Source organism: Heloderma suspectum, chromosome 17, assembly GCF_057233095.1.
Source record: "Heloderma suspectum isolate Gila_16-S chromosome 17, 16-S_ref, whole genome shotgun sequence".
NCBI lineage: Eukaryota > Metazoa > Chordata > Lepidosauria > Squamata > Helodermatidae > Heloderma > Heloderma suspectum.
In genome coordinates this window covers 7,124,146-7,265,568 of record NC_139474.1, presented here as the reverse complement: position 1 = coordinate 7,265,568, position 141,423 = coordinate 7,124,146, and the positions used below count along the sequence as shown (strand labels likewise).

At 47.9% G+C, this 141,423-nt stretch overlaps 4 protein-coding genes across 11 annotated transcripts in view; 2 read left to right on the top strand and 2 right to left on the bottom strand.

Annotated features, from left to right (window-relative positions):
- The first annotated feature begins 31,509 nt into the window (after positions 1-31,509).
- Positions 31,510-45,657, top strand: CDC42EP2 (CDC42 effector protein 2). Of its 3 annotated transcripts, none has more exons than XM_084824697.1 (3): positions 31,510-31,558; positions 42,019-42,226; positions 43,248-45,657. In XM_084824697.1, the coding sequence occupies exon 3, from the start codon at positions 43,259-43,261 to the stop codon at positions 43,970-43,972; it is 714 nt and encodes a 237-aa protein (XP_084680823.1). In that variant the 5' UTR covers positions 31,510-31,558; positions 42,019-42,226; positions 43,248-43,258; the 3' UTR covers positions 43,973-45,657. The 3 variants fall into 3 exon arrangements, with proteins under 3 accessions (XP_084680823.1, XP_084680821.1, XP_084680824.1); XM_084824695.1 differs by having other exon boundaries at positions 41,946-42,226; positions 43,248-45,655; XM_084824698.1 differs by having other exon boundaries at positions 42,022-42,226; positions 43,248-45,649.
- Positions 45,658-62,241: 16,584 nt separating this feature from the next.
- DPF2 (double PHD fingers 2) lies at positions 62,242-102,721 on the top strand. Of its 2 annotated transcripts, none has more exons than XM_084824209.1 (11): positions 62,242-62,282; positions 66,289-66,449; positions 68,222-68,329; positions 73,297-73,460; positions 77,212-77,304; positions 79,479-79,557; positions 91,207-91,344; positions 92,229-92,357; positions 94,773-94,885; positions 96,641-96,722; positions 99,140-102,721. In XM_084824209.1, the coding sequence occupies exons 1-11, from the start codon at positions 62,278-62,280 to the stop codon at positions 99,214-99,216; spliced, it is 1,149 nt and encodes a 382-aa protein (XP_084680335.1). In that variant the 5' UTR covers positions 62,242-62,277; the 3' UTR covers positions 99,217-102,721. The 2 variants fall into 2 exon arrangements, with proteins under 2 accessions (XP_084680335.1, XP_084680337.1); XM_084824211.1 differs by having other exon boundaries at positions 62,242-62,290.
- Positions 102,722-105,627: 2,906 nt separating this feature from the next.
- Positions 105,628-133,758, bottom strand: CHRM1 (cholinergic receptor muscarinic 1). Of its 5 annotated transcripts, XM_084824204.1 has the most exons (3): positions 133,546-133,758; positions 130,470-130,626; positions 105,628-110,611 (listed from the first exon to the last, which is right to left on the bottom strand). In XM_084824204.1, the coding sequence occupies exon 3, from the start codon at positions 110,515-110,517 to the stop codon at positions 108,985-108,987; it is 1,533 nt and encodes a 510-aa protein (XP_084680330.1). In that variant the 5' UTR covers positions 110,518-110,611; positions 130,470-130,626; positions 133,546-133,758; the 3' UTR covers positions 105,628-108,984. The 5 variants fall into 5 exon arrangements, with proteins under 5 accessions (XP_084680330.1, XP_084680332.1, XP_084680331.1 ...); XM_084824206.1 differs by lacking the exons at positions 130,470-130,626; positions 133,546-133,758 and adding an exon at positions 117,907-117,986 and having other exon boundaries at positions 105,749-110,611; XM_084824205.1 differs by lacking the exon at positions 130,470-130,626 and having other exon boundaries at positions 105,904-110,611.
- Positions 133,759-141,300: 7,542 nt separating this feature from the next.
- Positions 141,301-141,423, bottom strand: part of LOC146334337 (solute carrier family 22 member 6-A-like) — a 21,384-nt gene continuing 21,261 nt past the window's right edge. Inside the window, exon 10 of the mRNA XM_084823607.1 lies at positions 141,301-141,397. Within this exon, the coding sequence (XP_084679733.1) occupies positions 141,301-141,397 (97 nt within the window). The remainder of the gene's footprint in view (positions 141,398-141,423) is intronic.

The following is a 141,423-nucleotide window of genomic DNA, read 5'->3' as shown; positions in this document are numbered from 1 at the left end:
AGTGCTGACAATGCTGGGCTAGATGGGCCTGTCTCTGAAGGCATGCTCCTGTGACGCCCTTGGGCGGTTGCTGGAGGTCTCATTTTTTGTTGTCCTGCATCCCAGGCAGCTGAAACTAGCTGCCATTTCAATTTCCCAGAATGCTCCTGATGTATCACTGGAGCATTCTGGGAAATTAAAATGGCAGCTATACACCCAGCAGCTCCATGCTGCGCACCACCACCACATTCGCTGACCTGGGCCCGCTGACTTGGGGGCGGGGGGCACCGGAGAGTACTGTGCCCCAGGCCCCCTCAAACGTTGATCCAGTGCGGCACGGATCGCTGAACCTCAATAGGAAATTGGTAGTAAGTACCCCCCCATTAAATTTCCCTTGAGGTAAATGCAGTGGGGGGGGGGCTCTTCCCAGAGGTCAGTTTATATGGGAGGACAATATGCCTAATAGCCCCTTGCCTCATTTTAGATCCTGGGGGCACCCACAGAGAAACAGCCCACCCCGCAAAGATCTTAATAAACAGATGGGAGGCAGGCTTGTAGCCAGAGGCAGGATAGGGGGGACTGCCCCTCTACATTTTTTCTGCCCCCTAAACTTTTTTTACAAACAAACAATTAAAAAGCAGTGTGCAATTTTGTCTTTAAAAGGCCTGCGAACCCGACGAACTGCCCCCTCTATCCCCTCCCCCCGAATATTTATGCTGGGTATGGGCCTGGCAGGAGGGTCCTTCAGTTACCCTGGTCCCAAGTCACAAAGGGCTTTTAAAAGGTCGAAAGCCAGCGCTCAGCCTTTTAAGAATGCAGCTGCAGAGAGTGGCACACAGAGCTGCATATTATTTGCACATTATTTGATTTAATCGGTGTCGTTCGGTCTCGGTGTGCAGGGTGCCTGCAGCACATCACATTTCCTCTGGGTGGGGAGGGCAGAGAGAAAGCTCAGTAATTATTTTGCTTCCTCCAATTCCTCTTGAATGGCGTTTCAGAGAATACCTGCAGAGGTGGAAGGCAGTCGCCACACCTTAAAAAAAAGGAATTTGTAGAGTTTGAAAAGATGCAGAAAAGGACACCCCAAATCATCAAGGGACTGGAGCAACTCCCCTGCGAGGAAAGGGGTTACAACGTCTGGAACTTTAGCTTGGAAAAAAGATGCTTTTGGGGAGATATCATAGAGCTGTTCACAATTATGCCTGGCGTGGAGAAAGGGGAGAGCGGAGGAAAATGTCTCCCTCCCCCATAATACTAGAACCCAACGGGGTCATCCCATGAAGCTGGCTGGTGGGAGATTCAGGCCAGAGAAAAGGAAGGACTTCCTCGCACAGGGCATAGTCAAACTGTAGAATTTGCTACCACCAGATGTAGTGATGGCTGCCAATTTGGATGGGGGTTGGACAAATTCCTGGAGGAGAAGGCTATCGATGGCTACTAGTCCTCATGGCTCTGTGCTGCCTCCAGTCTCGGAGGCAGGATGCCTACGTGCACCAGTTGCTGGGGAACATGGGTGGGAGGGTGCTGTTGCACTCGTGTCCTGCTTGAACGTTCCCGTCCGACAGCTGGCTGGCCACTGTGTGAACAGAATGCTGGACTGGATGCTGATCCAGCAAGGCTCTTCTGATGTTCTTAAGGCTATCCTATCTTTAGGTCTCTGCAAATCCTTTAAGGGTGCCATCCTACACATGTTTAGACAGAGAAAATTCTTACAATTCCCAGCATTCCCCAGGCAGCATGGCTGGCTGGGGGATGCTGGGAGTTGTAGGACTTCTTTTGGTCTAAATATGCATAGGATTGCACTCCAAGGTATTGTTAAAGAGTATAGCTTCAGGGCAGCTTCTGTACTACATGGAGGAGACAGAACATAACACACTCTATCCTCACACATCTACCTCTCTTCTCCTCAAACTGCATCCCTTTTCCAGCTGTTTAGCTTCAAAAGGCAGGGAGGGATTGCCTCGCCCTATGTCCACACATGAGTATTTTAATTTAATTTGCCTGCCCAGATAGTTCAGCAAATAGCCCGAAGAGCTGGATCACGCCTTCGAGGAGTTTGTACGCATTGTTTTCTCGGCTGAATCTTCTCACAGCGGTGGAACAAGACTCTCTGAAGTTTCACCCCAACGTTTGTGGGGCCGGAGAGACATATTTATGAGAAATGCAACATTTTCCCTGATCGCTAGTTGCACAATCCAGTTAAATCCAAGGTCAAACTGTTCAACTTCAGTCTGGACAAAGCAGATGTCTGGATTTTATTTCGTTTTTCTTTTAAACAAAGAACTATAGTTTATGTTTTCTCCCTCCAGGAGAAATAAGGCTAATATTATCCATGTTTATTTATGTATGTATTTATTAAATGCCTCAGTTTATGAGTTCTGTAGGCATTGTACAGATTAATTAAAACGATAGTACAATAATGTCAGAATAAATAATTAAAATCCAGCACAGCATAAATACCCAAATAGATGCATGCCAGCACAACACAGTAAAATTCAATATGGATTAAAAAGCTAAACTGTTGAATTGAAAGTACTTCTTTTATACACCTCAGGATAATCAGTTTTGGGGAGGGGGTAAGATTTAGGTGTTAACTACCAGTTGCTTCTCTTTATAAAACTGTATTTTTTTTTTCTTCAGCTAGTCTTCAGCAATCATTCCATCTATTACCAGTGTGGAAGGGTGAGTGCCAATCTTTGGCTGCATTTGCACACAAGACACAGTTTGTTAACCATGGTTTTTTGCTTTGCCATGAATTGTCCTGCAGGCAAGCAAATAAATGGTGGCTTGTTTTCCATATCTCGGGTTTGTTTCTGTCCCGCCCATTTTGCCAACCGTCAGAAGAGTTTCACTGCTGCTGTTGCCAGGCGCTTCTGTTTCAGGGTGGACAGCGGCAAAAACAAGCCAGGAATAAGCCACGGTTCTGGGTTCAGATGTCACGATAAGCCATGGTTTAAACAAGCTGAACTTTGAAAGCCAACAACAAACCATGGCTTCTGTTTGTGGTTTGTAGCTGGTTAACAAACCATGGTTTGTTTGTGGGGTTGGGTTCAGACATAACAGCAAGCCAGATTTCAACAAACCATTCCATGGCTTAGTGTAATGGGCGAACTGGGCCTTTATGTAGCCCAAACGGCACCAGCAACATACAATAGAGGCTTGGAAGAGCCCCAAGGTTTGCAGGAGAAGAGCAAAAAATCTTTAGAAAGAAAAAACCTAAGGAGGCAAACCTCCCCTCCAAAACAGCCCAGTGTGAACTGAACATGCTCAAGACCCAGATAATGCTGAAAGTAGTATCATGGGAAAGGGTATGACTGGCTGGCTGAAAACTTGAACTTTGGAGCCCTGCCTTTGAAGCACCCCACACTGCAACTTTTTGTTGCAGATTCCACTGGTAATATTTGATGATGAAAAGCACCATACTTGGAGAATAGTGGCTGCTATTCTCTCCCTCCTGAGGCAGAAATTCCAGAATGAGTGAGGTGTTAAAAGCCTCTCACTCAGGGGTGTTGAACCGCTTTCAGCCAGAGGGCCGATTCCATCTTGGAGAAGGTCTTGGGGGCCGCACTGCAGTGGTGGGTGGGGCCAATGCAAAGGAGGGCGGTCCCCACAAATACCAGCATATTTTAGCTTAAAGTTCTTCCTGCCAGTAAGTAAACCCTTAGGGGAGGCATTTCAGTCTTTCAGAACGGAGGGCAGAAACTGCAAAAGCCACAAAACCACCAGACGATTGCTGGTTGGGGGAAAGGGAGTTTGCCATCTGGAGAACCATGGAGAGCCAAATTTGGCCCCTGGCCCTGAGGTTCGGCCTGGAGGAATCCTGCCTGAAACCCTGGAGAGCCACTGCCAGTCAGTGTCGACAGTACTGGGCTAGCTGGACCTGTGGTTTATACTGAGTCAGTTTTCTATTTCCTTATTTAAATCACCTCTTTATTTAGAACCATGAGGAATGGAACCCTTCTTTTTAGGGAAGGGGCTATATCTCAGCAGTAGAGCCCTTGCTTTGCATGCAGAAGGTCCCAGGTTCAATTCCTGGCATTGCCAGGTAGGGCTGGAAAAACTCCTGCTTGAAACCCTGGAGAGCCACTGCCAGTCAGTGTCGACAGTACTGGGCTAGCTGGACCTGTGGTTTATACTGAGTCAGTTTTCTATTTCCTTATTTAAATCACCTCTTTATTTAGAACCATGAGGAATGGAACCCTTCTTTTTAGGGAAGGGGCTATATCTCAGCAGTAGAGCCCTTGCTTTGCATGCAGAAGGTCCCAGGTTCAATTCCTGGCATTGCCAGGTAGGGCTGGAAAAACTCCTGCTTGAAACCCTGGAGAGCCACTGCCAGTCAGTGTCGACAGTACTGGGCTAGCTGGACCTGTGGTTTATACTGAGTCAGTTTTCTATTTCCTTATTTAAATCACCTCTTTATTTAGAACCATGAGGAATGGAACCCTTCTTTTTAGGGAAGGGGCTATATCTCAGCAGTAGAGCCCTTGCTTTGCATGCAGAAGGTCCCAGGTTCAATTCCTGGCATTGCCAGGTAGGGCTGGAAAAACTCCTGCTTGAAACCCTGGAGAGCCACTGCCAGTCAGTGTCGACAGTACTGGGCTAGCTGGACCTGTGGTTTATACTGAGTCAGTTTTCTATTTCCTTATTTAAATCACCTCTTTATTTAGAACCATGAGGAATGGAACCCTTCTTTTTAGGGAAGGGGCTATATCTCAGCAGTAGAGCCCTTGCTTTGCATGCAGAAGGTCCCAGGTTCGATTCCTGGCATTGCCAGGTAGGGCTGGAAAAACTCCTGCTTGAAACCCTGGAGAGCCACTGCCAGTCAGTGTCGACAGAACTGGGCTAGCTGGACCTGTGGTTTATACTGAGTCAGTTTTCTATTTCCTTATTTAAATCACCTCTTTATTTAGAACCATGAGGAATGGAACCCTTCTTTTTAGGGAAGGGGCTATATCTCAGCAGTAGAGCCCTTGCTTTGCATGCAGAAGGTCCCAGGTTCAATTCCTGGCATTGCCAGGTAGGGCTGGAAAAACTCCTGCTTGAAACCCTGGAGAGCCACTGCCAGTCAGTGTCGACAGTACTGGGCTAGCTGGACCTGTGGTTTATACTGAGTCAGTTTTCTATTTCCTTATTTAAATCACCTCTTTATTTAGAACCATGAGGAATGGAACCCTTCTTTTTAGGGAAGGGGCTATATCTCAGCAGTAGAGCCCTTGCTTTGCATGCAGAAGGTCCCAGGTTCAATTCCTGGCATTGCCAGGTAGGGCTGGAAAAACTCCTGCTTGAAACCCTGGAGAGCTGCTGCTGCCAGTCAGTGTCGACAGCTACATGGACCTGGGGTCTGACTCCGTATAAGGCAGACCATGACCTACTTTCCGCCCATCCCTGATATTTTGTTGTTATTTTTATTATTAATCGATTTATTATCAACAATAACAATATCTTTTTCTCTCAGGGTATCATACTTCTAATGCCTTATCCATTCCTCCTCGCATAGCCAGAAAGGAGTGATGCAATATGTCCTGTGCGAAGTGCCTGCATGTCGCCTCCGGTAAGGACATCTCTTGTCTCTATTTTCCTTAGAAAATAGGGTAACATTTCCACCTCTCTTTGCCGGCCACGCATTTGATGGCCCGTGGTGCCGCTTGACTCAGGCAGGATGCAATATTGATTGATTGATTTGCAACCTTTATATACCACTCCACATCAAGACAGATTCCAGAGTGGTGAATAATAAAAAATTCAAAGATAGGATAAAAGAATAAAACTCTATGTTAAACATTACTATTTTTTAAAAACAGACTTCTGATAAAAAAAACCCTGGCTGGTCAGTCAAGGAAGGCTTCCTGAAATAAAGATGGTTTCAGGAGGCACTGGAAGCAGCACAGTGTTGTTGCCTGCCTGATCTCCAGTGGCAGGGAGTTCCGGAGGAAGGGGGCCACCACACTGAAGGCTCTTCTCTGGGTGGACTCTAATCAGGCCATAGGTGAGTTAGCTCCACTGGAGATGACGGGACTCTATTTTATTATATTTTTATTTATTACATACATACAGTTCATTGCTTTTTAGCCAATCAGGCCATCTGCACACAAAACAAATAGAATTCTCACATCAACCCAAAAGGGAGACCGAAGTACAAATTATTAATAAAATAACTAACAAGTTAAAAACATTTTAAAATCCTAAAACAATATCTGCCAGAATGTTATTACCATGTTTACGGATTTAGTTTTTTTATAACAGTCAATGACTTTCGCCTCTCCAGGGCTCGACTGACAAACTTAGCAGTCCTATATAGAATTATAGAATCACAGAATCATAGAATAGTAGGGTTGGAAGGGGCCTGCAAGGCCATCGAGTCCAACCCCCTGCTCAATGCAGGAATCCAAGTCAGAGCATCCCTGACAGAGGGCTGTCCAGCCTCGTCTTGAAGGCCTCCAGTGTGGGAGAGCCCATTGCCTCCCTAGGGAATGGGTTCCATTGTCGTGTTGCTCTAACAGTCAGGAAGTTTTTCCTGATGTTCAGCCAGAATCTGGCTTCCTGCAACTTGAGCCCATTATTCCGTGTCCTGCATTCTGGGATGATCAAGAAGAGATCCTGGCCTTCTTCTCTGTGACAACCTTTCAAGTACTTGAAGAGTGCTATCATATCTCCCCTCAGTCTTCTCTTCTCAAATTATATGATGTATAATGATCTGTTCCAGCTTATAATAATCGAGTTATGCTTGCACCAGAAGTATCCTCAAGCACAGCTAATAGGGGCTGAAGGTATTGCTTCCTCAAATCGATATACAGTGGGCATTCTGCTAGAAAGTGTACCATGTCCTCTATCTTGGGGCAACCAGCTGGGCAATCTGCACTCATGCCATGATGGGTCCTATAACGTGCCTTTACCTCCATCAATTGGAGTGAGTTCAGTCTACACCTAGTCATGAGCCATCTCAATTCATGTGAGGTGATGGAAATCAAATACGGCGGAGTCTTCCCCGGAGAGGTCATGATGCTTCTATAGATCTTGTTAGAGCGACTTTCAGGAGCAACAGCCATTGTTGTTTGAATATCAACATCCTGTAACCTCTTTGAAATCTCATCCCTAGCTCTATCATAGCCCCTCGCAAGCAAATATGATTGTGAAAAGCCCAACTCAAGAGATAGATGTGGTTATCTTGTCTGCCCATGAGCCCCTTCCCATAGCTTCATATGCTAATAAGACCAAGGGGGAGGCCAGTTGGAACACTATCTTTAACCAGAAGAAAGTGGCAGATTTTTGGACAAGCATTCCCACTGAGTGACAAGCTGTTTCTAGTGGGACAATGGCCTTAGAAGTGGATCTGGGAACCCCCAGTACTCTGGATAGAAATTTATGCTGCACTGACTCCAATGGAGCAATGTTAGCATGGGTCCAGGCGGGTGCCCCATATAATATTTGGGGAAGTAATTTGCCCTTGTATAGCTCTATTAAAGGGGCCACCATCTTACCACCTGGCCCAGCAGCAAAACGACGAATGGCATTACTAGTTGCATTAGTTGTCAGGGCTATTGCTTTCAAGTGCTCCGACCAAGATCCTGAACTTTGAAATGTCACTCCTAGGTATTTATATTTGTTGACCTGATCAAGCAGGTGGTTATCCAGCTGCCATCAGTATTTTTTCCTCCTTTTGCCAAAGACTAAGATTTTAGTTGTTTCGTAGTTGACCTGAAGGGCTTCTCTCACTCAGTATGAGCTTAGGGCTCTTAAAAGCCTACACACATCCCCACCTGGGTGTATGACAGGAGAACAGCATCATCTGCATATAATAACACTGAAATATTCCTGTCTTTTAAAAGAGGTGGGAAGAAGTCTGGATTAGATAAGTAGGGAACCATATCATTAAGATATAGATTGAATAAAAGAGGTGCAAGCAAACATCCCTGGCGCACTCCTTTGTTAACAATAATGGGGCCTGAAAGATCACCTGAAGACTCTCTCACACGCAAGATAGAATTCTCATACAGCCCCTGTATTCTCCTGAGCAATTTATGATCCACATTTAAAAGTGTAAGCTTCTGCCAAAGGCGGGGTCTAGATAGAGAGTCAAAGGCTGCTCAAAGGTCTACAAATGCAGCAAAAAGTGAGTGATAAGGGGGAGATGTATATTTCCCAGCCAAATATTTTAGTAGAAAACAATGGTCTACTGTAGATCTGCCACATCGGAAGCCTGCTTGTTCTGCAACGAGATTCTCCCTGAGCACCCAATTTTCCAGCTTATCTAAAAGATGTCTTGCATACAACTTACTTATAACATCCAGTAGACTTATAGGGCGATAACTCTTAGGGTCTGACCGATTGCCCTTTTTATAAATAGGCACTACAATAGCCACTGCCCAATCTTGGGGAAATTTCCCAGTTCTATCAATAAGTGTAAATAAGGTTGCTAACGTTGGGATCCACCAATGAGGATAATCGATCAAGAAATCTGGTGAAATGCCATTCCTTCCGGGGGCCTTTCCATGCTTCAACTTCCATATCAGCATAGCTATTTCCTCACAGGTGACTGGGGGCCAACTAGGTAGTTCTGGGTCTTCCTCCTGCAATGGGGGAAGACAGGCCATCTCATCATAAAAGAGGGAATGGAAGTGTCGTTCCCATTCATGTGTCGTAATAACAGAGTCAATGGATGGAGTCCCAGAGTATCTTAAGTCTGAAGTAAGGTGCCAAAATCTAGGTCTATCATTTATTTCGAGTGCTGATGCTAGTACCACCCATTGCAACCTAGCATGCTCTTGCTTTTTTTCTTTAATTGTATTTTTATATAATTTACGCAGTGCCAAATAGGACTGTGGTAAAGGGACTATACCTCTGTCTCTTAGGAATTTATGTTGTCTTTTAATTTCCTGCTTAAGTTTCCTACAGTCCATGTCAAACCATGGATTGCCCTCTTTTGGCCTCTGGTTCTTTGACTGGCCTTTCAAAAATAAGAGAGGTTCGACTGCTGCTATAATCTGGGCATAACATTTTAGTACTACTTCCGTCTCTTTGGAAGAGGACAGGGTATTCAGCAAGAGTTGTACATTCTCAGAATGCCATAAGCGTTCCAAAGCATTTAAATTCACATTTGCCCATTTATGATGGCATGTTGCAACCTTCGTGCTTGGGACTTTTATTATATTTGTATCCCGCCTTTTCTCCAACAAGCTCAAGGTGGTTCATACCGTTCTTCCCCTGGGTTTGGTCCCCAAAATATCCAGGGATGGCTGAAAAAGACTCCTGTCTGAAACTTTGGAGAGCCTCTACTGGGGTGGGCAGAAGGCAGATCTCCAGATGTGTGGGATGTCAACTCCCAGAAGGCCTTGGCAGCACGGGCAATGGTCAGAAATGCTTAGGACTTGGTCCAAAATATCTGGAGATCTACTTTCTTACTGAGATAGATGAACTGACGGACTGACTTGGTGTAAGCAGCTTCCAGTCTTCCTGTTAGAATCACCCCTTTCAGAAGTTTGAGGACTAGAATCTTGCTTTCTTTTTATGGGAAGGACCAAACTCGGCAGAAGAGCACCTGCTTTTCATGCCAAAAGTCCTCCGTTCAATCCTCGGCATTGCTAGGTACCTGACTGATCCCTTTTCACTGGAGATGTCGGGGTTTGAACCTGAGACTTTCTGCATGCAAACTCTTCCACTGAGCTATGGCAGCAAAAGGTTGCCAGGTTCAATCCCGGGCATCTCCCTCGGTCAGCAATCCAACCCCTCCTGGATGTGAGAGTTGGAAAAACAGACCTTAGTTTCGCCACAAACACACCCCTCTCCCCTTGAGAAACTAGTCACTATAGTCATGGTTATTATCCGTCCTCAAATAAAGGGCGTTGCGGAGAAGGCCTTTAGGTGTGTACAGAGACACATGACTAGCTGCTGTTGGAAACCTGTCCTGACCCAGTGAGGCAACCCTGGCTCCATTTTTTTCTTTAGCAGTATTCTAAATGGGTGGATTTCTTTGGGAAGGGAGACAGTCGGTTAGCAAAGTGTTTAAGAAGGATATTCTAAGTTTTCAATTAAACCAGGAATATGTTTGTTTCAACCTGTTAGTACAGAGAACGTGGAGAAGGGAGTTCTGAAAATGGTGCCTTCTGGTGTTAATGGCACAGTAAACAGGTCTATAAAACTGGGCTGCTCTGTAAAATCAAAGTGCAGAACGAGTAATAACAGTTTGATTACTTTCCAGAAAACGCAGCGGCAATCCAACCCTTTTCTCTCCTAGCTCTGCATTTCTGCTAAAAGGAAGATTTACACATCTCTGCCTTTGGCACCCATTATGCCGATGTGCACATCCCTTGGATCTCATTTTGCAGGGTGTTTTTCTTTGGGGCAGGGGGAATATTTTGGAGAGGGCACAGGGTGATGAAAATTGAGGGGCACACGAGGGTTCTGGTAGACAGGTATCTTTACCCTTAAAGTACCGTTCCATAAAATAATATGGAGGCAGTGTTACAATTAGACAGCTCAAGAACTAAAACAGCCCGAAAATATCTAGCAGCTCAAGGACAGCATCCAGGAATCACAAAATCCAGGAAGTATCCTTTTTGGAGATGTGTGACTGCAAGGAGGTCAAATCAGTCAATCCTAAAGGGAATCAACCCTGAGTGCTCATTGGAAGGACAGATACTGAAGGTGAAGCTCAAATATTTTGGCCACCTATTGCGAAGAGAAAACTCCCCGGAAAAGACCCTGATGCTGGGAAAGACTGAAGGCAAAAGGAGAAGGGGACGGCAGAGGATGAGATGGCTAGATAGCATCACCGATGCAATGAACATGAACTTGAGCACGCTCCGGGAGAGAGCGGAGGACGGGAAGGCCTGGCGTGCTATGGTCCACGGGGTCACGAAGAGTTGGACACGACTGAACAACTGAACAACAAGTGGTGGTGATGGTGGTGGTGGCAGCAACAGCAGTCCTGGCAGGAACAAAAGCATCCCACAGCACAGTGTGTGGGGGGAATGGTCCAGTTATCTCAACTCAGCCCCTGCCAAAGGAAGTGAGGCGGGTGGCTGCCAGGAAGGGGGGCTTTTCTGCTGTGGCACCCCAGTTGTGGAATGAGCTCCCTAGAGAAGTTCACCTGGTGGTTACATTGTACCCCTTTTGGCACCAGGTGAAGACCTCTTTAGTTTCCCAGACATTTTCATAGAATCATAGAACCGTAGGGTTGGAAGGGGCCTATAAGATCATCGAGTCCAACCCCCTGCTCAATGCAGGAACCCAAGTCAAAGCATCCCTGACAGGTGGCTGTCCAGCCTCGTCTTGAACGCCTCCAGTATAGGAGAGCCCACCACCTCCCTGGGTCATTGGTTCCATTGCTGTATTGCTCCAACAGTCAGGAGGTTTTTCCTGATGTTCAGCTGGAATCCGGCTTCCTGTAACATGAGCCCATTATTCCGTGTCCTGCACTCTGGGATGATCGAGAAGAGATCCTGGCCTTCCTCTCTGTGACAACCTTCCAGGTACTTGAAGAGCGCTATCCTATCTCCCCTCAGCCTTCTCTTCTCAAGGCTAAACATGCCCAGTTCCCTCAGTCTCTCCTCATAGGGATTTGTTTCCAGACCCCTGATCAACTTTGTTGCCCTCCTCTGAACCCTCTCCAGTTTGTCTGCATCCTTCTTAAAGTGTGGTGCCCAGAACTGGTCACAGTACTCAAGATGAGGCCTAACCAGTGCTGAGTGGAGGGGAACTAGGACTTCCCGGGATTTGGAAGCTATACTTCTATTAATGCAGCCCAGAATAGCATTTGCCTTTTTAGCAGCTGCATCACATTGGTGGCTCATATTTTAGCATCCTCATTTTTCAGCTCTGCTGTTTTCAATCTGTATTTTACATCTCTGCATTGCTGCTAGGTTTTATTCTGTCTGTATGTTTATATTGTAGTTTTAAGCTTTCATATTTTATATTGTTTCTGCTGTACCTTCTGGTTTTAATTTCTGTGAACCGCCCAGAGAGCTTTGGCTATGGGGCAGTACAGAAATGAAATGAAATTAAATAAATAAAACAGTACAGCAAGAAACCTGGAGATGAAAGCGAGAAGGGAAAGCGCAGAATGCCAGAGGCCAAAACAGACATGCCTTTAAATCCATATATTCTAGCAGCTACAGCTTTCCCCCCCATTTTTACTCTAGAGTAGGCATAGTGCTCCCACTCCAGATTGGGACTCCGCATGGAGGGTAGGGGGGCTTTTAAGATCTGTATTGGCCTCCCTGTGTCTACTCTAGAGTAAAAATGACAAGAAAAAAGAAGTTGCTTCTAGTTACAAATTGAAAGTCATGTCTGTTTTCGCCCTGTGTGGGTGGGGGGAAGCAGGAACAAAGAGACCGTCAGTCGTGGAGTCTACTGCCCTGTTAGCTCAAACCTCTGACATTTCCAGGAAATATCTTTCTTTCCTCATTCCTTTGCTGGATTTCAGAAGCAGAGCTTGGATCGATTTTTGGGCTGCATCTAGGCTTGTCTGTTCGGAAGGTAAAGCAGGTTGTGGATTGCGGCAGCCTGGCTTCTGATTAGGGATGTCAGAGAAATTCATTTGGGGGTTGGGGTTCAATGGGGTATCCTAGGCTCAGCCCCCCGGATTTCATTCCAGTTCCTGCTGAGACATCTGACTCAATCTGCAGTGAGTCAGGCCAGGTCACGGATTTTCCTACCGTTTTGTGCATTTTCCCCTGCAGGTTCCTCAGTCTGCACACACTTTTGACCAATGCGTGCAAATTATGGCCAGATCTGTGCAAATTGCTCAGATTTGCACAAGTTGCTCAGAGATTTGTGCATGTTGAGGAACCATGGGGAAAACACACACACACAAAGTTTCCAGAGTTGGGAAGAAAGCCCACAGCTTGGATTACAAAGAAATCGAGTCATGCATAATGCCGAACTCAGTTGAGTCAACAAAACAAACAAATTTCCCCGTGACAGACATCCCTACTTCTGATGGAGGAAGGCGAGTGGCCAGAAGAGCGTTACACTAGTATGCCAACATCTGTAAAAGATTCCGTTCTTCCTCCTTTGTCATTTTCTCCTTTTCCTCTTTCGCATTTTTTTATTTTATTTATTTATTACATTTATATCCTGCCTTTTTTCCTCCATAAGGAACCCAAGGGGGCATACATAATCCTCCTCTGCTCCATTTTATCCTCATAACAACAACCCTGTGAGGTGGGCTGGGCTGAGAGTCTGTGACTGGCCCAAAGTCACCCAGTGAGTTTCCATAGCCAAGTGGGGACTAGAACCCGGATCTCCCAGCTTCCAGTCCAACACTCTTGCCACTATACCACACTGGCATTCTCATCGTCCTCCTTTTCATTCTCATGATATTATTATTATTAATATTATTATTTTTCCATCCTAGTCCATAGTGGGTTGTTTTTTTTAAAGACTAGAATTTGGAGTCATCTAATGAAATTAGGAGAATCAGAAAAGACAAACGACAGTCCTTCCTAATGTATTTATTTTATTTTACATTATTTTTAGGCTGCCTCTAAAGGTAGAACCCTCTTAAGGTGGTGTTTACATATATTTACATCAGGGGTGGGAAACCTCTTTCTGTCAATTTCGAAGCAGCTCTCGGGGGCCATGTTCCAGGGGTGGGCGGAGCCAAAGACAAAAGAGGGTGGAGCCAAAAATACCAGCACATTGTAGCGTAATGTCCCTACCAGTAACTCAGCCTTTAGAGAGCCATTTCAACTGTTTAGAATGGGGGGAAAACTGCATAAAAGCTAGGAAACTACCAAGCGATTGGGGGGGGAGGCGGAGCCAGGAGAAGGGGCGTGGCTCTCTGGAGAATCTAGGAGGGCTGCATTTGGCTGCTGGACCTGAGACTCCCCACCCCTGCTTTACATAAATGTAAATAAATTTACATTTATTTGCATGCTGCCTTCCCTCCAAGGAGCTCAAGGCAGCATACAGGGCAATCCCTCCTCACATTTTTATCCTCACAACAACCCTGTGGGGTAGATTAGGCATGACTGATACATATGACTGTCCCAAGGTCATCCAGTGAGCTTCAGAGCTGAGTGGGGATTCGAACTCGGGTCTCCCCAGTCCTAGTCTGGTGCTATAACCACTGCACCTAATCAATGTATGGAATTTACTGCCAGAAGAGGTGGTGATAGCCTGCATGGGTTTATCATAGAATCACAGGGTTGGAACGGGCCTATAAGACCATCGAGTCCAACCCCCTGCTCAAGGCAGGAATCCAAGTCAGATCATCCCTGACAGGTGGCTGTCCAGCCTTGTCTTGAATGCCCCCCGTGTGGGAGAGCCCAACACCTCCCCAGGTAATTGGTTCCACTGTCATATTGCTCTAACAGTCAGGACATTTTTCCTGATGTTCAGCCAGAATCTGGCTTCCTGTAACTGGAGCCCATTATTCTGTGTCCTGCACAGGATTGCTGTGTCCTGTCTGGGATGACAGAGAAGAGATCCTGGCCTGGGGTCTGGACCAATGCATTCCTGAGGAGGAGACGTCTACCAATGGCTATTGATGGAATCTCTGCATTGAGAGGAAGCGTATGTCTTCATGCCAAATACGGAGAGGGAAAGAACAGGAGAAGGCTGTCCTTGCCCGCGTGCTCTGCTCCTGGGCTTTCTGGGGGCATCTGCTTGGCCATCCATGGCAAGAAAGAACCTCCCGGACCCCAGCTCTGATCCACCAAGGATCAGAATGATTCTGTGCATTTGGCACAGTTAACACAATCCAAAGACAGGTCCCTGCCCCCAAGAGCATACAATTTAAATTCATACATGAAGGAGGAGAAGGCCATGGGATGAATATGCCCCAATGGCATGACCTCTGCTTTGTTTCAGCTTGCAGGGGGCTGTTCAACTCAAGTCTTTGTGGAAACAAAACAGAACTGCTTTTGAGAAAGGATTTCAAGCAAGACAGACACGCACACAGAGGTGGTATAACTCAAGGTGTTTCCAGGAACTTCCTAGTCCATAGTGGGGGTGTCGGGGGTTGTTAAGGTCACTGTGGGTGGGCGCAACAAGTGTCTTCAGATGCAAGGGGTACACTGTGTTATTATTTAGCTCAGGGCCAGCTCCAGGTTTTGGAGGACTCTTGGGGAAGACACCCTCCATGGGCCCCCTCCCTCTCTGAGTCCACCTTCTTGCTACCTTTGCCTCCAGCTCCTCCTCCTCTTCCTCATCATGGCCACCACTCGCTTGCTGGACAGGCAGAGAGCCAAGGAGCAAGCAGGCCGCAGCATCTCCTGCTCTGCCTTCTTGCTACCTCTGTTGTCTGGGCCAGAGCGAGAGGCGGGGGGGGGGGGGCAAGCAGGCTGCAAGGGTGGAGAGGAAGAGCACCTCCATGGGGGCTCTTGCCAGCGGGCACGTGCCCAACCACGCCGACCTTTTAGCTGCCGGCGACCCAGTTCAAGATGTTGCTTATAACGCATCCATGCCTTAGACCTGAGGCCGCCATCTCCTTTCTGCTCAAGCCCCCCCATGATTGCTTAGTTCAGGAACGGCTGGCCTGCATTTCAAAGCCCCCTCCTCTGGTAGCCCACCCCAATTTTTAATCCAGGCACGGGGTTAAAACTGTGCCGTACGTTCACTCGTAAGAAAAATGATGTTGCTAGGAAGCTGCTGCAAAGCAAGGTGGGGCCTCGGGGGCTTTTTGGACAGGGGGTTTTCCCAGCTGTACCTGGAAACGCCAGGGAATGAATCTGGGCCCTTCTGCATGCCGGGCAGGAGTCCAGAGTTCGACAGGGATGCGGGAGTGCAAGCCCTTCTGCATAATCTGTTCATCACGCTTCTTTGGGGAGGGCTTCATTGTGACTTCTCTCTGATGGGGGATGGAATTTGCCCATCCTTGGAGGAAGCATGCAATACCCCTGTGAGCCTGGGCATGTCACAGAATCAGAGAATCGTAGGGCTGGGAGGGGCCTATGACGCCACCGAGTCCAACCCCCTGCTCAAGGCAGGAATCCAAGTCAGAGCATCCCTGACAGGTGGCTGTCCAGCTTCATCCTGAATGCCTCCAGTGTGGGGGAGCCCACCGCCTCCCTAGGTCATCGGTTCCATCGTCGTATTGCTCCAACAGTCAGGTGGTTATTCCTGATGTTCAACTGGAATCTGGCTTCCTGTAACTTGAGCCCATTATTCTGTGTCCTGCACTCTGGGATGATCGAGAAAAGATCCTGGCTTTCCTCTCTGTGACAACCTTTCGGGTACTTGAAGAGCGCTATCCTATCGCCCCGCAGTCAGTTCTTTCAGTCTGTCCTCATAGGGCTTTGTTTCCAGTCCCCTGATCATCTTCATTGCCTTCCTCTGAACCTTTTCCAGTTTGTCTGCATCCTCTTCAGGTTTGGTGCCTAGAACTGGACCCAGTACTCAAGATGAGGCCTAACCAGTGCTGAGTAGAGGGGAACTCGTACTTCACAGGATTTGGAAGCTATACTATTAATGCAGCCCAAAATAACATTTGCCTTTTTTGCAGCCACATCACATTGTTGGCTCATATTCAGCTGTCATCTTCCTTGTACCCCTCCGCCATGCATGTTCTGGAAAAGGCCCCTGAAGTTGCTCCTCTCTTCCCCCTTGCAACCTGTTGGCTCCCCTGCCTCTCGCTCTGGCCCAGACAATGGTGGTGGTGAGGGGGAGGAGCCGAAGATGACACGGCCTGCTTGTGTAACCCACTGGTATATTTTTAACCAATATTTGCTCCACTCAGTTGCTTCTCTCCCTCCGCTCCCCCTTCTCTCAGAAACACAGCTAGCCAACATCAGTCCCCTTTTTTCTGCAACGTCTTCAGCATTTTGCATGTACAAAAAAGGCCTGTGCTGCACCCCGAACGTCAGGGCAAGAAGACTGCAGCAGCTCCCTTCCCTTTTTCTTTCTTTCTCTCCTCCTTCTTGCCCTCCTTGCCTTTGGGGGATTCTCCTAGCTGCTGTCTCTGAAATCAGGCCGCCCTGAATTCCTTTCGCTGGGAGTCATCACTCCCTTTTAAGCCAGGGCTGCTTTGCATTAATTTATTTCTGAGTTTGTAAAACGTGCTTGATTTCTAAAAGCGAGAGGCACTGGGGGGCTGAAAACTCTGCCTGGATGAGGCGCTTCATCAGGGGCCTTGCTAGCCACTTACAAGATTCAGGGGCCAGGCCCATAGGACACAAATCTGCATATGCTAATTTATATGCAAATTTGGAAAGAATCGCTAGGACCTATTGAAATGTTGCGGGAGGCAAAGCCAGACAATTAACTGCTCATGCAAACCATCTCAAATAAAGTTGTACCATGACCCAAATCAGTAGAAACAGGGTTCTCCCCACCCCCTAATCTTAATTGCCATGCGGGGGGAAATAATTAGGGTGTTGCAGCATGTGAGAAGGGGAAAGTTAACCCTGAATTGCATGGATATTAAACTGAGAAAAAACCCTCCGTTGACACCGAGACACTCATGGGTCCAGGCCTAGCAGTGCCCTTGCGTACCACAATATGGAAACATCCCCCATCTCCACATCTCAGATTTGCGAGGGTTGCTTGTGATCGCTCAGTGACGAGAGACACACTTTCTGCACGTGCTCAGAGAAACTTACTTCGGAGCACTTTACATGCATCTGGGAACCCCCAGCATTGGAAGAAAAAAATGGTGCTGGGGCCAAGGCTTAGTGGCAAAGCTTGGTTCCAATGTACAATGACACACGTTAACCATTTTTCCATCTAGTGTGTCTTCTCCAGAAGTGGCTCTTACTTCAGGCAAAGGTGGATTTTGAGCATCGTTAAAGGCAGCACAGATAGAGCTGAACTATGGGGCCGAAAATGCCAGGATGTTCTCCTCCCAAAGCCCCATTGAAAGAAAAGAAAAAGACAGGACGGGCGGTAATGTTATTGAGAGCCAGAAAGTGTGGGTTAGTGGTTAGAGTGCTGGAATTAGAGTGCAGATGCTTGGGTTCAAATTCCCGCTCAGCCCCAAAGCTTACTGGATGATGGGGTAGCCACTTATGCACTGCCAAATAAATGTGCACACACATATGTATGTATGTATGTATATATATTGATGCAAATTTAGAAATTAGAATTTAAGGAGAAATACAGTCCTGTGACCAGGTGAGGTGTGTACCTGCTGCTCATCTGCTGTTCAGGTGTTGTTCAATGTGGATGAGCAAGTTTAAGTCCCTTGCAGTGCACTGCTCTCCTTTCTTAGGGTTCTTTCGCTTTAAATCGGACTTGGACTGGGCAGCCCAAAGGAATTTCAAAGAAACTGTGAAGTTGCTGCAGTACAATTTATCAAGAGAGTCAACTCTCTTGTGGTTAGATTAAGGAGAAAGGGATTTTAAAAAAAATAAAACCACACTGCATATGTTAATTGGCTCATGCTTGCAAGGATGTCTGTGTCATCATCTACAATGCTTTGTGAACTGGAACTGTTAAAGTAATCATCACTGTCTGTACTTTTTGCATTTCAATTTCCTCTGACAGCACAGTTTACAGTTTACATCCCACCCCCAATCCCAGTTTGTGTAAATAAATCTGCCAGTTTTTGGATAATGCTTTATGTGTCCATGAAAACTTATGCCAGAATATATTTGTTAGGTTGCAATCCTATGCATGTTTAGACCGAAAAAAGCCCTACAACTCCCAGCATTCCCCAGCCAGCATGGTTTTAGATAGAGGACGTATCTTGAGGAAAGGTGAAGTGGTTGCCTCAGGTGGTGAATTCTGGGTGCTGTTAAGGGCAGGGAGGAAGAGCAGGGGACAGGTCAAAGCCACAGGGTACAATCCAGCGGGACGTTTTCGTGCGCAGGCCCCGTCGAAATGACCTGGACGTGTGCAAGAATGCCGCCATGTTCTCGCACATCTCCTGTTCATTTTGACGGGGCTGATGCAGGAAAGCTTCCCCTCTGTTTATTAGAGGAAAGGGGAGGGAGCCATTTTGCTTTTGGATTTACCGCCTCAGGCACCAAAGTTATTTTGGCCAGGCCTCTGGAGGCAGCTTGGCTCACTGCAAATGTGGGCTTTCTGCTCACACGTGTTTGTGCGCATGCAATGCAGTTTGCGTTTGTCACGTTTTCAAATGCTTCTTTTCCCTCTCCTCAAAGGGGACGCTTTTCTGCCATAAATGCCAATCTCCTGAGGTAACATCAGAGACGTCAGAAGCTCAGCCCAGGCCTAATCTATTCGGCCTAGGCTGAAGGTCAGCCCTCACTGAAAGATTTCTCCACATCACCATCCCCAACCCAGGATAAAAAATCCCCCACAGCTGGCAAAGGCACAGGAAGGAAATATTCTCCATGATTTTGCTGCCAAGGGTTGTTTTTTGAAAAACAAGATTGCATTTCTGCAGAAATGCTGCAGAGAGAAGGATGGGCGGGAGGGGTGGGGGAGACGTCCTTTGTTAAGGAGGGGTATTTATTTTAGATTTCGGCTGAAATGCATTTCACAATGGGAAAACTCAGCTGCTGGCCACCAGCCAGATGTCAGAGATGATAAAATGTGTTTGTTTATCAATTAACGGAATGACTCACTCAGGAGAAAGAGAGTCATTGTCTTAAGACGTTTCTCCTCATGTACACGCTTAGAGGCAGAGAAGAGTGGCCCCCCTCTGGGGTGAGGCTTAAAGACCCCCATGTCCTCCCCGGACCATCAACCAAAGGAGACTGAACTCAGCATCCTTTTTCTGGGAGGGCAAGGGAGAGCGGGTGGTTTTTTGTGAAAGGGTGCATTGCTATGTGGTGTATGAGAGAACTGCACCTTTGCTGAGAGAACTGCACTGGCTGCCTATTCACTACCGGGGCAGGTTTAAGGTATTCGTACAAAGCCCTAAACAGCTTGGGACCAGGATACCTGAGCGAGCGCCTTCTCCCTATCAACCTGCCCGGTCCCTGAGGTCATCGGAGGGCGTGCCCATGGTGGTTCCACACGGGCCTATGGCCCGATTGGAGTCCACCCGGAGAAGAGCCTTCAGCGTGGCGGCCCCTTCCTGTGGAACTCCCTGCCTTTGAAGATCAGGCAGGCATCAACGTGGTGTTGTTTTCGGCACTTCCTGAAGACACTGCTATTTCAAGGGGCCTTCCCTGAGTGACCAGCCGCAGTTTATTAAATTCGGAATCTGTTCTTTTAAAATGTTTTAATTGTTTTGATTATGGGGTTTTATTCTTTTGTCGTTCACCGCTCTGAAATCTTTGATGTGGAGCAGTATATAAATATTGTAAATAAATATGCGGTGACTGTGATGCTGAGTTCTCAACTTCTGACTCTCTCTCTCTCTCTCTGTCACACACACACACACACACACACACACACACACACACACAGCTATGTTTCTCCTGCACATTCAGAGCAGCTGTTGCAGGAGGCAGCAAAGAGAAATAACCAGCTTTTCGTCTGGCTAGTCCAGTGGTCAGCAACCTCAAGCTGCAGGCTGAACCTGGCCTTCCTAGAGCTTCAGTCCGTCTCTCCCACGCTTGCTCTGGCCCCACCCCCTTTCCCCCGGCCGTCAGTCATCTGCCGATTGGTGGCTTCCCAGCTTTTGCGCAGTCCCCGCCAGCCTTCCAAAAGGTTGAAATGCCTCTCCTAAGGCTTAGTAAGAGCTGTAAAATATGCTGGGTTTTTTGTGGTTCTGGCTCCACCCCTTTTGCAGTTGGCCACGCCCACCACTGGACTGCGGCCCCCGAGAGCTTTTCAGAAATGCAGTTCGGCCCTCAAACTGAAAGAGGTTCCTCAACCTTGGTCTAGTCCAACCCCCTGCTTGACAGAAGCTTCCAGTTCCGTTTTTCACTAACTGCAGTTTAGCATTCTGTCCGAACTGTGGTTAGTCTTAACTATGGTTTACTGAAACAAGACAGGTTCATTTGCATAATGCTAAATGCTGGATGGGGCATGCTGGGAGTTGGAGTCCAGCACATCTGGATGGGAAGGCACCAGACAGGTTTGGAAAAACGGTGAGTAAGGGGAGACATGATGTTGTTGTTGTTCAGTCGTTCAGTCGTGTCCGACTCTTCGTGACCCCATGGACCATAGCACGCCAGGCCTTCCTGTCCTGCGCTCTCTCCCGGAGCATGCTCAAGTTCATATTCATTGCATCCGTGATGCTATCTAGCCATCTCATCCTCTGCCGTCCCCTTCTCCTTTTGCCTTCAGTCTTTCCCAGCATCAGGGTCTTTTCCAGGGAGTTTTCTCTTCGCATTAGGTGGCCAAAATATTTGAGCTTCAGCTTCAGTATCTGTCCTTCCAATGAGCACTCAGGGTTGATTTCCTTTAGGATGGACTGATTTGACCTCCTTGCAGTCCAGGGCACTCGTAAGAGTCTTCTCCAGCACCACAGTTCGAAAGCATCAATTCTTCGGCGCTCAGCCTTCCTTATAGTCCAGCTCTCACAGCCATACATTACTACTGGGAAAACCATAGCTTTGATTAGACGGACCTTTGTCGGCAAGGTGATGTCTCTGCTTCTTACTATGCTGTCTAGGTTGGCCATAGCTTTCCTCCCAAGGAGCAAGCGTCTTTTAATTTCATGGCTACAGTCACCGTCTGCGGTGATCTTGGAACCCAAGAAAGTAAAATCTGTCACTGCTTCCATTTCTTGGAATGAATCAGAGGTCGGAATTAAGATTGCTGGGAGAATTATCAACAACCTCCGATATGCAGACGATACCACCCTAATGGCAGAAAGCGAAGAGGATCTCAAGAGCCTCTTGTTGAGGGTGAAAGAGGAGAGTGCAAAAGCTGGTTTGAAACTCAACATTAAAAAAACTAAGATCATGGCATCTGGCCCCATCACTTCCTGGCATATGGAGACATGATAGAGGTGTACAAAATTAGGCATGGCCTAATGTGGATCGGGAGGCATTTTTCTCTTTCTCTCATAATACTAGAGCCCAACGGGGTCATCTCATGAGGCTGATTGGTGGGAGATTCAGGAGAGAAAAAAGGAAGGACGTCTTCACACCGTGCAGAGTTAAACTATGGAATTCACTACCACAAGATGTGGTGACGACCACCAATTTGGATGGCTTTCAAAGGGGGTTGGACAAATTCCTGGAGGAGAAGACTACCAATGGCTACTAGTTCTGATGGCTTTATGCTACCTCCGGTATCAGAGATAGCATGCCTGTGTACACCAGTTGCTGGGGAACATGGGCAGGGGGTGCATGCCTGTCCTGCTTCTGGGTTTCCGGTGGACAGCTGGTTGGCCACTGCATGAACAGAATGCTGGACTAGACGGACCCTTGGTCTGATCCAGCAGGGCTCTTCTGATGTTCTTATAAAGCTGCTATCAACTGTCTAGGCTGAACTAAACTCCTGTAGGCCCTGGAATGGTTGCCCTGGGGTTCCTAGGTGGAAAACGTGCCAGCAACCCAGAATACATCTTGAAGTGTGATGGATCCCAAAGGGGTCCCCTCTCTCTTCCTGCACTAATCCACAAGGACTCGCACCTCTTTTACCTCCTAGGATGGGCCTCTTCTGTTTTCCTACCTACTCTTTGTTTTTCAGGCTTCCAGTTGTTCTTTTCTTCCCATCCCTAGCCTGTCAGGTGGTCCGCAAATCCAGGATTTGGACAGCATTCAAAGGAAAATCTGCTCCTTTTTTCTTCCACTTTATTTCCATTTCGCTTAAGTTTCTTCCTTCCTTCGCTTCCCCAGTTCAGTTCCCTCTATTCCCCCAGGCCACCCTGCACAGGGACCAGTTTTGTATGTTGATGTCGCAAAGGACACAAAGGTTAGGTCTCCTCAGTAGGTCTCGTCAGTAACGACTCAATGCATTTGTGGGGCAGTGGGCAGCTATCACAGTGAAAGCAACATAAAGCCTTGTGGCACCTTAAAGACTAAGAATTTTATGATGGCATAAGCTTTCACAGACTACAGTCAATTTCGTTAGATGTTATCCTGAGCTACAGGTATATATACAGATTGGGGACTGAGGGGTGAATGATAAACAGTGAGGTTAGCAGGAAATGAAATGCAGAAAGTACAGACAGTGACAATTACATAATTAACAGTGCTGTTTACAATCCCCCCTAAACATACACACACTCCACACTGAACCATGTGTCTATACATGTCACTTAGGATAATACTTCATGCTTCTGATGAAATGCACTGCAGTCTGCAAAAGCGTATTTTCCCCCCTGGCAAAGGTGAAGTGCAGGCTGAAGGGGCAGGATTGCAGCTTGAGATCGATAGGCATATGGTCAAGGAACACCTAATTACTTTGAATGAGTTCAAATCTCCAGGGCCAGATGAACTGCACCCTAGAGTAATAAAGAAACTGGCAGAAGAACTCTCAGAACCGCTGTCTATTCTCTTTGAGAAATCATGGAGGACGGGGGAAGTGCCAGATGACTGGAGGAGGGCTAATGTTGTCCCTATCTTCAAAAAGGGTAAAAAGGAGGAACCTGGGAACTACAGACCAGTCAGTCTGACATCAATCCCTGGGAAAATTCTGGAGTAGATGATAAAGCAATCCACCTGGAAGCACCTTGAAAACAATGCCGTGTTGATTACTCGAAGCCAACATGGATTTGTCAAAAACAAGTCCTGCCAGACAAATCTGATCTCATTTTTTGATCAAGTAACCTCCCTTGTAGACTGTGGGAATGCTGTAGACATCATATACCTCGACTTCAGCAAAGCTTTCGACAAAGTGCCCCATGAGATCCTGATGAGCAAACTAGCTCAAAGTGGGCTAGATGAAACAACGATCCGGTGGATCCACAGTTGGCTACAGAATCGGACTCAAAGAGTGCTTCTCAATGGGACCTTCTCAAGCTGGGGAGAGGTAACGAGTGGGGTACCGCAGGGCTCAGTCCTGGGCCCAGTGCTCTTCAACATTTTTATTAATGACTCGGAGGAGGAGGTGCAGGGAATGCTGATCAGATTTGCAGATGACACCGAATTGGACGGGATAGTTTGGAAGACAGAAACAAAATTCAAAGTGATCTGGATAGACTGGAGCGCTGGGCAGAAAACAACAGAATGACATGTAATAGGGATAAATGCCAAGTTCTGCACCTAGGAAAAAGAAACCAAATGCACAGTTACAAGATGGGGATACGTGGCTCAACAACACTACAAGCGAGAAAGATCTTGGAATTATTGTCAATCACAAGCTGAATATGAGCCAACAATGTGATGTGGCTGCAAAAAAGGCAAATGCTCTTTTGGGCTGCATTAATAGAAGCATAGCTTCCAGATCCCAGGAAGTACTAGTTCCCCTCTACTCAGCACTGGTTAGGCCTCATCTGGAGTACTGTGTCCAGTTCTGGGCACCACACTTTAAGAAGGATGCAGGCAAACTGGAGAGGGTTCAGAGGAGGGCAACAAAGATGATCAGGGGGCTGGGAACAAAGCCCTATGAAGAGAGGCTGAAAGAACTGGGCATGTTTAGCCTTGAGAAGAGAAGGCTGAGGGGAGATATGATAGCACTCTTCAAGTACTTGAAAGGTTGTCACAGAGAGGAAGGCCAGGATCTCTTCTTGATCATCCCAGAGTGCAGGACACGGAATAATGGGCTCAAGATACAGGAAGCCAGATTCTGGCTGAACATCAGGAAAAACTTCCTGACTGTTAGAGCAATATGACAATGGAACCAATTACCTGGGGAGGTGGTGGGCTCTCCCACACTGGAGGCCTTCAAGACGAGGCTGGACAGCCATCTGTCGGGGATGCTCTGACTTGGATTCCTGCATTGAGCAGGGGGTTGGACTCGATGGCCTTGTAAGCCCCTTCCAACCCTACTATTCTATGATTCTATGATGATATACCATAATAAATTCCTTCGTCTTTAAGGTGCCGCAAGACTATCATTTTTTTGCTGCAACAGGCTAACACTGCAGGCTGACCCCTGTGGAAATTAGTCAAAAGTGTTGCACTGCGTTGTTCTTCCACTGTTCAAGCTCAGAAGTATCTGCAACTCTCTGTGTCTGTCTTCATGGCGCAAATATTTTCCTTTTGCCACTCTGTCTACACATAGATGAGTTTTCTTGGTCAGGGCAAGTGACTTCACCTCCCCTGCTCCCCGCAAAGAAAGAACTTTGATTTCTAATTATCCATTTGCTTCCCCACCTCCCTGAATCAGGTCTGATAAAATCTGCCCCATCTGGGGCGTGTTGCATCTGACATGTGTCGAAAGGAAGAATCTTTGCCACATTCCTCCAGCCCCGAAGAACAGTTTGTTTCCCCTTGAAATGTGGTGCCTTGCAGAAGACGTTAATCAACGCGGAGTCTGCAGAATTCCACGTTGACAGATTATTAAAAATTATAGGCTTGGCTTGCTTTTAGGCGAAGGAAAGTCCAGACCAAATACGGATTTTGCATTTTTAACTTTTGATTTCCTCTCCTGTTGGATCAAGTCAAAGGGAAACAGAGGATGGTGTGCCCCAGATTAAATTGGGACTAGATGCATGCACCCCAGCCCCTCAAGGAAATGTATTTATTATTTTTGTTCCTCGTTGGCAAAATAGAGGTTAAAGTAGAACGAGAGGATAAATGATACGTGACCTGTGACTTCAAAGGAACAGATGTTTAGTGGGGGAAAGGATAGATTTGATTTGAAGGTTTGGTGCAGCAGTGTGCAAGATTTCAGACTGCATAGATCTCCTCATCAACCAGCATGGAAAGGGTGGGCAAGATTTCGTATCAAACAGGCCTACGCAACACCAGGCTAAATGCAACCTACTAGCTATGGATGTTCTCCCATCAACAGCTCTGTCAGCTTGTTTTTTTGATGCTTCTCAGAGATTGCAAAACAAGGAGGGGAGGGCCAATGAAGCCTCTGGTGGGCCACTGGCCGGAAACAGCGCGAGCTAGTTTACGAGTGCCTGGAAATGTTTGTGTTGCTGCTTATGAGGGAGAGTTTATTTCCACAGCTGACAACCCCCCCCCCCCGATAGCAGGTTTAAAAGGGGGCTTTTTTCTTTCTTTCTTTCTTTTTTTGCAAAGCTGAACAGCAAAAGCCTGAAAATACTGAACATTCCTTTGGCAAAGACCCGTACGCTGCACACAGCAGCATAGTTTGGAACGGAGTGTTGGAACGGAGCTGAGGAGGCCTGGAGTAAGACAGGCCCGTTTAAAGGCTCCAGGGTCTGAAGCTCTAAGTTAAGAGAGGGCCGATCAGGCTGTAAGATTTCGCAGACATCTGCTACCCTTCCACATAGGGCAGGGGCAGAGAATGTCTTTCAGCCTGGCTCACAAATTCAATTTTGGGGAAGTTCTCTGGGGCTGCATTCCAGCATGGGTGTGGCCAAAGGCAAAGGAGGCGGAGCATGTCGTAGCTTTACGCTCTTACTGCCTGAAAGGATGCCTTCGGAGAGGCATTTCAACCTTTTAGAATGGGGGGAAAGCCAGCAAAGCACCATATGATTGGTGGCTAGGTTTGGGTCCTGTTTTTTCCCTGGAACTCTGACATCCATCAACTGGATCCAGGTGCAAAATAGTGGCTTGGGGGACAAACATATTCTTTGATTTAAGGAACAAGGCAAGAGTGCCTCTGAGCATGTGCTCAGCACAGGCATTTTAGTAGCAGAACTGAGCTCAGAGTCTTGTTGCATCAAAATCCACTCCGGCTTCCCCGCTCTACCTCTCGGCTCCAGCTCTAGCTTTAATTTCAGCACCCTAATTTAGAAGGGGAAAACATAGTTTTTGTTGTTACTGTTGTTAAACAATTAGATAGCAGAAGCCCTTGGTGATCTACCGGAAATCACTGAGAGATCTACCAGTAGGTCTACTTTCTGCCCACCCTAAGAATTAGCATATGCATATTTATGCAAATTGTTGTCCACTTTTGTCTTCTTTTTTGGCAAAGCATAAATGGCCACCTTAATTGGCATTTCCTGCCTCCCCTTAGGTATTGAATATACATTTTATTTATCGGTTACTGTAGCATTGTTATCATTGGATCATTCTTTCTCATGTCGTTGTGATGGCTGTTTGTGACGTTATTCTTTTTCTTTCGCTATGCAATTATTAGCAGCGTTCGGCTTCCTTTTGGAAGAAAAGCAGGGTTCAAACACGGAAATGGAAGGAAATTTCATAGACAGGGGGTGTCTTTCAGTGGCCGTGATAGATGAAAATGCATATTCAGAGGGGGATACCTGTTTCTTAGGATTAATAGTAGAGGAAGATATGAACAGTTGAACAAATGTGCAGCTGCTGTGAAAAAAGGCAAACTCCATGTTAGGTATAATTAGACGAGGGACTGAGAATAAAACTGCCAATATCGTACTGCCCCTATACAAATCTATGGTGCGGCCACACTTGGAATACTGTATACAGTTCTGGTCACCACACCTAAAAAAAGATACTGTAGAGCTGGAAAAGGTGCAGAAAAGGGCAACTAAAATGAGCAAGGGGCTGGAGCATCTCCCCCGAGAGGGAAGGTTACAACAGCTGGGATTGTTTCACTTGGAAAAAAGGAGGGTAAGGGGAGACATGAGTGAGGTCTACAAAATTATGCCTGGTGTGGAGAATGTGGAGGGGGAGGCATTTTTCTCCCGCTCTCAAAATACTAGAACCTGGGGTCATCCCATGAAGCTCACTGGTGGGAGATTCAGGACAGATACCAGGAAGGGCTTCTTCACACAGTGCAGAGGTAAACTATGGAATTCACTACCACAGGAAGTAGTGATGGCCACCAGTTTGGATGGCTTTAAAAGGGGGTTAGACAAAGTCCTGGAGGAAAAGGCTATTGATGGCTACTAGTCTTGATGGCTATATGCTACCTTCAGTACCAGAGGCAGTGAGCTCATGTACACCAGTTGCTGGGGAACATGGGCAGGAGGGTGCTGTTGTGCTCATGCCCTGCTTGTGGATTCCCGATCGACAGCTGTTTGGCCACTGTGTGAACAGAATGCTGGACTAGATGGGCCCTTGGTCTGATCCAGCAGGGCTCTTCTGATGTTATGACCATCAACAAAATGGAGCAATGTGGGGTGTTCCTGTTCAGGGTGCCAGCCAGGCCCTTTTCCACAATACTCCATTCCAAACCGCCCCCACAACAGTCAGCGTTCTGCACCCACTGAGCATGCTCAGCCCTCCTTAGGCTTAAAAAAAAAAAATCCCTCCTCCGTCAAGGTGTTCCCCCCCACACCAAAGACTTCTTCTTTTTCTGTCCTTCAACAAGCTTTGGGTCCCCCCCCCCAAGTCTGCTGATGCCTCTCTCTTGTGCGTTGACGGTGCTGTTTTTTGTGAATGAGTTTGCTCCAATAACATAAAGGATATTCCCATCATGCCTTGCTGCATTTGGCCTCTTGTTGGTGGGCACAGCTGCTGTGCTAGATGGACTGCGAGTCTGAGTCAACAGCGTAAGGTTAGGTTTTTAAGTAAACAACTGCTCTTATCAGGAAGGAAAATGTTGAAACAGGGTGAGAAATTGCTCTGACCCTCCCTGCAAAAGGAGAGAGGGAGAGAGTGAAACACACACAGAGCTGGTTGAGATCCATTCCTTGTGGCTCGGCCTGTTTGCCAAGCTCTTACACCTTTTCCCTCACCCTCTCCAGGTCCTTAAATTGTCTCCTTTCTCTGCCGCACTGCACTTTGCTTTCTAACTCCAGGGAAAAATCAACTCGACCTGATTTGTGGGGGGAAAGATGTTTTCCCTGAGGATGCAATGCAGAGGGCCAGACATGGTTTAGTGCTGTGCGCTAGGGGATTGCGGTTATCAGTACCGCGGCATGCCAAGAAGCCATGGCGATGAACAGTGATGGATCGATTCATTAATCATGGGTTTAAAATGTGTGGCATTTTAATGAGAGCTCTCTTTCTCTTTCTTTCCTCCCCGGCGCATTTGTGCTTAACACCTTCATAATCTCTTTCATGCATCTGATTAAAGAGGCGGCCGAGAAAATGCTCTTTAAACTTTTAATTCTCCTCCCCACCACCACCACCTTCATCTGGGTAAATGTGTGGGAAATGTGCAAAGATTAGGGGCCCAATCCACTGGGACGTTCTCCTGCTGAAATGAATGGGAGACGCGAAACAGCTGCGCTACTGTGAATGTCCCAATTCATTGTGCGCCGTGCAATCCGATATGTGTTTCATTTCATTTCCTGTATTTCTATAGTGCCCCATAGCCGAAGCTCTCTGGGCAGTTCACAATTTTTTAAAAAAAACCACATTAAAAATGCATTATATTTTTGATGTAAATGGTTTTGCATTTTGTATAAATAGATAGCACACACAGACATCATATATCTAAAAACAATTCTTCAACAATCCACCAAAGACAATCCAGGACCTGATTAAAACCTCCTTATATGCTGCCAAATGCCAGAGAAAAGACATCAGTTTTAGCCTGGCACCCAAAAGATAACAATATTGGCACCAGGCGGGCCTCATTGAGCATATAATTCCAGAATTAGGGGGGCCACCACCAAAAAGGCCATCTCTCTTGTTGCCACTCTCCGAGGCTCTCTCCCTCCGAGCCTTAGATGCTGATCATAGCATTGACTCAGAAAGAAGTCCCTCAGAATTCAGTGGGTTTTACTCCCATGTAAGCATGCATAGGATTGCAGCTTCTTAGTCACTACACCACTTCTGTATTCCACCTGCCCCCCCCCCCCACACACACACACTTTTCTTCTGTGAAAAAGGCAAATTCCATGTTAGGCATAATTAGGAAAAGAATTGAGAAGGAAACTGCCAAGATCATACTGCCCTTATACAAATCTATGGTGCGACCACACCTGGAATACTGTGCACGGTTCTCGCCACCGCACCTAAAAAGGGATATTGTAGAGCTGGAACAAGTGCAGAAAAGGGCAACTAAAATGATCAAGGGGCTGCAGCATCTCCCCTGTGAGGGAAGGTTTCAGCAGTTGGGATTGTTTAGCTTAGGAAAAAGGCGAGTGAGGGGAGACATGATAGAGGCGTATGACATTTTGCAGGGTGTAGAGAAATTATGGGTGGACAGGGAGACATTTTTCTCCCTTTCTCATAATACTAAGAACCCAGGGTCAGTCATCCCATGAAACTGATTGGTGGGAGATTCAGAACAGAGAAAAGCAAGGACACAGCACATAGTTAAACTATGGAATTCACTTCCACAAGATGTAGTGATGGCCTCCAACTTGGATGGCTTTAAATGGAGCTTAGACAGATTCCTGGAGAAGGCTGTCAATGGCTACTAGTCCTGATGGCTATGTGCTACCTCCAGTACCAGAAGCAGGATGGCTGTGTACACCAGTTGCTGGGGAACATGGGCAGGAACATGGGCTGTTGCACTCCTGTCCTGCTTGTGAGTTTCCCGTGGGCAGCTGGTTGTCCGCTGTATGAATAGAATGCTGGACTACATGGACCTTGGTCTGATCCAGCACAATTCTTCTTATGTTCTTTCCGTTCTTAACTTGAAAAATAAAAAAAGTTAGTTACTCAAGAGTTACAAAGCTGCAGCTGCTGATACATGCAAAGATTATTTATGAAGATATCTTCCGCACACAATATCCTGAAGGCTTATGACATATCCCTTAATTGCATTTTATCTTTACAACAACCCTGTGAGGGTGGTCTAGTAAAAAAAAAAAAAAAAAGCGGAGGGGGGCTCAAAGGCCACCCAGTGTGACGCTTAGCTGTGCTGTAGGGATTTGAACGTGGGGGTTCTCACTTCTGAATCCAACACCCTATCGGCTCTCCAGCATTATGACTTAAACTGATAATAACACAGTGCTGAATAGGGAAGCCACAGTTTCACACACACACAAAAGAACATTACGCCCAAATACCATCCAGCAAGAATTAATCTTTAAAATGCGCGGTTGTTTAGGAACTGAAACTACTTGTGGAATGAAACACCCATTTCTGAAAATGCACAGTTCTTTAAATTGAAAAGTGTTTGGATGTTTTCTTACAACTCCACCTTTTGGAAGCCGTATATCCCTTCCTTATCTGGACTGGCCTTCCGTGTCTAGCGTAGGAGAACTGGCAAAGTGGGTTATGTTACAGGAGCAGTGATTACCTTTTCAAAGGAGAGCTGTTGGGAGTGACGTCTACCTAGCAGCGCTTTCTGGTCTGACTCCTAATTTCACATATTTGGGAGAGTTGGCTTTGGATTCTTCGTGGTGTGGAGGTGTGCGGGAAATGCAATCTGTGCATGCTCAGAGTCCCTTTGGGGGATTAATATTGCTTAACATGCCACAGTCTTTGGGCCTGGCATTCAAAGCAAGCACCTGAGAACGTAAGAACAGCCCTGCTGGATCAGTCCAAGGGTCCATCTAGTCTTGACCGCAAGCCTGAGTTTGGCCGACTTTACCGCAGGGGATGGGACTGGGGAAATGCTGAAAACCCACAAAGCTCTTGACAGGGAAGGGGAATGAACGGGCCACAAGCGGATTTCTTCCTGAGTCCAGGGCCCTCTGCACACGCTCAGAGTCCTCCGGCCTCGATCACACGCCTGAGCTTCGCGCACTTCAGGATGCTACAGCGCGCCAAAGAAAATTAAATTTAATTAAAGAAAAAAGAGGCCTGGGGGGGCGCGGCTAGAGAGGCGGGCGGGCTACATTGTAGCCGCCTCGGATTGGCGAGTGGCTCGAAGGGGCGGGGCCTGGGCGTGGGTGGCAATTGTTGGCTAGCGAGGCGAGCTTCGCCGTCGCTCGTCAGTTGCCGCAGGAAAAGGGGCCGGGGACGCCGCCCAGCTGCGATGCGGGGTGAGTAACCGCTGGCAGAGGAGGAAACTGCCCGTAGGAAAGGAAATGTTCGGGGTTGCAAGGAAAAGCCCCCCTCCCCCGGTTACAGCCTGCGTCCCTTGCTCCCTAGATGTTTTGCTGCAGGGATCCCGAAGAGCCAAGGTTTTTGTTGTTGCGGGGAACGGCTTCTCTCGCTAACGCCCTGAAGAGGTGCCGGGGCTCAGGCGCTTTGCTTGGAACCCCCGCAGCTTCTCCTTTTTTTTCGCCCGGCTTTCTCCTGATTCCGCTTCCCCAGAGAGGAGAGGATCCGCGGGGTTTGGGAGAGGCGCTTTGCACGTGCTCAGAAGCCCGAGGACTACCGTTCCTGCCTGTTGAAGACCTAAAGGGGAATCTCCCCTCCTTTCCTCCCCCCCCCCCCATCGATGCTGTACTGATCCCTCCGCATTCACATGCGCACCCACGGACCCCGCCCCCCATTTGTGCACATTTAAAAGGAAAAAAAGTGGGGTGGAAAGGGGGTGCCTGTTAGCTTTGCTTCTGCGTCCTAACATCTACTTTCCGCTGTTTTGAGACCCGAAAAGTTTGTGGACTTGGGACTTTCCACGTTAATTTAAAACTGTATATGTATTTATTTATTTTTAGTGTGTGTGTGGAGAGGATACATTGGGAAATCGCCCAGGGCTAAGAGTGATCCAAAAACACAGCTCTGGAATCTGTTTTTGTGTTTTGCTGCTTTCTTTTTTCCCCTCTGTCAGCCAGGGGTCAAACCCTCAAGGTGTCTTGTAATCCCAGAGAGTTGATCTGAAGGTGCGCAGAGGGTTATGCGCTTATCACTAATTCCCTCCTGACAGCTGGGGCCTGATTTGCGGCAGGCAGATTTGAAATTTGGCTAGCGTTGCCAACTGACATCATTGGCCTATGCTCCTGTGCTTCTGTGCCTCTAGCAGCAACGCGATCTGGAAACAATGAACGTAAGACGAGCCCTGCTGTAGCCGGCCCAGTGCAAGCTGGTACATGCCTACTTAGGAGTAAGCCCCATTGAGTTCAGCGTCTAACCAGGTACCTCTGGGAAGCTTAAAAAGAGAGTCAACACACACAGCTATTTATCCCTTAACGTTTGAATCCAAAGGTTTCATTTGGCAGCCCAGTCGTTGCAAGTGGTGCCATTAGGGTTGGATGGAGGGGTCAAAGTCGAGGGCCCAGAGCTCAGGGCCCCTCCAAATGACCGCTCAGAGAGCAGCACGGGTTGAGGGTGTCAGAATCGAACTCCCTTTCATTCCTGCAGTCACAACAGTGCTGCCCTCATTTAAAATGCAAAACTGCACATGCTCAGAGCATTCTTGTTTTTTAAAAATCCAGGGTGGCAAAGCATTTTCTTGCCACTGTTCTAATGTAACAGGAATGTAGAAACAATTGTAAAGGATGGCATGGCTGGGGGGCGGGGGGGGGGGAGACATGCTAGCTGTGTGCTTCAAGACTGAAATAATACAATCCTATTGGATCATTAAGTCCAGGGTCTAAAATTACCGAGCTGCACCATTGGGTAAACCTCTCTCCCTGCAGGAATTTTATCTAGCCCCTTTTTCAAAGCCGTGTGAGGCTCTTTGTGGCAGGGAGTTCCATAAGTTAATTCTGTGCTGTGTTATTAAGACGTCCTTTGTTCTGTGTTCCGGATCTGCTGCCATTCAACTCCTTTCTGTGGCTCCCAGTGTTATAAGAGGATGAATTTTCTGTACAAAAAAATCTCCATTTGCTTTGTCCACCTTGCTCTTATTCTCCACTCCTGTTGTCTCTTTTCTGAACGGAACAGCCCCAAACGCTCTGGCCGTTCCTAATACGGATGGGATAATTTGAGTTGCCTTTTGGGGGCACTTTCCTGCTTCTCCCCAGCCATGAAGAGTTTCGTTGGCTTATTTGTTTTACCCTGGGCCGTTCTTAGAAGAGCACGAGAGCAGGTCGGACTGGGCTTTGTTGTGGTCAGTAGGCAACCTCGGCACCTTTCCTTCTAGAAACCCACGCTCGATTTCTGATGCTTTCAGAGCGCTGATGTCCTGGAATAAATCACGGGGCAGCCTTTTAAAAAAACAAGATCTCCCTTAAAAAAAAACAAGAAAACAAGATCTCCCTTTTAAAAAAACAAGAAAACAAGATCTCCCTTTTAAAAAAACAACAAACCCCCAATGACATAAAACGGGCCATCTGGCAAGCAGACATGCCTACTTCCATCTGTCTTGGGCTGCATTTCCACACCCCTCTATATTTGGGGAAAGGAACCTGGGAGCTAGTGGGGCTGGGGAGGGTGCAGGAGAGAATCTTGGATCTTTTACAAGAGGGTGTGGCGGATAGGAGGCCATCTCTAAACTCTGAGGCCGGGCGGAGTAATGATAAACTCTTGAATGCTCGAGTTTAGAAGCTGGCGTCATTGTAGCCCTGGACTCCTGCTCCTTCCTAGGAGTGTCTGCTCAGCTATATAAAGTCCTGTGCCGAGCGCCCATCCTTCTTTCTGCCCGTGTTCCTCCCCCGCCAACCTTGCCCCGAACATGTTGTCCTCCGGGCCATTGTATTAATGACCTGTCACAATGGAACAGTATACATTTCATGGTGCGTGCACATTTTTTCTGGGCCCCGTGTCATGGTTTAGATCTGACAGTACCTGGTTGGGGGGGGAGGGGCTGCTTTGTAACTTTAGATACCCCCCACCCCAATCCCTGTGGGAGCTATCTTTGGCTGCAGACCGGCTAAGGGAGGTCTGTGAAATGGATACAGAGTGCCTGGCGGAGGAGAAACTGGGCACGCTGCATAAATGGCATGCTTCGGGGGGGGGGGGGGACAGAATGTGTTGGGGCGATGGCTCCTTCTGATGCGCATATGTCATGGATCTATGGGGATCATGGCGTTCGGAATGAGGACAGCAAGGAAAGCATAAGAAGAGCTCCACTTAATAATAATAATAATAATAAGAAGAAGAAGTTTGTGTAGTGCTGAAGCAGCCTTCTCTAACTTAGTGCCCCCTCAGATGTTTTGGACTACAACTCCCGGTATTCCCTGCCCATTATTCCCTGCCCATTGGCTATGCTGGCTGAGGTTGATGGGAGCTGAAGTCCAAATCATCTGGAAGGCACCAGGTTGTGATAAACTTTTCCATGCGCGCTATCTAGATTTATATATTTATTGCAGTTATATTCCACCTTTTTTCCTCTTGCAAGGAACCCAAGGCGGCTTACATGATCTTCCTCCTCTCCATTTTATCCTCACAACAACAACCCTGTGAGGTAGGAGGGGCTGAGGGTCTGTGACTGGCCCAAAGTCACCCAGTGAGCTTCCATGGGTGAGTAGGGACTAGAACCCGTATCTCCCAGCTCCAAGTCCAACAGTCTCACCACTACACTACAACCCTGTGAAGCAGGGGTGGGTCTCCATCTCCCATCATCCCTGACCATTGGCTCTGCTGGCAAGGGCTGATGGGAGTTGTAGGCCAAAATATCTGGAGGGCCACAAATGGCCCACCCCAGCTGTAAAGCGAGTTGGCATTATTGTCTCCCGTATTGCAGACGTTGGATGGACAGCGACTGAGAGCGAGCGAGAGAGAGAGCTTATCTAGTCAGTTCATGGCAGAGGCGAGATTCGAACCAGGGACCTCCTAATTCTAGCTCAGTCTCTAAGCCATCTGAATCCTGTGTCCCAGCAGTGACCAGCCAGAAGCTTCAAGGGAGCCCCCAAGCGTAGCTCAGTGGGCAGAGTGCCTGCTTTGCAAGTTGAAGGTTCCAGGTTCGATTCCTGGCAGCATCTCCAGTTTCGAAAGCATCTCAGGCGGCAGGCAACAGAGACGTCCCTTCTCTGCCTGAGATCCTGGAGCTAGCTGGTGCCAGGCAGAGAAGCAAAGGGAGCACACCCTCTGACCCTAGTCCCAGGCAGCTTCCTACGTTCCAGGACAGCGACCGTGGGTTGGTTTTAGTGTATCTCCTTTGTCTGCAAAAGGTCCCAGGTTCAATCCTGGCATCTCCAGTTAAAAAGGACTGGGGAGCGAGAGTTGTGGCCCCCCAGAGGTTGTCAGACTCCAGCTCCCATCAGCCCCATCAGCATGGCCAATAGCCAAGCTGATGGGAGTTGTAGTCCAACAGCATCCAGAGAGCTGCACATTCCCCAACATAAACATAGGAGGTAATAATTAGACCCTTATTTGCCTAATATCTTCTAGGGCTGCTGCCAGTCAGAGGGGTGGGAAATGGTGCCCTCCTTGGGTTCCAATCCTGCCCTCCGTGGTCACCCAGATGGCCATACTCCTTTTTCCCCGACCACCAACTGTTTGAGGGTTTCCTGGCTTTTGTGCAGGGTTTTCCCCCCCGTTCTAAAAGGTTGAATGCCTCTTCTGAGGCTTAGTGAGGAAAAGCTTTAAGCGAAAGCAAGTTGGCATTGATTTTTGGCCCCACCACTTTGCCTATAGCCTCACCCACCCTTGGAATTCAGCCCTCCGCCAAGAACTGAGATAGACTGCTTCTAAACACGGGGCTTCCCTTTGCCTGGCATGGCTGATGAAAAGGATTGCCTCACTGGAGCAGGCCAAAATTCCATCTAGTCGTCCAGCATCCTGTTTCGTTCCCTGGCCATCCAAGCACCACATTAGCAAGGTCTGGAAGCAGCAGATCTCCCCCATTTTGTATGTCCCCCCTTTCTGCCCCACCCCGAGCATCTCTTGTTTGGAGGTATAATGCCCCTGAACTAGAGGAGAAGGCTATAAGTGGTTACTAGTCCTGATGGCTCTGTGCTAACCCCAGTATCAGAGTATCAGTCTGCCTCTGTACACCAGTTGCTGGGGAACCTGGGCGGGAGGGTGCTGTTGCACTGCGGTCCTGCTTGTGGGTTTCCCGTGAGCAGCTGGTTGGCCACTGTGTGAACAGAATGCTGGACTGGATGGACCCTGGGTCTGATCCCGCAGGGCTCTTCTGATGTTCTTAAGGAAAGCAAACAGCCCAGCGATTGAGAAAACAAAACCACTGTTTGCTTGATAGTCTGCCAAGCAAACCCTGGGTAGGATAACAAACCATGGGTCAAATCAACCATGGGTCAGCAGTCTGTGTGAACAGAATGCTAGACTAGATGGACCCTTGGTCTGACCCAGCGGGGCTCTTCTGAAGTTCTTCAGGTGATCGTTCTGTTTTGCTATCACGGCCGATTAGCGAGCAGAAAGGCAGCTTGAGCAAAGCAGTTCTGACGGGAAGAAAGCAAACGGCCTCATGCATCTGCCGCATGCCATCTCGGTTTGTTTCTTCCCCTGCAGCTGTTCTGTCTCCCGAGTCACCTCCAAATTGCTTTAATGATCAGCTTGCGGGCCATGGAAGTTGCCACCCGTGCTGGCTGGTTCCGCGTTGCCTCTTGATGTTGTTTGTAAGCGCCATCCCTTTGCGTGGGGCTCTCCCGCTGCCTAAGCAAGAAATGGCAGGTCTCTGCCCTGAGGGGCTTGCAATCTGAAGTTTGCTGATGGAGGGAGGACACAGGAAGGGAAGGAAGGAAGTGGCAGGGAAGTGAGTGTTATAAGGAGTAAATATAAGTGAATGTGATGACATGTAAAGGGTACAGTGCCACCACAGGTTTAAACTGGTTTAGCAGCACAATTCTAGATGTTTACTGGGAAGACAGTCCCTCTGTGGTCAATGCTGCTTACTCCCTACACTGCAGCACGATAGGTATTCATTCTCCACAGGGAATCCTACAAAATGCAGTTCTGTGAAGGGGGCAACAGACAAGTCTGGGCAATCCATTCTCTGCACCCTTCGCGAACTGTAATTCCCAGGGCAGGAAAGCCTTGCAGGTGAAGCTGGTAGGATGACAGTGTTGTAGAGTGGTTAGTGTGTCAGACTGGGCCTGGGGTGACCCAGGTTCAAATCCCAACTCAGCCAAGAAGCCCTGGGCCGGTCCCTTTTTCTCTCAACTTAATACCTGTTCCTATTCTTTATGGGGACTTTACTATTTTTATCTTACTTGTCAGCCACCTTGCTAGGATCTGTATCCTGAAAGGCGGCAGATAAATCATTGCAATAAACAAACAGCCTACCTCGCAGGGTTGTTGTGAGGGTAAGAAGGTTGGGGAGGGGCCACGTATGCTGCCGTTTATGTCCTTGGGGGGCGGGTGGGACATGCCCATAATAAATAAGAATAAACACTGGTTAAATGGGAACAGGGGAAGCAGGACTCCTGGGTTCTGTGTCTGCAGCACTGGGAAGGTCGTGGGAGGGGTATCTTTCTTAGATAAATCAGGGTGGAGAAGCAGTTTGCAGCACCTAAGGGACTGGACAGGGTTTGCAGTTGCTGGCTGGGACAGAAAAGGCAAGGGAGTTAAGGTAACCCTTGAAGAGGGGGGATGTGATGCTATCTAGACTTGCACAGCCACCTAGTGGCATATTTGAATAACTTAGGATTGTTTGCCCAGGCAGAGGGGACCTTCAAACTCGCGTGCGGACTTCCCCAACCTGGGGCCCTCCAGATGTTTTGGACTGCAATTCCCATAGGCCCCAGCAGCACGATCAATGGTCAGGAACGCTAGGTGTCCAAAACATCTGGAGGATGCCAAGTTGCTCCCTTTTGTGGCATTGCACGTTTTACATCTTAAAGGGTGGGGACATAAATAGAGAACCTTGTGAGGCCTGCGATAATCTTGGCTTTTAAAATGTATTTATAATAAAAGAGCCAGCGTTGAGTAGTGGTTAGAGCGCTGGCCTGGGGAGACCTGGGTTCAAGTCCCCACTCGGCCATGAAACTCCCTGGGTGACTTCGAGCCAGTCCCTGACTCACGGCCTAGCCTACCTCACAGGGTTGTTGGGAAGAAATAATGGAGAGGAGGAGGGCCATATACGCCGCCTTGGGCTCCTTGGAGGAAAAGGTGGAATAAAAATGTAAGAAATATTTTATTTAGAATATTTTCAGATTGGCCCTCCAGCTGATGAGTGCCCGAGGTGATGCGCAATAAAAATCTTGGGTAGCTCCTTTAGAGTTCTGACTGGTTCTGACTAAAACCCGGAGCGGATTCACTGCCCCGCTGACGACGGAGCTACCAGCCGAACCTGCCTGGGAACGGATTTCCACAACTGGGGTGTTGCTACCGAAAAGGCCTTGTTACAAGGCCCCTGGTGGCGAGCGCAAATTTTGTGCCGACTCCAGATACCCTGGAACCAAGCTCTTGAATTGGTATATTTATATTTAGGGATTTATAAGTCAGAACCAGCACCTCTGTTTTCCTGAGGGTGTTTTTGCCCTGCCCTGCCCTGCCCTGCCCTCTTTGGAGGAAGGCTGGTTCGAAAACCTCCGAATGTCGGTGGTTTGGAGCCGGAGGGTGGGGTTGCTGCTCTGAGTGGGACCATCTCGCTGGGCTGTGGAACAAGTGGCCGTTGTCCAAACCAGGGTGCCGGAGCTGTGACCGCGGCTGCTTTTTCAGCCCCGCGTGTATTCTCCCGTTGCGCACACCTGGCTCTGCTCCGTAACAGATCGGCCCGCCTGGCTTGCTTTTCCACGAATGAGGCCCGTTTCCCCTTCTAAATCCTTCCCTTCCTGCAACATGCTGTAGCTGGTCCGTTGAACGGCTGCTCGCAACACCTGCTCTGTCAGCAGTATGTGGAGCCAATACTGTGGGGGCTTCAGTTTGCACCAGCGCCCTGCCAAACGCTCAGACAAAAGGCCATTTCATGCTCCAGGGGCCGCCCGTTTTGAATTGGCTGCCGCGCGCTCTGCAGGTTCCAACTCAGCGGATTTCTTTATTTTATGACTTACTAGTACATCAATATCCCGCCTTTTCCCCACTTGCAAGGAGCCCAAAGTGGCACGCAGGGTCTTCCTCCTCTGTTTTCTCCTCATAACAACCCTGTGAGGTAGGTTAGGCCGAGCGTCAGTGACTGGCCCAAAAGTCACCCTTTGAGCTCCGTGGCCGAGTGGGGGCTTGGACAACACCAAAAATGGCACTAGTTTTAGGTGTAAGCTTCTCAGACGTCAAGCAAAGCTGGGTTTCAGGGTACCCTTGGGCGAAATGCCTTCAGTGCAGAGTGCCCCTTCCTCAAGTTGGGACCACCCCCTACTCACAGCAGTCACTGCTACCTGTTTGCTTGCCCTCTTCCTCTGGGCCCAGTCTATACGACTGCCTAGAGGGAGAGCACACAAGACGAGGAGGAGGAGAAGCAGGGCGCTGTGTAAGTCAAGAGTGGGGGCCCCTGCCAGGGTGTAGGCCTTGGCAGGGGCCCAATCCTACCGGCCCTTGGGGCCAGCCCAATATGGAGCCCTTGGGACAGTGAAAGGTGGACTTCGAAGGAAAAAACCCTAACATCCAGAATCCCACCGCTTATTTGGTGTCAAGAATGGTTTCCAACTCCCAAGGTTTCAAATGTGTATCTTATGAGGTGAGCGCAAAGGGACATTTGGGTGAAGAAGGGGAGAGGAAGCCCCCTTAACATACTGTCAGATATGATGAGGAAGGAGGACGTGCTTCCACACAAATTGCAGTTATGTCAGCCCTGGGCCTTTGGACCTCAACAGCAAGGAGACGGGGTTCGTCGGAGAGGCGCTTTGAGGGCGGCTGGCTTCGGCAGGCCCCACTAAAATTGCATTGCATTATATTTTGTGTGTCATTCTGTGAGCTGCATAGGATAACAGCCATAGTAATGACAGCAACGATTGCTTATTTGTTTCATGTCGTTTCTATACCGCCCAATAGCCAAAGCACTCTGGGTGGTTCGCAACAATTCCCAAGATAAAATACAACATAAAAATGTAAATATACCAAATGGAAAAACAATTTGAACTGCTCAAAACAATTTCAATAAAATGCTAGACCTATTATTATCATTATCTTCGTCATCAAATAGTGTATTGATTTACATGATGACATGGCATACACAGCACAGAGTTAAACAATGGAATTCGCTACCACAGGATGTAGTGATGGCCAGTAATTTGGGTGGCTTTAAAAAGGGATGGAATATATTCCTGGAGGAGAAGGCCTTCGGTGATTACTAGTCCCGATGGCTCTGTGTTACTTCCAGTTCCAGAGACAGCCTGCCTATGTGCACCAGTTGCTGGGGAACATGGGCAGGAGGGTGCTGTTGCACTCTTGTCCTGCTTGTGGGTTTCCCCGTTGGCCACTGTGGGAACAGAACGCTGGACTAGATGGACCCTTGGTCTGATCCAGCAGGGCTCTTCTGATGTTCTTATTATTGATAATAAGATCTAATACACGGTTCCTCTCCCCCTCCCCGCTCTATTTTATGTTCACAACAACCTTGTGAGGAAGGTTAGGCTGAGAGAGTAACTGTCCCAAAGTCACCCAGCAGCCTTTGGGGCTGAGTGGGGATTTGCACCTGGGTCCGCTATTCCTAGTCTGACGCCCTAACCACTCTTGAGCCACCCATTTTTACACCAGGTGGTGCCGTGTGCCCTGCGATGCGAATTGGCTGTGTGTTCGGAGTTCCCTGTGGCGTAAACGCCCCCGTTGCTTAAGAAAGCTCTGACTTCTTGCACAGCTGTACCGGAGCCCATCTGTCGCAAGGGCTGGAAATCGCGTTGCTTAACAGGAGGGCAAAACCTGTCCTGGGTGCTTCCTCTGCACCAGCCTTCTGCGACTGGTGCCCTCCAGATGTTTTGGACTGCAGCTCCCATCAGCCTCAGCCAGCGTGGCCAATGGTCAGGAATGCTGGGAGTTGTGGTCCGAAACACCTGGAGGACACGCGGGTTGTATTGGGGAAGAGGAGGATGAAGAGGAGCAAATGAAGGCTGGAGATGAACCGTAGTTCTGATTCAACTTTTGCGCCCTTTGCAGAATGTTCCCAGGTTCTATCCCTGGTATCTCCTATTTAAGATCAGCATCCACTCGTTTAAAAGCAGGTTGGAACAACCAGGTCTTTATGGCCCATTTCAAAACCGTCAGGAAAGGAGCTGTGGTAGGATATTCCATAAAGATGGGGTCACCACAGAAAAGGCCCTGTCTCTTCACCTGCCATCCTATTAGGTCTTACAGGAGTGGGGCAAAGGGAGTGACAGTGCAATCCTGTGTGTATTTACTCAGAAATTAGCCCCAGTGGGTTCAATGGGACTTACTCTCAGCTAAGTGAGTATAGGATAGCAGCCTGAGCTGTGAACCAGGAAACCCCCAGTCAAATCTTTCCTCTACCACAACCTCAGTAGGTAGCTTTTGGCAAACCAGTTCCCCGGGGCCAGCAATATGCAGGTGTGACAATACTGAACAACCTTACAGGATAATTGTAAGGAGGTGCTACCTGTGTAATGCATTTTTTTGAATGCTCAGAAGGCACTTTTTATTACTAGGATTTGCTGACCTCAGCTTGGGCATCGCAGCTCCAACTTGCTGACTGTCAAAACTCAAAACAGAACGCTGAACTTAATTTTTTCCATCGTTCTTTATTTCTTACAGTGGTTGCCGGATTCTGAATGTAAAAGTGGGAATATTCCCAGCCTGAGATGATGTTGGCTTTCTCTCTCTCCAGAAGACGTAGGCAACGGTGAACTGACTTTTTGAAGATCTGTATGCTCCTCCCTTGGGCCTGGGCTCCGTGTCAGGGCGCATCAAAGACGCAAAGGCACTAGGAAATCCTTCATTGAGCCATCGCCTCCGACGTGGAACAGCAGCGCATCGGAAGCATCCCCACTTTTGCCGACAAAGGGCTCCAGGAGAAACTGATCCTGCTGACATAGGTAATTCATTTCTCCAAGGTGATTTGCTAGCATTTCACGCCCAACCAAATGCCAGTCCGTCGGAAGCTGCTTTATGCATAGTCAGATTCTGGGTCCCAGTGCTGTCAACACTGACTGGCAGCAGCAGGAGCTCTCCAAGGTTTCAGGCAGGATTCTTTCCTAGCCCTACCTGGGGATGCCGAGGATAAGAACATCAGAAGAGCCCTGCTGGATCGGACCAAGGGTCCATCTAGTCCAGCATTCTGTTCACACAACGGCCAACCAACTGTTGACCGGGAACCCATAAACAGGACAGGAGTGCAGCAGCACCCTCCCGCCCACGTTCTCCAGCAACTCGTGCACATAGGCTTACTGCCTCTGATACTGGAGGCAGGACGTAGCCATGAGGACTAGTAGCCACTGATAGCCATCCAAAGTGGCGGCCATCACTATGTCTTGCGGCAGCGAATTCTATAGTTTCACTCTGCGCTGTGTGAAGAGGTCCTTCCTTTTCTCCGTCCTGAATCCCCCAGCAATCAGCTTCATGGGATGACCCTGTTGCGTTCTAGTATTATGAGTAAGGTTTGAACCTGCAACCTTCTGCATGCAAGCCAGGTGCTCTGCCACTTAACTGAAGTCCTCCCCCCCCCCCCCCGCAAAGTAAGATTCTAGTCCCCTTGGTTCTGGTTCTGAATAAGTGGTTGATTTAAATATGAACACAGGAAACTGCTTTATGCTGAGCCAGACCATTGGTGTGTCCAGTCCAATATTGTCAGCACCGGCTGGCAGCGGCTCTCCAGGGTTTCAGACAGGATATTTCCAGTCCTACCTGGAGATGTTGGGGATCAAATCTGGGACCTTCTTCATGCAAAGCAGGGGCTTGATCCCCGAGCTGTGGCCCCTCCCAGTTGTGGCTGAGGCCTCCTGTAGACCTCGGATTTCATCCTGCCAAGTTTTTGTCGGTGATGTTCGCTTTGTGTCTGATGATGGCTCAGGAACCAGCGTCATATAGCACATCTTTGTTTTCTTTTCTCCGTTACAGGCGCCGGCAAGATGTCTGCCACCAAAGTGCCGATCTACCTGAAAAGAGGAAGCAGGCGAGGGAAGAAGGAGAAACTCCGAGACATCCTCTCCTCCGACATGATCAGCCCGCCTCTGGGGGACTTCCGGCACACGATCCACATTGGGAACGGCGGGGAGAGCGACATGTTTGGCGACATTTCCTTCCTGCAAGGGAAGTTCCACCTCCTGCCGAGGTCGGAGAGCAACCTGAGTCCGGATGGGAGCAGCCATTACATGGTGCCCTTCGAGTTCTCGCGGACTGCCACCATCTCGGGCTATGAGGCGCCATCTTTGGATATCCCGTCACCTCTCCTGAAGAATGCCATCTCTCTGCCCGTCATTGGCGGGCTGCAGGCGCTAACCTTGCCTTCTGCTCAAGCCCCACCCAAGCCGCCCCGCCTCCACCTGGATGACCGAGCCGCTCCCCAAATGACGGACCCCCCCGCACGGGATCTGTCTGACGGCGGCTGGACTTCGGAGCCCCTTGGCGCCCCCAATGGCAAGTGCACGGCCCCTCTGAACGGGTTCGCCGAGGAAGAAAAGAAAGACGAAGCCTTCCTGTCCCACGCAGGCTCCCTGCTCTCCCTGCACGTGGACTTGGGGCCGTCGATTTTGGACGATGTGCTCCAGGTCATGGACAAGCACCAGACCGGGGACGTGGGTGCTCCGTTGCAGGATTCAAGCAGGTGGCAAATCCTGACGTGACAAGGAGGGCGTCTGGTGGATGGGGCTGTTTGTAAATAAGGGTGTGTGTTGCTGTTAACTGGACTGCCTAAACTGGGCGATTGCGGTCTGTGTGTGCGCGCGTGAGATCCGTGGGTACTGCTTCACTAATAATATAATTAGCTCCACGTTTTTCACGAGCGGGTTACGGACTGCGGCTTCCTCTCCCTCCAATGCGCTCTGTGTCAGCAAAAGCTGGTATTGGGGTGGGGCCCCCTCGCTTGTGTTCTCTCGGAAAGCTCTCCACTAAACCCTCCCCCAGCTACTGAAACCTGTATAGAAGCAAACAAATAAATTCATGAGCATCTGTGAGTTGCTGCTCATCACCGACAAGAAGCACAGTGTTGTGGGTGGGGATTTTGAAAGGATGAGCTATATAATAGACAGCTGCAGGGGGGGGGGGGACCAAACAGGTGAGAGTTGTGATGCTGTACGTTCTTTGTAGTGGAATGGGCAGGGGGGGCATGTTTGTAGGGAGGACGGTGTGGTCGCCTGGAGTGGTTTGCGTAGGCTTTGAAGCAATCCTGCTCCAGAAAATGTGGCACATCCGTGGGAGCTCTGTTTAGGCACTGGAATGTAAACAGGACTCTGGATGGGCTGGAAGTTCTTAAACGTGTAGTATGGCCGTGTAATTAATATTAAAAGGAGGGATTGCTGTCTTAGACACAGACTGAGAATTGCGTGGGACGAGATCTCTAAACGTACATCAGGGGTGTTGAACCTCAGGCCCCTGGGCCAAATTTGGCCTGCCTAGGTCCCTCCAAGGTTCACCGAATGGCCATACCCCCTCCCCCCAAGCCCTGAACATTTGGCTGTTTCTTGGCTTTTCTGCGATTCCCCCAACCCCCATTCTAAAAGGTTGAAATTTATTTATTATTTATTTATCTACAACCTTTATATGCTGCTCCACAGCTAGACAGATTCTGGAGCGGTGAACAATGAAAAGATACAAGATAAGATAAAAGAATAAAACTCCATGTTCAAAATTGTTACTATTTTAAAAAAAGAAAAGGAATTCCAATAAAGCCTTGGCTGGTCAATTAAGGAAGGTTCTCTGAAATAAAGAAATTTTCAGGAGGCATGGGAAATAGCACAGTGTGGGTGCCTGCCTCACCTCCAGAGGCCAGACAGGGAGTTCCATAGGAAGGGGGCCACCACACTGAAGGCTCTTCTCCGGGTGAACTTCAGTCAGGCCATAGGTCTGTGAAGAACCTCCAGGAGCATTACTGCCAGAAAGAGCTTTAAGCTAAAATAGGGTGGTGCCTTTAATGTTTTGGCTCCTCCGCCTTTGCCATTGGCCTCCCTCACCACGAGTGCAACTGCTAGAGCTTCTGCAAAGTTGATTTCAGAGCTTGGGCTGAAAGAGGTTCCCTGCCCCTGCAGGAGACGTTAGCTGAGGCTGCTGCAGTTACAAGCCAGGCAGGAACGCTTAAGAAACCACCTTATAACAAATCAAACCCTTTGTCCATCCGGCGCAGTATTATCCGTGGTTTCTGGACCCATCTCTCCAGGGTCTTCCCTATTTTTAACTGCTGATACTGGGGATTGAACCTGGGACCTTCTCCAAGCAAAGCAAGGGCTCTACCACTGAGTGACAGCCCCTTCCCTGGAACATGGGAAGAATACTGTTAAGGGACATTACCCAATAAATAAGTATTGTCCTTCACATTGCTATCTCGTCTTTCTTCAGTCTTGGAGTGCAACAGGCCGCCAAGTTGGACAGCTTTAAAAGGGGATTTGTTTATTTCATTTATATCCCAACTTTCTTCCAGTGTGGAACTCAAGTGGCTACACGTGGTTCCCGGGTGGTCTCCCCTCCAAGCACTGATGAGACCCAGACCTGCTTAGCCTCAGCATGATGGCTGGCTCATGCGCCTTCAGACTATGCCCTGGATTTGACAAACTGATGGAGGTGGCGGCTACGAATGGCAACTAGTCACAGTGGCTGGTACATTCCCTCCAGGATCAGAAGTCGTGACGCAGGATGGTGTAGTGGTTAGGGTGTTGGGCTGGGACTCAGGACATCCGGGTTCTAGTCCCCGCTCGGCCATGACGCTCACTGGGAGACTTTGGCCCAGGCACTGACTCAGCCTAACCTATCTCACAGGGTTGTTGTGACAAAAACATGGAAGAGGAGAATCATGTACGCCGCCTTGGGCTCCTTTGAGGAAAGATGGGATATAAACGTAACGAAGAAATGTCTCCAAATGTCAGTTGAGGAGCAACAGCACGAGAGGTCTGTGGTGTTCAAGCCCTGAATGTGGGCTTCCCATTGGGGCATTCAGTTGGCCAAAGAGGATGCTGGACTTGATGGACCTTTGGTCGGGACCAGCAAGCCTCTACGTACGTTCCTGGTTGGGCAGGGTGTGCGTGGAGTTTCCAGAAGGCCTCCCAGCCTCACACTGACCCTGTCAGAGACCTCCTTTGCTGACCGAGGTGCCTCTAGCCTTCCCCCAACCTGGTGCCCTGTGGATGTTTGGGACTCCAACTCCCATCAGCCCCTCAGCAGTCCACTCCCCCCTTGGCCCAAGAGCATATGTTGGCCCATAGCTCAGTGGTGGAGTACCTGCTTTGTGTTCAAAAGGTCCCAGATGAACCGCTGATATCTCTCACCAGAGCCCTTGCCCAAAACTCCGGAAAGCTGCTGACAGTCAGTGTTGACAATGCTGGGCTAGAGATCTTTATCCAGACCTTTGGGGTGGGACCATAGCTCAGTGGGTAGACCCCTTGCTTTGCATGCAGAGGGTCCCCGGTTCGATCCCCAGCATCTCTAGGTAGGGCTGGGGGGAAAATTCTGCCTGAAACCCTGGCTGCTGCCAGTCAGCATGGACAATACTGGGCTAGATTGCCAGACTCCGTATAAGGCAGCTTCTAATTTTTATATTAAAATCAGCTCCTAATCCAGAACCACAGGGACTAGAACCTTACTTTCTTTTTGGGGGGAACGGCCATAGCTCAGTAGTAGAGCATATGTATAAAGCAGCTTCTAATTTTTATATTAAAATCAGCTCCTAATCCAGAACCACAGGGACTAGAACCTTACTTTCTTTTTGGGGGGAACGGCCATAGCTCAGTAGTAGAGCATATGTATAAAGCAGCTTCTCATTTTTATATTAAAATCAGCTCCTAATCCAGAACCACAGGGACTAGAACCTTACTTTCTTTTGGGGGGGAAGGGCCATAGCTCAGTAGTAGAGCATATGTATAAAGCAGCTTCTAATTTTTATATTAAAATCAGCTCCTAATCCAGAACCACAGGGACTAGAACCTTACTTTCTTTTTGGGGGGGAACGGCCATAGCTCAGTAGTAGAGCATATGTATAAAGCAGCTTCTCATTTTTATATTAAAATCAGCTCCTAATCCAGAACCACAGGGACTAGAACCTTACTTTCTTTTGGGGGGGAAGGGCCATAGCTCAGTAGTATGTTTGCATGAAGAAGGTCCCAGGTTTGATCTCCAAATAGGGCTGGAAAAACTCCTGCCTGGAGAGCCGCTGTTGCCAGTCAGTGTCGACAAAACTGGGGTAGATGATCTCGTGGTCAGACTCGGTATAAGGCAGCTTCCAATGTTCCTCTGCTTCCTATGTTCCTACCGACCTAGATGGGCCAACACAGCTTCCTATGCCCCTGTTTGAGTGGGACCTTTGTTCAAAACCATGAGGATTGGGTCACGAGGTCCTTGTTAGGGGAAGGACCATAACTTAGCTGCAGAACAACTGCTTTGCAGGCAGAAGGTTCGACGCCCAACTCCTGGCATCTTCAGGTAAGGCTGGGAAAAAGACCCCCACATCTGAAACACTGGCAAGCCAGTTTGCATGCATCAGAACTCCCCAGCCTGGTGCCCTTCGGATATGTTGGACTGCAATTTCCATCCTTCCTAGCCAACCGGAGTTAGACACTCCAAGGGTGTCTAACTCCGTAGGAGGCAGCTTCCCATGTTCTTGCTTTGTGCTTATATTGTTCAGAAGAGATCATTCCCCAGTGCCTGTAGCTTACCCCTTTTGGCTGCCCTGTTCCCCTCCACCCCATGCGTTGTTTTTCGTGCGTCATCCTCCACTGTCTTGGCATACAGTTTTGTTTAAGCATCTTGCAGCGGCAGGGGGAATAAATAGTGATTAGTCAAACTAACAACGCCGGGCGTTGTCCCCAGGCAACCATCCGGGTTTTTTTTCCATCCTGCCCATCTGTCACCGCAAATGCCGCCTCGCAGGGTGAGGAGCAGGCATCTTCACAAGGGACTATATAAGGCTGCCGTTGCACGACGCTTGCAGAAAGGCAGGGGTGACTCTCGAATAGGGTCGGCGTTGCCAAGAATGCCATTTTTCCATGGCCCAGATGACTTGGGAGGGAAAATGCAACCGCAGTGCCTTTGGAGAGCTTTTGGCCTTAAGCAAGGAGGTCAAATCAGTCCATCCTAAAGGAAATCAACCCTGAGTGCTCATTGGAAGGACAGATAATGAAGCTGAAGCTCCAATATTTTGGCCACCTAATGCGAAGAGAAAAAGGTCTCCCTGGAAAAGACCCTGATGCTGGGAAAGACTGAAGGCAAAAGGAGAAGGGGACGGCAGAGGATGAGATGGCTAGATAGCATCACGGATGCAATGAATATGAACTTGAGCACGCTCCGGGAGAGAGCGCAGGACAGGAAGGCCTGGCGTGCTATGGTCCATGGGGTCACGAAGAGTCGGACACGACTGAACGACTGAACAACAACAACAAGAGTTTCGCATCTCTCCTTGATAGCTGAATCCTCACCAGATGTGTACCGCTTCACTTCCAAGAACTGGACAGTGCAGTCTGCTGTCCGTGACTCACTGTGGTCTTCCAGAATTTGTGCTAGTGTGTGTGTGGGGTGGCAGGGGGTGGGGAGGAGCCATGACGGACTGAAATGAATTCAGGGGGGTCATCCCATGAAGCTGCTTGGTGAGAGATTTCGGGCCCTGAATCCTGTGAACCGCAAAACCATGTTTTTTTTTAAGTCTCCTTATTTGTGATACAGCAGCGTTGCTGTACGTGGGGTACTGTGGAGGAGTGTAAGCCAGAAAAGAAGATGTGTCTCTGCCCCAAGGATGCAGCTAAGTAATTTTAGACTTCGCACTTAACTATCAAATGGGGGACCCCTTTAGATGGCTGTGTGTATTACTTCGGTTGTGAAGCACACGACCAACATTTCTCCCCGCCCAACTGCCATTCCATGCTTTACAATATTTTACTAAATATTCCTGATGTTAGAACAACAATAACACAACTGTTTGCTGACTCTAATAAAAGAAAAAAAATACGCATGTGCAGTTTTGCATTTGAAACTCACTTAAAGCGTAGCACCGTCATGACTACATGTATAAAATGGAGTTTGCTTCTGATGCCCTCATCACCTGCTTCTCTCTGGGTGGTAACTTATTTGGAGCCCTGGATTTTTGCCCCAATGTCTGTTCCTAGCTCTGCCTCAGGGTAGTTATACTCTACATTTAGATTGGGGTGGGGTGGGGGAAGAAGACCATAAGATGGATACTTGGATGAGGAGGTGCAGGGAACACTTCTCAGATCTGCAGATGACACAAAATTGGGCGGGATAGCTCATACCCTGGAAAACAGAAACAAAATTCAAAGTGATCTTGATAGGCTGGAGTGCTGGGCTGAAAACAACAGAAAGAAATTGAATAGGGATAAGTGCTAAGTTCTGCACCTAGGAAAAAGAAACTAAATGCACAGTTACAAGATGGGGGATACTTGGCTCAACAATACTAAAGGCAAGAAGGATCTTGGAATTGTTGTAGATCACAAGCTGAATATGAGTCAACAGTGTGATGTGGCTGCAAAAAAGGCAAATGCTATTTTGGGCTGCATTAATAGAAGTATAGCTTCCAAATCCCATGAAGTACTAGTTCCCCTCTACTCAGCACTAGTTAGGCCTCACTTTGAGTACTGTGTTCAGTTCTGGGCACCACACTTTAAGAAGGATGCAGACAAACTGGAGAGGGTTCAGAGGAGGGCAATGAAGACAATCGGGACTGGAAACAAAGCCCTATGAGGAGAGATTGAAAGAACTGGGCCTGTTTAGCCTCGAGAAGACTGAGGGGAGATAGGATAACGCTTTTCAAGTACTTGGAAGGTTGTCACAGAGAGGAAGGCCAAGATCTCTTCTCGATCATCCCAGAGAGTACAGAACACGGAATAATGGGCTCAAGTTACAGGAAGCCAGATTCTGGCTGAACATCAGGGAAAACGTCCTGACCGTTAGAGCAATACAGCAGTGGAACCAATTACCTGTGGAGGTGGCGGGCTCTCCCACACTGGAGGCACTCAGGATGAAGCTGGACAGCCACCTGTCAGGGATGCTTTGACTTGGGTTTCTGCACTGAGCGGGGGGTTGGATTCGATGGTCTTGTAGGCCCCTTCCAACCCTACAATTCTATGGATGGAGGAGGGAGAGAAGGAGTATGAATAAAAGCAGTTACATGTGCTTAGGGGTTGTTTTAGAACATTACCATGAAACATCCATTTGTCTTTTTTTTTAGTTTAATCGGTGGTCATGGTGGGGTGGGGTCCAGTTGGAACCATGGTGCCTGAGAGAGTTTAATTTCCCATTCAAAATTAGTCCCCTGAAGTTGCTGTTTGTCCTGCTAGAGAGAAAATATAGCACCCGTTGTGTAAATAACAGCAGGATGGGATTTGGAGCAGGTAAAATAGCACCCAGGCAAGAGTTCTATCCCCCTGTAGGACTGCTTTTCCAATCACCTTTGGCTCCCTTGCAATTTCCCAGCCCAGATGTTGGAGTTGTTGTTGTTCAGTCGTTCAGTCGTGTCCCCATGGACCATAGCACACCAGGCCTTCCTGTCCTGCACTCTCTCCCGGAGCGTGCTCTTACGTTCCAGGTTCCTAAACAATATTGTTCTTTACAGCATCGGACTTTCTTTTCACCACCAGACACATCCACAGCTGAGTGTCCTTCCGGCTTTGGCCCAGCCGCTTCACTCTTTCTGGCGCTACTTGGAAATACCCTCTGCTCTTCCCCAGTAGTATATTGGACACCTTCCGACCTGAGGGGCTCATCTTCCGGCGTCATCTCTTTTAGCCTTGCGATACGTTCCGTGGGGTGTTCTTGGCAGGAATACTGGAGTGGGTTGCCATTTCCTTCTCCAGTGGACCACATTTTGTCAGAACTCTCCGCCATGACCTGTCCATCTTGGCTGGCCCTGCACGGCATAGCTTATGGCTTCACTGAGTTATGCAAGCCCCTTTGCCACAACAAGGCAGGGATCCATGAAGGGGATGTTGGAGTACAAGTCCCATAATCTCTTACCATTGGCCATGCTGGCTAGGGCTAAATGGGACTTCTAGTCCAGCCACATTTGTGGAGCCAAGTATGGGAAAGAGTATAAGCTTTTAAAGGACTAACAGGCAGGCCAAACAATGGGTTTCCTGATGTTATGTCTACTTTGGCCCTATGTTGGGAGGGGTGGGTGGGGGACACACAAGGGATTAAAACCCCAAGGCTTTATAGAAAAGGCAAGTTTTTAGTGATTTGAAGTGGGGGCTAGATAATTCTACAGTACCCAAATGCTACTTGTTTGCAACATTTATTCTATCTCTGCAGTCTCTTATTTTGAACCTCGAAAGTGGAATATTGTTTGACTTATAACCAGGAGTGGGGTGGGGGTGGGAATAAAGAGCTCCCTGTATATTTTTTCAACTCTCTTTTAAGAATGTGCATTTTATTTTTCAGCCAGCATCAGCTCCCAAAGCAAACCTTTGGGAACCCCTCCTCAATAATCTCTTTCTCATGCTCTCCCGTTCCCTTTTCTAGTCCTGTTGTTTCCCAATGGCATTCAGCTTATTGTTCGGTGGAACAAATGCGAGGCAAAATTCTGGAACAAGCAATATTGCATTGGGGGCAGAGGCCAGCCTGTTACCAATCAGCGTCCGTCTCTCTCTAATCCTGGCCTGGCCTGCGTGGCCATGGTGATGGTGATGTGGCGCTGGCAGTCCAGCGACTTCTGTTTCCATGGCTTTCCCCTCGTCAAACACATTTGAACTCGAGAGGAACCCTGGCCCCTCCATTCCCTTCACCTCCCCTGATTTCTAAGCATAGACTTCTTTGTAATGAGGGTTTTCACTGTACCAAGCAATGACTGGTCCTTTTCTTTTAACTGGAAATGCCGACGACTAAACTGGGCACTTTCTGCATGCAAAGCAGCTGCTTCGTCACGGAGTTCCGTCTACCTGCTGGAGAAGCGATAGAAGAGGAGCGTAGGAAGTTGCTATGCCGGGTTAGATGGTCAGACATTTGGACCATCTAATCCGGTATTGTCTACCCTGACTGGCAGTAACTCTACAGGGTATCAGGCAGCGAGGGTTTTCCCCATCCCCTGTTCCTTTTTTTAACTGGAGGTGTGGGGAATTTAGCATGGGACTCGAGCTGTGTGCAGATGGCCTCTTGAAATTCTCCACCCCGTTTGCAGGCAGAGAAATTTCACCGAATTTCTCCTTCGGGAAGAGAAGTCCTCCAGTAGTTTTTCACAGGCAGGATTCACCATTGGTAGGAGTTGTAGCACGGCTTCTTGTTTTTTTCCCTAGGCATCAGCAACCCAGCCCCCCTTTTTCATCCATCACAATGCAGGTATGAGGGGGGCAGTGTTGCGTCTAGCTCCAGGGCCAGGCGGAACTAGTGTCATGCCAAAATCTAGCCTCCCAATTTCCTGAAAGTTTTCTTCCCCGGTGAAAGAGGCTTCCATTTTTTCTGCCTCATGCTCAGGGCATTTTATAATTGGTTTCAAAATTATTTTGGTGGTGTTTTTGAGCTTACTCAATCACTGCGAGGTGGCCAAGGGTGCCGTGTGTGTTTCATCTTTCTATTACACATCATTGCTCTGCAGCCTCCCAAGCTGCCTGCACTTCCTGATCTGAAAAAGCCATATGTGAGGAATTACCTCATGATGTCTTCCCCTGGGCTTTAACTGAAGTGTGGGAAGCCAAGGAGGCTACAGGCTGCCAGAGAGATAAGGAAAGCACTCACACACACTCCTCAGCCACCTCATAGGTAAGGTAAACACAAGAACCCTGAACCCAACCCATGAGAATTTCTCAGAAATTTTCTTCTCCTTTGAATGTCTTTTCGAAAGCAATTTAAGAACATAAGACCCACGCTGGATCAGACCAAGAGTTCATCTAGTCCAGCGTTCTGTTCACACAGTGGCCAACCAGCTGCCCATAGGAAACCCACAAGCAAGACATGTGTACAACAGCACCCTCCCGCCCAAGTTCCCCAGCAACTTTTCTATCAAATTGAGTGAGAATGGTCGAAAACAGTGTGGAAGAAATTTTCGGTCTCTTGGATGTCAGACGGCTCACCTGTCTGCACCAGCCAAATTCAATGTGTGCGACCGTTCCCAGGATGGATAAGACCATGATGTATTTGCCTGCAAACCTAATGTTTGAATACACGGGGATTTAAACCCAGATTTTAAAGAGCAAAGCACTCAAAGCCCTGAGCCTGGGTGGATGGATCTGTCAGTTTCAGTTTTCCCCACATTTGAGCTTTTCTTTTCTTTTTAAATCTCAAGTTCTTTTTGTCCTGAACATGGAGAATGTTGGTAAATTCTTATCAAAACCGAAATGAAATTCTCAACTGTCCCATGTTATCCAGTGAGCTTCATGGCTGAGTGAGAATTTGACCCCGAGTCTCCTTAGTTCTAGTCTGACACCCCAACCCAGCCTTCCCTGGCTTGGCATTCTCCAGCTCCAGATGTGTTGGCCATGGTGGCTTGGAATGATGGGAATTGCAGTCCAACACATCTGGAGGGGAAGAGGTTGCTCTAACCGCTACACCACACTAGATCTACACGACATCCAAGAATCTTCTGTGATAGCCATAGGGGCCATGGCAGAAACACAGGCTCCCTAGAGGAAAGATGTTTCCCTGAGCTAAAAATATGCAAAACACTGCTCTAGAGCAGAGGTGGACAGTTCTCATCCTTGTCGGATCAATTTCAGGGTTGTTGTTTTTACTAGAACCTCCAGAACCACTAACCAGAGTTAGGTGCAAAAGGCTTCGAATTCAAGAACAAGGTTTTTCTGAGCATATCCAGAGTGTAGGAATATGTTTTCAGGACCAGGCCTGAACTGAGCTTTCAGTTCAGTCCTTTCACATAATGGCCAGTCCTTTCACACAAACGTCCACACCCGGTTACCCGAATTTACATCATTTCAGCAGCCTAATTTAGGTGGAAGGAAAGAAAAGTCATGTTGCTGCTACTGTCCTTAAGCAATTGGGAGTCGTGAGTCAGAAGCCCCTGATCTACTGCAAATTGCCCAGAGATCTGACGTGACCTTTTAATTCCAATTTGCAATTGCCTCTTTATTCCCCCTTCCCATATCTATTTCTCTCACCCTCTTCCTTCCCACCCCAACGCCACACCCCTTGCATTACTCTCTAAAGAGGCAGAACTGTGAACCCAGAAAGTTATCCCAGGTTCAAATCTTCGCTCAGTGGCAAGCTAGCTTCCTTTGTTTGCTTCAGACCCTTGGCTCCTTAGCAACCCCATCAGTGTTGTCTTACAGCCCTTTCCTTCCTGCTCTTATTTTTATTTTTTTGCGCGCCCCTGCAATTTCACTTGTGCCTATAGAGAAGATGCTCTGCTGTCATTTAACTTCCCTTTAAAAAAACCTCACACACCCAAAAGTGTTCTTTCCAGCTCCAAAACCAGCCGTGTTGCAAGAAAAGGAACTGCACCGGTATTGTTAAACTCAACCCACTTCTGTCCCAACTGCATCTCTTTTGGCACGGGCAACTTCCTTTGTTTCCTCCGTTGCGTCTAGATTATTATTATTTTTATAGCTCAATCCTAAATGTATTTACTGAGACATAAGCACCACTGACTTCATCAAGACTGACTTCCTCTTCAGGGCTGGCGTCAAGGGTAGGCATAGTTGGTCCCACACCCCAGCAGGGGCTCATTCACAAGAGCCCCCTGGAGTTGCTCCTTCTCACCCTTGCAGCCTGCTTGTCCATCTGCCTCTCGCTCTGGCCCAGACAACAGTGGTGGTGAGAAGGAGGAGCAGGAGATGCCACGGCCTCTTTGCTCCCTGGCTCTCTGTCTGTCAAGCAAGCCAGTGGCAGCCAAGAGGAGGAAGAGGCGGGGGAGCAAGATGACAATGGTGGTGAGAAGTTAGATGCACTGAGGGAAGGGCCCATTGAGAGAGTCTTGCCAAATGGCCCTCCCAAACTGTCCCTATTAAATCAGCTTTTTAATGGCAAATGCATCTTAGGGCATCTGGCTGGCCGCTGTTAGAAATAGGATGCTGCGTCCAGCTTTGCATTTAACCACTCACCTAGTCACCATTGACGAGCAGGAATTCCATGCAGGCGAGTATGGGAGAATGAGCAGGCTGGCGAAGGAAGAACAGAGCAATCTGGCCACAGAGGAAGAACCTTCACTTCCTGGCCACAGAGGAAGTGGAGGCTTTTCCTCTGTGGCCAGAACAGAAATGCAGCCAAGTGGCAAAGGCAAAACAGGGTGCTCTGTTTTGCCTTTGCCCACCTGCTGCACTTCCAGGCTGCAAAAATGTTTATTGGCCTTCCTTCCTTCCCCCACTTTTTTTTTTTTTAAATTGTAAGAGTAAAAAGCAGGTGAGTAAAGATGCTTGCAGGCTAGTAATATTTGGGGGCTTAGTAACAAGGTTAGCCTGGGCTGGTTGGATCTTTGGTTTGACCCAGCAGGGTTCTTGTGACATCTTCTAGACAAATCTGTGGCCAGCAGGTCTAGCAGCAGCTGTTAGCCATGATAAATAAATGGAACCTCCAGTCTAGAGGCAGTCTACCTCCAAATATCAGTTGCATGGGGGGAAACAGCAGGGGCTGGGGAGGGGGGAAGCTGTTGCTTTCATGCCATGTGGCCTTGGTCCCAAATCTATTCCCCAGGGCCCCGAGTGTCCATTGAAGCAAATGGAAACTTTTTTCTCAGCTTAATTGCCACGCGGGGGCAGTTTTCAAGAGGAATTGTAGTTGCAGAGGGAAGAGTGAAACACTCCTCTTCCCACATGACAATTAAGCTTAGAAAAAAACACATTTCCCATTGGTTTGGGATGATCTGGGTCAGGGTGCAAATGAATGGAAGAATTTATTTGATTTGAGATGATTTGGATGAGAATTAATTGACTGGCTTTGCCTGCTATGAAATTTAAAGAAATCTAGTAATTATTTCTAAAATTGAAACTATAGAGAAAGTTAGCATATGCAGTTTTGTGCAGATTTGTGTCCTGGGAGCCAGGGCCCCAAATCTTTGAAGGGCTTCTGGGCTTCCCAGAAGTGTCTGGTTGGCTGTTGTTGGAGACCAGACAGGTCTTTTCTAGTACAGCTCTTACATTCTTCACAGTGACAGCATAATCTCTAACACACAGGTGGGCAACTTGCTGCTCTCCAGATGTTTTGACCTACAACTCCTATCAGCCCTGGTCAGTGTAGCCAATGGTGAAGGATCATGGAAGTTGTAGGCGAAAACATCTGGAGGGCCACAAGTTTGCCCACCCTTGCTCTAAAGGAAGTTCTGAGAAAACAAAGCAGAGTGTCGATGTGGGGAAAAAGGGGGTTTCGCCTTCTCTTTCCTATTAAATATGCCAAGGAAGTGTCTCGATGCAGCTGGCCTGCAGGAAAGCCCATGGCACAAAATTTATCCCTAATGGAGCAATTCGCTCTTACCAAAAGAATGCTGTTACCCAACAGACAGTTGCAGGAAACATCCAGAGCTAAACAATTCGCTTGATTTCCACTCTCTGTACGTTTATGTATTTCCTTGCGTTAGCAAATATACTTCCCAAATATATACATGCAGCAGTTCAATGTTTCCCACCTACTAACCCACCCACTCTCCTTTCAGACAAACGTGACAAACGTGACAACGCTAGATGATTATTTAATGCTTCCCCCTCCCAAAATTATGCTTTGGCTTGCTGCAGAAATGAAAGCAATTATTCTCCCAGCGGTATGCAGCAACAGACGTTTTTCAGGAATGAGTGATGGGCCACCTCGCAAGGCTTTTGTGAAGACATAATAAGGCAAGGATTGCACAACACACTTTCCTCACGAGAGCATTGTCTAAATTAAAATGCTTCTTTAGAGACCTGCAGTCAAGTCATATTTTTATATCTTTGGTGCCAGCCTACCTTTCCTTAAGCCAGCCTGTTCCAATTTGGTACCCTCCAAGTATTTTGGACTAGAGCTCCCATCATCCTTCAACATTGGCCATGATAACTATGGCTGATGGGAGTTGTAGTACCCCCGCCATCTGGAGAGTGCCATGTCGAGGAAGGTTGCTCTAGGCCAGGGTTGGCTCTAAGCCCTCCAGATGTTTTGGACAACAACTTCCATGAGCTCCAGCTAGCATAACCAATGTTCTGGGAGGATGGGAGTTGTAATTTCAAACATCTGGAGGACACCAGGTTGGCTGGTTAGCTCTACACCTGTGGGAGGTTTTCCTTTGACCCTTCCTCCCTTCACTTCCCCACTTCAAACTCTTAGCTTCCTTGCTTTGCCGCCTCCTCTGTCTCTTTCCTTCATGCCTCTACTTCTCAGTCCATGGCACTGGTCTCTTTCCCCTCTCCTTCATTCAAATCTTTCCTCCTTTAACACGTGGTCTTTTGCCTTGCCACCCGTTTCATCCTCTTTCCCAGCGGCAACCAAGATTTAGAAATAATTATAACAGGGTTTTGTCAGCAGTCATCCTTCTTTCCCCTTGCATCTCCCTCACTCAGTTGTCCCACCACATTTGCTATTTTTGATTGCAAGCTCCTTGAGGGCAGGGACTTGTCTTTTTGGCATATTCTGCTTTGTACACCAGTGGTGCTGTGCAATTAATTAATTTCCCCCCTGCCCCTTCAACCATGCTGTCTCCAAAAATCCTTGTTTCTTAGCCCATCTTTTTCCTGGGACCTTTTTCCAGAGTTCAGGGATGCCTGTCTCTTTCCTTCATTCCTGGCAACCATCAAGTCATCTCTGGTTTCTAGCTCCGTGTGAGCTTTTGCTCCAAGCCCCCTTTCTCACAGCCCCCTCCTCTTAATTTCCTGCATGCTCCACCATCTTCCCCTCAGCTCTCTCCACTAGCCTTTTCCCAGGGTTCTTCAAACATCCTGCCATCCTTAAAGAAAGAAAAAGAAGAAAAGAAGCTCTAATAGGAAGCGCCAGCAGCATTTTGATATTTGTATGCCACCTTCTGGCCTAAAAGGACACCTCTTCCCAGCTGCTCACAGCAAGGAATATACCATTTACAATAATACATTTTTTAAAAACAAAATACCATGATTTAATGGTATTACATCAGTTTCCAGAAGGGCAGCCCACTGTGATAGCTTGTTGCTGCAAAAACCGCAATGGTATCTTAAAGACTAACAAATATGGAAAGCTTGTGCTATAATACATTTGTTGAGTCTTTCGGGCTTCACAAGACTCTTTGTTACTGTTGATCAAATAATACTGATTTCCAAATGCCATTTAAAAACCAACAACAGGCAGTAGCAGCATAACAGAAACAAAAGTGGATTGCAATGTATAGTGCTATAAATGTGGCATTTTATAGAGTTTCCTAAGCATAGAAAAATAGATAGGCCTCTGCCTCCTAGGAGTTTACATTAATATAAAGTTGCAATTAGAATGGTAAGAATTTGAATCTGTCCCTACTTGAAGGAGGTGTCCCCCAGGGTGGGTGATAGCTCAGTTCCTTGTAGCTGCCAGCTAAATCTCTGATGGTGAAGTCCTGGACTCTCCACTAGTCACATTACCTGAGTAAACCTGTATTTCCCAGACATAAGAGCACATTTGCAGGGTAGAATTCAGCACTGTGTGAACAGAATGCTGGACTACATGGACCCTTGGTCTGATCCAGCATGGCTCTTCTTATGTTCACTGGAACTGTGGGCCAAAACACACCTGACTTTAACTCTGCGTCTAGCAGCTACATTGTTTTTCCTTTTTACTCTAGAGTAGGTGCAGAAGGCCTCATTAATATCTTAAAAGCCCCCCTAGCCCCCACGCTAGGGTCCACATATGGATTGGGATTCCCGTTTGCCTACAGTAGAGCAAAAATGAAATACGTAGATGTAGCTGCACAGATTAAAAGTCATGTCTGTTTTGGACCACAGTTCTGGAGAACGTCAGAAGAGCCATGCTGGCTCAGACCCAGGGTGTATCCAGTCCAGCATTCTGTTCACACAGCGGCCGACCAGCTGCCCACGGAAAACCCACAAGCAGGACAGGAGTGCAACAGCACCCTCCAGCCCATGTTCCCCAGCAACTGGTGCACGTAGGCATACTGCCTCTGAAACTGGAGGGAGCACACAGCCAGTACGTATAGGAGGCAATATGGCTTTGTACACCAGTTGCTGAAGAACATGAGTGGGAGGGTGCTGTTGCGCTTGTGCCCTGCTTGTGGGTTCCTGGTCGACAGCTGGCTGGCCCCTGTGTGAACAGAAAGCTGGACTAGATGGACCCTTAGTCTGATCCAAGCTGCTCTGGGACTCTTTTGACTAAAGCGCAGGATAGAAATGCTTTGAATAAACAGATAATAAACTCAGTACATCTTACTCCTGAGTAGGCATGTATAGGATTGCACTGTAAAAAAAATCAAATTAGGGCACAATCCTATGCATGTTTGGACAGAAAAAAAAGTCTAATAACTTCCAACTGTGCTGGCTGGGGAATGCTGGGAGTTGAAGGGCTTTTTTTCTGACTAAACATGCATAAGATTGGGCCCTTAGGGTTGTTGTTGTTGTTCAGTCATTAAGTCGTGCCCGACTCTTCATGACCCCATGGACCATAGCACGCCAGGCCTTCCTGTCCTTGTCAAGGGCTCCTTGGTGGCCTCTTTCAGTCTAATCCAGTAGCCAAGTCCAGACACAGACAAAGCGATTCTTTTCAAAGCTTTATTCCACTTTTACAACTTAACAACTCTACTCTTAGCAACTAGCTATGAGCAGCAGAGTGCCCTAAGTTGGAACAGTTGGTCCCCGTTTGAAAGGGAATCACTGGCAGACTCTGAACTTATGGGCTAGGGAGAGTCCCTCCCCTTTTCCCTTGGATCCTCTGGGCGCAGCCGTTGTTTGCGCGCCATCCGGGCACTACGCCTCCTTTCTGCGCCCTCCATTTGGCGCTGCTCTCTGCGTCGGCGTCGTGCGTCCAGCAAGTCTTCTTCCCGCGCTCTCTCACTCCCGGGACTGCTATCTATGCCAGGAATGCCAGTGGGAGGAATCTCTGCCAGCTGTTGGCCCTGGGAAGGATGAGCACGCTCCTCTCCCAGGAGCAGCTGCTCTTCCTCAAAATCAGAACTACTCTGGGATGCTGTGGGCTCAGCGTCCACCCTGACAGTCCTCCGCTCTCTCCCGGAGCGTGCTCAAGTCCATATTCATTGCATCGGTGATGATATCCAGCCATCTCATCCTCTGACGTCCCCTTCTCCTTTTGCCTTCAGTCTTTCCCAGCATCAGGGTCTTTTCCAGGGAGTTTTCTCTTCGCATTAGGTGGCCAAAATATTGGAGCTTCATCTTCAGTGTCTGTCCTTCCAATGAGCACTCAGGGTTGATTTCCTTTAGGATGGACTGATTGGACCTCCTTGCAGTCCAGGGGACTCGTAAGAGTCTTCTCCAGCACCACAGCTGGAAAGCATCAATTCTTCGGCACTCAGCCTTCCTTATAGTCCAGCTCTCACAGCCATACGTTGCTACTGGGTAAACCATAGCTTTGATTAGACGGACCTTTGTCGGCAAGGTGATGTCTCCGCTTCTTACTATGCTGTCTAGGTTGGCCATAGCTTTCCTCCCAAGGAGCAAGCGTCTCTTAATTTCATGGCTACAGTCACCGTCTGCGGTGATCTTGGAGCCCAAGAAAGTAAAATCTATCACTGCTTCCATTTCTTCCCCTTCCATATGCCAGGAAGTGATGGGGCCAGATGCCATGACCTTAGTTTTTTTTAATGTTGAGTTTCAAACGAGCTTTTGCACTCTCCACTTTCACCCTCAAAAGTCCTAGTTAGAGTAGACCCATTGAAATGAATGGGACTTATGTTATAAGTCCCATTCATTTCAGTGGGTCTACTCTAACTAGGACTTTAGTTGGATTCTTAGACTGCAATCCTATGCACACTTACCAGGGAGTAAGCGCCACTGAACTCAATGGGACTTACTTAGGAGTAGCCATGTATAGGACTGTGCTGTTAGTCTGTGTCCAAACTATTCTTTGTAATGGTTTGTGTTGAGCTGCTACATTTCTATTTTGTAAGCTGTTGGGGGGTGTAGTTTCAGGCTGACAAGGTACAGTGTTATTAAATAATGAAATAAATATACTTCGATTAATAATGGAGTTCACGCTGGCCTTTCCTCCCTCCCCCCCTCCCTGGTCACATGCTGTAAACACAATTTGTTCATTCTCAGAACTTGGAAATACATCATTTTACACCGTTTTAACATTTCAACATTTTGTTTCAACCTTTTTCTTTTAAAAAAAATAATACCGTTACGCTATCAAGATGACTGAATTGTCCCCCAGCCTTTAGGATGATAAGAACCAGGTTATGTTTTATCAGACCGGGTTACAGCTGCAGCTGTGTTGTAGGTTCTGTTTTATGCTGGCAGTTCTCGTTCTGTGGAACTTTTGGTGCTTTTATTACCACATGTTTTTTTTTTTATTAAGAATTTTATTATACATATTTTATTGTTGTACACCATTTTCAGAAGGCTCCTTCTGTGTGTGTGTGTGTATATATATATATATTTGACATAAACTTTACTAGAGACTGATATTTTAAAAGACAGCACCCAATATATTTGCATGAACTCCCACGTGCCAAAGAAAAGCCGCCATTTTGCGTTTGAATTTTCCCTTTCTTGCCCCATCAATCAAGGTTACTTTCCCGCCAATTCTAGCCAGACTCGCGCATGCGCCCTCGGTTGCTGCCCCTGAAGTCTTGTCCGCGAAATTCCTCGCCTATGAGGGCGGAGAGTTCCAGTCGCGCATGCGCAATGTAGGTAAATGGGCACCGTGCGCGGCCCGGTCTCCTTTTCCCGCTCTGCGCGTGCGCCGTCCCGATGTTTGACAGCAGAGGCGGCGGGAAGAGCTGGTGTTCGTTCACTGCGCGTGAGCGGCGATGGCGGCAGCGGTGCGCATGCGCTGTGTCTGGGGCCTGAGCGGAATGTTTATGGAGAACAGTCGCCGGGGTGAGCCCGAACCGGCCTGCGGCGCATGCGCACTTGAGCACTCCGCGGCCCCTAGGCGGCGGAGGGGAAGATGGCGGCGGTGGTACAGAATGTGGTAAAGCTGTGAGTGGAACTCTCCCTCTCCCCCCCCTCCCCCCCTGTTCGGTTCTAATGGTATAGCCCGAACCTTTGGGAAGCGCGCGCAGGACGGCTGCCGGGGAGAGTCTATTCCGCTCGCGGGGGTGGTCGTGGTGGGGGAGAATAGGCGGCGAGGGGGCCGCTGCTGGCCTTTTTTCCCCCTTCATTGTTCAGGTCTGAAGTTGTTGCTTTTTTAAATAAAAATTTAAAAAGCAGAAAACTGCGCTGCTCCACTCCCAGGGGCGGGGACAAGTAGGCTGGACGAGGGGGAGGAAAAGTGTACCCCCCCCACGCCTTAAAGTTTCGAAAGTGGGGCGTGTGGATGACAGAGAGCCCCCTAAAAATCCCAAAATATATCTGGGGAGGGGGAAGAGTGGGCGAAAAAGATAAAAGACCCCACCAAAAAATTTTCAAAAACAGAGGGAGGGGGGGGAATAGCCCCCCCCGCCCCAATTATGGGGTTTCTGAGCGGGGAGGAAAGAGAAGACCCCCTTCCTCATAAAATACCAGAGCGAAATGGGGGGGGGGCGATGAGAGAAACGAAGTTCAGAGGGAGGGGGTGAGAAGAAGAATCAGAAAGGAAAAGTGGGGGTGGGGGTGAGGGGAAGAATGACCCTCCCTGGAAAGCAGAGATATAATGGGGGGGTAGAGAGAGGTAGAGATAGTGAGGCCCCCCAATTATGTCCCAGAACAAAGCATATATGTGTGTGGGGGGGGCGGTGAATATCTTTCCTGTTCCCCAAAGAAAGACGTGAGAAAGAGGCACAGCGTCTCGTTCATAAAAAGGAAAAAAAAGTAAGGAAATGTGTGTGTGTGTGTGGGGGGGGGGAAGCCCACCCCTGGAAAAAGTAGGGATTTAGTAGCAGGGGTGAGAATGAACCCCTGTTCTGTCCATGCTATCAAGACCCAAAAGAAAGCAAGCGGAAAAGAGTAAAAGTGAATTTCCCAGCCTCTTAATACACAGATGTGATTGGGCTCCAAAGAAGAACAGGAGAGAAAAAGCACCTCAAATCTCCAGGCAGAAAATGTGATGGGGACGTAGTAAACAAAAAAACGTTCCCCCCCCCCCCACGCTGCTTTCTATAGGAAGAGACGGCAGAGAGACCCTGAGGAGTGAGAACGGGACAGGGACACTAGAGAGAAACTTGAGATATTTTTCCCCCTTTCGCAAAATCAGGTACAAAATTGAGGCTGGAAAGCCTTTCACTTCCTCTCAAGTGGAGGGGTGAATTTAAAAGATACAAAAGGTCCCTTGATGTGTAAGAGGACAGAGAGGAGTAGAGAGACTCACCTTTCCATAAGGTTTTAAAAGGAATTTGGGGTGGGGGTGGGGAATGACCCCAATTTGAGCACAAAGGATGAAGGTTAGGAAGACCCATGATGACCCACACCTGTCAGGAGTGCTGGTGGAGGAGGTGGGCAGGAGAGAAATATAGGGGGCTATTGCCCCATAGCTCCCACAACCGTGAAGAAGAGCTAGGCCTGCCTACCCTCCACATGAGAAAAGCTAAGTTTCTCAGGGTCCTGAACTTGGGGCTCATGCAGAATTGTAAAATTGCCCACTTCTAGCTGTACCCATGTAGTTTTCAGTATCAAGAGGAAGTGGGTGTGTGATGGGCCCAGGTTGTAATGGAGGAAAGGAAAGATTTATTATCTGCTTTATTATCACAGGGTTCAAGGAAAGAACAGAATAAGGTTCTGTTGTGGGCCAGACGTTCCTTGCGATATCCACTTGCAATGATGGGGTGGTGGGTCATTTTCTCTTCTGATTAATGTTTTCCAAATTTCACACAGCTGTTTCAATGGATGATATAATGTCAAAATGAATATAAAACATTGTAAACAAAGTGGGAAAGGAAAGGAAAGGTTCCTCCTGTGCAAGCACCGAGTCATTGCTGGCCGCTTGCACTGGCGTTTTCATGGCAGACTGTAGTGGGGTGGTTTGCCATTGCCTTCCCCAGTCGTGACTATCTTTCCCCCAGCAAGCTGGGTACTCATTTTACTGACCTCGGAAGGATGGAAGGCTGAGTCGACCTGAGCCAGTTACTTGGGACCCAGCTTCCGCTGGGATCGAACTCAGGTCGTGGGGAGAGTTTCGGTTGCAATACTGCCGCCTACCATTCCAATTTAATTACCTAATTTTCTCCCCCCCCCTTTTTCCCTGGCAGCAAAGACATAACATTATTTAGCCCTGAGCAGGCTGATGCCCACTAGTTTCTATTCCCCCTCCCTCACACTACTTTGTGTGGCAAGATTTAAACACTGAAATTACTGTAATTATAGCCTGTTCAATTAAGGAGGCTTCATTGCTGCTGCACCACAGATTTTTAAAGAACAAGAATAAAAATGCAAGCTGTGTGCTTTTTTTTTCTTCCTTTCCCCTCCACACTCAGAACTTTCCATCTGAACCTTTTTTGCTAATGGGATTATTAAATAGAATTGGACATTTTCTTCCGTGATCTTAATAGATTGAATGTAAAATGCCAGCTCCATGGATGCCTCTTTTGTTCCAAGAAGGGCCGCTTAAAACCAGATATGTAACCAGGATTTTGAGCCTGTCACCTTAAACGTTTAAATATGAGAGCAGCTCAGTATGGAGCTAGCTATTACAAAAATATTTTCTGCGGCCCTGATTCAGGGTGGTGACACTGCTGTGCTGCTTAGCCTGAGCATCTGCATTCATATGAGTAAGCTTCAGCTTTCTGGAGATGTTCTCTTGATATTGTTTGCTGAGGCGCGTGAGCGGCGCATGTTCTTCTTGTGGGCTTCCCATCAGCATCTGTTTGGCCGCAGTGGAAACAGAATGCTGGACTAGATAGGCCTTTGGTATGAACTAGCACAGCTCTTCCTACATTTTTATTTCCTTGTGAGGCGAGCTCTCCCAACTTTCCAAATTTTTCTGTGCCATGGTGAACCTGAACTCAGTTAAACATAGGGCCAGTTTGTGTGATGTGACAGCTCACAGGTTAAACAAACTGTGGGCTGTCATGCAGGAGTGGAAGAGAGTGGACGCCCTGCCTTCCACTTGCCCACCACTTCCGCTTTTTCTCAGCAACCCACGAGTGGTTCGTTTGTAGGCTGCTGAGTGTGTTGTCTGAACCCAGAGCACTGGGATTATTTAGGGATTAAACCCAGTGGTTAACCCAACAACAAACCATGATTAACCTCTAGCTTGTTTAGCCCCTAAACAACTCCAGTGCTTCGGGTTCGGATGACACAGTCAGCATCCTACGGAGGAGCCACTCATGGGTTGCTGAGGAAAAGTGGAAGTGCTGTGCGTGCAGGAGGCAGTGCCCCCCCCCCCCCGCTCATGCACGACAGCCCATGGGTTGTTTAACCCATGGGCTGTCGTGTCGTGTGAACCACGTCACTGGCTCGAAGAATGATCCTAGTAAGGGAAGGCTTTCTCTAATACATGTTAATTGCGGCTAAGCTATTGCAGTATGCTCTACACAGGGATGCCCTTGAAAAGCATCCTGAAGTTTCAGTTGGTGCAAGATGTGGCAGCTTGGCTGCACAGCATCATGATCAGATCTCTCCAATATTGAAAGATCTGCAATAGTTGCCAGTTGTTTTCCAGGCTCAATTCAAGGTGTTGGTTTTAACCTTTAAAGCTGTTAGGCAGCCCCTCAGATGTCCTTTCTCAGTATGAACCTGCTCGGTTACTAAGATCATCGGGAGAGGTCCTTTTGAAGACAGCCTTGCTGGCAGAGTCCCATTTGTTGGGCACATGGAAAAAGGGCTTTCTCCTGTGTTGCTCCTCGCACTCTCTGTGTTCAGGAAGTGGGTCAAGGCACATCTTTTGACTGGGATTTTTAAATTGTCGTTATGGATCTTAGTGTCATTTCTAATGTTTAACTGTGTTTTTATTTCACGATGGTTTTTATATTCTGAACCTTTTCTAAACCACCTTGGTTTGTCTTAGAACAGTGGTATAGAAATACAGTAAATAAATGTCTACTCTTCTGTGTGTCCCCCCCCAGCCTTGGCGAACAGTACTATAAAGACGCGATGGAGCAGTGCCACAATTACAACGCCCGTCTCTGTGCCGAGAGGAGTGTTCGCTTGCCCTTCTTGGACTCGCAGACTGGGGTGGCTCAGAGTAACTGCTACATATGGATGGAGAAGCGGCACAGGGGACCAGGTTGGGTGTAGATATGGCATTTGAGAACCTGGGGCGTATGGGCACAGTATGGTTTCCTTGCTTGGGGATGCAACTTGCAGCAGGGGTGTAAATTCCATTTGGGGTCAGGCATCAGCTTCGTTCTGTTCCTGTTCTTTAATAGCTCTCCTGGGAGCGAGGAACGGATACAGGGACTGATTGAAGACAGCCTGGAAACTTCAGTTAGTCCCAGACATGGAGGCAAGAGTATTGACTGCAATTGGGCATTAACCATCATATTATGTCATTTTCACTTGCTCTCAGTTTGTTTCCAGCTCAGTTCAAAGTGCTGGTTTTAATCTATAAAGCCTTTTGTGGCTTAAGTAACTTGTGGCCTTCCAGATCATAGAATCGTAGGGTTGGAAAGAGCCTATAAGACTATCGAGTCCAACCCCCTGCTCAATGCAGGAACCTAAGTCAAAGCATCCCTGACAGATGGCCGTCCAGCCTAATCTTGAATGCCCCCAATGTGGGAGAGCCCACCACCTCCCTAGGTAATGGGTTCCATTGTCATATTGCTCTAACAGTAAGGACATTTTCCTGATGTTCAGATGTTTTGGCTTACAACTCAGCCGGCATAGCCAATGCTGAGGGATGATGGACGTTGTAGGCCAAAAGATCTGGAGGACCACCAGTTGCCCACTCCTGGCTTAGTGCCTTAATATTTGAAGGACCACTTCATCCCACACATTCACACCTGTGCTCTGTGATTATAATCAGAGGCACCTGCATACTGAGCTTTGGCAGGTAGTTACTTGTGAATGGGCCTTTTGAGTGGTGGCCCCCCCTCCCAAGTTGTGCAGTGCCCTCCCCATAGAGGTCTGCCTGGCACCTACTTTGTTGATTTTTCAGCACCAGGCAACGCTCTTTTTTTCTCAGGCTTTGTAACTTGCTATATATATACTGTATTGCACAGATGTACCTTAAGGTGTCTTGGAGGAATTTTTATCTCCATGGATAGTTTTAACATCTTTTTTTAGTATTTTTTAAAATATTTTTGTCTCTGCTATTTGAAATTATTTATTGCAGAGATTGGTATACCACTTTCCAATAAAATTATCGAAGCAGTTAACATAATAATAATAATGTTACAATAAAATAAAGCAATCCCTGTTTAACAATAAATCTATAGTTCTAACTGTCCGCGTCACACCTCAGAGAAGGCTTTCTTAAAGTGGTAGGCCTTAAGTAGTCATCTGAAAGTCAAAACTGTAGATGCCTGCCTGATGTTAATAGGGTGTGCGGGCACTGCAACACTAGATTGCTTCTTACAGGGACTCTTGAGGTCCAGGAGCATGCAGCACCATCAGAAGTCCTCCTCTTGAGTATCACAAAGACCAGGCAAGGACACAAGGGGTGGGGCAGTCCCTAAGGAAAAATTGTGTTTGCGGCTGCTCTTTGTTTTTATTGTATTGCACGTAATCGATTTTATTGTGTTTTACTTCGTATTTATGTACGTCACCCTCAGTTCTGTTATGGGGCAATTCACAAGTCATAGTTAAATAAATGCGTTTGTTATGTAGAGCCTTTCACTCTACATAAGAAGCCACCTCTGCAGGCTGCACTGTGTGACCCTTTGGTTGGTCGGCGCATGTCTGCTGCGTGGACTAGCCGCAGCAGGTGTGGACTGTGTTGATCTCTGCAAAAAGAGCTGTTGGGAAGTGCTCAAGGTCCGAGCTGTGAAGAGGCTGTGTTAGTTTTGTTTTTCTGATACTTTTCTCCCCCTGCCCCGGTTTCCCGTCATCTATTGGAAGGTTTGGCATCTGGCCAGCTCTATTCCTACCCGGCTCGACGCTGGAGGAAAAAGCGCCGCGCTCACCCCCCTGAGGATCCCAGGCTTTCCTTTCCATCCATTAAACCAGGTTTGTCTTATCCTGTCTCTCTGAGCTACGGGGATTTCAGTCTGCAACATGCTGGTATTGCCATGGGATTCGGGCATCTGGGGGAGTGTGCCTAATAACAGCTTGATTAGAGAGAACGTCTTCTGCCTGGCTAAGGTGTTTTGCTGGTAGATGTGAGCCTTCAAGAGCACAATACAGCATCTGTAATCTTCCAGGCAAATTCCAAGGTATCTATTTTGACTTACAAAACCTTTATCACTTAATGGCTCCTAGACATTTCAGAGACTGCCTCCTCACATTTACCCCCCACACACACACACACACGGGCTGAGTTCACCGTGGATTGTTTAACTGAGGGTTTTATGCAAGGGTTGTTTAACTCTCAAATAACCCATGGAGGCCATGCTCACATGACATGGCAATCCTCTGATCACCCCAATTGGGGGTTGCATGTTCAAAATGGTGCCTGGCACATGCTGCATTTCAGTGAGGGTTAAACCCATGCTGAGCCCGGTGTGTTGTGTGAACTGGGTCACACACATACATGAATGTCAGGAAGGTTATTCCATAGGCCTGAGGCAGCTACTCTTCTATATGTGCATTGTTGTTCTGACTATGAGGACTGATAGGACAGACTTGTATTTAACAACTTGTGTGGTAGCCATTGGCTACAAGGCATTCCATGCAGGCAAATGAATCGGCTTACAGAGGATGGACAAACCACTGTGTCCTTCCTCTGTTGGCCCACTTGTTTTCTGTGCCACTCACGGCCAGCACGGAAATGCAGTGGGCTGGCAGGGGAGGCATAACTAGCCCACTCACTAGAAGGCAATGTTTTGCACTAACCTGCTAAAAGACTAGGAATAGGGGAGCAGTCCGTTCAGTTTGCATATTGATACAGACCTACAAAATTCACACTTCCCAAATCAGTATGTTATCTGGAATGCAGATGTCTTTCAGTATTCACATTTCTCTGGATTTTTTCAGTGCTGTTGTCCAAACAAAAAAAGGTGTATATTATGGAAAGAAAAATACAAAAAAGTATTATATAAGAGCAAACTGCTTGCAAAAAATATGTATATTAGGCATTTTTGGATGCATCTTTGCTTATCTTAGGGGAATTGCATACAAAAAGCCATACAATTTTTCACGCAGACTTTAAAAAAAAATGCAGACTGATGTGGCAATGGTATGGAATGTACTGAAGGCTTGAAAAATGAGAAACTGAAATAGAGAGATTTGCCCATCCCTTTATGATACTAGCTTCCCCTCCTTTGCAGGCAGGATGGAAATGCAACCACTAGCCTCTTATACCAGGCTAGCACAAAATTTTGCAGTCTAGCAACTTTTGTGGCTTATTTTCAAGACTAGAATAGGCTCCCTCAACCTTGAGAAGATATGCTTTTGTGCTTCATGCAGCCAAGCCCTTGGAAACCCCACAGTTCTTTGGAAGCGTATTGGGAGTTCCCAAAGATAGCTTGTCCGGCACCCCTGCCTTTTGTAACACACAGCCACAGGGAAATCCCCAAAGAAGTCCTTTATTGTAAATAGAAAGGATAAAAAAAAGTCATCTCTCCAGATCTTGTGAGATTGGCTCTAGCAAATCTGAAGCAGTGTCAGAGCAGAACAAGCAATGTTCTAAACAACGAGTTGTTGGTCCAGACTGTTCTCTAGAACAGAGAGACGGTGCTTGTGCAGTGAAACCTGTAGTTTGAGAGATGCAGAGGTTCGTGCTTCCCTGTGTGACATGGAACTACTGGTCCCAGAGGTCCTTGTGCATAAGCAGGAGGGAGGGACAAAGCACCATATTACTCGGAGACGTTGATGCAGGGACAAGGAAAGTCAGTGATGCCACCAACCAAAGTTATAAAATAGTCTGCAGGATTTTAGGACGCTTCTTCAGGCTGCATGTTATGTTAAACAAAAATAGCAAAAAAGGGTGGGGGGAGTGAATGTTTTTGGGCATGGTAGAGAACGACAGCATGGGTTATGGTATAATTTCAGAAGTGTAGAAAATGTAATTTTAGAATTAAATTAGAAACTTTCAGAGCTCATGAAATTGTGTGTATGGGATGTTGCATGTTTGTACTAGCACCCCCCCCCCCCAATTATGCTTGGGCCCTGGTGTGCTCCCAATTCATGTGGAGCAAAGATCGCTGGGCAGCATTCTGTATGAACTGAATGCCTGAACTAGAACATTCCCCAGAATTTTCTGCAGCACACAAGTGTTATATGGCAACATTCCAGGGTTCTATCGTTGGGCATATTGATGTGTAAAGAATTCCCTGAAGGTAGAATTGTGCTCAACAGCTCGATGAAAATGCCGCCCCAGTGCGTGGCTGCTGTGAAAAAGGCAAATTCCATCTTGGGTATAATTAGAAAAGGAATTGAAAATAAAACTGCCAATATCATACTGCCCATATACAAATGTTTAGTGCAGTCACACTTGGAATACTGTGTACAGTTTTGGTCACCACACCTATTGTAGATTTGGAAAAGGGGCAGAAAACAGCAGAGCTCAGCTAGACGAGAACGAGGGACTAGAGCAGTTTCCTTATGAGGAAAGGTTACAACTTCTGGGACTGTTTCGTTTAGGGGAAAAAAAGCGAGTACAGGGCAGTATCCAATGGTGTCATTCCGCAAACTCCAATAGCACTAGCAGAGCTTTGCTGAATCTTCCCGTTGTGAACGTGTTTGCGCATTATGCTTGCGCAACAGGTTGTGCAACGTCTCGCACAACCACTTGAACATAACTTTAGTTGGATTCTCCTCTCACACATAGTTTGGAACCTAGTTGCCGGTAGTGCAATCTAATTTGCGCTAATGGAATGCTACAGTTGGATACTGACCATAGAGATGTACAGAATTATGTACGGGATGTAAAAATTGTTGTGGGATTTTTTTCTCCCTTCATACTAGAATTTGGGATCATCCCATGAAGCTGAATGATGGGAGATTCAGGACAGATAAATGGAAGTACTTCTTCACACAGCACATAGTTAAACTGTGGAATTTGTCATCATAAGATGGAATTTGGATGACTTTACAGGGGTAGGAGACAGATTCATGGAGGACAAGGCTAGCAATGGCTACTACTCATGATCACTAGATATTTCCTCTCTTATTAGAGGCAGTACGCCTATGTATACTCGTTGCTGGGGAACATGAGCAGGAGAATTCTATTGCACTCATGTCCTCCTTGTGCACTTCCCAAAGGCAGCAGGTTGGTCACTGTGTGAACGGATTGGTGGACTACATAGGTCTTTGATCTTGGTTCTTACGATCTTAGGAAGCTTTCAAACCACTGCTCTAGCATAACCCTTTAGCTCCTTCTTCAATCTCTCCCCCCGCCCCAGCTGACTGAGGTTTTAGTCTCCTTTTTTCCTACAAAATTGGCAGAGCCATATGGCGCCTTAAAAGGCTAACATACTTCTTGTGGCAAAAGTTTTCGTGGATTACAGCCCAGATACATGTTGTCCTCAGTTGGCAGACACAGATGGGGAAAAATATTGAAAACAGAAGGGCCAAAAGGCCATCAGGGTAATTGGACAATTGTAATACCATTGCCCTGACATACAAACCTAACTAAAATAACTACATTGCGATGTATACTCTGCCTGGTTTCTCAAACTATTCACGATGCAGCATTGAAGGATTGAAGGTCACAAGTTGTGCAACGAGACTAAACTGGCCTACATATTATATGTGGACAGTCCCCCTCGCTGGTCAGTGCAAGAGGGAAAAGTGAAGTGCCTGAGGTGAGAGGCTGTAACATTTCACAGAAGACCTGGGGTGTGCTCATGGAACCTAGGGGGTTCCACTGAACCCTTAATGAAAAACGCTACACAACACACAACAATCACATAGCCCAATCTGGGCATGCTTGCTTGAAAGTAAAGCCGCTTTTGTTCAGTGTGACTTTTTAGTAAGTGTGAACATACCCACTGAGGCTGGCTGGGCATTGTGACATTCATATTTCGTTCTATTCAGACATCACACTAAGCCGTGGTGGAGCCCACTAACTATTTTGCAGGAAGTGGTTCCTGAGCGTGGTTTGTGCGTGGTTAATAAGCCACCGTGGTTGGGTCTGACCCCCATTCAGAGGTCATGCTAAGCCACCAAGATTAGCTCAAAAACGCTAACCATCATGGCTTAGTGTGATGTCTGAACAAGGCTTATGGCTAACAATACCTGCATTACTGTTGCTGTTCTGTTGATTTTTATAGATGTGTGATTTGCTCTGTTATATTGTCTTCTATTGCAAACTGCCTTGATAGCTGTTTGGCTGAAGGGTGGTATACTAAATGTTTGTGGCATTTCTGTGTAAAGCTTAGGAGAAATCAGTGATGAAGCCCTCTTCCTAGCTGTATTGTGCCAATTGAAGTCATGTATAATTGTATTGGCATCATTTAACAACCTGTATAAATTAGTATAGCAAAGCTTGGAAGATGGTGAATGCTTGCTTATTTTATGCAGTGGAGTATTGCGTAGAAATGGACAGACAGTTTCCTCCGTACCTCTGTCAGCATGAGTGTGTGTGTTTGCCAAGTTAGGATAATGTTTCATGCTTCTGATGAAGTGAATATCCGCCCAGAGAACGTTGGTTATTGGGCAGATACGAAATGAAATAAAGTGACCCCTAGTTAGGGATGGACTCACTTCCATCCGTTCTCACCAAAATGCCGCCTGCCTCCACTTGCCATGTGAACTCCTGGACAGCCCAGCGAGCGCCTGGCAGCCACCCATCCCCTTAGTGAACCACCATTTTGCATAAAAATGGGGGCTCAGGGTTTTCCGGAAATGCAATGTTGTGTAAACGGTGGCCGTAGAGGGTACAGGTGTAAACCTTTCGGACTCCTGCAACATTCCTAGTCCATGAAAGCGTACACCACAATAAACCTGCTTAGTCTTCGAGGTGTTACAAGGCTCTTTGTCATGTTTGCTGCGGCAGACCGACATGGCTTCCCCTCCGGATTTTCTTTTTGCAGACACCGAGCAGACCCTAAAGAAGGAGGGCTTGATCTCTCAGGATGGCAGCAGCTTGGAAGCCCTCTTGAGGACGGACCCTCTTGAGAAGCGCAGCCTGCCTGACCCCCGCACGGATGAAGACAGCCTTGGCGAATTCCCTGTTGCCAACAGCCGTGCGCGGAAGGTAGGGTGGGGTGTGTGCTCTCACCGGTGTTCAAGGGGGGGCTATGTGGTGAAATGCGCACAGCCCCTCCTTTAAGACATCCGTGTTGTGAAATTGTTGCTTCTCTGTTGTTACTTATTGCATTTCTATACCACCCCATAGTCGAAGCTCTCTGTGCGGTTATGCTTTATCCCTTGCCATATGGCAGTTCGGAAGTGGTTTCCTTGTGTAAAAATATATGACTAAGGTAGAAACAGGGGGCTTAAGGAAATGTCTACTAATTCTTGCTGCTAAAATCTTTGTCCGTGCTCTTGGATGGGGCCATAGCTCAGTGGTAGAGCTTGTGCTTCACCTGCAGAACGTCCCAGGTTCAGTCCTTGGAACTCCCAACTAAAATGTTAAGGTAGCGGGCGATGGGGGCCCTTCTTTGCCTGAGAACCTGGAGAATTGTTGCCAATCAGAATAGAGAATCCTGGGCTAGATGGACAAGCAGCCTGACCTGGTACAGGGCATCTTCCCATGCTCCACCACTTAGCTCAAGCATTTAAATTAAAAGTATTACACTCAAAGAGAGAGATGCACATTTCCCCCCCATTCAGCTGGTTCAGGCATTCTAGCAACTGTTGGGAACAGTTCACTCACATTGTCAAACTTCTGTTTTCAAGAACCTCATTTTCAGCCAAGTCTTTTTCTGAATCCACCTCTGCTGTTTAGTTCACTGTGGTGGAACATAAGAAGCTGCTTTATACTAAGTCAAAACCATTGGGCCAGTTAGCTCCATCTCACCTTAGTTATCCAGTCTTTCCCTGCACCAGTTTCTCTCCGTGTGTCTCTCTTTCCTCTTTTATTCTGCTTTAGCTTTTCAAGGCATGCTTCAGGCTCCGTTGTGACAAATTAAATGCACTCTGGCACACAGTGTGAGAATTACTGTCTTATTATCCTCTCTCTGTTTGACCCAGAATATAGGAAGCTGCCTTATGCCAAGTCAGATCATTGGCTCATCTAGGTCTGGCAGTGGCTCTCTGTTTTAGAGGTTACCTAGAGATGCTGAGGATGAACTGTATGCCCCTTCCCACTCCTTCTGTTTTGTAACCCTGAAAGAACTACCCCTGAAACTTGGATATGCTTCTGCTGCCAGCCTTTTAAGTTTCCTTTGGCTGCTCCCATCTTCATGTTCCTTCCCTCTGCTGTCTGCAGTTGTAAATCCAGAACAGGTAGACACTTTGCACTGAGGAGAACCAGTTCCTGTACCAGGGAAAAACTGAATTTTGCTACATGAATAAATTATTCACATTTAGCAAGTGCACATACATTTGCTTAGTTTTGTGTTCAGTTTATCTTGGAACAATCTAGATTCCCACCACTTGATTACTGGGTGTACTGCTGATCTCCTGCTCCTTACTTCACTAGGCCAGGGGCATGAAACCTCAGGCCTGGGGGTTAAATCCAGCCTGCCTGCAGTCCTCATCTTGCCCTCCAGGGATTCCCAGATGCCCCTTTCCCCCAATTGCCAAATGTTCGGTGGTTTCCTGGCTTTTGTGCAGTTTTTCCTAAAAGGCTGAAATGCCTCTCCTAAGACTTGGTTACCGGCAGTAACAGCATTAAGCTAAAATATGCTGGTGTTTTGGCCTGCTCCTTTGGCCCGGCCCACCACTGGAATGCAGCCCGAGATCTCCAAGATGGAATTTGGTCCTTGGGCTGAAAAAGCTTCCATGCCCCTGCATTAGGCAGTGTCCAGCTTTTGTCCACACAACCCTAAGGTTAGAAACTTGCATCAAATATAGAAGAGAAAGCCGAGGTTCTCAGAACACTGAATTCAGCATCTGTGCAGTGTGATCACATTGCTGAGGGATACACACTCTTGTCTTGCATCTTGTTATCCCTGTCTTTTTCTGACCCCCCCCCCCATTGTTTTAGTCCACTGTGCTGCTAGGACTTGTCCATCTCATTCCTCCTCACCCCAAGTTATTTGGTGTTCTGCTCCAGTATCTTCAGCCTTGTTTCTCTCCCAACCCCCCTTAATTTTTTTTTTTTTTTTTACTGCAAACTATTATTTTGGCTTGTGGGAGCTTCCTTTTTAACCAGTTTAGTATGTAATGTAAATTGACCTGCTTTGCCACAGCCACGGGGGGAGGGATGCAACGACGCTCTGGTTTTCATCATCATTTTTGGCCCGGAGAGCTGCTGAATCCTGTAATGCGTGTTGGCCAACTCCCAGCGTCAGCTCCAATAGCCTAGTAAGGCAGCTGAAGAAGAAAAGTTGTAGCTTGTTTTCCAGACTCCAGGAAGGCAGAATGCTCTGTGTGCGTGAATGTGTAGAAAGAAATGTCCCTTGATGAGAGAGAATGGCGGGAAATGCTTCACACAGCGCGTAGTTAAATTTTCGAATTCGCTGCCAGAAGATGTGGCGACGGCCATCAACTTAGATAGCTTTAAAATGGGATTGGACAAATTCTTGGAGGATCAGGCTATCCATGGAAAATAGTCCTGATGGCTCTATGCTACCTCCAGTTTCGGAGGCAGTATGCCTGTGTACACCAGTTGCTGGGGAATATGAGCGGGAGGGTGCTATTGTACTCCTCTCTTGCATGTGGGCTTTCCATAGGCATTTGGTTGGCTCCTGTGGGGGAAAAGGATGTTGGATTAGTTGGGCCTTTGGTCTGTTCCAGAAGGACCTTTCTTACGTTCGCTTGTTCAGTTCTTTTGTTGATTAGAGGCTGTTTTTATGGGATAGCACATCAATGTGGTAAATAAACAGTATTGTGGCCATGAAATGTCAATTTTTGAGCCCCATATGTTGTCTTTGCTTAATTGCGTTAGGCTTTGTTTATGCAAATGTAAATTTCTGGGTGGGCAGTGCTTGCCTGCTTCAGTGCAGGTTTTAAAATATGTAGGGCACGATTCATCTTAGCGACCTCTTGGAGCAGGAGTGAGCTGGGGAGGGGGAAGAGCCATGCAGAAGGTTCCAGGTTTGATCGCTGGCATCTCCCAAGGAGGGCAGGAAAACCTCCTGCCTGAAATCCTGGAGAGCCGCTGCTGCCTGTCAGTGTCAACACTACGGGGGTAGATGGACCCAGGGTCTGACTTGGTATAAGGCAGCTTCCTATGTCACTGTGTCAGGTGCCTATATGGGAGGTATGCACTGGACCCGGATAGTGAATGATAGCTGTCATGCTGTGATCCCTGTGTACCAGAGAGGGACTGGCTGGGAGTGGGATCAGGAATGGATTGTGTCCTGTTTCTTTGTGGCTGTGCCGAGGGTCACGCAGAGACCCGCATCCCTGATTTTAGCACTAGACAACACTTCGGTGGTTAAACTTGGTGCAAAGAGCTTTCATGATCAGTTTTAAATAATATTTTTTTTTCTGGAGCTGTTTGTGGGGCACTTGGGCCAAGGTTAATAGTTATGGAGCAGAGAATGAGACAAAGAGAATGAGAACTTTCAAGTTCTTTTATATGCTCAGTTTTGAAATGTGCCTTTTGACCACATAGGAGAGAACGTTTAAAATCATTAAGTGTGGAAGTGTTGGGGAGACCACAGCAACACGGCATGACTTGAGTTTAAATCCTCTGTGCACTTTTAACTGTTGTACTGCTCAGTGCTCCTTCTAACTGTGCTGTGGGATGAAAGCCCTGCAATGAAAATTAAAATAAAGTGCAAACTTGCCATTGATCTGACGGGAGTGCTCCTTAGCCAGACTCGAACATCTTTTCCCCCTAGTTTCTTGAATCTGCTTGTTTTCTCTACAGTTAGTCTCGTTTCTCTGTTTAGCGAATCCTGGAACCAGATGATTTCTTGGATGACCTGGACGATGAGGACTATGAAGAAGACGCACCAAAACGCCGAGGCAAAGGCAAGGCCAAGGTACAGTCGGTGTACTTGGGCTCAAAAATCCCTGTTCTGTCTTGATGTCTGGCCTGTGTGCTCTTTTAGCCTTACATAGGGTTGTCTAACATGGAGCAGGTAGAAGCGTTCGGACTCTTCTAGGGCAGCTGCAGGCAAGAAAACTCCGCAGATGTCTCAAAAGACGTTGGAAAAGAGGGGGCGGCAAGCAATGTAAGGCCTAGAAGCTTGAAATGGATGTGACAGCATCAACATTGAGTCATGGGCTGCATTTGCATGGAATGTTAAGCCAAGGTTCTGGGGAATCCAGACTTACCATGAACAAGCGGCATGCTGGTTGGTGCACCGCAGCCCATTCGGGCACAGTTGACATTTTGAAAAAGTGTCCTGGGCACCACCACAAATTGCCACGTAGGGGTAAAATTTGGGAGTGCCCCCCTTCTCTGGATTCTCCCTTTCCTTGCTGCACCCTCAGCTGTCCTAGGGCGGGCGAACATCACTCCGCTGATTTTAATGGGGGTGGGGAAAAGGGTCCCCTCCCAAAAATGGCTGGAGAGAGGAGAAAGCCCACCCACCGCCAAGGACCCCGTTGCACCAGGCACCCTCTGTGGGGTGGGCTTCCTCACCCTTCAAGCTGCTTTTTGGCACGGCACCTCTGCTAAAGGCAATGGAGCAGTTGAGCTCCACTGAGTTTAATAGAGGTAGGGGAAAGCATGCCAATCAGGGGGATGATCAGCGCGCTTTCTTGCTTGTGGGTGTCTCATCGACAGCTGGTTGGCCACTGTGTGAACAGAATGCTGGACTGGATGGACCCTGGGTCTCGTGTTCTTAGGAAGGGGCAGTGGAAGTGAAGGGACGGCACACGGGGGGTGGGGGTTGGTGGGTGCTAGTGCGCCCGCGGGCGTTGTTTTGCTGACCCCTGATATGGCTCACATGTTGCCCACCCCACCTTAAAGAGTTAGAATTTGCATATGTCCCCCTGCTGTCCTCTCTGGTATACCTATAGAAATATATATAATTTGTTCCATATTATATACAGCTCTCAAAAGGAGTTACAGTGGTAGTCTCACGGAGGCCTAGAAAAATATTTAAATTCCTTGTGCTAGTAAGAGTTCTGCTAGATCAGACCATCTCATTGAGCATCTGATTTCCCACAGTGGTCAGCTAGATCCTTGTAGGAAGCCCATGAGGAGGTGTAGAAAAGGGCATCTGAAATTATCAAGGGGCTGGAGCAACTCCTCCTGTAAGGAAAGGTTACAGTGTTTGGTGCTGTTTAACTTTTTTTTAAAAAGCAAGGGGACATGACAGAGGTGTATAAAATTATGCATGGTGTAGAGAAAGTGGATAATACTAGAACCCAGGATTATCCCATGAAGCTGAGTGGTGGGAGATTTGAGACAGATGAAAAGGAAGGATGACCTCACACATAGTTAAACTATGGAATTTGCTACCAACTTGGATGGCTTTGAAAGGGTATTAGACAAATTCATAGAGGATAAGGCTATCAATGGCTACTAGTCATGATGGCTATATATTACCTACACTATCAGAGGCAGTATGCCTCTGAATACCAGTTGGGGGAACACGAGGGGGACGGTGCTGTTGCCTTTGTGTCCGACTTGTGGGTTTCCCATTGGGGCATCTGGTTGGCCACTGTGCAAAGAGAATACTGGACTATACAGGCCTTGAGTCTGACCCAGCAGGGTGTATGTTCTTACGAAGGGCATTGTACGCAATAGCTCTCCTGTGCTGTTGCTCTTCAGCAACTGGCACTACTCAGAGGTAGATTTCCCCTGAACCTGGAGGTTCTCTTTGACTGTCATGGCTAATAGGCCTTTCATCCATGGAGTTGTCTTGTTCCTCTTTAAAGCTGTCCCCACGTCTTGTGGCAATTAATTCCCTAAATTAAAATGTAGCAAGATCTAAAATAAGCTTAGCTCCGTTCACTTTCCTCTAAACCTGGGTAGCTGCTTGGTTTGTTTCAGCTCTTACAATATGTCACATCAAAATTCTTTCAGTAGGGGGCGGGGAGGGGGCTGTAATGAAAGAACCCACAGCCATCTGGGGGCTGAGTTGAAGACCCAGCCTGGTGAACCATCCCAGATTACACTTTTTGTCTGAGCCAGTGAGACAGAATAGTGTGTGTCTGCCACATTACAGCACTGTTCCTGATTTCCTGCTTTCTGGGCTTCTAGGGTAAAGGCGTTGGGAGTGCCCGGAAAAAGCTGGATGCAGCCATTTTGGAAGACAGAGACAAACCCTATGCCTGTGACAGTGAGTAAGAAGGCGAGCCTGGCTGTGGGACTGAGCTGCCGTCAGCAGAACATGTTTGCTTTTACTAGATAGGTGGGTGGTGTGGAGGGGCTGGTGGGTGAATGCACAGAAGAGTTTGATGAGCCTTCCTGCTTGTTCTTTGCCCCTCTGAGGCTGAGATGCTACAGTCTGTTTTGAGAGGGTTGGAGTATGACACTAACAAGACTCTCCTGAGGGTACTGGAGAGTTGTGTTTTCATGAGATGCTAAGCTGATAAAATGTTAACTTTTCTTTGCCCAAATTACAAGTGTGCAAGTCTTTCCATTTCACAGAGGTCTTTGTTCTGCCAGGTGAAGAATTCTGTGAAAGCGCAAAGCTTGCATAGTTTTACACCAGTTTAAGATGGTCCAGTAAGAGAAAATTTTTACCAACTTTCTCATCTCCTTTGAGACAAACAAACCCAGGGTCTTAGCTCTGCCACCTGAGTCCCTTTAACTGGAGGTGCTGGGGCTGCACTGATGTGAAGCAGATACCCTACAGCAGAGTTCCAGCCCTTCCTCCTCTGGCAGAACCCAAGAGTGGGTAGGCGTGCACACAGCACAGAAGGGGCAGCTGTTTTGCCTGGGTATTGCTTTACTAATATATTGGGGGGCTCCCTGTTCCATCTCACATGCAGGCCCCCAAAGGCCATGCTGTGTTTGGCTGCCTCTTCCAGTTCCATATTACCTGACTTTTCTGCCTTGGAGCCATTCCCTGTGTGCCAATCTGGAAATTTAACGCCCATGCAAACTTGGTAATTAATGTTAAAGGTTGGGTGGGGCAATTGGCAAGAATTTTCAAAATGGCAAATAATGAGTTTTTGAAATTACTTTTCTTTCTCTCCTCCTTTACTGTCCTGCAAGAATTTTATACTCCCGCTTTTAATTTAAAATAACACCAATTAGCATTTTTTCTTTCCTCCTTTTTAATCGCTCTATATAGCTTACCGTGTGCATGTTATGTGTGTGACCTATGGAGTGTGTTCACCTTTCTCTCATTATTCTCTTTCTGTATTTCAGATAGTTACAAACAAAAGCATACCTCGAAACCTCCTGACCGAGGTAGTCCATTCTCTCTGTCTGCTATTTTATTTCCTCCTGACTTTGTTCTTCTGAAATGTTAGTTTTAAAAACTCTTTTTGGAAAAAAAGCGGGTCTTTTGACACAGGGCACAGAACATTCCTCCCGTCCTGTAATATGCGGTTTGGGTTTTGTGTGTGTCATGTCTTAGCGTCTCAATATATATTAGATCCAACTTTTGGACAGTTTCTTTCTGAAGTACCATGGGGAAGGTGAGACGTCTAGGGATCACATTTTTTGTTTGGGGCTTAAGGGGACAGATTCTGAGGAGCTGGGCTCAAGAAGGGCTCTGAGAAACACCCTGTCACCTGGGTGCTTACAAGTCAGGTGTTCATATCTAAGGATATGCAGATTTTGTTAAATCCGTTTGTGTTTTGTGGATTGTCAGGTGTCTTTCGCTGCATCATCCACTCATTGACGGAATTGGATTTTTCTCAATTTCCTGAATTCACGTTTGAGTTGGAAAATGCACACTCACGCAAATCCACGCTTCCAAAAATGCGCAAATCCCCCGAAAATGTGCATTTTCACTCTTTGGTCTATGGGAGAAAATTCACATTTTCGGTCGGTGTTTTTAAATGTTTTTCTTTGACTAAATTGTGGAAAGTAAAAACTGCAAGTCCGCAGAATTGGTGCGACTCAGAAAACGCTATTCTGCAGCAGAATCCACAGGTCGGATTAAGAGAAATTCGAAATGATTTGAATCCGTTGTAGAATTTCCCAACATCCCTACTCATATCCAGAGACATCATTTGCTGCATTTTTATCCAGCCTTTTGGGCAAAAACTATATCCCAAAGCAGCTAACGGCGATTAAAATTCAATGAGTGGAACCTGCAACAAATGTTGTAGTGTGGAGTGCTCCTGTTCGCTGTTCCAGTCAGCTATGCCTTCCTCCAGGATACTCCATTCCCTCCCACCTGGTTCTCTGTCCCTACCCCAAAACCATCCGTGTGCACTCATGGCCACTGGGCATGTTTAGCTCTCATTGGTCAGTTTTTATGGGATTCCTCCCTTAAGGTTTTTTTTCTTAAGATTTTTTTGTACTTCTGTGTACCCTGGGCTTCCCCCAGTCCTGCTGGATACCGCCCTCTTGTGTGTGAGTGGTGCCATTTTGGCTACATAAGCAACAGCACTTGTGCCTTGAACATTGGAAATAGAGGGAATGATAAGCAATAGCACTGTGGAGTGCTGTACAGGAATGCAAATGAGACGGAGGCCTGTCCTTTTCAGGCTTACAAACGAAAAGACAAAAGGAGAGGGCAGGAGAAAGGGGACAGGAAGGAGATAATTTTGCCTGCACTAGAACTATGTGATGAGTTGTTGTCTGGTTTTTACATCCAGCAAAGGCCAGGCCAATGTTCCCTCGCATGTGTTCTTGCTGGGCTGGAGAAAATGCAACTACTCCATGGTCCTGTGTCTGGTGACAGGGCCCACAGTATCCTTCCTCTTTCCACAGTATTATTTGTTTATTTTTAAAATGTCTAGACTACCCTTCACCCACAAAAGTGGCTTCCAGGGTGTTGCACAAAGATAAAATAAATATCAACACTATAATAAAACACAATAAACATCAAGCCACCAGATTGAGAGAGATAAAATAACTCACCAGCCAGCTAAAGCCATACAAACAACATTAAGTCGTAAAATTAAAATAAATGCCCAGGCAAATAAAAATATTTTGACCTGGTGCATTAAGGAATACAGCAGTGGCACCAGTCGAACCTCCTTTGGAAGAACATTCCAGAGTTGGGCCCACCTGTAAGTCACAAGATAACTGATAGCTGGGACGGAGGAGGGAAGCAGGTACCCTGAAGCTGTATATTCTCTGGCTGATGGCTGGTCTTCCCTTCCTCTGGGGGCGGGGTGCAACTTCCCAGCAACCCCTGGACCTCTGGTTGGTGATAGAAGCCAGAGTAATTGTCTCTTCACTATTGCAGTCACAGAATCTGTGCCTACAGTACTTCAGTTCTGGCCCACTGAGGTCAGGAAGAGAAGTTTTTCTTCCTTACATCTTATCTTGGGGTTTTATTTCCCCTTCCTCTGGGACAACAAAGCCTGCCACAGCTGATAAGTCCACAAGTTAGTAGTCCACAAATATTTCACTAGCTTGCTTGCCCACACGTGTATTTCTGGCCTAAAAAACAGGGGAACGTAAGCCTAGAGGATGCTCTGAGTTGCCAGGGCAACCAGGCTATTGTTACATACACCCCAAATCTTTGAGCAGTGAGAACTCCAGGGTGCAGTCCTGCCTAGGTTTAGTTTCCTTTGGAAGGAGGTTACTAAAGGCTTACTGGCATTTTGTAATAATTTGCATTTATCTACAGATATACAAGTTGAGCATAGGCAAAGTTCACAGCTTAAGGGCACAATCCTATGCATGTTTGGACAGCTTCCATGCTGAGATGTTGTAGGACTTTTTCCCATCTAAACATGTATAAGATTGCTCCCTAAACCTCTGCAGCAGATGTCCAGAGGCTCAGTGCTCCCCCCATCAGATTTCTAGTGGACATCCAGCACCTGAAGACGCTTGCAGAGACCCTCAACTTTCTGACCTTCAGTCTGGGCTTCTCCCAGCATATGTTTCATCCTTTATACCAGCGATTTGCATTGGTTTCATCCTTTACACTAGCGATGGGCAACTTATGGCCCTGCAGATGTTTTGGCCTAGAACGCTAATCATCCCTCACCATTGGCTATGCTAGCTAGGGCTGATGGGAGTTGTCAGCCAAAACATCTGGAGGGCCACAAGTTGCCCATCCCTGCTTTATACAGACACAGCTGGATGACATCATCCCCAGAGGGAAGTGGTGGTGGGGGAGAAATGAAAGAAGAGAGACATGTCTCTGCCTGCTGCCTTAGCTTCATTAAAGCAGGTGGCCTTTCAGAAGTTATGTGCCAGTTCCCATCAGCCCCAGCCAGCATAGCCAATGGTGATGGGAGTTGTACTCCAGAAATATCTGGAAAGCCACAGGTTGCCCCCTCCTGTGTTAAAGCTAGTCTTCTTAACAACAGGATGGTCCTGGGCAATTCATTGACTCCACAATAGAATGTGCCTGGCCAGATATGCTTGGGTCAAGAACCGCCAAGTTGGAAGGGACCCTGAGGAGATGATTCAGATGAGGCTTCCCCAACCTGGCGCCCTCCAGATGTGCTGTAGTCCAACACATCTGTAAGCTGTTGGATTGGGGAAAGGAGATTCAGATCACCATTTACAACCCTGTGCTGCAAGCTGTTGGGTACTGTGGAGGTGTATCTCCTTTCATTACTTTAAGGAAACCATGAATTTGAGGTATGGGTGAGCCCATATTTGGGATCAAGAAAGAACCTGCCTCCTCTTCCTCCCCCGCCCCCATTGTTGACTAGTGGCAACATGTGGTTTTGCTTTCTCCTGCAGTGTGTGGTTTGACTCACTTGTGTGAGTCCTCTGGAGCTTTTGCTCCTGCAGCCCCCTTTCTCTGCAGTCCCTGTGCTCTGCTTTGCAGCACTCTGTGACTTGCAGGGCTTGCTGCATATAGGTTAACCTGTTCCCATCCCAGATGGCTATTGTAATATTAGCCCCACACCCTAGATGGCTCAACATCGGAAATGTGCTGCTAGCCCCAGTCCCTTTGGCATAGGAATGGGGGGAAGCACCTGAGTTGCATCCTTTTCCTTCCGCATCTTTTTCCTTCTGTATTGACACAACCCCAGGGTTCAAAAGGCCTCAGACTTTTGCCAGCTCTGTTAATGATAGGCCAGGCCCTGAGTCTCCAGTGTTCTCTGCCCTCGTGCAGTGACCTTTGCACTCTTTGCTTGGGGCTTGCTTCCGTTTGTGGTCACCTAGATCAAGGAACAATGCCACCCAACCTACACCAGTAACATTTTATTTATTCTTAACTTTTATTATGTCTTCAGGCATTTTAGTACAGTGCACAAAGGCACATCACAAGTATTGTTATAGCCTCATGAGAATAAAACGCATGCTTGTATGTATATATATATTTTGCCTTGGATTATTCTGAAAGAAATACAAAAAGAGTGTTAGACTTCCAGCAGTGACTCTCTCATTCTTTGTCACACATGCATATCCTACGTCAATCTTTTTGTAAATGTTGTGTTCTGGACATCAGGCTGCCATTCTAGTTGACCTGGAGTATTTTTCCCTCTGGTTTTCCAGAACTGTTATGCTCTGGCTGTTGTTAAGAATCATAGATTTGAAACTGACCTCAGAAGTCATCTAGACCAGCCCTCTGCTGATGCAGGAGATCCATTGTTGCAGCATCCCTCCAAGTCTCCATCCTAAACTAGGATGACTTTTATTCACATAGTTTTTTTTAAAAAAAATTACTTCTTTAGTAAAGGAAGCTAGTGTCCAATAATCAGCTTCATATCATCTCCTTTCTCGAGAAAGGCCAGATTTTGGCACCATACAAACATAAAAAAGTGTTGTCAACATTATACCTCTGACAAATATTTTGGGTTTGATAAATTCTTCTTAGTCTTAGAGGTATATAATAACGCCATAAGGTTTTTTGGGGAAAAGTTTTTTTTTCTAGATTTACACAATTACAGTAACATGTTCTGCAATTAAATATGACTGTTCTTTATTAGAAACGGATCTATTTTACATCACTTTCCCATCTTTGTTTTCTCCTGCTGCCATATTCAGCAAAACCTTACATGTTTTAGACAGTAATCTTTTGAACTTTTAGTGACACTTAATTTCTCTTCATTCGGATCAGTAGTGTTGTTTTACAACGTGGACTTCTGCTTTGAGGTGGGCTGGGTACCTTTTTGACACAATGGGGGAAGAGGTGCACTTGCTGTATGATGCTTGATTTGTGCCAGAGCTGGTCTAGGTGCTGAATAGAATGTAGCTCAGATGCAGCTGCCCTGCTTTAAGGACTGCGAAGCAACATTGGATAGGGATCAAGAAATTACCTCCAATATTAAAGGGTGCCTGTGGCAAACTTGGGTCTTGGGGTTGGGGGCCTGTACCCTGGACAGAACCACCTCATGCCCAAATGTGGAGGATCACCCCTAGGTAATCCCTCCCTTCCCTTCCGCTTCCACCATTAAACTACACATACGCCTTTTCCCTTAAAGCAACTGGCCATTAGGCGTGAGAGAAAACAGATAAGACGTGCCAAAAAAGTAAGCAAAGATATATGGTGTTTTATTAAAAAGGAAACAAGAAAGCTTATTATTTTAAGGATGCTGTTGCTGCTTTTAAGACAGGGTTTCTACACGGTTATTCTTACCACCAGTCAGGCACTAGACGCCCCAGTTCCTATCCCTAACCAACCTTAAACTGGTTCCTCTGTCAAGCTCCACCCCAGTTAACCCACAGGCCTAACATGAGAGGTTAAAAGGCACTCTTCTTCCTTGTCGGGTTCGACTTCCACCTGGAACCTTCAGCTCTGTTCCCCAGGCTCCTCCTGAAGTCTTCTGTCTGGTCCAGGACCTGCTCAGTCCCCAGTCCCTCTCCGCCAGCTGTGACTCAGGCTTCAGCTCCTTCCTCCAAACGCTGCTCCAGGGGTCTTCCTCTCCGCACTTCCAGACCTTCTTTAACTTCTGCCTTCCATGCTGTCAGCTCGGCCTGCTGGTCTAGTAGCCGCTCTTCCCCCTGGCTGATGTTTTCTTCAGGCTTCCCAGCCTCTTCTGAAGACACCTCCTCAGGCAGTTCCCCAGTCAGACTCCTCCTGACACTCCCCTGTCAGACTTGTCAGGGGTTAGACACATTCATGGATAAGGCTATCAGTGACTACTAGTCCTCATGGCTATATGCTACTTCCAGTTTCAGAGGCAGTATGGCTATGTACACCAGTTGCTGGGGAACGTGGGCAGAAGGATGCTGTTGCGCTCCTGTCCTGCTTGTGGGTTTCCCCGTGGGCAGCTGGCTGGCCGCTGTGTGAACAGAATGCTGGACTGGATGGACCCTTGGTCTGATCCAGCAGGGCTCTTATGTTCTTATGACTTTCCAAAACTCCTTATATTCGTTCCCGTCAGAACCCTCCAGCCAATCAGCTTTCCATCACCCCATCTCTGGGTAAACGCCTGACCAATGGGCATCGTCAGAATGTTCAGTTATTCCCCAATCAGATGGTACCAATTCTGTTCCTGCCTCTACCTTCCCCTATAAATAGAGAGAACCTGGCTTCATTTTCACCTCCTCATGGTAACAGTAACTGCCAATTTGCCAGCACACCATATCTACAATGTAGCTCCCCTCAGACATCAGCCCTGAGTAAAAACCATAGATTTTCCTTTTACCGTCAACCCTTTCAGACCATCAGTGGTTGAAATAAAGCACAACACTTAAACTTTTACTTCAGTTTTACCTCGGTTCCTTCACAGTGCCCCCTGCTCTGAAAATCAGGAACTTCCAATACTGGGTGTGTGTGCGTGTATGTGTGTACTTGCTCCCAAACAAAGTTAACCTGGAATATCTTTGGTTTTGTGGGACGTGTTGTGTTGCTAACACTCAAGGTTATTGCCTAATTTGGGATCAGGCCGTAGGAACATAGGAAGCAGCCTTATGTCAGGCCAGAGTATTTGTTCATCTAGCCCAGTCTCAACTGACAGGAGCTGTCTAGGATCTCAAGCATAGGTCTTGGCCTTCATCTGCTACCTCAGATCTTTTTAACTGGGTATTCCGGGGATTGGAGCACGTGCTGCACTACAGAGCTGTCGCCGCTCCCCTACGAAGAGGTGGATCAGGCAGAACTGGAACCTGCGTTACACGTTCCTCTTGGCCCCGTGCCTGAGCCTCACTCAAAAGCAAACCTGTGGGAAGTTCTCTAGCCACGTCTGGGTTCCCCTCGAAAGTTAGCATGTTGCAATTGCTGAGCAGATGTGGCAGCTTGCTTGGCTTTCTCCCCTTCGCAGAGTCGGTCAGATAATCTAGTCCCGAGGGACTAGAGCAAAGTGCTTTTAGGGAAGCCAAGTGTCTTGCTATGCGACACCCTCTTTAAATCCAGTGTTCTGAGCAGGTGGTTCAGGTCCCAACTAAAGGACTGACCCCCTTGGTGTATATTGGAAGGGCCTTGCCTTGGAGCAGGTTTTGACTTTATCTGCAAAGAAAAGCAGAATTCTCCCCGCCGTGGAGGAGGATCTCCTGAGCGCATGACTCCTCCCATTCACTCCATAACTGGGCCCCTGCAAATTGAGCTGGGGTTGTCTGTTCTGGTGGGGGCTGGGCTCCCTACTTGCAGTCCGGCCTGCTCCAGGATCCTTCCAATCTATGTGGACCTCATAGATTCTAGCCTTCTCTTGGATATACCGAGCAAAGGGCTGAATGTACCTGATCTTGTCTGATCTCGGAAGCTAAGCAGGGTCAGCCCTGGTTAGTATTTGCGTGGGAGACTGCCTGGGAATCAGGCTTCCTGCACTGAGCAGGGGGTTGGACTCAGTGGTCTTGTAGGCCCCTTCCAACCCTATGATTCTAGTCTATGGATTAGCCAGTCAAGGGAGGAAGTGAGCGGGAGCTAGATATAGCAGCAGCAGCACCTGCTAATGCCAGGCACGCAGTGCATGCTGCAGCTGCCATGCAGAGGAAGTCTGAGAACAGCAAGGCTGTGCCAGCGCACGGCCATTAGCACATTCTGCAATACTCTGGGACAAAAGGGGGTATAGAACTCCACAAGGCCCCTAAGCTGTGGCCCTTCATTAGCTCCTGAGACTTCACCAGATACTGCACACGCCCTCTGAAGCCTGTCCTTGCAGTCTTAAAGAACAAACTTCATCTAAGTTTTATTACCACTTTGAATAACAGCTGAGATTCTCGGTTCTGCGCCCCAATGAAAATGTCAGGATCTGGCAGGCTTACGGAGTATACACAGCCTTGCTGGCCTTTTCTGGTATGACGAGTAAGTTGAAACTGCCTTATGGTGAGTCAGCCCACTGGTCCATCTAGCCAGTACTGTCAACGCTGACTGGCAGCAGCGGCTCTCTAGGGGTTTGGACAGGAGTTTTGCGAGCCCTACCTGGAGATGCTGGGGATCAAACCTAGGAAAAGTGCTTACAGCATCTCATATTCTCAAGCCATCTCCCATTCACGTACTAACCAGGCTGATGCGGTTTAACTTCCAAAGTCAGACAGGATCAGGTGCGTTCAGGGTGGTGTGGCTATAGAGATGGAACCTGGGACTTTAAAAGCAAAAAGAGGTTGTTGCAGGCTCTCAAGTGTCCCTGGAATCCCCTGCCTCGTGATCCCCAGATAGATGGAGGCTGACGGGAAAGTTCTGGAATATGGGATCAAGGCTTCATTCCCTCCTTTTCCATGATAAGAGCTTCATTGGAGCCACAGCCCAAGGAGTAGGCTGTTTCCTCTCGTGCAGGGGTGGCTTGTAGCCTTCCAGATGTTTTGGCCTTCAGCTCCCATCAGCCCTAGCCAACACAGCCAGTCATGGAGGCTGATGGGAATTGTAGGCCAAAGCATCCCAAGGGCCACAAATGGCCTGCTTCTGTTCTAGCGCTGTTCTGGTGGGCTCTTTTTCACACACAGCTGAGCCTCCTTGGAAGCACAGCAAAGCAGCAACACTGGATGCAATGTGCCAGCGCGGGCTCCTACTTAATCAGCTGTGTTTACACAGCTCTTAAGAGAGCCATAACTTTTTTTTCTGGCAAATTAGCTCTCTGGTTGCTGTGCAAAAACAAAATAAAACTTTGCATGGCTTAATGGCTTTTAGAAAGGATTTGTCTCCTTTTTCACTCCATCACAACGGATCCCCTGCATAAGTCTGGATAGTCCAAGGAAAAGTGTGTGTGTGGTTTTCCCCATAAGCAGTTCTTCCAGTATTCCCCCCTGCTCTAAATACCGCCCACTTCCTTGTTTTCAGGTCCTGGCTGCTTCCAAATTTGGGGCACGCTGGTGACTGAGTTTGGGCTGCTCAGCTGGTGATGGATCGGATGAGTTATCCCTGTGCCCACCCCCCCTTCCCCTTATATTCTCCCAGTACATTCTGAACACGATCTTCAAAAATTTTGCTTGCTTCTCTTTGCCAAGGATTTGGAAGGAAGGAAGTGGTATGGAGACTGGGAAGGGGTGGACTTGTAGTAGGCGGGGGAAAAGATGGAAGAGGAGAGAAGAACTGTGCAGTGGAACTAAAAGCTACCCCACCCCTCTAATAAGCCTGAACGTCTCAGTCAACCATTCCCCCACCCTTCTAAGATCTGACTAAACCCTGGCCATCTATTCATAGGTAAGTAAAAACATATCCTGTGCTCTGAAAAGACAAATCTTGTACTTTAACAATCAACCTAGTTACCATAGGTGACCAGGAATTCCATGCAGGCGAATGAGTGGGCTGGTGGAGGAAGTAACAAATCTCTCTATCCCTCCCCTGCCAGTCCAGTTGATTTGCATGCTCTCCATTCAGGAAGAAAATCTCCTTCCTCCACGACCAGCATGGAGGCCAGGCAGAGTCCCTCCTATGCCAGTCTGCTTGATAAAAGGCAAGATTGTTGTTTTTTTAGTAGCCTGCTAAGAGAGTCTAGTAGCCTGCATTTCCATACAGTATGGAAATGCAGGTTAGTAAAAAGTTTTGCAGGCTAGAAACTCTTGTGGGTAGGATAAACTGGCGCATGCGCATTTATATATATATATATATATATATATATGTATGTATGTATGTATATATATATATAGTGTGCTATGCATGTGTTTGGCTCTTTACAGTGTACAAGAGGGCAGGTCCCTGCCCAAAGGAGCTTACAATCTCAAATTCAACATGGGATACAACAGAAAAGATAGGAATGGAAGTGGAGGCAGGGAGAAACACGGAAGGAGTATGTGGTTGTTTCAGTTATGTGGATGTGGGCTTAATTACCTCTGGGCATGGGAACCAAGGGATTTGTGCCTGAGGCTTCATGGAAAAGCTTGGTTTTGAGAAGTGAAGTTAGTTCTGGGAGGCGGTTCCAAGCACAAGAGGTAGGAAGGGAGCAAGGGTGGAGTTGTCTGACGGAGCAGGAGACTCTTAAGTAAATATGCATATGCTCAATTTGCAGAATTTATTGTACTAAGCGTACGGAAGGACAAAGAATGATGTAGGTCCCTGAAGTGCAAAGTGCTGCCTGTGGAGTATCTGCTCTGTCTTTCCTTTTCTGACACTAGACACAGCCCATAGGCTTTCAAGCTTTTCTTTCAGGAAGACCAGAAAAAAAGAGCCTTGGGTTGCTTTCCGTTCCAGGCATATGCTAGCCTGTTCCTTTGTTACTCTCTGCGTGTATGTGTGTGTTGTCAGATTGTCTGAAACTGTATAAAGCATGGTCCTACAAGATGATGATGGGGAGAATTTCAGAGAACCAAAGGTGTGTTTAGAAATTTGCTCCTGGTGCCTAGGAACAGGAAATGTTTTTACCATTGTGGCTTTGGGCGTGTGCAGGTGTGGATGCCTTCTGCTTCTGAAATTGGTTGACTGGGGGTGGACAGCACACTTTGACAGATGTTAAAAATTGGCTGAGAATGGGTTGGTGGTGGCGTTCATTGCAAAGGGGCGAGGGTGGTGCTCCTTGCTTGCTGGGAAGCTCAAACTGTGTCTTCTTTTTTCTTAAAATCCCTTCCTGTTCAGTCTGTGGGAAGCGTTATAAGAACCGTCCGGGACTGAGCTACCACTACGCACACTCTCACCTGGCTGAGGAAGAGGGGGAGGATAAGGAAGACTCACAGCCCCCCACTCCTGTCTCACAGAGATCTGAGGAGCAAAAATGTAAGCGTCTCCTTCCTTCTGGCACTCTTCTTGAAGATAAGATCGTGCATAGCAGTACCCACACCTTGGCTTGATTTGAGCTGGAGCTTCAGCCTGATACCTATTTTAAGTGGTGGTATTCAGCCCTAAGATAGAAGTAGTAATGCACAGCAGTACCGCTGATCATGTGCAGAGTGCATTTTGGTGTGTGTGTGTGTGTGTATGCGTGCGCGTGCACACACACACACGCTGGTGCTTGCATATCTGAGATAAGGGAACAGTTTTTGCTGTTAGCAAAGGTGATACACCTGCATCATCCAGGCAGGTGTTAGCCACTGACATCACCTCCCCCGTGCCTCCCTTTTTAGAAATTAAGCACAGAAAGCACATCCCATCCCAACAAGACCTGGGGTGCCATGGCCCAGTCTCCCAACCACAGTCAGCCATGGGAACACTCTGTAGGCTTGTGCGAATCTTCCTCCTCCCCTTTCACATGCAAATCCCCCACTCCCTCCCATGTTCAGAGCTAACCCTCATTAGTTCTGCACCTGTGTGCTTCTAACCATGGTTGGCTGCAAACTGCAGTTACCAAACATGGCTAGAACTGGGTTCGGAAACAGTGTTCTGGAGCTAACCATGGCTGGTGGCAGTGGCGGGATAAATGCTGCACCAGGGCTTGCTTCAAAAGTGAAAGGCCTTTCCATGGGGGGCAGGAGTGGGAAGCAAGTGTGTGAGCCCAAGGAGTTTTTCCAGTCTCTTAACTATGCCACACACAAGGTTTTTCACCTGTATTTACGCCTTTTCTAAAGCATTGGGATTGGCTGCAGCTTGAGAAGAATAAAGGCCTGGGTGGAGGGTGGGGCTGTTTTCTGCTTCGAATCCCTAAACACTTTCTTTTCCAATAGCCAAGAAAGGCCCTGATGGCTTAGCCTTGCCCAACAATTACTGCGACTTCTGTCTGGGAGACTCCAAGATCAATAAGAAAACGGGCCAACCTGAAGAGCTGGTTTCATGTTCTGACTGCGGGCGATCAGGTACATGGGCCGGGAGCGGAGGGGCCGGATCCTAGCAAGAGCTTGCTCAGTGCTGCATGTGCTACTTTCAGCAACCCACTTCTCACCTGCCTTTTGGGGTGGCAGCTCTCAGAACCACTTCTAGTTCTATCTGTCCTGCACCTTAAGATTCCAGCCAGTTTCACTTTAACTTTGTTGGCCGTGGATCAGTTCTGGTGTCAGTTTCAGTTGCAAGATCAGCCTTCCTGAAGTATTCTGAACCAGCAAGATGTACCAGGGCCAGTCTGCATGTTAACTTTCAACAGCTTCTTGAACTGCAAGGCTTGTTGGAAGGAGCCTGCCACGAGAAAGGTCTCTGGCAGTAGAAGCTGGCTGCTGCCGAAATCCATTGGCGAGTTTGTTTCCGGTGGCGCTATGTCCATTTTGTGGGTTAAGGAAGGTACTGACAGTGATGTGAGCAGGCCTGAAGTCCCCACTTAGCCACACCTGAAATCCCCTTATTAAAAAGTGGTTAGACAGGATAGAGTGGCTGTGAGCCACGATAGGTGAAAAGAGCCTACGTGTCTAGAGTGGTTGGGCAGCTGGCCAGATGGGCGGCTAATAAATTTAATAAATAATAAATAGAGGCAATGTACCTCTCCATATCAGAGACAAGAGGCCTGTTGCTCTCATGCCCTTCCTAAGGGCTTCTGGAAAAGGCTGCTCATGGAAACAAAGTCCTGAGCGAGATGATCTGAACCAAAGGGGCAATTCTTAATGTTGCCTTGGGTATGTCATGTGTTCCCAGTCTAACCTGCCTTGTGGGACTTGTGCACACAGGACCTCTTGCTCTGCTTTTTCATTCAAATCCCCCCCAAACAGGGAGGAGACAGTCACTATGTTTCCTTCCTCTTTCTTCCCTCCTCTTCCTCTCCCCACAGCACACACCAGGGGATTTGTGTTTCTGCCCACCACAACTCTTCAAATTCCTATGAGAAAATGCCCTAAGGACTCTGCTTGTGAACAGGAGGGGCCAGATCCCGCCAAGAGCTTGCTCAGTGCTGTATGTGCTGCCTTCAGCAATCCACTTCTCACCCGCCTTTTGGGGTGGCAACTCTCAGAACTCCTTCCAATTCTGTCTGTCCTGCACCTTAAGATTCCAGCCAGTGTCAGCACTGAGCAGAGGGTTGGACTCCCTGGATTCCAGCATTGAGCAGGTGGTTGGACTCGATGGTCTTATAGGCCCCTTCCAACCCTACTATTCTATGATTCTGTGACTCTTCACTGCTGTTGCCTGCTCTCAACGGCTTAGGGGACAGAGGGGAGTTTGCCTGTGTCTCAGACACATCTCTCCTATTCCAGGCATTCCCCCAGCTTTGCAGCTAGTACAGCTGGTCACTTGCATTTCCCTCTCTGAGCTTGCAAAACACTTTGAACAAGCCTGCTGGTGTTCTGAAACTCACGACAGCCCTGTGAGGCAAGTTGGTGACTTGCCCCAAAGAGTGTTGGCGAGCGTTTGGAACTGAAGCCAAGGTCTCCGGAATCCCTTGATCTACTGGACCAGTCGGGGTCCTGAATGGCACCTGGATGCTGCTCTGTGGAAACGGGGCACTGTTCCTTCTGGATTCTTCTCCTTTCCTTATTTTGGTTTTCTCTCCAGGGCCTTCCGTTTGGTCTCTAAGAGAGCCATTATGCTGGAATGGAGTAGAGTAGCCCTGCACTACCTCTTGCCCTCCAGATGTGTTGGACTGCAACTCCCATCTTCCCCAGCCTGCTTGGCCAGCAGATTTGCAGTCCAACACATCTGGAGGGCAACAGGTCAGGGGAGACTGAGGTGGAGTGTAGGAACAGATCTCGGTTCAAAGCTTCACTCCTCAACCATGAAGCTCTCTGGCCTTCAGCAATCCACTTGCTGTCACAATAACCTACCTGACATGGCAGCTGTGAGGATAAAATGGGAGTCGCTCTCCCCTGCCTCCATGTCTGCCACCTGAAGTTCCCTGGAGAAAGGGCAGGAGATGAATATAGAGAGGAAGGCCAAGATCTCTTCTCCATCATCCCAGAGTGCAGGACATGGAATAATGGGCTCAAGTTACAGGAAGCCAGAGTCCAGCTGAACATCAGGAAAAACTTCCCGACTGTTAGAGCAGTACAACAATGGAACCGATGACCCAGGGAGGTGGTGGGCTTTCCCACACTGGAGGCCTTCAAGATGAGGCTGGACAGCCACCCGTCAGGGAGGCTTTGACTTGGATTCCTGCACTGAGCAGGGGATTGGGACTCAGTGGTCTTATACGCCCCTTCCAACCCTACGATTCTGTGATTCTATGAATACAAGGAAGAGGGAGTGTGTGTGTCTCTTCCCCTTGCCCATCCAGCTGCCAAACTAGCCACACATCCCTCCCGGTGGGAGATTTGTCTTAATGCTTGTCCCCCTCTCCCCCCCCCCCCAATCAGGGCACCCTTCTTGCCTGCAGTTCACCCCAGTCATGATGGCGGCAGTGAAGACCTACCGCTGGCAATGTATCGAATGCAAGTGCTGTAACATCTGTGGGACCTCTGAGAACGATGTGAGTACCCCTCCCACCCACCCCCTGCAGGGCTGGATTGCCTCTCTCTGCCTCCTTTTTTGGGCATGGAAGGTCCCTCTCACCAGCTCCAGCTCTCCCTGGCAATGCCCACCACGGTGCCTTTCCCTGCACTGTTCCTTCGCATGGAGTAGCCTACCTACTTCAGCCAAGCTGCCTGTCTCTCTCTCCCTCCGCCTCTAATATTGGCTCCTTCAAACCCTCCCCAAACTACGCCTTGATGATGGGTGCTGCTAAAAACAAAACACCATTCCCAGCTAACTGGGCTTTGCCCGGCAAGAGCCACCCTATGTTTTTAAAAGCGTGTGTCCCACCAAACCTGGCTTGTATTAAACTATTTTGTATATATTATCCTGCTTCCAGCAGCTACTGTGATTGCTATGCTACATTAGTTCATTAATACATTTATTCAGTAGCATCATTCACCTTAGGTTTAAATAATCCTTGTTAACGGATATATGGCTACTAGGCAGGTTGTTGAAGGACCAGAAATATAATTTGACCCTGGTCTCCGAGATTGGCAAATTTGTCTGTAGTTGCTGTCAGCCTTATGTTTTCAGCAGAGTGCCAGAAGGAGTGAACAAGTGCAAGGCGTGGAGTGCCAGAAGGAGAGAATGCTCTGGCAGTCGGGCTTAGGTGTGGACCTGCGACTGGATGCTGGCTGTGTCCCTCCTATTTGTGGGCTCACACTTCCTGAACTTGCTCCGTTTAGTCCCTCTTGGGAGAAATCAGTGGCCTTTTGCTGCTGGTTCTGGCCAGAGTGGATGCTGTGGGAGAAGAAGGGAACGCATGCAGTCCTCCCGAGCAGAAATACTTGGCCAGCGTGCTTCACATCTCTCTGCTCCATCCAGTGGAGCAGTGGGATATTTGCTTCTCTTCTGTGCAGCCTTGGGCAGAGGGAAGGAAAAAAGAGCAGTGGCTTCCTTCCCGTGGAAGGGACTGCACCTGAACTATAGACAGTGACCCTGTTTGCACTTCGTCAGCCGTGGGTGGTTGAAAACGCAGTGGGAGCGGCTGTGTGTACTTGTTCCCGGCTTTTGTGCCATTTTTGCCCCATTCTTAAGGGTTGAAATGCCTCTCTAAGGCTTAGTTACTGGCAGTGAGAGCGTGAAGCTACAATATGCTGGCACTTTTTTGTCATTTTGGCTCCACTCGCCAGGGGAATGTGGCCCCGGAAAGCTTCCCCAAAATGGAATTTGGCCCTCGGAATGAAAGAGGCTTTCCACCCCTGCGTTAGTCCCTAGTTCTCAGCCTTGCTCAGCCTCAGAGGGTGGGGGGACCATGAGTGCTTTTTATTTATTTATTTTATTGCATTTATACCCCGCCTCTTTTTTCCTCTCGCAAGGAACCCAAGGCGGCTTACATTATCCACCTCCTCTCCATTTTATCCTCACAACAACAACCCTGTGAGGTGGGCTGGGCTGAGAGTCTGTGGCCAGCCCAAAGTCACCCAGTGAGCTTCCATGGCCGAGTGGGGACTAGAACCCGGATCTCCCAGCTCCTAGTCCAACACTCTTGCCACTACACCACACACACCACACTGCTTCTCTGAGCTCCTTGGAGAAAGGGTGAGGTATACATCAAAGAGGCAGAACCATAACTTGTTGCTTAAAAAACGGAGTCCCCCATGGAAGAGCCAAAACCTGTGGAATGCCAGGGTTTCTTTCTGGTCCAAACTGAAGTGGAATAATCTGCATTCTCCTTTTGTCTTCCTCCCTCCCTCCCCATCTTGCTTAGGACCAGCTGCTCTTCTGTGATGATTGTGACCGCGGCTATCACATGTACTGCCTCACCCCGCCCATGTCGGAACCACCGGAAGGTCAGTGGCATTCTGCTTCCTTGTCTTCCCACCCGTCGTTCCACCTATATGGGGGGGGGGGGGGACACTTCTCCAAGACTTCTGAGCGCAACTTGTTCACCCCGGCTCTGTTCACTCATCACTTCTCTGTTCATGTAGTTAATCTGACCGAAGAAGAATGCTAATTCTAGGGCAGACTTCCCCAACCTGGTGCCCTCCAGATGTGTTAGACTACAACTCCCATCATCTACACAGGAAGCTGCCTTATACTGAGTCAGGCCCTTGGTCCATCTTGGCCCAGTACTGTCGACACTGACTGGCAGTAGCGGCTCTCCAGGGTTTCAAGGAGGAGTCTTTCCAAGCCCTACCTGGAGAGGCTGGGTTTTGAACCTGTGACCGTTGGCACGTGAAGCATGCGCTCTGCCACTGAGGTATGGCCCCTCCTCCCCATCTGCAGCTGGGGATGATGGGGTTTGTAGTCTGGAGGGCACTAGGTTCAGGCGATTCTAGGGATGGTTCTTTACCAAGTCAAATGGGAAGATATGTCCTCCACACCCACCCTGTTCCCTCGTTAGGCTTTTAATTCTGCTCTGTTCTTAAGGTGCTGATATATAATTTTAGGGGGGGGAATGCTGGGTGTAGCATGACACAGCAAATGCTGGTGACTTGCAGTGGACAGTTTACTGACTCATTTCCTGAGCGGCAGCTGACTCGGCTTTGAAAGAATGCTTCCAGCAACAGACCCACAGCCTGTGTTAATCTTAAATTGCCCGTTAATTTTTTACATCGCTTAACAAAGGAGTCGCGGGGTCACAGTTCAGGCTTTCACCAGGCCTAGCTGGACTGAAGGGTCTTCCTTTCTGTAACCGCTGTGCTCCAGAAAAGTAGATGACCCGCAAATTGCATGTCTGCTGTAAGACCGCTAAATGGGGCTGTATGCTGGGTGTAGCAGAAGGCCCTGGATTTAATTCTTGGCACCTCCATTTTAAAAAGTATCTTGGGTATCCATCAGGGCTGTGCCTGAGACTTTGGAGATGCTACCCAGGGAACACTGGTTTGTTCTTTTGTTAAAAGTTTTTTTTTTACCCTGTTCCTCAGCTGAAAAGGCTCCCAGAGCAGCTGACATAAAATCAGTAGCAGAGAAGACATTCACTGCCCGCAGGCTTGCGATCATGCAATCTGAAAGGCATGATGCAAAAGGAAAAAGGGATGGGGAGGGAAGAGGAGAAACGGGCCAACTCAGGCTCCAATTTTTAGAGTTACATACTTGTTCGTATAACGACCAGCTTGAATGGGAAACAGTTCAAGGACAGGAGGAGCTTGATGGAACTGGTCTCTCCGCAGTCCTGTGGAGCGGCCCTGCTTCCCATCTCCCTGTGCTGCAGCCAGGCGGAATGGCTGCTGCTAAATTACAGCTGAGGGAGACAATATAAAGCAGCTGCATATGTTCAGATGCCTGAGAGAGAGTCTCCTCCTTCACTTTGTATTCATTAGTGTAGGGCACAATATGGCCTTCTTGCTGCTGGGCTATAAACCTCTTTACACCTCCCTGCCTCCTTCACGCCGTGTTGGAATTTTCAAGATGAATCAGGCTGTTCAGTCAGTGCGCTGCAGGCAAACAAAAATGGTGTGTTGAGAGAGGCAGTTGCGGTGGCTGGGTGGTATACCTCCAGCCCTCAAGCTCCCCTTCCCCCTGGAGACACGCCCAAAGTTGGACCCAAGCATTTCTCCAAAGCATTGTGGGATTTCTTTGTTTGCTATTTAGCAGCCAAGGTTAGGACAGTACAGCAGAAACTTCCATTTATGCTGGTGTACAGCGTGTGTTCAGTGCAGCAGTGTGCCCCAAGTACTAAAGAGAGGGCAGATTATGCATCTATAATTAGTAGTAGGAGTAGTCATTCATTCATTTCTATACTGCCCCATAACCGAAGCTCTCTGGGTGGTTTACAACAATTCGTAAGAGACAGATAGGCAAAAAGATGTGGGCAGATAGAAATAGATGGGCAGAAAGATGTCCTCTGTGTCCACATTTGAATCTCACCCTTCTTCCAAAGGGCTGTGTACATGGGGCTACCCTATTTTATCTGCACTTGAACCTCGTAAGGTGGAAGAGGCTGGAAGACCCATGGTCAGTTAGCAAGTCTGGGCAGGCAGGGATTTGAAGATGGCTTTAAAACATCTGAATCCTGCACTCTGTCCTTTGTTCTACACTGCCTCTTGGAGTGAAAACCTTCCTTATGCAGCATCCTTTACCCAGATTTACCATCGGAGCAAATTAAATGCTTTTATAGGTGCCCACGACCATCTTCAATGGTGCTTCCCCCCCAGAGAAAGCTTGTGTTTCAGTCGTATCTGTTTGGGGACTGCTTCCTTCTGCTTATTTAGATGTCTTGTTTTCTTTCCCCCTCCCTCTTTATTTTTGGGGGTGGTCTTTGCAGGAAGCTGGAGCTGTCACTTGTGTCTGGACTTGCTGAAGGAGAAAGCCTCGATCTATCAGAACCAGAACTCCTCCTGATGGGCTTTGGGGCTGCAGAGAAGAAAAGGGAGCTCAGAAGAGGAGCCCTCAATTGTCCGCTTTGTTACAGGGCTCTTTTTCTTTCTTGGTTTAGTCTTTTCCTCTACTGCCTCCCGCTCTTGGTCAGTGTCTCCTTCACCAGCCGGATCAGGCCTCTGCTGGCACTCTCTGTCATCCTTCACGTGCCAGTTTGGAGTAGGACCTCTGCCTCACTTAGCTGCTGCCCTGCGGGAGTAAGGACTTCATTGCCTCCTTCCTCCTGAGACCCCAGTGCCCATGGCTGGCTGAGAAGCACCAAACGTAGATCATCGTATCCACGGCCTTAATACTCCAGGAGAAAGTCTCTCGACTGAGTTGGGCATGACCCTCACCATGCTTGCTTGGAGAAGAGCAGCCCTTCTCATCTCACTAACATTGTGCTATTTAATTGACAGCTGATCCTTAGGCTTCTGTCTCTGTGCGGAGCTGGCAACTTAAAAAGAAAACCTTCTTGAGCACTCTTATTACTACTTTTTCAATCTTTTTCTTTTCTGCATTCAGACACCAACCCAGTTGCCAGGAAAAACCCAGAGGCTTCTAAGCTCTGCCCACCCTGGACACCTGTCGTGCCCTCTCCATCAGAAAACGGTTTCATCCCCAACATGGTTGAAACTTGATAGGTCCAGAGCAGCCTTGGGCTTCAACAGTGAACCTGGACTTGGCTCAGACAGGTGTAAAAACAAAGTGACTCTGTTTACCTCATTTGGGGAAGATCTTGTGAGGCTTGCCGCGTTTTGACAGAGGCTGGATCCCAATCCAAAGATCTCTTTCTCTGTGGACACAAAATTGCTGTCTCCTCCTCCCGCATTTTCAGAAACACACAGGATTATAATTTTTTTAGCCAGGGCTCTGTCTTGTGGGAGTTTGGGAAAGCCCAGTTTCCTTCAGAGCAGAGAGAGGGTCCCAGAGCTTTCTCCACCTCACTTTGCCACAAACCCCTAATCTATAGGGTCTTGACCACAGCTCCAAGGTGGCGTATCTGTCTAGCTGTGCGTTTTAGTATGTTTTAATCATTGGGAAGTTTGTCTAGTCTCTTGCCAACTTTTTAGATGATTCCTCTTTTATTATTTTTCCACCCATTGGAATAAGTAACTTCCTCCGTTCTCAGGCCTCTCCAGGAACACATGAGGTGCTTGGAGGGAGATGAGCAGAGGACCTCTTGTGCTGGCAGTTCTTTGCCTCCCTGGAGCAGGGCTTGTTTGAGGGAGTACACCCCCTTCCGCTCCGCAGCAGACATTTGAATAGACTGTCCTGAGATCTCATACTCTCTCTGCCACCCTCCATGTGTTATGTGCCTCTCCGGGGATGTTGGACGCGGGTTGCCCATGTGGGTCACTTCTTCTTTTGTTCTAGCCTTACTTTGATGGCTGTCTGCCAAGTCCTGATTCTCTACACTGTGTGTGTCCGTGCAGGGGGACGGGGGCAGGCAGGCAGCGAACGGTTGTGTTCGTCTCCGATGAGAACCCAGTGGGAGCTGGCGTGCAGTCTTCCTTTCCAGGAAAGAAAGCTCTCTCCCACGTCCATCACCCCCCTGTCCCTTGCCGCCACATTGGAGAAATCAACCCTACTAACAAGTGATGTTTTAAACGTTATTTCCACCCCTCTTTTTCTTTTTTTCCCAATGGCAGCGTTTTCTCCAGCATCCCAGCTGGGGAGGACAGGTGAGGCGTTTCTCTGGAATAGGGTTCTGTGTAATATTATACTCATGATGTGCCTGTTTTTTCTAAAATTGACTTCAAACCTACCTCCAAAGCCCCCCACCCACCCTTCGCACATCCCTCCACGCGCCTTCAGAATGCATTTAACCCTCCTCTGCCCATGTCCCCTTTTCCTTGCGGTAGGTGGTTTGAGATGGCTCAGGGGACCGGCAATGTGGGAGTGGGTTATTTGAGTATTTTGCCTCACGGAGTCGCAAGTTCAAATCCAGCCTGCATGTAAAAGTTGGATGTGGTTGGTCTGGCTTCACCTAAGGCCTAAGCTGGGGAAAGATGCCATCTTTGCCTTTTGCTCTCGCTACCCTGCTAAGTAGGGTAGGTTTTAGTGGGGCTGGATTCGGCCTCTGGGAGGGTAGCTGTAGGAAAAGGGCAGGGGCACTTTGGCAACAGAATGGAAGCTTTTACCCCTCTACCTTCATTGCTACATCAGCCACTGTCATGAGGTCTAGAAGCTTTCAGGTTTAAAGATGTCCGTGTGATCCTGTGAACTCTTCCGAGTTTTTGAGAGAGGCGTCGGCCCGGGAGCTGGTGTCGCTGTGCACTTCCATAACCCTGGATCCCCTCAGGGCCACAACCCACAAAGGGAAGCCGGTTGGTTTTCTTAATCTTGCACTTGATTTTTCTCCCATAACCAGCTCGGATTGGGGTGGGTGGGTGGGGAGGGTTGGTCAGATGGACGGGCAGGTGACCCGTACACAAAATGAGGGGAGGCCAGTTAATAAGGAAACGTTGCGCCAGAGGAATCGCTGTCCAAACCCCAGCAGGGGGACATGTCCTCGTTGAAAGCATCACGCCTGTGTCTTAAAAAAAATCGCTACCCGAATAAAACACCAAAATGGCTTGTTTGAACCTTTGTTTTATTGTAAGTCTGTTGTCTGTGGGGTGGGGATATATATATGTATGTATGTATGTACATCCCTGCTGCATTGTGGGAATTCCATGCTCAGGTTAGTTCTCTTGGTTTGCGTGGGGTGGGTGGGAAAAGGTATATATACGAGCAGGTCCCACCAGGTCCTTGCATTGGCTTGCTTCGATGCCCTCCTTTACATCTTTGAACGAGGAGACGCAGGCTTCGATTTCTCTGCCCCACATCCCTCCTATTCCTAGGGCACTCAGAAAGAGGCCAGAATACCTCAGCCCTTTTGTTTTGTGCTGCCCACAAGTCTGCAGCCCCTTCGCACCTGGGTTGCTGTCCCTCTTCTGCACAGACTGCTGGTTCCTCTCCCCCCCTGTCTACCAGCTGGTGGCTTTGTTTCTCCCCTAGAGTCAGAGTTGGAAGCAGCCATTGAGGCCATCAAGTCCAACCCCCTGCTCAGGGCAGGAATCCAGTTTATAGCATCCCTGACAGATGGCCATCCAGTCTCTGCTTGAAGACCTCCAGCGACGGAGAGCCCACCACCTCCCTCAGCAGTTGTTCTCTTTGTCTGAGTGCTCTGATCATTGGGGAAGGTTTTCCTGATGTTCAGCTGAAATCTGCCTTCCTGTAACTTAAGCCTGTTATTTCATGTCCTGCAGTCTTGGCTTATGAATTAATTAATTTGCAGATGATTTTATACATTTGGAATTCATTAGAGGTTTTCTTTTTTTAAAAAAAAATGACATTCTGAGGCTCTTCTTCCCTCTCGCCCTCTCCCAACCGTCACCCCTGTTTTGTTTTTAACTGCAGTTGAAGCTAAAATGTGTTTCAACTTTTAAACTTTATTTTCAGGGACTGTAATAAGCATTAGTGAATAAATATCATTTTTACACGTAAGGGCTCTCTTGTTTCTATTCAACCATCAGGGACTGTGGACGTGTTTTTTATTCTGGGTGGAGCTGTTAGGTGAATGGGAAGATGTCAGATGGAAGTCATTTTTCCTCTCCTAAAACTGCCTGGTTTTTGGTTCTCGGGCTTCCAGAGTAATGGCAAGGGTCCATGTGGTTTCTTTGTGGCTTGTATCGATGTTTAGGAAAACGTGGCGGTTGGTATGGCTAGGTAGAACCTCAGGCGGGGCCTGGAGATGAAGGGAGCCGTGTACTTTTGGTAGGAAGACAGTGGACAGATAAAGGGAGCTTTGGAAATCAGTAGGTTTGGGCCAAATGAGGCAGTGCGCTTAAAAGTATAGGGTGGGGCGATAGACTTAAATTTCACATTCAGATATGGGAATTGACACAATCGACTAAATAAAAAGGGACTTTGTAGGCTGAGAAAACAACTCGGGGATGCAGTCAGTGAGTGGAGGAACCTTCGACCTGGCGTTTCGACTCTGTGAGTCCTGCCTCTGTTACATCACTGGTGCCAGGACTGTGTCCCCCGAGGGCAGCAGAGTTGTATGCACAGCTCTAGCCTCCCACACTGTCATCCCTGCTTTTCCCAGCATCCTTTGCCTGAGGTGGCCCCCTCCTGACTTAATGGTTGGGCTAGGCCTGTTCAGAGGCGATTGGGGTTCTTGTAGCCTCTGCAACAGCAAAATCCTCAGCATTTTCCTGAAATGCGGACTTTGCAGGACTTGGCTGCAGCCACCAAGTGGCAGCATAACCCCCCTTTTTTGCTATTTTGCTTCAATTTCTTTCTAATCCTTTGCTGAAAGCCACATTCTCGCCTCTGCTACAGATGTTTTGGTCTTGCTATCTATGGATTTTCTATTTTGATGATTGGCTCTTGAAGAGATCTGGAGACCTCAAATGCTTGCCCACAATTTTGTGCGTATTTGGTTGGTCCTAATAAAGGTGTTGCCTGGCCGAGTATTTGGGGCTTTTTTTTTCCTTATGAAGCAGGGCGCTCTAGCTTTGTTGTCCTGTTGTTCCTTGAAAGTGGGGGACAGCTTGGGCCTTGATTTGGTCCACAGCTGCTTAGCTTCAACAGTTAGGGCAGCAGATGCTTCCTTTGGTTCAAGGAGGGAGGAGTGATTGTAGAATGAAACAGACAAGGTTTGTTTATTTCAGGAGAGGAGGCTGAGACAGGATATGAACATGCTTTAGAAATAATGGACAGACTAGGTTTAAAGCTAGGGTGCACAACCTCAGGCCTGGGGCCAAATTGGCTGTCCTGGGGTCCCAATCTGACCTTCCAGGGTTCCCCAGAAAGCCATAACCCCATCCCCTTTCCCCCAGTTGTTTCGTGGCTTCCTGGCTTTTGTGCAGTTTTCCTCTACCCATATTCTAACGGCTTAAAATGCCTCTCCTAAGGCTTAGTTACTGGCAGGAAGAGATGTAAGCTGTAATATGCTGGGGGTTTTGGCCCGCCCCTTTTGACTTTGGCTCCGCCCTCCACTGGAATGCAGCCCCCGAGAGCTCTGAAATGGCATTCAGACCATGGGCTGGAAGGGGATCAACATTCCTGTTTTAAGTTCCGTTGTAGGCTTCTTATGTGTGTCGAGCAAGTAACTTTCCCACCGGCTCTTGGTTCCCCATCGGTAAAATGGACATCACAGAAGCCCCCTCCGCAAGCTATTGGTTTGCGCCAACGGGCAAAACCAGCAGAATGTCTCGAAGTCCTTTTAAAGTGGGAGTAGGGAGCCTGTAGTCATCTATATGTTGTTGGGCTCCCTTGGTCTCGGGCACCATGACCAATGGTGAGGTTTGATGGGCGTTATAGCCCAACAACTTCTGGAGGGCCGCAGGTTCCCCACCTCTGTTTTAAAGCTTCCCGCATTTTGATGTTGCATCCCTCTCTTGACGGGAGTCCCAAACTTTGCATCTCAAGAAATGAATGAATTAAAACTATTTAAAAGCTCAAAAGGGCCCATGAGCCCATATGAAGCTGCCCGCATAGTCTCTGCCTGATTCTGACCTTGTCTCTGTCTCATAAACAGAACGGTTCTGTCCCATTTCCCAGTCAGGTGTGCTTGGATTGTTCAATTCCCCCGGAAGAGTCTGCCTGTTGTCTCACTATGTGTTGCTGCTCTGAGCAGAACTGCTTCTGATGAGGAGGAACACCCAGATTAGTGACTTTGGGTACAACCCTATGCATGTTTTAGACAGAAGAAAGTCCTATAATGTGACTTTCTGGGAATTGTAGGAGTTTCTTCTGTCCAAACAGGCATAGGATTGCACCCTTACCCAGAAACATGATGCGTGGCTACATAGTTTTAAAGCAAACCTTTACAGATGTAAGTATTAAATGGTTTTCATATGTCGGGGGAGCAGGGAGGATATTTCAGCTGTCCAAAATTTAGGAAAACCTGGATAAATACAGGTGACCAGTTTACAAGCTGTGCAGGTCAAAAGGTGGTTAAACTCTTGGCTAAGGTTGCCAACTCAACACAGCGGCCTGACGTGGGACCACTGATATATAGTCAATATTTATTAAATCCAAACCAGGCTAATGTTTCATTCTGGTGAGCTGGCAACCTTAGCCGAGAGACAGACAGATATTCATTAGCCGCCAAAATAAGTTCTTTAGGTGACTAATAACTATAAAATAAACTCTGTAACTGATAGTTTGTTTATTAATATGTAATATTGCTTTTGGGAAGCAAGGCCTGTTCTCTCTCCCCCCCCCCCCACACACACACACCTTTTTTCTGATCTGTGCAACTTTAGACTAACTGACAGCTTTTACTTTTGGGTTCTATCTAGAATAGAGAAACCAGAAACCAAGGGACTCCACTTGCAAAGCTTTGAAAACCTGCCCTCAAGCCTCACTAAGCCCCATCAGCTTTTTTTTTTTTTAATTCAAGAGCCCACGACCCTGATTAGTAAATGATTACCCAGTGATTGATGCGTGGAGTTCTCCCCTGGCCCTCTGTGAAGTTACAGGTGGAGTGTTTCCCCTATGGACCCTGGCTTTATTCATTGTCATTTGTACATAAGCAAACTCACATATTTATTGCCCATAATACTAGTGCAGGGCCTTGTGAACTTGAATTTGTGGGTTAAAGTTGGTTGGCAACTGAAGGGGGGGATGAATTGTTCTCCTTGCAGGCAAGAGTCCAAACCAGTGGATCATTTCAGCTCATACCATTTATTTCGGTTGGATCTGCCAAAACTGTAATACCCTGTGCAAATACAGAGTAATCCAGGGGAAAGAAAATGGTGCCTATGAATAACCATGTGCCCTTGGACATCATTCTTGGCACCTGCTAGGGAGCCTTCCCGCTCCCCCTTTTTCTTTTTAACACATTTTCTTACTCAGCTCGAAACTGGGTTCAAAGGAGTTGTTTAGTGTGTTGGGGCTCAGATCCCACTTCTACCTTGTCCTCAATCTTTGGGGCAGCTTATTTGTCCTTTGCCACGCCTGCCATTTCCCAAGGCAGTTTACATGGTCCCCCTCTCACAACGACCCTGTGAGGTAGATCAGGCTGAGAGTCAGTGACTGGCCCAAAGTCACCCACAGTCAGCTTCATGGCCGAGTGGGGAGTAGAACCCGGATCTCCTGAGACCCAGTCAAGCGCTCTAACCACTACACCACACTGTCCCTTTTGAAAATACATACAAAAAGGGTGGTTGTATTGTCATCTTTGAAACAACAGGACGTTGAGCAGCACAAATATATAGTATGTGCCGATTAAAAACAAAAAATGCCACGGAAAATCCAAACTCTGCAGTCAATAATTATGGGAAATTAATTAAATGTGCATATTTCCTATAACCGGTTCTGTTTTCAAGAATCCTGTTTCAAAGAATGTGTGTTGGCCCAGGCCAGGCCTAGGTTAACCCTTCTTTCTCCAGCTGTGAGCCCCTGGAAAAAAATCATGCCCCTCTCCTGCAGGAATTAGATCGTTAAAGTAGAACAGAAACTTTTTAAATGTATTTTTTTAATTGCTTTTTGCGGAGGGAGGGGGATTTGTAGGGGGTCACGGTGCACAGGAAGAGAAGGATTAACCCTTCCCTCAGAGCTGTGACCTCCCTGAAAATCACCCCCCATGCGCCACAGTTAGCCTTGGAACAAACATTTCCAGGGACTTGGCGGTGGTGGTGTATGCTTTTGTTATAAACACAAACGATAAAACACATATGACCTTTCGGGCGCCTCCTGTTTCTGCAATCCCAGTGCTATGCGCTGGTGTGTGGCATTTGATTGTCTTCTAAACCCAGCAGATACTGTGCTGCATTCCTTAGCGTGCGTCCACAGAGCAGCAATCGTATTTGGGGAAAAGGCCGGCACAGTGGTGCCTTGCAAACGAAAGGGGCTCCCGTGTAGCTCCTATCTCCAGGACAGCCTGCATGGAAAACACATCATCTGTCAGGGAGATCTGTCTTCCTCTTTACCCACCGGGGAAGTGGTAGAACAGGAACAGAGAGCGCTGCCCTGTATCAGCTCACAGCTATTTATCCATCGAGCCCAATACTGGCTGTTTTAACTGGGGAAAACCACAAAGAGTCTTGTGACGCCTTAAAGGCTAACAAATTTATTGCAGCACAAGCTGTCATTGGCAGCAGCTTTCCAGGGTGGCAGGGAAAAGAACATCTTGCGTATGACTTCAGGGGTGCAAAACCTCAGGCCTGGGCAGGACAAATCCAGCCCTGCAGGGTTCCCCCGAAACCCCCCTCCCAATCCTGGCCACCACTCGTTTGATGGTTTCCTAACGTTTGTGCAGTCCCCCCCCCCTTCTGAAAAATCAAAGGCATAGTTCCTGGCAGTAGTAGCTTTAAGCTAGGATCTGTTAGGACTTTTGGGCACACCCTTTTTGTCTTTAGCTCTGTCCACTGGAATGCGGCCCCCGAGAGCTGCTCTGAAATGAAATTCAGCCCTTGGGCTGAAAGAGGTTCAACACCCCTGCATTGCTTGTTACCAGATGCCTTTTTTAAAAAACTGGAGATGCCAGGGTTTAAACCTGGGTCCATCTGTATGCAAAGCATGCTGTTGTCCCTCCTTGGATTGATGGCAGATGGGTTTAATAGCCATGGAAACTCAGTAGAACTTCCATGGACAGCAGTACTCTACTTCAGAAAAGCACTTGCTGGGGATAAACAACCAGAACAAGCTGTTGCCTTCCGTCCATGCTTGTGGACTTCTCAAAACATCTGGCTGGTCATTATGGGATGGAGGCAAGGTTCTGGAGTGGATAGGTTATTGGTCTGATCCAGTAGGGATGTTCTTAAGAACCAGTCCATCGTAAAACCGTATTTTTGCAAAGGTGCCCCTCCTCATACATAAGAGTTGGTATTTTCCATGATTAGGACCAACCGAAACACCACAAAAGTTGTGCAAGCTTTTGGCTTCTCCAGAACTCTTCAGGCTAGTTGGCATTGAAAGCAGGGGACAAAGAGTTCTGGAGAACTCGAAAGCTTGCACACTTTTGTGGCATTTTGATGGGTCCTAATGAAGGTATTGCCCAACTGTGAATATATATATATATTTCACTCATGGGCCACTATGACTGTCACAGTCAATTAGCCAGGTATGGTGGTCCAGCAATTGCCCAATCGAACCCCAGTTCTCTCTGCTGGCCATCAAAAACGTAGCAAGTAATAATACATGGCTGTCGCAAGCTTAGTTTGGAGGCAGTGCTGTGATATTCCACAGTATTTTGCTCTCAACAGCTGGGACACCTTCAAGAAATAACCCTTGACATTTTCTAGTTTGGGCCACGTGATGCCGATTCCATCACTGGGCTTAAACGCAACAGCATTGGAAGAAGGCCAGCGGGACCCGTCAGGGCTGCGGCTGTGCTTCAGTGGCTCTTGGCCGTTAAAATCTGTTCTGTTCCCTTTTCGGTGAGCCAAGCGCCATCACCCGCAGGCCTGTCTGGTCTAGGATGGGCTTGGCGCTGATCCAGTTGGGCCAACTTTGTGAGCAAAATCTTGTCTCCTGAACTTAAAAGGGAAAAAAAAACCCAAACAACTTGTAAAAATCCTTCAAGGCAGAGATCATCTCAACGGCTTTATGGAGCATACATGCTGTACTCTGTACGTTTATCATCCTTCGTAAATCGAATACCCGGCCCTACAGATGTCCTTCAATCCCTCCTGCTCTCGGTTCGCCCCAGCTTGTCTTACGCTCGCCATCAGGGGCGTTCATAGCCTGCATCAGCCTCCTACATGGTGGGTCTGTGTCCCCTGGGAGATGCTTCTGCTAGGGCACCTTCCTTCAGCGACGCCGACCCCAGTGGCATTGCAACAACCTCCGGAAGGTGGTCCGGAACGCCCTGTTGCACAGGGCGTAGCACATGGGGTTGACAGTGCTGTTGACATAGCAAAGCCAGTAGCCCAGTTCCCAAAGGCCCTTGGGGATGCAACCGTCGCAGAAGGTCGACACCAGCACCATGATGTTGTACGGCGTCCATGTGATGATGAAGGCCAACAGGATGGCGCTCAGCGTCCGGGCCGCTTTCCTCTCCTTCATCAGCGAGAGGGTTCTCCGCTTGGACAGCCGGCTCCTCCGCTTCCTTTTCTGCAAGATTTGGCTCTTGGCCATTGCCGGGGTCTTCCCCGTGACCGGGGGTGGCCTCGCCGCTTTCTTGAGTCTCCTATCCACCGCCAGGGGTTGCTTGGGGATGGCCACGAGGACCTTTCCCTCCACCCACTCCCTTCCCGCTGCTGCCTTGGGATCTCGGCACGGCACGCCCCGTGGTGCCTGCATCACGGTGCCGATCATGGGGAGACGGATGACTGCGGAGCAAATGGTGTGGACTTCAAAGGGCTGCTCCTCGCCTTCAGACGACGTCAAGGAATCGGCAGAGGCCTCCCCCACCTCTTCCTCCTCCGTGGTGTTCCAGCTGCCATTGCTGCTCCGGTCTAAGCAGAGGCCTTCCGTCTTCTGTCTGGGGAAGCAGCAGGTTTGCGGAGATGTGAGAGGGTGTGAGGGTTCTGAGTTGCTGCTGCTGCTGCCGCCCCCATTTTGGGGTGCTTTAGATGCGACACGAAGGTGGTTCTTGAACTCTGAGCCCTGGAGCCCAGAGAGTTCCTTGGCTCTCTTCTGGGTCTCCTGGTAGATTCTCCAGTAGAGTGCCACCATTATGGTGACGGGGAGGTAGAAGGCGGCGATGGCGGTTCCGAACGTGATGATGGGTACCGAAAGGAACTGGATGTAGCACTGGCCTTCGGCGACGGTCCGCTTCCCGACAAAGTTCTGCCAGAACAAGATGGCGGGCGCCCACAGGACAATGGAGATCAGCCAAGCCATGCCGATCATTACAGCCGCCCTCTTGGGCGTCCGCTTGGCCCTGTAGGTGAGGGGACGGGTGATGGAGAAGTAGCGGTCAAAGCTGATGACCAGAAGGTTCATGACGGAGGCGTTGCTGGCCACGTAATCGAGGGCCAGCCACAAGTCGCAAGCTAGGCTCCCCATGGCCCACCGTCCCATCACGATGTAGGTGGTGTACAAGTTCATGGAGACAGCTCCGATGATGAGGTCAGCGCCCGCTAAGCTGAGCAGGAAATAATTGTTGACTGTCTTCAGCTCCCGGTTGACCTTGAAAGAGACCATCACTAGAAGGTTTCCCACCACAGTGACCAAGGACAGGATTCCTGTCATCAAAACGATCAATGCCACCTCCCAAAGGGAAAGACCTCCTTCTGGCAAAGGCTTTGAGGGATCCAGGGTGCCATTGGGGGCCAGGGGAATGCCCGAGAGGTTCATGGCATCACCATCCAAGGAAGGGTTCCAGGAAGACAGCCACATGGATACGTGGCTGAGGCAAGGTCCTTTCTTGATGGCCTCCCAGGATGAAGACAGAGTGACAATTGTAGTGTGCCCTTCAGCCCAAGGACTTCATCTGGAAGAAGAAGAATGGAGATACAAGTGAGCTAGCTGGACCAGACCAAAGGCCTACCTAGTCTGACATCCTGTTTCTCTCAGTGGCTACCCAAATGCTTCTGGGAGGACCACAAGAGGACTTGAACACAATAGCTCTCTCTCCCTCTCTCTTGCTCCCCAGCTGTTGGTTTTAACTGATAAGTTTTGTTTTCATTGGTTTTAACTGGCAATCCTTATTTTTTTATGGATTGTATTGAATATGTTTTTATGGATTTGTGTTCTTTATTCCATCCACATTGGGTGTTTTTTATCTTGTACACTATCTTGGGAGGCTTCCACCTTTTAAAGGCAGCCTAGAAATACTTGTAGACAGAGAGCAGGGATGTGCACTGGGTTCAGACAAAGTCTGAAGCCTGAGCAGAACCAGGCTGCTTCGTTCTAGTTCTGTTGGGTCCTGAAGCAAAATGGGCTTCCCTCCAAAGCTGACAGAACTGAAGCTACTCCAAAACAAGGCTTTGTTTTGCAACTGGGTGCAGATGGGCTCTCGAAATTCTCCACACCATTTGTAGGCAGAGAAATGGTGCAGGGGACCACAATTTCACTGAATTTCATCAAGGTGTGTGTGTGTGTGGGGGGGAGAAATTCTCCAGTAGTTTCTCACAGGTAGGGTTCACCTTTGGCAGGGGTTGTAGCACAGCTTCTTCCTTTTTTTCCCCTAAGGGTTTTTACTGTCACTGTAAGTGCCCACAGCAGCAACTGTGTTAACAGCAATTGTGTGAGGGAAGCAGGGTAGTGCCTAGCTCCAAGGAACAGATGCAACTAGTGCCAAAATCCGCACTCCAATTTCCTGAAAGTTTTCTTCCCCCGTGGAAGAGGCTTCCATTTTTCTGCCTCATTCTCAGGGCATCTTGTAATGGATCTTGAAGTTATTTTGGTGGTGTTTTTGAGCTTACTCGATCACTGCGAGGTGGCCAAGGGTGCGGTGTGTGCATCATCTTTCTATTATGCATGAATCCATTGCTCTGCAGCCTCCCGAGCTGCCTGCACTTCCTGATCTGAAAAAAGCCCTATAGGAGGAATTACCTCCCAATGTCTTCCTCTGGGCTTTAGCTGAAGTGCGGGAAGCCAAGGAGGCTACAGGCTGCCAGAGAGAGGAGTGTACAATGAAAGACAGGACACTCACGCACACTCCTCACCGACCTCATCGATAACATAGGCACAAGAAACCCCAAACCCAACTCATAAGAATTTCTCCGAAATGTTCTTCTCCTTTCAATTTCTTTTCGAAAGCAATTTAAGAACGTAACATCTCTCTCTCGCCCCCCCCCTTTGGCCACCTGACCAGTAAGGTAAATGCAAGAACCCAGAATCCAGCCCATGAGAATTTATCTGAAATTTCCATCTCCTTTGCATTTCTTTTTGAAAGCCATTTCTATCGAATTGAATGAGAATGGCTAGAAAAAATGTGGAAGAAATATTCGGCACAGCTCTACTTCATTTCACCAAATCGTGTTTTGGATACGATACACCCCTGCAGACATTATATGTCCGAAATGCATGCTGCTTCTGTTCCTGGAGGTAGCATATAGCCATCATGACTAGTTTTTGCCAGCTACATGCATTCCTGGACAGAAACAGCTTGGCCACAGGGACTCGCACATTAGTAACCTCTGGGTAGGAGTACTGCACAAAAAAGCCCCTTCTACTGACGATTAAGACCATAAGACCATCAGAAAAGCCCTGCTGGATCAGACCAAGGTCCATCTAGTCCAGCATTCTGCTCACACAGTGGCCAACCAGCTGCCTGTGGAATCCCACAAGTAGGACATGAGTGCAACAGCACCCTCCCACCCATGTTCCCCAGCAACTGGTGTACATAGGCAGACTGCCTCTGGTACTGGAGGTAGCACATAGCCATCAAGATCAGTTGCCATTGATAGACTTCTCCAGGAATTTATCCAACCCCCTTTGAAAGCCCTCCAAATTGCTGGCCATCCCTATATCTTGTGGAAGAGAATTTCATAGTTTGACTCTGCGCTGTGTAAAGAAGTCCTTCCTTTTACCTGTCCTGAATCTCCCGCCAATCACCTTCGTGGGATGACCCCATTGGGTTCTAGTATTATGAAAGGGAGAGAAAAATGTCTCCCTCTCCACTTTCTCCACACCAGGCATACTTTTGTACACCTCTGTCATGTCTCCCCTTACCCTCCTTTTCCCCCCAACCTAAACAATTTCAGCTGTTGTAACCTTTCCTCATAGGGGAGTTGCTCCAGCCCCTTGCTCATTTTAGTTGCCCTTTTCTGCACTTTTTCCAGCTCAGCAATGTCCTTTTTTAGGTGTGGTGACCAGAACTGTACAGAGTATTCCAAGTGTGGTCTCACCGTAGATTTGTATAAGGGCAGGATGATATTGGCAGTTTTGTTCTCAGTTCCCTTCCTAATTATGCCTAGCACGGAATTTGCCTTTTTCACAGCAGCTGCACACTGGGTCAACATTTTTATTGAGCTGTCCACCACAACCCCCAGATCTCGATCTTGGTCGGTCACCGCCAGCTCAGATCCCATCAGGTTGTACTTGAAGTTGGGATTTTTTGCCCGAACATGCATCACTTTACACTTGCTTACACTGAATCACATTTGCCATGGGTCGCATCCCATGAGTGGAGTTCCACTTATGAGAACTCATGCTCCATCATGTGCTACTTCTGTCTCTAATCCAGATGTTCCCGACCTAGTGCCCTCCAGATGTGTAGAACTACAGCTCCCAAGAGGTCTGGAAGGCACCAGGGAAGGGCAGGTTGCTGTAATGAATTATTTTCTCCCAAGGAACCTTGGGGGAATCTGTGGTTCTATGAATAGCTCTGGCCATTTGTCATGGGACATCATGCCACAATAAGGATGTTAGGCACAGATGGAGAAATTCAGGACAGACCAAAACGAGCTAGGATTTCTAAGATTACAACCTGTGGAAACTGCTGTGGAGTGACCCCCTCAGGCTGTGCGGAGCCTGTGGGCTTTCGGGTGTTGTTTTTTTTTTACTTTCCTGAAATGTATGCACATTTATTCGTAGGAAAATATGCAAGTTTCTGCTAGAGAAAAGAATGGAATGGGGGACGATTTGCGAAATACAATACTCTCTTCTCCCAGGCATTTGGCAGCATATGATAAGTTTTAATCGATCCTGGATTGTCTTATGGTTATGGTTGTTTGCTTGAGATTGCTTGTTTGATGTTGTTTCAGATATATGTTGCCTTTGTGTATATTGTTAATTTGTGTGCTTTTTATGTAAATGGCTTTTAATCTCTGCACACTGCATTTTCAATGTTTTTAATTTTTGTAAACCGCCCTGAGAGCTTTGGCTGTTGGGCGGTGTAGACATATAATAAATAAACAATAAATGTTACATGCCCAGGTAAATTATGTAAATTGTTCTGAACCCTCTTACGGAATTATTTGCATATTTTTTCTGCACGACAGAAAAAGTTTGCATCCGTCTGTAAGCAGACGACAGAACGAAAGGCCCCTGACAATCTACGAAATAGACGTATGGACTGTGTGAAATCTGCTCCATCCCTAGGTGCAGTTCCAGAGGGCTATCCACATAAGACAGTGACTCATGCGTCTCTCTGTGCATGCATGTGCGACCCCTTGTGGAGCCGTTCTGCACAGGAGACTCATCAGCTATGGCGAACCTTGTATAATATCTGGAACACGTGGTCTGGGTACAGTTTGATGAGCTGTGTGCAAAGCTCCGCTGTGGGCCGCTTGTGCAAGAGAAGAAAAAATCCTTGTTCCACATGTGTGACGGACTCTGCGTCATATGGCCTTGGTGCCTCTCACGTGTCTTAAGGCTCCTGGAAGGAGGCCTTGTCCCTGTATATCACTTAGAAATTTCTGTAATATAAGCGATTCATATATGCCATGATATATTATTTATTTGTTTTAGTTAAATCACCACAGACTAGGGGTGTATGGATTCCCTACCTTTCTGGTCCGGGGCGGGGTCCGGGGGGGGAGGCGATCCGTCCCTCCCCCCCGGTATCCGTCCGGGCCAGCTCCACTCCACGGGGATCCTGTGTATTGCTTCACTGGGCTAACTCCGGACAGAAATGGCATTCACTGCGCCATTTGCGGCCGTAAAGCTGGTAGATTAACTTAAATGCAGCCATTTACAGCTGCATTTAGGTAAATCTACCAGCTTTACGGCCGCAAATGGACGCCATTTGCGTCCGGATTTAGTTAGCCCAGCGAAGCAATACGGCACGGCAATGGTGGCTGGCCGTATCACCAGCGATGCAGACCCGGTGGCCAGCTCCGCAGGATCAACGCACGGAGGGAACCGACCTGGACGAATTCTGGGACAGGCAGAGGTGAGTGCTCCATTCCGCCATGGGCACCAAAGGCGCTGGATTCTTGGAATCCGGCCTCACTGGGGTCCGTGGCAGAATTCTCCGCCATCCCTACAACAGACGTAGCACAGGGAACTGTTTGAAAATTAAAAAGTAGGTATCTGTCTCTTGCCACCTTAAAAAAATTCAGATCTAGGTTTCTTCTAGCATGGCTCCCGCATCCCAGTTTGTTCTCTCTCCTAGTTTTCCTTACCCTCTCTAACACCTTCCTCTGACCTCTTCCAATCCTCCTTTCCTAGTGCCGCCTTCCCTAAATCTTTCGACCTGCCTAACCCTTCTCTAAGATCCGAGCAGCTCAGCTAGCGCCATCCCAAGACATTTTTCTGCCTGAGGCGGAGGAGAAAAATGCTCCCCCTCCCCCAGTCAAGGTGTATTGTACCAGGTAAGTTATTTTGGCACCTGAAGCAGAAAATCCCACAAGTGCCTCTCTCCCTCCCTGGTGGTGGTGCTGGTGGTGGTGATGATGATAAATTAAACAGCTCACAATTTACTGTCCTTTCAGGACACCCAAAATCTGCTGTCTGAGGAAGACATCTCACTCTGCCTAAAGGCAGGGCTGGCTCTGAGCTCAGCCAATGGCAGGGCCGGCAACTTTTCTGCCTGCTCCGGGGAAGTTCAGCCAATCACTGCAAGACCTTTCTGGGATGGCCCATAACAGTGCACTATAACAACATGTATGTTTGAATGACTCCTGCTGGGTGATGTACTTCCAGTAAAGCTGAACTAGGAACAGATCCAACTGTTGCCAAGCCCAGGGGAGTGAAATAGGACAGAGACGTTTCCTTGTATACAGATCGTAGGAAGCGACATTCCAGGTCTGTCTGTCTATAATAACCTTCTGCAACTTGGGGATCTCCATTTCTTTTGTTGGACTACAATGCCCATCAACCCATGCAGCATGGCCATGCTGGCTGTGGATGATGGGATGTGTAGTCCAGCACCCCCAGAGGGTGTGAGGTTGATCTAGAACATGTATACCTCCCCTGTCACTGTAAAACATTTAAGGCAGCCTGCAATCCCCCCCCCCCCCGAAATAACGAGCAATAATGAAAACAAGGCCTCGGTACAACCGAGGAAAACTTTTGAAAGGAACAAAAGGACTACAGGGTGGATCCAGATTTATGCTGGATCAACTGTGTAGGAGAAAGTGGGCTTCCTTGCCCCTTCGTTCCCATAGTAGTGCTTCCATCCCCCTGAAAATGCAATAGAGAGAGTCAGGTGACACTGCTGAATGCGGTAAGCTGTGGTTTGTGTGTGAGAGAGAGAGAGAGGGGAAGAGGAATTCCCCCAAATAAGACAGAGGTACATTCCATGACTGGAGCTCTTCCTCTTGAGGATGGCACATCCTGGATCCAACCCCAGAAAGGTGGTTGGAGCAGCAGCGTAAAGAACATTAGGGATGATAACCTACCAAAGTTTGCAGAACTAAATTTGTCTTTGCTAGGGATGTCAGACAAATCCAGAACAGATTCAAATGAGTTCAGGTTTCTATATGAATTCAACCTGCAGATTCCTCAGCAGACCGCCTTTCTCTGAATTCAGTGGACTTGCGGATTTTTTTTTTACTTTTGGGGAGGGGAATTAGCACAAGTGGACACTAGCGCTAATGCGCACTTGCGCAAACGTGCTCATCCGCATTAGCGCTGATGCGAATTAATGCAAGTCTTACAAAATTCTAGTAAAAAAAAATCCGATTCCATCAATCAGTGGGTGAGAGAACAAAAAAGCCTTTGAAATCCCCAAAACATGGAATGAATTTATCATCCCTAGTCTTCACTGCACAGCAAAAAGCAAGCAATGAAGGGGCCAGGCAGGCAGGCCTATCTTGGGAGGGTATTCTAGATAATGGGGTCAGCCTAATAATTGGCAGCTGCTAACTGCTAACTGCTAATAATTGGCAGCTGCTAACTGCTAACTGCCTAACTGGCAGCTGCTCTCTAGGGTCTTGGACTGAGGAGGGATTTTCCCACCTGCTACCTTGATCCTTTTAAAATGGGAGATGGTGGGGATTGAACTTGGGAATTTCTGCAGGCAAATCAGTGTGCTATGATCCCTCCCCACTGAAACAGCAGATTTCATCTCAAGACGGCCTTCAGGTCGCAGGAGTGAAACTCCGTGCACGTAAGACTTTCTGTTGCTTCCTGGATTATGACAAGCTGATGGCACAAGTTAAGCATCAAGGCCTGGAAGTGGAACTGGGGTATAGGGGCAACCTACAGCAGCCCCATGGGCGGTGGCACAACCCCATTTATTTAATATTATACACACACACACATACATACATACATACACACACACACACACACACACACACATATATATATATATATATATATATATATATATATATATAACTTTTTCCCTCTTGAAGGAACTCAAGGCAGCTTACATGATCTTCTTCCTCCCCATTTTATCTTTACAACAACCTTGTGAGGTAGGTTAGGCTGAGAGTCAAAGTCACCCAGTGAGCTTCATGGCCGAGCGGGAATGAGAACCTGGATCTCCCGAGTCCCAGTTGAACACTCTAACCACTACGCCACACTGGCTCGCACCACAGTTAGAGCTGCCTTTCTACCCATGGTGGCTTATTTTTGTAACCTTGAAACCAGATAGGTCATTTTAGGGTCCAGACCTCACATTCTTAGGCTCCTCCCCACCCCTTCTTTAGACGGTAACGTGCATAGTTCACTTACTTCAAAATGTGGTAAGCCAACCACACGAGGGTTGCTCATGTTGTTGAGCGGCCCCCCCAGACGCCTGCCCGAAAGTCCTAGCCCTGACGGTGCCAAGCACTGCTTGAAATGGGAATTAAAGGAGGTGTAAGGCAGCCTTCAAGGTCACCTGGCGAGAGCAGAGTTCTGCAAGGGAGATCGCTAAAAAAGACCAAGGACTGAATCCATCCCTACCTCCACATGGGAAAACAGATGTCTCAGCCTCTCTACCAAGTGATCGCCTCCCTTGCCGCTTCCCACATGACTTGGAAGTCTCCTATCTGTTTTATTTCCCCTTTTTCTTTTCTCCCCTGCCCCACGAGGAAGTCAGGGTGACGGTGGCACTGGGGCCTTTCAAAGTGGAAGGCTCTGCCAACAGTTTTGTCTCTTTGCCCTTGTGTCAATATTAATAGTACTCACGTGTTCAAACACTGCCTCCTTGCACCTTGGAGGCACCTTGGAAGAGAACAGAGGAGAGACTTCTCCCTATATATGTAGATGTTCCCCAAATAGGGAAAGGACCTAGAGCTCAGTGGTCGGAGCACCTGCTTTGCGTGCAGGAAGTCCCCGGTTTGATCCCCGGCATCTCCGGTTTTTAAAGGAGCAGGGAGCCGGAGATGGGAAAACCCCTGAGAGCTCCTGTTGTCAGTCCGTGGCCGTGCACACAATATGAGCCACAGTCTGAGCCATTTGTTTCTCATATGTTCCCGGGAGGAGCTGTATGGGCTAGGGGCAGAGCACCGGCTTTGCATGGCGAAGGTTCTAGGTTCAATTTCCAGCTGAAAGGATCCGGGAACGGGTGACGGGGAAAACCTTTCTCAGCCTGAGAGCTGCTGCCAATCAAAATCAACACTGGCTTGACAGACAGATAATCCCACCTGCTGTAAGGTACAGTGCCGATGCCAAGTTTTTGGAGGGCCCTTGGGCAAGACACCCGGGTTCAAATCCTGGCCAACAAATATGAAGAAAGGTCTTATCTTACACCCAAATCAATACACAAAGCAAAAAGGGTTTAAGAAAACAGATGACGTGCGAGACTAAGGCAGAGCGACCATTAAATACATTTTAATGAAGTAATAAATCTGTAATGCAAAGTGTAAAAAGTAGTTACACAACTTTAATTATCTGATGAACCCTATAAAATTATACCCGAACGGAAAATGGACAGTCCCAAAGCTTATTTAACTTTCCTGATTCGAAATAATCATATGGTAGGTTGTACTGATACACATCCACCTGTCCCAGACGCATTTCAACCCCAAGGGTCTACGTCCGTGCGATAAAAAATGCTGCCATAACTATAACCCCCAAATATTCTGTTTTGTTAAATCAATTTTCAAAACTGGGCCAGAAAATCATTCTTGTATAGCTTGCCTATCTCATCTACTTCAGTCGGTTACTAGATACAACAGGAAGAGAAGGGAGGAACAGCATTCCCTTCTGTCTCAAAAACAATGGCTTGCATATATCGACCTGAAGCATAAATCAAATTTTGGATAGAATCCTACATGTGAAAATCTCTACTCCACAGGTTCGGGTGCTGTAAATGACACTTGGATGGCAACCTTGGCACATCACCCTCATTGGGGGAAACTTCTACTCACATCGTCCGCACCACCCTTAATTTTAGTAACGTCTACCAGGCCTGTAGCTCAGTGGCCCAACTCCTGCTTTGCACGCAGAAGGTCTCACATTCCATCCCTGGTATCTCCGACTAGGGCTGGTAAAGACCTGTGTCGGAAAACCTGGAGAACTGCCCTGGCCCAGACAATGGTGTGGGGAGGAGGAGGAGCAGAAGATGCCGTGGCCTCCTTGCTCCCCGGCTCTCTGCCTGCCAGAAAGCGAGTGGTGGCCATGATGAGGAAGAGAAGGAGCAGCAGCTGGGGACCATGGTGCTGAGCAGGTAGGCTTCCTGAGGGAGGGTGCCCATTGAAGGGGTCTTGTCTAAGGGCTCTCCAAATCCTGGAAGCAGCGCTACCCCCTCACCATCCTGGTTGCCCCCATCTGGACGTGCTCCACTTTGTCAATTATCCTCTTAAAACTTGGCTCCCGGAACTGTACACAGGCCGTGCACAGAATGCAGCCTGGCCTGCACAGAATAGAGCGGAACCATGACCTCTTGTGACTAAGCTTCTGTCGATGCAGCTAAAGACTGCATTCGCTTTGTTTGCGGCCGCAGCACACAACTGGCTCCCTGATTTAGATAGTGGCATTGCGACTACCTTCATGACAAAAACTAAGATCATGGCATCTGGCCCCATCACTTCCTGGCTGGCATGCATGCATTTATTTATTTATTTATTGCATTTATATCCTGCCTTTTTCCTCTTGCAAGGAACCCAATGTGGCTTACATTATCCTCCTCTCCATTTTATCCTCACAACAACAACCCTGTGAGGTAGGTTGGGCTGAGAGTCTGTGACTGGCCCAAAGTCACCCAGTGAGCTTCCATGGCCAAGTGGGGACTCGAAGCCGGATCTCCCAGCTCCCAGTCTGTCACTCTCACCACTACACTACACTGGCTCTCTACACTACACTAGAAGGGGAAGAAATGGAAGCAGTGACACATTTTATTTTCTTGGGCTCCAAGATCACCTCAGACGGTGACTGTAGCCATGAAATTAAAAGACGCTCGCTCCTTGGGAGGAAAGCTATGGCAAACCTAGGCAGCACAGTAAGAAGCAGAGACATCACCTTGCCGACAAAGGTCCGTCTAATCAAAGCTATGGTTTTCCCAGTAGCAATGTATGGCTGTGAGAGCTGGACTATAAGGAAGGCTGAGCGCCGAGGAATCGATGCTTTCGAACTGTGGTGCTGGAGAAGACTCTTACGAGTCCCCCGGAATGCAAGGAGGTCAGATCAGTCCATCCTAAAGGAAATCAACCCTGAGTGCTCATTGGAAGGACAGATACTGAAGCTGAAGCTCAAATATTTTGGCCACCTAATGCGAAGAGAAAACTCCCTGGAAAAGACCCTGATGCTGGGAAAGATAGAAGGCAAAACGAGAAGGGGGCGGCAGAGGATGAGATGGCTAGATAGCATCACCGATGCAATGGACATGGACTTGAGCATGCTCCGGGAGAGAGCAGAGGACAGGAGGGCCTGGCGTGCTATGGTCCATGGGGCCATGAAGAGTCGGACACGACTGAACAACAACAACATTGCAACTACCAGCGATCAACTTCAGGGCTGACTCCAGCTTTGAGCAAGCCCTCAGCTGTGAACTTACCCTGGTGGCAGGAGCAGGCATGTTCTAAATCACCGTTCTAAATTCCCCACCATGCTACGTTGAGGGCTCTGGGAGATTTGAAATGGCACCTTATAGCTGCCCAGGGTGGGCATCTGTGCTGGTGGACCCAGCTGGGGCACGGGACCACAAGGTAGGTACTAGCTCTGGCTGTGTCCCTGGCACAGAGCCATTCTAGTATTTTGAGAGCCTAAAGAATCATTTACTGAGCCTTCTCCAAACTGTTTATAGTTCATCAGCCTCTACCAACTCGAAGAGTGGAGTTTGTTGCCAAGGCCTTGTCGCCAAGTGTAACGTGATGCATGCTGGGCAAAAAATCCCAGCTTCAAGTACAAGCTGATGGGATCAGAGTTAGTGGTGACTGACCAAGAATGAGATCTGGGGATTGTGGTGGACACCTCAGTGAAAATGTTGACGCAGTGTGCAGCCGCTGTGAAAAAGGCAAACTCCATGTTAGGCATAATTAGGAAAGGAGTTGAGAATAAAACTGCCAACATCATACTGCCCCTATACAAATCTATGGTGTGACCACACTTGGAATGCTGTGTACAGTTCTGGTCACCACACCTAAAAAAAGATATTGTAGCGTTGGAAAAAGTGCAGAAAAAGGCAGCTAAAATGACCAAGGGGCTGGAGCAACTCCCCAATGGAAGGAGGTTACAGCAGCTGGGATTGTTTAGCTTGGAACAAAGGAGGGTGAGGGGAGATATGACAGAGGTGTACAAAATCATGCATGGTGTGGAGAAAGTGGATTGTTGTTCAGTCGTTAAGTCGCGTCCGACTCTTCGTGACCCCATGGACTGTAGCACGCCAGGCCTTCCTGTCCTAGAAAGTGGATAGGGAGACATTTTTATCTCCCTCTCATAATGCTAGAACCCAGTGGGGTCGCCCCATGAAGCTGGCTGGTGGGAGATTCAGGACGGATCAAGCAAGGACGTCTTCACACAGTGCAAGGTTAAACTACGGAACTCACCAGCACAAGATGCGGTGATGGCCACCAATTCGGAAGGCTTTAAAAGGTGGTTAGACGAATTCCTGGAGGACCAGGATATCGATGGCTGCTAGTCCTGATGGCTCTATACTACCTCCAGTATCAGAGGCAGTCTGCCCAGCAGGGCCGGCCCTACCATTAGGCAGAATGAGGCAGCATTTGCTGGGAGGTGACAGAAAGGGGTGGAGCTGTGGGCCTGCCCTCTCCCCCCGGAGACAGCCTGCTGCCTTCAGGTGCAGTGGAAGAGGCTGCCTCATAGCTAGTGTCGAAAGAAGAGTCAACTGCTAGTGAAGTCATCTTTTGTACATGGAAATGCCTGGAGGGCGTGCCACCTTGTTCTTTGCCTCAGGCAGCAAAATGGCTTGGCCCTCCCTGCTGCCTCTGTACACCAGTTGCTGGGGAACATGGGCGGAAGGGTGCCGTTGTGCTCATGTCCTGCTGTGGGCAGCTGGTTGGCCACTGTGTGAACAGGGTGCTGGACTAGATGGTCCCTTGGCCTGACCCAGCAGGGCTCTTCTTGACGTGCTAATGAGAGGAGGAGGAGGAAGCCAGGTGTGCATGGCTTTTGCATCAGGCCAAGAGCGGAGCGTGGCCGGGAATGCTCCCTCTCTCTTAGGCATCCGTCCGTTGGTGGAAAATATTTACAGGAGCTTTGATGAATGGAGCTCTGGATGTCAGCGTGGAGGCACTGATGGGAGCAGCCTCTTCCTCCTCCCTTGCTCTTTCTGAGGGTGAGAATACGGAGGCCAGAAGGTTCTCAGTGACAGTCTATAGGTCCATGTGGGCAGGGGGGGCTCTGAGCCAGAGGCAAGAAGTGCCCCCAAAGGCATCAGAGGGGAAGGCAGAGTGAGGTGTGCCATGGGGCGTGAAATGCGAGGAGGGTCTCCCGCACGATGCCCCCTTGGAACAAAAGGGAGTTTCCCCTAAATGGGTGATGGATCATGTCCTGTGCTACTTACCGTGGGGATGGTGGTCTTTCCATTTGCCTTTTGTGCCTCAGGCGACAAAGTCTTCAGCTAGCCCGGTTTATCACCTCAAAATGACGTTAGCACTGTCGCTACCCATTCCCTTTTTTTTTTTTTTTTTGCAGAAGGGGAAACTGAGGCAGAGGTAGACATTGCTTGCCTAAGGCCATGTGTCCTCTTTTACAGAGGGCGGTCCTCTAGCCGCCTTGAGTGCCATTTTTCTTGGTAGAAAGACAGGGAACAGATCAAATCAATCAGTCGGTCGTTCCTCTCTACGAAAGGCTGTCCAGTTCAAGTCCAGTTTAAGGATAAAGAACCATGAGAACGGTTGCCCATCAGCACCACTGAGCATCTGAACAGCAGAACCGAACAGGCAGACATTCGGGTCAGAGCCTTCTGCACTATGGGGACATGGGCTCTTTAAAGCGTAATAATTATTTCTAAATTTGCATCTATACATATATAACAGCCGGCGTGGTGTAGTGCTTAGAGTGTTGGAGTGGAACTCGGGAATCCCCACTCAGTCGTGAAGTCACTGGGTGACTTTGGCCCAGTCATTGACTCTCAGCTTGACCTACCTCACAGGGTTGTTTTGAGGATAAAAACAGAGAGGAGGAGGATTATGGAAGCTGCCTTGAGTTCCTTGTGAGAGCGAAAAAGGAAGGATATAAACGGAAAAATATTTTAAAAACACACACACATATAAATTAGCATATGCAAAGGTTATGCAAATCGGTGTGCTCTTTTGTCCTCTTTTTTTGGCGATTCAAAAGTGCCCATCCTTGGGATGGGGGAGGGGGAATAAAGCACCATACTGGGGCCGGGGTGTGTATGTCAGTGGCTGCCATAGTAACGTAAGAGACATGTGATTGGCAGGTACTGGGGGCTGACAGGTACTGGGGACAGGGTCTTCTCATAAGGACAGTAGAAGAGCCATGCTGGATCAGACCAAAGGCCTGTTGAGCCAGCATTCTGCCCCTCACAGTAGCCAGCCTGGGAAAGCCAAGAGCAAGACATGATCGGAGTGGCTACTTATGACTCACCCCGAAAAGGAGAAAAGGAAGTGTATTCCCAGTGGGTCCGGTGGCTCCGATTTCAGTGGGGCTGTGAATCCTCTCTGGGTTTCATTCAGAACCAACAAGCACTCTCAAGGAGCTATCCAAGGTGCTGAGCCCATTTGGGGGATTGGGTTCAGCACCTTGGACAGCTCCCTCGGACTTCTGACAGGTCCTGACTGAAACCCAGAGCCCCACTGAAGTCGGAGCACCAGCCTCCACTGTGCCTTGCCAAAAATGGACAGCGATTTGCATGAAATGTGCATAGACGGGTAAGCCCACATCCGCATATTTAGAAAGAAGGACTATGTTTTCAGGAGAAATACAACGCATCCCACCCTGGACGGGAAGAGGGTGACCAGATGACCTGTGTGACGGCCCGTTCAATCTCCTGTTTAGGTGTGTGGGCAACACATCTTAGGGTTCTTTATCTTTAAACCGGAATCAAACAGGACAGCCCTTCAAGAGACGACTGATCTCTAGCAAGGGTGCATTTGCACCCTTCCGCTCATGCGCTCCAGCAATGGTATGCAGAGGCTTCTTCTGATCGTGGAGGTAATAGGCAACCATCACAGGCAGTTGCCATCCATCGCCTTGATCTCATTCGCTTGAAAGCCGCCCAAGTGAGCATCTGTCACCACATCTTGTGACAGCGCATTCCAGAGTTTAACGATGCGCTGTGTAAACTCCCTCCCCCAGGAAGGACGTACGGGCTCCATCCCTGTTGACTTTTAAGAGAGCTCTTGCGACGTTTTTATTTCACTCCGCTTTTTATTTATTGCGGTGCTCGGAGGAGTCTCGAGTGTTCTTTTGGGAAGGGGCGTAGGGCTGGGTTTCATTTTGTGGCTTGACGTAGTGTTCTGTTCCGCAATGTATGGCTGCAACGCTGCCTCGGGAGGGCACGGCGCCTTGAAGGAAAGTGTTTAAATCCTTGAACAAATGACTAAATCAAACAGTGGTGGGGCCAAAACCTGTCTGGGGCCAAACCTGTAATTCAAGTGGAGAAAAAGGGCGGGGTTGGTGCTGTCTCTCACTTTATAAATCAAAAGATGCACGGCTGGGACAGGGGAACTGAACTATCTCCTGCGTTACTGCCCTGTGGACCCTAAGCCCTTTCCCTGCCCCTGCCCAAGTCTGTCCCCTCTGCCAAAAGCCTTTCTCCTTTTTCTGAAGTTCCCGAGGAAGCTAAAACCAGGGAACTTGGGGCCCAAACCGTGAGATTTGATGCAGGCATCCTAAATATTGGCATGAGGTACAGGTGAGGGTGCTGGACTGGGGAGACTGGGAAACACACTGAGATGGGCAGAACCAGTGTCAAGGGTGGGCATGGTGGGGCAGCTGCCAAGGGCCCACACCCCAGCAGGGGCCCACTGACAAGACCCCCTGGACGTGCTCCTCCTCCCCACCCTTGCAACCTTTTGGTTTGCCTGCCTCTCGCTCCGGCCCAGGCAACGGTGGTGGTGAGGAGGAGGGGCAGGAGATGCCACGGCCTGCTTGCCCCCTGGCTCTCTGCCCGTCAAGCAAGCAAGTGGTGGCCATGATGAGGAGGAAGAGGAGGAGGAGGAGGAGCGGGTGGTCATGGCGCTCAGAAGGTGGGCTCATGGAGGGAGGAGGGGTTCCATTGAGCGTGCCTTGCCCAAGCCAAGGGCTCTCCAAAACCTGGAGCTGGCATTGAAGCCAGGGGTGGGGCCAGCCCTCTGAGGTTTCCCAGATGACCATGCCCTTTTTCTCTGGCCCCACCCCTTGACCCATTTCAGTCGGGCTTCAGGCTTGGGCATGGGACAGAAACGGCCTTGGTCGCCTTGGTGGATGACATGAGGAGGGCTCTGGATAGGGGTGAATGCTCCTTCCTTGTTCTCCTCGACCTCCCAGCAGCTTTTGATACCGTTGACCACGGTATCCCCCTGGACCGCCTGGACGGGCTGGGCATTGGGGACACCGTATTGCGGTGGTTCCAGTCCTTCCTCTCCGGCAGGTACCAGAGGGTAGCACTGGGAGAGGAGGTTTCGGACCCGTGGCCACTCACTTGTGGGGTGCCACAGGGTTCCATCCTCTCCCCGATGCTATTTAACCTCTATGTGAAGCCGCTGGGGGCTATCATCAGGAGGTTTGGGGTGTGGTGTCATCAGTACGCGGATGACACGCAGCTCTACCTCTCATTCAAATCTTCACCAAGGTTGGCCGTAGAATCCCTGTCCAAATGTCTGGAGACGGTGAATGGCTGGATGGAGAGGAACAAGCTGAAGCGAACCCTGACAAGACCGAGGTACTTTTGGTGGGAGACATGAGGAGGCTGGGGGATGTTGACCTGGTGTTGAATGGGGTACGGCTACCCTTGAAAGACCAGGTCCGCAGCCTGGGGGTCATTTTGGACTCCCAGCTGTCCATGGAGGCTCAGGTGTCAGCTGTGAGCTGGACAGCGCTGTACCACCTCCATCTGATACGGCAGCTGCGCCCCTTCCTTCCTGACCATCTGCTCCCATCGGTAGTACATGCCCTGGTCTCCTCTCGTCTAGACTACTGTAATGCGCTCTACATGGGGTTACCCTTGAAGACAGTTCGGAAGCTGCAGCTGGCGCAGAAAGAATGCAGCGGCTCGCCTGGTTAAAGGCAGTCGCCGGCAAGATCACATCACTCCAGTGTTGAAGGAGTTGCACTGGTTACCAGTTGTTTTCTGGGCCAAATTCAAGGTGTTGGTTTTGACCTTTAAAGCCCTATATGGTTCCGGCCCAGCCTATCTCAAGGAGTGCCTCCAGCAACACCAGACAGGCCACTTAACAAGATCAACCTCGGATGGCCTTCTCTCTGTCCCATCGGCCAGAACAGCTAGACTGGTAGGGACGAGGGAGAGGGCCTTCTCTGTGGTGGCCCCCACTCTGTGGAACTCCCTCCCTAGGGAACTCCGCCATGCCCCCTCTTTAATGAATTTCTGCCACGCATTAAAAACGTGGTTGTTCAGGCAGGCATTTGGGGTGGGTTAGGGTATTTTTAGAAATATGGTGTTTTTATTGTAGAATTTTATTGTTTTAAACTGTTCTATTATATACTTTGTACATCGCCCAGAGTGGCTGGGTGACCAGCCAGATGGGCGATTAATAAATAAATAAATAAATAAATAAATAAATAATTTCCCCCTGACTCCCAGTCATTTGGTGGTTTCCTGGCTGTTGTGCAGGTGTCCCCCTCCCCCGCCCTTCTAATAGGTCGAAATGCCTCTCCACAGACTGACTTACTGGCAGCTACAGTGTGGTTGCATTTAAGCTACAGTGTGGTTGCATTTTCTGTATTTTTGGCCCCGCCTCCTTTACCTTTCTGTCCCTCCCACGGCTGGAATGCGGCCCCCGAGAGGTCCTCTGAAATGCAATTCGGCCCCTCGGCTGAAAGACGTTCCACACCCCTGGACTAAGAAAAAGATCCGGGTGGTAAGTGAGCAGAAGGCACAAAGAGCCCAGAGGCAGGGTGAAAGGGGTGCTGCAGGCCAGCTTTCCCCAGGCTGGCTGGGGATGATGGAAGTTGTAGTGCAACATATCTTGAGCGCACCAAGCAAGGCTGGTGTAGACGGCACTGAGCTAAATAGACCAGTGATCGGACTTGGGCTAAGGCATCTTCCTAGGTTCCTATTAAATCAGCCCTTTCTTTGGAACCATGAGGGCTGGAGCCTTGCTTTCTTTTTAGGGAAAAGACTGTCGCTTAGTGGTAGAGCACCTGCTTTCCATGAAGAATGTCCCAGGTTCAGTACCTGGCATCTCTAGGTAGGGTGGGGAAAGATAAATCTCCGTCTGAATGTCGAGAGAGCTGCTGCAGTCGATGCAGACAACACTGAGCTAAACGAATCAATGGTCTACTCGGGTTAAGGGCACAGACCCATGCAGGTTTAGACAGAAAAAGTCCTACAACTCCCAGTATGCCCCAGCCAGCCATGCTGCCTGGGGCATGATGTTGTAGGACTTTTTATAGGAGTTGCAGGACTTTCTAAACCTGCATAGCATTGTAAGGCAGCTTCCTATGTTTCATTATTGTATTTATTATTAACATTTATTTACCGCCTTACCAGCTAAAAAGACATCAAGGCGGTGTACAACAACTTAAAACAATAGAACCCTGCAACAATAAAAAGCAAGGCTATTAAAAACAGGAACATTAAAAAAAAAAACACCCACATCTTCCTACAAGGAGAGAGAGACAGGGGCCAGACAGCACCGTGAGTTTTAAACCTCTGCCCACAGATCTCTAGCTATGAATCAATTCAGCTCCACTCAGACGTAAGGAGGTAAGCACCTTCGGGAACGTGGTATGCGCACTGGGTGACTCAGAGCACGGCCGCGCGCTTGCGAGAACATTTAGCATCTCTCTGTTTTGAGCCTTGAGGAATCTGCCGGAGTGTGTTCTTTCTCACCCGGTGTTTATGGAATAAAAGTGCAAAATGACACATCCCACCGCCCGCCTCCCCATGTGCTGCTGAAAGCCAGAGAGCAATTCTATTTTGGGGATTCGCGCATGGAAGGTTGGCGCATGCCTATGATGCCAACAGCTCCTGGAAGAATGGGAAGACATGGCTTTCGATTGGCTGCGTTCGTAGGCGGCAACATTTCGTAGGTAATCGTTACTTTGCAGATATTGGTTGGTACAGCAAAGTTATTTTTCTTTCTTTGTTGTTAAGAACTGTTGATTCATAACAAGATGCATAACATAATTTAAGGGCATGTGTAGTATTGCTAAAGGACAGTCAGTGGTACAGTGGTAAATTCTGAAGTGCAAGGAGAATCCACATATATATGTTGCACACACACGCGCGCGCGCGCGCACACACACACACACACACACACACATAGATATAGATATATAGGATGCTGGCAAAATCCACAACAGATTCAAATGAGTTTGGATTTCTTGCAGATTCCACAGCAGACCATCTTTTCCCAAATCACACAGATTCTGTGGACTTGCAGACCAATTTTTCATTGGGGGGGATTTGCACTAATTCGCATTAACTAATGCACATTTGTGCTAATGCGTATTTGCGTTAATGCACATTTGCACAAGTAAAATGAAATTCTGATTGAAAAAATCCAATTCTGTCAATGAGCGGATGACAGAATGAAAGACACCAACCCATCCATATATTTATGGATGGCTAACTCACTGATGGCTAAGGAGCTAAATCGCTGGTGAAAAACACAGACATCCAAAACAAACAAACCACTAATACAATCTCAGAATTCAATTCTACTGCAATTGTATGCATAGTTTCCTAGTAGTAAGCGCCATTGATCCCTATTTCTGCCTGCATAGGTTCCACTTGTAACCTGCACTGAGCTTTAACAAACGGTCTTCACCTAGCTGAAATGCAACCTTTTGCTTTTAGTTAGAAATGGAAACCATCTTGCAAAGAAGGGTTACTGTTTAGACTGCTGGCGTGAAATAGGAACCCCATCGAAGAAAAAGAAAGAAGTCCAGTCTCTGGATTCCTTTCCTCATGCTCTGACTTCCCCTATGTTTGAGTACAACTTGAAAGCCTCATTATCACTTCGTTCACTTGCCAGAGCAAGGAGTACCTGTCAATGACCCTGATGCTCTGGCAGTTAATGGGCGAGTTCACACATCACGATAAGCCACTCTGAAAACAAACCACAGTGGCTTGTTTAACCCATCACTAACACACTCTGATCAGGCGCTCCTCATTTTGCCATGATTTGTTTCCCCTCGGTCCTCCTGCCCACTCCTGGCACATCTCCCAGGGTCCCTTGAGGCACAACTTATGTGGATATGCGGTCTTCTTTTGTTGAAGTTTATGAATAATTCTTAGAAAGCCATATTTTCATATATAAAATATGATATATTCACTCAATATGTCAATCATTCATATTGATATATTCATATTTATGTAGCTACAATTTTGTCTTTTTTCTCTTTTTTGTTTTGTTGAAATTTTACAATAAAAATTAATTTTAAAAACTTTTTTTTTAAAGAGTAAAACTGTTTAATCCTCTTTGTCTGTATTTTGTGGATTGCCAGGTGTCTTTTTTTTTTACCTTTACTTTCCAGAATTGTAGGCAAATTTGGCCGTACAAAAATATGTGTGTGTGTGGGGACCCAGATACCAAAAATATGCATAGAGGCTGAAGCATGAAAATGCTGATTTTAGGGGGGTTTGTGCTTTTTAGGGTGCAATCCTATGTATGTTTAGACAGAAGAAAAAGTCCAACATCTCCAAGCAAGCCCCAGCCAGCATGCCAAGAGCTGTAGGATGTTTTTCTGTCTAAACATGCGTAGGACTGTACTCTTAAAGGGTTTCCCCCCACCCCACTTTTGGGGAGATTTGCACAAATCCACACTGATGAATGCTTCCCCAGTTCCTAAGTACAGAATGATTCTCTTCTCTCTGCAGACGGATCCATTCTCAATTTATGTCCAGAGCCAACAACCGTCTGCAGCCTTATCGTTATTTAATTTCACTCAACCTAAAAGCCTTTAATTTGAAACAGAAGGCAGTTGTTTACCATGAGGGGGGCCAGCTAGGTCCCTGCAGAGAATCTCGCACGGCCTTTCCCATGCTGGCTGGGATGATGGGAGTTGAAGTCCAAGTCATCAGGAGGGCACCAGGTTGGGGAAAGTGCCAAGTCTCTCCCTGTACTCCCCAGGAGGGACCTTTAACACCTGTGTGTGAAATGAGCACACACTCAACTACAGGGCGGCTTTGCCTATCACAGCCAGGAACATAAGAACGTAAGAAGAGCCATGCCGGATTTGGGACAGGTGAACAAGCGATTTTCACAGTCACCGAGATTCTCCAAACACCACCTTGAACCTTAGCTTGCCCCATTTCCTGTGTTCAGTTGCACTCTTTGTTTCATTCAGGTGGGCGAAATATACATTTCAAACAGGAAAAGTGCACTTTTTTTTTTAAAGTGCACCCATATGCACACCCCCCCACTGAGTAAAGCATGAAAATGTGTATTTTGCACAATGCACACTTTTTAGAGTGCACATTTTTAAAAAATGCGCACGTTTCACACGCAAACTCAAATTCGGGAATTTACGAACATTTACGGAGAACATGCTCTCCTGCTTCTGTTCACGCTCGGCGTTGCGAATGGGACATGTTCTCGAACATCCCTATGCCGGATCAGACCAAGGGTCCTTGTCCTGTATTCTGTTCACAGAGTGGCCAACCCTCTGACTGTAGAAAGTGCACAAGCAGTACATGAGCGCATGAGCGCTCTCCCAGTCATGTTCCCCCGCAACTGGAATACAGAGCCATACCACTTCTGATACTGGATGTAGCAAGACTAGTAGCCCTAGATAACCTTACCCTCTCTGAAAATGAAAAGCATCACTTGCTTATGCAGAGGGTTATGTCTCAGTGGCGGAATACCTGCTTTGCACATAGAAGGCCCAGGTTCGATCCCTGTCATCTCCAGTCTAAAAGATCAGCTGGCAAGTGGTGGTGAAAGACGGCCAGTGTGGGACTTGGGAGACCTGGGTTCAAGTCCCCATTCGGCCATGATGCTCGCTGGGTGACTTTGGGCCAGTCACTAGCTCTCTGGCTGACCTAACTCAAAGGGTTGTTGTGAGGGCAAAATGGAGAGGTGGAAGATCATGTAAGCCATCTTGGGTTCTTTGCAAGAGGAAGAAGGCAGGATAGAAATGGTTTATTTATTTAATGATGATGATATCTGTTTGCCTGGGACCTTGGACGATTGCTGCCAGTCAGCAATACTGGACAAATAGTCTGATCTGGAGTGGTGTGAATAGTGATGAGGAGAAGGCATTTTGCACATGCTTAGAAGCACCCTCGAGAATGATCCCCTTACGAGCTTTGAGGCAGAATCCTTGGCATTCATAGGAAGTTCTGCCTTCTGCACTGAGTCCTGGCAAATGCTTTGTCACAAAACAGTTGTGTTTTGGGAGGAGGGCGCTCGACTTCTCCCACCTTTATATTGCGTGGAGGAGGAAAGAAAAACGGGCCTTCCTCAGAGCGTGTGAAGGTGATGCATTTATCTCCATGCATGCGATTTGAGGGAAGGAGCGAAGAAAAGTTTCGCCACTGCCTTTGCTGGCAGGTGGTTAACGTTACTGTCTAAAAAGAAACCGGGAAGTAAACCTCCCACTCCCTTGAAACAAGCGGAAAGTTTGTGCCACTATTTTCCCCTTATATGCTACGCTCTCTCCCTCTCCATGTCTCCTTAAGCCATGTGCTTGCAATGCCACTCAACCTGCTAGGAGTCCTAAACAGTGCAGCGTTTAGCATTTTAATGGAGCACTGAACTGAGCCCCTATACCTCTTGGGAACCCCAGGAAGGGATGAGAAGAGTGCCTCTGAGCATATAGCCACCCCATTCTCATCTCAGTTAAACTCAGGCTGTGCTTTGCCTACATTTTCTTACTTGGAAGAAATCCCATAATAGTTCCACACTGCAAGGCAACTCATGCTTTCATTTTGCTGCCTCTCCAAGGGAACTGGGCCACAGGGAGGACCAGGAAAATATTTCGGTTTCACTTTCTCAAGTTCTTTCTCTCCCAAATATGAAGAATGTCGCAAATTCTAGTAAATTCTTCTGAATAACAAATTTCTCATCCATTTGCCCAGGCCAAATTCAACAGGTACAGCTATTCCTAGCACAGAGGGGACCATAATGTACCTGTCTGCTGTAGAGCTGTTAAAGACGAGAAGCCTGCCAGAAAAAAAGAGGTGGCAATCCAAATTCAGCGCTAACATGGTTGAACACAGAGAGATTCAAACCTAGGCTTTGAAGAGCAAAGCACTCAGAGCCCTGGGACTGGATGGATGGATCTGTATCAGTTTTGGCTTCTCCCACATTCATTTTTTTTTTTAAATCTCAAGTTCTTTTTGTCCCGAATATAGAAAACTTTGCGAGTTGTGATAAATTCGGATCAAAACCGGACTGAAACAAAATTCTCCCTACGCACAGGTTTCCCACTCCTTCCTTGAGCAGAGCCATTTGAAAAGGTGAATCCCATATTTTGGTACAGAGGCCTTCCGTGACTCTGTTTGTTGTGGCAGGGCCTTCTGACTTTCTGACACTACAGGGCACTGTGATTCTCTTCCAGGATTTGGCAAATCCTGCCCTAAGATGTGTTTCTTTCTACTGAGCTTAGCTTATATGAAATCTAAAGATACATTCTGGAGGGGTGACTGTACAAGTCTGTTGCAGCAAGCACACACACACACAGAGAGTCTTGTGATACCATAAAAACTAACAAAATGCTTATGCCACAGAACATATGGACACAAATCACACACACACACACACACACACAGCTGTCAGCGATTTGATTCGACTGGTCACTAACAAAATAGCTGTAGGGTAGCTTTCCCTCCACCTGTTGCTCTCCAGATGTTTTGGACTACAAAACCCACCATCCAGGCTACTGTCCATGCTGGCTAGGGCTGAGAGGCAATGTAGCTCAAAACATCTGGAGGGGACCAGGTTGGGGACAACTGCTGTAAGGTAACAAGACAAAGCATTCAGCCACTAAGATCTACTCTGGGTATAATTTGGCAGGTTTTGTTCCCCTTACATTGAATCGGCAAGTCAAGAATCTCGCACTTACCTGCCTTGGTCCCAGCTCAGGTTCTCTCCTTCCATTCAGGCGAAATGCTGGCTGGCCTCTGGTTCCTTGGTGACCCGAGCACTTGTCTAGTCTCTCTAACCAAGGGCTTTTGCTCGTTCTGGGAAAGCTGGTAAGCGGGAACAAACAGAAGAGGCTAAAAAACACCCAGCTCTCCTGTCACCCTTCTCCTCTCCTCCACTCCCTCTGCTGGATACGATGCCGAGAGGCTCCCAGTTTTCTGCGAGGATTTAGAAGATGACCACAGAACTGCCAAAGGTGAAATGGATTCTTTCTTTTTTTTAAAGACAACAACACAACAGACACACCTCAGCTTTGGAGGCTGGGAACAGCAATGTTAACTCTTCTTTAGAAGAATCTCTACCTCTCTGTCTCTTCTATATCTTGTCTCCCATCCTCATTTTCTCAGTTCCATGGAAGCTAACATTCCCGACTTCCACGTCGGCTGACCAGATGAAAGAGTAGATGTAGCTCCTTGTGACTTTAACAGTTGCGTCGAAGAGGAAATTTCAGCAGGTGCAACCGCTTATGTCACAGCGCCGAAATTCCCCCTTCCATGCAACCATTTGATTTCCAAAAGAACCATCCTATTTATTATTCTTTATGAGCATTTTTTTCCTCCCACTCTTCCTCCCAGGAGTTCAGGATGGCATCCATGATACTCCCCCCTCCCTCCAGTTTATCCTCACAACAACCCTGTGGAGTAGGTTGGGCAGAGAGAGAAAGAGTGAGTGGTCCGTGGTCACACCATGGTCTTTATGGCTGGAGAGCAATGGTGTGGTGGAGGCAGGGCTCATAGGGACACAGCGTCAGAACTTTTTGATTAGCAGCGATGCTGACCTCATCTGGCACGGATTCAAATGAATTTGGATTTTTATGAATACAACCTCTGGATTTTGCAGCAGACCAGCTTTTTCTGAGTCACATGCATTCTGCAGTCTGTTTTCTTACTGGGGGGGGGGGATTTGTGCAAATTTCCATTTCTGCAAGTGCGCATTACTGCAAGTGGAACAACACTGTTGTACATCCCTAAAAAAACCTGATTCCATCTGTGAGAGGATGATGGAATGAAAGATACGTGACAGGCTGTGAAACACAGACGGAATGGATTTAATAAAATCCATACATCCCTAGTCATCAGCCAACGATGTTTTGAGAATGGCAACTGTTTACTGTACAGACATCACTGCCTGTCCTTTTTGCATTTCACTTCCCTCTGACAGCACGGTTTACATCTTCCTGACCCACCCCCAGAAGGTGTATATAAATCTGCCAGTTTGAGGTTAATACTTCATACATTTGATGACGTGGACTGTGTCCAAGAAAGCTCATGCCAGAATAAATCTGCGAGTCTTTAAGGTGCTGCAAGGCTCTGTTGTTTTTGCAGTCCAGGTGTCTTCCTTGCAAATTGCTGGCAAATGAGCTAATTGGGGTTAGCATTAAAAAAAAAACCAACCAGCTAAACCTTTGCTGCTTTGCAGGGCCAGCCCTACTGTTAGGCAGAGTGAAGCAGTCGCCCCAGATGCTGGGGGGTGGCAGCAAGGGAGTTGGAGGAGAGAACTGTGGATCACATCGGCTGCCCTGTGCCCCTAAACCTACCTGCTGCCTTCCAGTGTCGTGACAGATGCTGTTCAGCCAGTGCTGAAGAAAGATTCAACCACCAGCCCAGCCAGCTTTTTTACATGGAGCGGAAGGGGGCCCATCTTGTCTTTTGCCTCAGGCAGCAAAATGTCTTGGGCCAGACCTGCTGTTAGCTCAGGCTGAAGAATCGCTGGGCTTTCTTGCCTAGAATCTTGGATGGATGGATCTGTCACTTTTCCTTTCTCTCTCACATTCAAATTATTAAAACCTCAAGTTCTTTCCCTCTCCTCTATGAAGAAATCTGTGAATTCTGGTATGTTCTCATCAAAAACACGAACCCAAACACAATTCTCACCACTCTGAACTGGCCAACCAATAGGTATAACTATTCCCAGCATGTTGTACCTGCTTGCTATGTAGCTATTAAAGATTAGGAGCCTGTAAGGGGGTAGAGAAAAGAAGAGGTGGCAAACTTAATTCACCACCACCGACATAGCTGAACGAATAAACGGGGACCCAAAGCCAGACTTTTCAGAGAAAGTACTCGAAGCCCTGGGTCTGAATTGACTAACCTGTTTCAGTTTTCCCCACAGTCACATTAAAAAAAAAAAAAAAAATCTCAAGTTCTCTCCACCTCATTTATGATGAAATTTGTGAATTTGGGTGAGTTCTTTTCAAAAGCAAAGCAAAGCAAGATTCTCACTGATCTGAACCAGCCAATTTTGAGAGGTACAGGTATTCCTAGCATGCTGCAGGCCATGCAGCTCTTAAAGAGCCTGTCAGGAGAGAGAGAGAAAAGAGGTGGCAATGTTAACTCTGTTAAGTTCTTATAGAAAAACAAACAAAACAAAATGCTCACTCCTCCCCGTGAGAACTGTGGAGCTGGGATGTTTTGAAGTTCAGGAATCCCAAGTCATCTGAGCTCAAAGGACGATAATTGGAGACTGGTGTCAGGTCCCGAGAAGTTTTTACATAGCGCTGTCATCAGTGCTGTTCGACATCTCTGTACGATTGTCAGGAGCGCCCTAGTGTCCTCTTTCAGTACACGCCAATAGCCAACTCAAGACACAGACGGAAGGATTCTTTTCAAGGCTTTAATCCTTTTACAGCTTAATGGCTCTTTCAGATGCTAATCACCAGCGACTAAGCAATGAACAGCGGAGTAGCCTATGCTCCGAGTAGGCAGTTGGTCCCCGTTTGAAGGAGAATCACTTGAAGACCCTGAACTTATGGGCTAGGGAGAGATCCTCCCTCTTTCCCTTGGGTCCACAGGAGACGGCCGTTGCTTGCTCGCCAAACGGGCACTACGCCTCCTTTCCGCACCTTCCATCGCTCGTCGCTCCCTGTGTCTGCGTCGAGCGTCTAGCAAGCCCCCCTCCCGCACTTTCTCACTGCCAGGGTCACTATCTTTCCCAGGAATGCCGGCAGGAGGAATCTTTGCCAGCTGCTGTGCCTGTGAGGGATGAGCTGGCTTCTCTCCCACGGATTGCTGATCCTCCTCAGAATCAGAACTGCTCTGGGGTTCTATCGGCTCAGTTTCCACCCTGACAACGATCTTCCAAAGCTTTGGAGTCTGTTGTCATCAATTTGCCGAAGAAAAGTGTAGAAAGCCCTACGCAACTTGGGACCAGGATACATGAGGGAGCGCTTTCTCCCCTATCAACCTGCCCAGCCAATGTGGTCATCAGAGGATGATTCTGCACCGACCTATGGCCCGAATGGAATCCACCCGGAGAAGAGACTTCAATGTGGTGGCTCCCCTTTCTATGGAACTCCCTGCCTCTGGAGATTAGGCAGGCACCACTGTGTTGTTTCTGGCACCTGAAAACACCTTTATTCCAGGAAGTCTTCCTTGACTGGCCAGCCACAGTTTTTATCGGTAGTCTGTTTTTTAAAATAACAGTTTTCAATGTGGTGTTTTTATTTCTTTTATCTTTTATCATTTTCTCTTCTATTGCTCTCTGCTCTGGAAACTGCTTAGATCATGTGGAGTGGTATTTAAATGCTGTAAATAAATAAATAGTAAATAAATAAACAAACTCTGTAAGTCCTTAACAAGGCATCCAGGAGGGACCTCTCTGTCCTGGAGGCTGTGGCAAAGTGGATGAGGAGAATAGATTAAAACTGAATCCAAACAAGACAGAGGTGACATAGCTATGGAGTGGCTGTCGATAAGACTCCCTCTGATTGATGGGCTCTCTATTACCCTACGTGATCAGGTAAAGCACTTTTGTCCCTGTGCTGCAGCTTGAGTGGTAGTTCAGAGTTGTCGCTAGGAGTGTCTTCTTCCATCTTATCCATTTATTTAAAATATCTACAGACAGCTTGGATCTTGCCACTCTGTTCGGTGCTTGTGACACTTCCAGGCTTGGCTACTGCAGTGAGCTCTATGTGGGGCTGCCCGTGATGACAGACGCTTCCACATACCCCCTAGTGCAGGGGTATGTGGAATTTGGCCCTAGTGCGGAGGTATGTGGAATTTGGCCCTTGAGGTTCAAAACCCCTGGATGAAGTCTTAGCCACAGTTAAGAGTCTCAGACCAGGACGTGAAATTGCAAATGTGATTTGAAGTTGGGTTTGCACTAAATATGGATAATGGTGCAACGTTTACAAGTACGCAGAGCAATTCGTGCTTCCGGTTCTTTCCCAGCCTTTTCTTTCTTAGATGGCAAGCAGATCTCATCTCTCCAGGGGATGGGCTTTAGCCTGGCGACCTAAACCATGGTTGCACTGTACAGTTGGGGACTTAACCACGGTTAGCTTAAGCGCATGATTAACATCTGCCTCATTGAGCAAAAGGAGCAAAGGAATGAGGGTGGGTAGATCTGCAAACCGGACCATTTCTCTGGTCACTGTGCAGAGGAAACCAGACAGGGAACAGCTGTGGTGTTTTTAAACATCTGTCCAGTGTAACTCCTGCTTGTGCAAACCTGCTGGGAGATGGGCCTAGCTCGATGCAATGTGCTTGCCATAGGACACAGCTGGGCCTTTGGCAGCGGCTGATGTGTTTTTGTGTGTGTCGGGGGAAAGGCCTCAGCCATGGAAAAGGGCTTTGGAAAACAACGCGGACAAGAGTGTGCTATTTTCTGTTGGTTTTCTTTCTTCATTTCCCATTGGCAGGGCCTATGTGTTCTATTCATGTCCCAGAGCCTGCCTGGAATACATGATTCGGCGTTCTGAAACTTCCTGCTTTCTTTGATTGTCACTAAAGCAATTTTTTGAGCCCTTCTGGCTTGGAAGAAAAGTTGTGGGGGGGGCGGGGGGGAGAAAGAGGAGAAAGTGTCTGTTATGCTTGATTTCTCACGGTTCCACCACAGAATTCCTAGTCTCTCCCCTAGGGTGGGCACTTAAGCCTTGCCTGAAAAGAGGAAATGCATCACCCCAAAACAAAACAAAAAGAGAAAACAGGAGAGGAGACAGATTTGCATAAACTGTGCATATGCTAATTTCTATATATTGATGCAAACTTAGAAATAATTACATTTAAATAGAGATCTGGGGAAGACTGTAACCAGGCCAGCCTTGCACCAGCTGTTCATTCTGCTGTCCAGATGCTTCTAACTGTGAATGGGCTTCAAGTCCCTGTTCTGCTTTTATTTCTTAGGGTTCTTTATCTTTAAATCAAACTTGGCCTGGACATTAGAGATGGACAAATCTGTCAATTTCTGTTTCTTCCAGTTTCTCATTTTTCCAGTCTTAAGTTCGGTTCATCATGAACTTTGAGATTTATTTTTTTTTAAACGTTCACATGAAAATGCATGTTTGCATGCATTTCTCCTAGCACACGCATCTTTGTACACAATTTTGCTGAATATACAGTTTTTGCAAGTGATTTTCCTTCATTTTTGTATGTTGCTTTCAGTAATATATGCCTTTTTTGTGTCAACTTTCCCCTGAAGTATAGATTTTTGTATGCATATTTTGATTGGAGAATTCCCTTGAAAAATTCGTAGAAGTGTGAGTTTCAAAAGGTAATTGAGTTTTGGTGCACATATTGATTCGGAAGTGCAGAATTCGGTAAATTTGCATGAAAATGTGAACCAAACGAATTTCTCTGTCCATCCCTACTGGACAGGCCTTCAAACACATGATACCTTAGAATAGTGGACTTTCCTCTGACAGCCCTAAAGACGTGTCCTCTGTAAAGTAGGGCACATGGGTACCTACTCCTCTGTAGAAATTGGGGTTGGCAGGCTGGCAGTGTTTGCACATCCCTCTGTTTCAGATAAGGATGTTGCAAGAGTCCAGTTGGAGCTCAAGGCTCGGCAATTTTTCACCAGCTCGACCCCCCAAACACTAGTCTGTGAATCCCCATGCTTGCCTGACTTGGCACGCACCGAGTCAGGCAAGTACAGGGATCCACGCTTGTCCGTGAGCTGCCATTTCCCATTAAAGTGGTGGCTCCCCTATTTACGAAAGTCACCATTTGCATAAAACGGTGGCCATAAATAGTCCCATTTATGCAAAATTACAGGCATAAATCACCACCATGTTTATGCAAAATGGCGGCTCGCGTGATGCCACTCGCCAGGAACCCACGGACCACCCAGCAGCTCGTGTGCCATGCCGAACAGGGGTGGCCAGCTGGTGGGGGTCCAGCGAGCAGCTTGCACGGCAGCTTTGGTGAGATTGCTTATCCCTAGTTTCAGACCACAGGTGATTTGTGCCTTAATTAATTAATTAATATCCCTACTTTCCACCAAAAATGGTGCCCAAGACAGCAACCAAAGGAAGTGAGGCAGGTGGCTACGAGGAGGAGGGCCTTTTCTGCTGTGGCACCCCGGCTGTGGAATGAGCTCCTTAGAGAGGTTCGCCTGGCGCCCACATTGTACTCCTTCCAGCGCCAGGTGAATACCTTTTTATTCTCCCAGTATTTTAGCATTTTAGCTTCCTAGTCTTTTAGCTCTGCTGTTTTAAATCTGTATTTTAAATCTCTGCATTGCTGGTAGGTTTTATTCTGCCGCACTTTGTGGTTTTAATTTTTGTGAACTACCCAGAGAGCTTTGGTTATGGGGTGGTATAGAAATGAAATAAATAAATAAATCTCTGGCAAACTGAATCCAAGGCCCCAATCCTGCTGAAGTGAGTTGCACCCAGGGATGCATGCATTTTGTTAAATCAGTTCCGTCTGTGTTTTACAGGTTGTCAGGCATCTTTCGTTCCGTCGTCCGCTCATTGATGGAACTGGATATATATTTTTAGGTGTGTACGAGAATTTCATTCCACTTGCACTGATGCACATTAGTGCAAATTCACTCCAAAAGTTGAAAAACTGTCTGGAAGTTGGTGGAATCCACGCGACTCAGAAAAATCCAGAACCCGCCAGTCGGATTCATAGAATTCTAACTCATTTGAATGCATTGCATATTTCTCTGACATCCCTAGTCACATTAGCACATTGCACACTAGTTCCTTCAGTGCTGCAGAGGCATTGTTTCTCTGCAGTTAGGTGGAAGCGAAATTAAAATGGTGGTTCCACACCACCCTGAATATGGTGCAATATTCCCCAGCCATGTCTTTTCCCCATGCCCAGCCTCGCGCACCATTGACACCAGCTCTGAGTCATTGCACCAAAAATAATCTTTTAAAATATGTAATAATCCACTGCCCTCTTTAATCATTCAAAAGGTTTTTAATTGATTGAATTTGCTGATTAATATGCTACATGTTTTGGCTCTAGAAAGAATCTGGCCTTAAAATGTGCAGACATGTTGCGCCCCTTCACCAAAAAAATGACAAAACAGGACGCCACGTATTCCCTGTGTTATTCTGGGTTGCTTCCACCATGGGCGCCACACAGGGCCCATGTATTTTCACCCCTAGTTTCCTAGCCTTAAGGACTAGAAACTTGCTGTTTTACCATTTAAACGAAACCCCAAAGTTCTCAGGAAGTTTGCATCCCACGGGCCCCTTTCTGCACTTAGGGGATGCAAGCTGCCACAGAACAGTCCACGAGAAACAGTTCGGCCTGATCTTGTGCTGTCAGCGATCTGTTCTTCTCTGCCTCCACAGAGAGATGCAGAATTAATTTCAGTTATTTATTTGGCCGGTTGATATCCTGACCCTCGGCTCCCCCCGCCCAAAGAAAGACAGCTCAACGTGGCTTATGAGGCTGTGGAGGTTCCGAACGGACGTCCCGCTTCCCGTATCACCCGCTTAGCACATTCCACCTTCTTGGGACACCTCTTGAGACACCTTCTGCAGCAGGATCTGGTCTTGGCCTTTAGCAAGGAGACACGGCTCCAGCGTCCTTCTGAGGGGGGAGAAAACACAAGCAGA

Bases quoted from the DNA above. Each gene is read 5' to 3' on its own strand.
- CDC42EP2 (XM_084824697.1), top strand. From the start codon at position 43,259: ATGTCTGCCACCAAAGTGCCGATCTACCTGAAAAGAGGAAGCAGGCGA.
- DPF2 (XM_084824211.1), top strand. From the start codon at position 62,259: ATGGCGGCGGTGGTACAGAATGTGGTAAAGCT. The intron at 73,461-77,211 runs GTAGGGTGGGGT...TTCTCTGTTTAG, and splicing joins CCAACAGCCGTGCGCGGAAG to CGAATCCTGGAACCAGATGA. The intron at 91,345-92,228 runs GTAAGCGTCTCC...CTTTTCCAATAG, and splicing joins GAGATCTGAGGAGCAAAAAT to CCAAGAAAGGCCCTGATGGC.
- CHRM1 (XM_084824204.1), bottom strand. From the start codon at position 110,517: ATGTGGCTGTCTTCCTGGAACCCTTCCTTGGATGGTGATGCCATGAAC.